This window comes from Mytilus edulis, chromosome 2, assembly GCF_963676685.1.
Source record: "Mytilus edulis chromosome 2, xbMytEdul2.2, whole genome shotgun sequence".
NCBI lineage: Eukaryota > Metazoa > Mollusca > Bivalvia > Mytilida > Mytilidae > Mytilus > Mytilus edulis.
In genome coordinates this window covers 106,936,698-107,054,606 of record NC_092345.1, presented here as the reverse complement: position 1 = coordinate 107,054,606, position 117,909 = coordinate 106,936,698, and the positions used below count along the sequence as shown (strand labels likewise).

Here is a 117,909-nt window from a genome sequence, read left to right as displayed (position 1 = left end):
TCGTAGTCTCAGGTTAATCATAAGATAAGATAAGATAAGATAAGAATTTTATTAATCTAATCAAGAACCCATAAAGGGCATCATTTTACAACACAATATGATTGGAAAAAGCAAAACAGAAAACTAATACATACTTTAACGTTATGAACAGGATCAGAGCCTATACCTAACACGACATGTGTTTTATATAACTATTATATTAAATCTTATAACAATAAAATACTAAATTACTTCATATATTTTGTTTACATCTGGATCTTATTTCTAACCCTTTAATAATGTAATTTCCTAGGCACATTAGAGTTGGTAAATGCTCATTTGTGAACAGCCAGAAATATTTCTCATCATTAGGTAGTTCTTTAAAATTAGTACAAAAAGTTATAACTTTGTCAAATAATAATTTCCTCTGTTCATTATATAATGGACAATTTACTGTAAAATGGGTCTCATCTTCAATAGAATTTGATCCATGTGATAAGCAGTGATGACATAGACGTTGAGTTCTCTCTATGTATTTTTTATTATATCTATCTTTCTCAATTTTAAGATCATGAGCACTTATTCTAATTTTACATATAGCTCTTCTTATACTAAAATCTTTAATTGATAAATAAGCCTCCTTTACAAAGTCAGTCTTGAGGTTGAAATAATTCTCTAATTTAATCATATAATGGAATCACTGATGGCCCCTCTTTGGAAGTCAATTATGGGCCACTCCTAATGAAAATTTATGGATCCGCCACTGCCAAATAAAGTGCATGATTTAATTAATATTTTAGATGATAAATGCCGTTTTGGGGGAAACCACTCGGGCACTAAATAATATCAAGATTTATAGATTTTTCCAGAGACAATTAGTGCCTCATGGTTACAATTAACATTAGAAGTTAGTAACTACTATATTTTTAGAGCTAGATTTATCCTTATTATTTTTTTATTTTTTATGTCAGTCATGAACTAGCTGTCGACACACACATATTTAGTCTTTTTTTCGTGTGAATCACTCTAATTTAATCATAGGCAAATTAATTATTGTCAGTTTATTGTCTCAATACTGTATGCCATTACCATGTTATGTAAATGTGTTTGTGCTAATAAATATTGCCACTAGTATAGTATTGTCGGACTATTTATGCCTTATTATAAGCAGTCGAGCGAACCCGGCACGTGCGAGATTCGACTGCTCCCGAGTGTTGTCAGGCTAGTGATACAGTCTTTTGTAATGTAATTGAACACTTAAAAACTTCTATTTCGTCACATAAAATGGCTTAAATCCGTTTAAATCGTAAAAAATATTTTCGAAAAGCACTCTCGTCTCTTTCGTCGCCATCTTGCCGTTACTCAACTCGAATAAACCTAGTCAGGGGCAGGGTTGATATAATCGAGTTAACTCGAGGGTTGTAAAATGATAAAACTCGGGTACTTCGACTTGCAAACTCGAGTAACTTGGGTTACCCGAGTTTGACGAATCGAAGTAGGCCTTGAATATAAAATTCCTTGGTTTTACCAATTAAGTGTTTCTCATTTCTCTCTTTTGTTGTTGTATAGATTAGACCGTTAGTTTTCCCGTTTGAATGGTTTTACACTTACCTCTAGTCCTCTAGTTATTTGAGGGTCCTTTATAGCTTGTTGTTTGATGTCAGTTAAAGCTCCGTGTTGAAGACAGTACTCAGTTTGACCTATACTGGTTTATATTAGTTACTTTTACAAATTGTGACTTGAATGGAGAGTTGTCTCATTGGCACTCATACAACATCTTCTTTTATCTATATACAGAATGTGATGGGGTTAAACTTGTACTTTGTGAGTGCACAACCTTTCCCGTGACTAATCTGTATGGAAAAGAGCTAACCAGGAAAACCATGCAGTTGGAAATGTTTTGACTCATCAAATATAAAGCATATGAAAAAAAGGAACTACTTTATTTTTAGATTTTAACAATGTCTGATAAAGAGTTTAATCTATAGCACCGATTTTAAGTACTAGTATTTGGCATAAAGTCTATTGATTGTACATAATTCACGTCTGTCTAATCATCATTTTGGACTTGAGTTTGAGTGAAGCGTTATACAAGCAGATTCCAGTTTACTGCAAAAATAAACATAAAAGGTATTAAAAAAGGAGGGATACATACAATACCTTCCAGAACACATCTTGCATAAAAAAAATCAGACTCTTCACAGATGACAGTATAATATACAGACAAATTAAATCTCAAAACGACTGCCTCAAGCTTCAAGTAGATCTAGAAGCTGCCATACAATGGGAGCAAGACTGGCTCATGTTTTTTTCACCAAGACAAATGCAGCATCATGAACATAATAATCAAAAGAAATCCCAGTGGCGGATGCAGGTAGGGGTGGGTGTTTCCGGGGGATTGGAAACATACAGACCAAAATTAAGACCAAAATTAGCCTGCGAATACTGCTGTACTGTATGGGACCCATATACAAAAGAAAACATATACGATCATTCGAAAAAGTACAGAGACGAGCGTCAAGGTATGCAAGTAACAGACATCACAACACCAGAACAACCTCACATCTTATTTAACAGAGTAGTCACGCAACAAACATTTGATTTCAAATTCACATGTAAATACGTTTTTAATGAGCACCATATTGAATGACCAAATTAGAACTTGCGTGATGGGTCTTAGACCCTTTGCATTTCAACGACATAGATGTGGATGTAGACCAGCACCGAGTGTGTCTGAGATGCTAGACACCATGAAATGGCAAACATTACACGAACGTCGACTATAAGAACAAGGCTAATCATGTTCCACAAAATTATAATCGAAAATATTTCCATTCCATCTCAAAATTTATTAAAGCAGAGTTAGTCCAATACAAGATCCAAAAATAAAGGGGGTCTCATTTGGGGGGGGGGGGGTCTGATCCCGGATCCCGCTTACACTATGTACGACGGTCAGCAATTCTCATTTTTTTGTAATTTCCCGTGTCCCGCTAGCCTTCTTTTCCCGTTTTCACGGCACAATAATTTGGCTTTCACGTGTCACGCTAACTAAAAACGGCAATCCCGCGTCACGCTTAGACCCCAATGAGACCCACAATAAAGACGCCTACTGACAAAGCCAATGCAACCAAGACAGCTACAAATTTATTTTGTCAAACTATGAAAGATCGGAACAAATTATCATCAAATTGTACTTTCATCGTAACTTGAATTAAAAAATAAAATAAAAAATATATGAAATATTATAGAAAAAAACGAAATAAAAACGAAAAATATAAAAACAAAGAAAAATTGATATAGCAAATATTTAACATAACAAAAATATGGAATACTGAAAAATTTAACAATCTGTGTTTAATAGTATTTAGATCTATTTAAGACCTCCCCCCCCCCCCCCCCCCCCCCCCCCCCCCGCCCCATTTAATAAATTATAAAACTTTGGGAAAAAATACCACAGTCGTGACTGGACAGACATGAACCGGAAAGTAAACATATGTCGATGTGAAACTGAAGAAGAAGAAGTGTCAGTGCCAATGAACTTTTTTCGTTGATCATTGAAACAGAGACATATATAATACAAGAGATTGGCAACTCGGCGAAATCCCGTAATATCACACGGCCACATTTAAACCTCGCGAGATCTCTTTGGGTAATGGAGTCTTTATCAAAGTATTAAAAGTACTCGAAGTAAGGGTGAATGTTTTTAAAAGTATAAATTAACTGTTTCAGTGTTAAATTTAACATAATTAATTAAATAATTTGAGTTCATGCATAAATATTTATTTCAATGTCATTTTAATTTTGATTTGTATTATTTGTATTATTGAAAAGGAGACATAATTTGATATTGAATTAAAAAAAAATATTACTTTTTGTGTTCATTATTAATTGGGCATGTATTGAGTTGTTTTTTTGGGATTGTCGGTAAATTGTTTTCTAAGTGTGTTTTTCGAAATTTACATTATGAGCTTGCATTGAGTTTTTTTTTTTTTTATGATTGTCGGTTAATTTATGGTTTCTCCTTTTCACGGATTGTGTATTTAGGACTTACATTTAATGATCATTTAATAGAAAATGGCAATATAAGTCTCACTTTTCACCTCGAATGTAAAGAGATTAAATCATAGTTTAAATGTAAGGAACTGCTAAATATACGATAAAAGCTCACAGCAGCAGGTATTGCTGCATTTTCATGTAACAATTTTTGTAAGAATAAACATTCTACTATGCTATACTTCTGTTAACATGGCAAGTTGACTTCAAAGCATACACCCGTTTAAATGCCATATTGATATCTAAATGTTTTGTAATGTACATGTTTCCCTTCTTTTTAATATACTTTTTGACTAGTTAAAATCTCCTTTTAGTTTTGAAACAGACATGCACATGTGTAAATAGTTTTGATGGTTGCCTAACGTCCAGTGGCAAATATTTCATATTTTTTACATATTGATGTGCGAGTGTATGACATTTCTTTTCTGTACAGTATATGCAATATAATATTTAACTCTCCACAAGAAACCAAATTACAAAGACATTAACAACTTTAGGTAACCATAAGGCTCTTAGCAATGAGAAAAATTCATACTGCACTGTCAACTTTACAAGGTCTATTTATGATAAAGGTTTAACAATTCAATCAAGAAAATTAATGGCCCGATTTATGTACAAAATAATAACAAAAAAATCCAAATATTGTATACAGCAACAAACCACAAGTGAATTAAAGGCTCTTTACTTTGGAAAGGCAAAAACATAATAAAGGCATGATGCTCTTTACTTTGGAAAGGCACAAACATAATAAAGGCATGATAATAGATTTCACAAGCCGTACAATTTTTTGTTCCTATTTGGTTTTTTTTTGTTATGTTTTTTTCCCAATAAACCAAATAACATCTGTAAAAAAAACACGACATACATCCCTGTATCCTGAAATGAAAAGGACCAGTGAGACCGGTGATCAGAACAATATATATCTAGACTATCATTGTATTATATGTCTCTGATTAAAATATTTAGTGACACTAAAGAAAACATATGAGCATAAAATCAGCAACAAAAATACAAATATTTATTAGCACAAACTCATAAACAATAAATGGTTAAGGCTCATGGTATATTAATTACATAATTGATCAGGCATAATAAGTATTGTAAAGATTAACAGTCGAGCCGGTCTGATTTTTCGGATACCTCTCCGATATGGGTTTGGTTTTTAGTATAAAGTATCTTTGTTATCTCCCTTCACATAAAAAATAATCGCAATTTTTACCAACAAGAGCATATAATGGGGAGAAGAAGACTATTGTCACAATATCAGCCAACTGCAGGCATTAATGCAGATTTTGAGAAACTTCTTCAGCAATTCACAGCAACAGAGACTGTTCGATTTGAAAAATTTTCTGAAATTTGGCGTGAACTGAAAATGAGCTTCATCTTTGCTGGCAGAGACTCAGAAAGAGAATGCCGAGAGGTTTATATATTTTGCACCTTTCTTATAACAGTTTGGGGTTAATTCTCGTCCAGCCCTCTTTTTTGGGATTGATATTCAATGATAAAGTTCAACATGACAGGTTCCACATGTGGAGCAACAACAACAACAATTTTTATTACGTCAAATTTTATCAAGACGGTATTAGGTCCGATCGCGCCAAATACACTTTCGCATCCTACACATTCGCACCCAAGGTTCGTTCGCACCCAATTTTAAATAAAATTCCAGTCGAATGATTAGAAAATCAAGATTGTTGTTTTTAACTGATTTGATGTAAATACTGCATTTAGCTTGGTATGAGTAAAAACATTGAAGATTATAAATGAAAAACACAAAAGATTTTAACAGCTTGGCCCCTTTGATCCGAAACAATGAAACAAAAAATCATAGCAATGCCCTTACCAAAACATGATTAAAACTTATTCAACACAAACAAATACGTTGTCATAGTCATAAGTCTCACTTTATTTTGAAACAATGAAATAAAAGTTAGCAATCTGACACTTAACCAAAACAAGATTAAGATTTATTCAACACAAAAAAAAACACGTCTCACTTTAATTTAGGAAAATGACAACAGATATACTTATAAGAATACACTTGCCAAAATTTGATTACAAAGTTATTAAACACAAAACCAATAAAAATTGGGCGCGAACGTGTAGGGTGTGAACATGGATTGGCGGGAACGGACCTGGATTCAATCAAGACGCCCCGAGGAGCAGTACAATTAGTTTAAATTAAAGTGTACAAATAATTGTGGTGATTTTTATACGAACGCAAAAATTGAAAATTTTTTGGTCGTATATTGGTATCACGTTGGCGTCGTCGTCTGCGTAGTCGTCATCGTCCGAATACTTTTAGTTTTCGCACTCTAACTTTAGTAAAAGTGAATAGAAATCTATGAAATTTTAACACAAGGTTTATGACCACAAAAGGTTGGTTATGATTGATTTTGGGAGTTTTGGTCCCAACATTTTTAGGAATTAGGGGCCAAAAAGGGCCCAAATAAGCATTTTCTTGGTTTTCGCACTATAACTTAAGTTTACGTGAATAGAAATCTATGAACTTTTGACATAAGGTTTATGATCACAAAAGAAAGGTTGGGATTGATTTTGGGAGTTTGGTTCCAACAGTTTAGGAATTAGGGGCCAAAAAAGGCCCCAAATAAGCATTATTCTTGGTTTTTCGCACCATAACTTTAGTATAAGTAAATAGAAATCTATGAAATTTAAACACAAGGTTTATGACCATAAAAGGAAGGTTGGGTTTGATTTTGGGAGTTTTGGTCCCAACAGTTTAGGAATAAGGGGCCCAAAGGGTCCAAAATTGAACTTTGTTTGATTTCATCAAAAATTGAATAATTGGGGTTCTTTGATATGCCGAATCTAACTGTGTATGTAGATTCTTAATTTTTGGTCCTGTTTTCAAATTGGTCTACATTAAGGTCCAAAGGGTCCAAAATTAAACTTGGTTTGATTTTAACAAAAATTGAATCCTTGGGGTTCTTTGATATGCTGAATCTAAAAATGTACTTAAATTTTTGATTATTGTCCCAGTTTTCAAGTTGGTCCAAAATTAAACTTTGTTTTATTTCATTAAAACTTGAATAATTGGGGTTCTTTGATATGCCAAATCTAACTGTGTATGTAGATTCTTAATTTTTGGTCCCGTTTTCAAATTGGTCTACATTAAAGTCCAAAGGGTCCAAAATTAAACTAAGTTTGATTTTAACAAAAATTGAATTCTTGGGCTTTTTTGATATGCTGAATCTAAACATGTACTTAGATTTTTGATTAAGGGCCCAGTTTTCAAGTTGGTTCAAATCAGGATCCAAAATTATTATATTAAGTATTGTGCAATAGCAAGAAATTTTCAATTGCACAGTATTCAGCAATAGCAAGAAATCGTCAATTGAACAGTATTGTGCAATAGCAAAATTTTTTCAATTGCACAGTATTGCACAATAGCAAGAAATCTTCAATTGTGCAATAGCAAATATTTTCAATTGCACAGTATTGCGCAATAGCAAGAAATATCTAATTGCACAATATTGTGCAATAGCAAGAAATTTTCAATTGGAGTTATCTTTCTTTGTCCAGAATATTAGTTGAATCAACTTTAATCATTGTTTTATACAATATACAATGTATATTCACTTTTACTACCAACTGATAAATTAAAACAATCTTTACCATTCAGTGATAACAAGCACTTTATTTTACATTTTAATATTTTATGATGTATTTAAATGAGTAGTTATTGTTGCAAACTCCAAGGAATATTGCTCACTTAGCCCAGAGAGCATAGAAAGTATGTATGTTCTTTTTTCAGGAAATAAAAATGCTCATTTAAACTAAGATACTGAAGTTAGATGAAAAAACACCTCAACTGGCCAAATATGACATACCTTTGGAAACATTTGTCATGTTTGTATAAAAATGAACAACGTTAAAACACACAATAGTTAAAAGGTTCATCTAACATGCTAAGGATGCAAGGGACAGTCACTCTACATTTTATAAAAAAAACTTATTTTTTTCAGTATACAGAAGAAATGATGAGGTGGGCTTTGAAGTATTTATTACCTCCATACAACTTCCAAGTACGTGTTGGAGGATTGTATCTGTTGTATGGATTGTTTAATCAACAGCCATTGGTGAGGAAAGTCCGGGTATGTATCCATGGTTACTCTCTCTGAAGTATTTATTACCTCCATACAACTTTCAAGTACGTGTTGGAGGATTGTATCTGTTGTATGGATTGTTTAATCAACAGCCATTGGTGCGGAAAGTCAGGGTATGTATCCATGGTTACTCTCTCTGAAGTATGTATTACCTCCATATAACTTTCAAGTACGAGTTGGAGGATTGTATCTGTTGTATGGATTGTTTAATCAACAGCCATTGGTGCGGAAAGTCAGGGTATGTATCCATGGTTACTCTCTCTGAAGTATTTATTACCTCCATACAACTTCCAAGTACGAGTTGGAGGATTGTATCTGTTGTATGGATTGTTTAATCAACAGCCATTGATGCGGAAAGTCAGGGTATGTATCCATGGTTACTCTCTCTGAAGTATTTATTACCTCCATACAACTTCCAAGTACGAGTTGGAGGATTGTATCTGTTGTATGGATTGTTTAATCAACAGCCATTGGTGAGGAAAGTCAGGGTATGTATCCATGGTTACTCTCTCTGATGGTATTATTTACCACATAGCAAACTACATTGTTGTAAAAAAGCCATCAAATTAACAAAAACAAAAAAATGTATGATAATTCCACCAAAATATTTGGTCTGATTTATTGTTAAAACAGTAAATGAAAACAAATATGCAGCAACAACGAAAAAAACACTGAATGAAAGGCTCCCGACTAGCATATTTGTGACTTTATTTTATTAAGCCTGCAGCAAGCTTGAGCAAGGTACATATGTGTGTGCTGATGTCTTAGAAAGTTGAGTTTGGATTTCAACTGGAGTTTTTCTGATAAGGTTGAAGGTGGGGGCATTGGTATTATACCACCCATCCAATTTTATCAACATGGGACTAATCTTAGTAGTCAAATGAACTACTGAAACTCTCATGCTTTCTGTTCATTTCTATAGATAAGAGTGACACCTGAAAAATGGAAGGAAATCATAGAATTCCAGACAGAGGCCAGAAGACAACAACATTTAGATGTTAACTATGTTTTCCAAAGACTCAGATTTGATGATGCTTTCTGTTATACAGCCACAGATACTGAGGTAATGATACAAAACTTGTACACTTGACTCACAACAAATAAATATGTTCACAATTATAAGGAAGTCACATGACACTAATGTGATGGTGATATGCTCACAGAGATTGTAGATACATGTCTTCAAAAGCTAAAAGATCACAAGAACATTATGTAATTACTAAACATGACATAAACGGTGTAGAAAAATATTACTAGCAAAATTAAGGTGTGTATTCAAAAATATAGAATTGGTTTTTGAATGAACGATACTCATATGTTTTATCTAGTGTAAAAACTTCTTTGTTCTAAGGGGCATGAAAATACTAAATTAATTTTTTATTCATTTAATCATTAATGAAAGTGAAAAAAATAGATAATAATTATTTTTTAGCAGGCAGTTTGGTTAAATTTTTGTCAAAATCGCTGATGTTGACCTTACTAGAGATAGGTTATGTATTCAGCTATTAAAAGGAGAAAAATATCAACATCGAAAGTGAAACAAGAAAGAACCATTTGATTGACTAATTGGATCCACAAAAAAATCATTCTTTTACAGCTAATACCCCTTTAAAGATAAAAAGGCAAGCAATATCAAGTCAACATAAAATGTAAATTTTCTCTTCAAACTTTCAAACGTCTCACACCTTTAATATCTTTTTTCCCAACATATTATTAAAACTTTTAAAAGTGGACATTGCAGTAGTCAACAAGCCTTTGGTGCAATTTTTTTTTGGAATTAAAAGTTGTCTCTTTATTTAGGAATGTCTTTAAAAAAATCACTAGTATTTTATGTAATTTATTGAAATTTAATTAATTTTAAGATTTTAAATATACAGGTGACATTTAGTCTGAGTACAGGTACCACTATAAGAGAGGAAGATACAGCATTAGAAGAATTTAATTAATTTTAAGATTTGAATTTACAGGTGACATTTAATCTGAGTACAGGTACCACTATAAGAGAGGAAGATACAGCACCAGAAGAATTTAAAGATGAACAAAGTGTATTGTATGATCTGTTTTCTGAACAGTTCTTAGAAGTAAGATATTATCTCTGTCTAAAAAGGAAGGAAAGAAAATATAGAGATTAAGATTAAGTCATATAAGTCCTTTTGTTGTTCTAAGATTTATTTTATAGAAGTGTCAAACTTTGGGGGGGGGGGGGGGGGGGGGGGGGTGAAGGGAGGCAATGTAAGGAAGGCTTTGTTAGTTGTAGTCTTTCCAGTAACTGTCAAGAAGTGGCATTTTTTGGTTGCTATTTTATACATTATCCTGTCATGTACATCCATTGAGTAGCCTTCCTTTAAATGTTACAGTTATGTATTATTGGTTTGTGATTGATGTAACATTTATTAGAGAAGTTAATCAATCCAAATTTGATGTATCATGTGTCAATGGTGACCAAATTTGAAACAAAACTTCTGCTGTTATAGAATACACAAAACATGTAATCTTGTAATAATTCTGAATTAGGTCTTGAATTACTGATAGGAATGGTAGACTCATAACAAAACTTGTGTAAAAGTAACAGATTAAATTTAATACAAGACTTCTGTTATGTTTTAGAATACACAATCATCTAAAACATTTAAGCTTATAATGATTTTTTGTTTTGATAGGTGTCCAGTTGTGAAATGGGACTGTGAAATAGGTGACGGTTCTTTCTCATATTCTGTAATGTGTGTTGTAAATAATGATTAAGGGGGCTCGCAGGTCTAAATCAAATATTTTATTTAATATAGGATTTCGCTATATTTTTCTATAAATGAACTTTATCTTATACTATTAAAATAGAAAAATGAAATAAAAAATGGGGTCACCGTTCATTTATGTTCACAATCTGCCTACGAAAGAAGCATACATTTTTGTTAATGTCCTTTTTTTCTGTTGAACTAATAGGGGAAATAACGGTAATATCGAAAATAAAGAAGAACTGAATTACAGAAATAGCTTAAATTTTACAATTATTTAGTTTATGTACAGCTTATTCGAAAACAACAATAAAAAGATATAGGTCACCGATGAGTTAAAAAAGATAATTCAATTTTAATGCCAAAAAATGGCATTTTTGCATCAAAGGGAGATAATTTGGAGCTTTTTCAAAGATATTTACATTTTAAAAGTCACCTGGGGCCAACAAGAATTGATTTTTTGGAATGATATTTTGTACCATATGATAAAGTAACAACTACTGAAGGTAATTAATAAAAATTTTAATGAAAAATTAATGTTTAATTTTTTTCTGAAAATCTTATACCCGCAAGCCTATAATATAATATGTATTACATTCTTGTGTTATACTGTAAAGTATTAATGAGGAAAATAAATTTTCTGCAAAATAACCATTCATTTAAGTAATTGAACTTAGAGTTATTACCCTTTGCTTAACACATTGTATAGACAGTTGTTTGACAATTAAATACTGAGTTATTGCCCTTTGCTCCAGATATATTGTTTAGACAGTTGTTTAACAATTGAAGACCATTTGTTGACCTCTACATGTCATTTTCATGTGTACTGTTGTTGTTGGGTTGATATCTCTTTGATGTACACACTGACTTATCCATTTATTCATTTGTAGTCATGTACATTTATGTTGTAGATTTCCTCATAGTGATAAGGTCATGTAATGGGGTCTGATATTTATTTTAATTGTTTCAGCAATTGACACAGCTTCATGATCACTACCACAATGTTAAGGTTGGATTAGAAGGACCTGATGCCAACGAACCTTCAAGGTCACTCAATGTTATACAGACCAATATTGTCCCGTCATTGCTAGGGTAAGTTATCTTGTTTTTACAGGCTTTTACCTCCAAGGTCAACTCAATGTCATACAGACCAATATTGTCCCGTCATTGCTAGGGTAAGTTATCTTGTTTTTACAGGCTTTAACCTTCAAGGTCACTCAATGTCATACAGACCAATATTGTACAATCACAGCTAGGGTAAGATACCTTGTTTGTACAGGCTTTTACCTCCAAGGTCAACTCAATGTCATACAGACCAATATTGTACAATCACTGCGAGGGTAAGATACCTTGTTTGTACAGGCTTTAACCTCCAAGGTCAACTCAATGTCATACAGACCAATATTGTACAATCACTGCTAGGGTAAGATACCTTGTTTGTACAGGCTTTAACCTTCAAGGTCAACTCAATGTCATACAGACCAATATTGTACAATCACTGCTAGGGTAAGATACCTTGTTTGTACAGGCTTTTACCTCCAAGGTCAACTCAATGTCATACAGACCAATATTGTACAATCACTGCTAGGGTAAGATACCTTGTTTGTACAGGCTTTTACCTCCAAGGTCAACTCAATGTCATACATACCAATATTGTACAATCACTGCTAGGGTAAGATACCTTGTTTGTACAGGCTTTTACCTCCAAGGTCAACTCAATGTCATACAGACCAACATTGTACAATCACTGCTAGGGTAAGATACCTTGTTTGTACAGGCTTTAACCTTCAAGGTCAACTCAATGTCATACAGACCAATATTGTACAATCACTGCTAGGGTAAGATACCTTGTTTGTACAGGCTTTTACCTCCAAGGTCAACTCAATGTCATACATACCAATGTTTTGCCATCACTGCTAGGGTAATTTATCTTGTTTATATAGGCTCCATAGATATAAAGAATTGGTTTTGAAGTTTGGTTGTACCTGTAGAAAACTTATTTCAAACGGGATAGCACATCCTCATTTTTATGGAAGTGTTGTTAACCGTGCCCGGAAATTTAGAAATGATCCATGTAAACTTGTCGCTCCTTTAAATAAACTTATTCTAAAAGGTTACCTATTCAACACTGTAATAAGATCATTGAGTATTGTTTTTATTGGTAAAAATATTGATTTTGTTATCAGTAAATTAAAATCTAACTAAATATTACTAGTATGTTATATACATATACATATTCATGGATCTACAATCTGTCGATACCTGTAACTTGGCATTGCACAAGGTCATGTTTTTCTCTGGCTGTTTATGACGTCTTTACACTAAATCCATTGGATGTTGGATGTGTACGGATTCATAGTTTAGTCTTAGATGCAAAATTTTTTTTATTAGTTGTTAGTGGCTTTGAACTAGCTGTCAGATAACTGCGAGTACTCTCAGATCTGTTCATTGCGTCTTTTTGTGTCGTGATGTTTAAGTACCTGGCCACGTTTACTTGTATTTTTATACGACCGCAACATTTGAAAAATTTTTCGGCGTATATTGCTATCACGTTGGCGTCGTTGTCTGAGTCGTCGTCGTTGTCGTGTCCGAATACTTTTAGTTTTCGCACTCTAACTTTAGTAAAAGTGAATGGAAATCTATGAAATTTTAACACAAGGTTAATGACCACAAAAGGAAGGTTGGTATTGATTTTGGGAGTTTTGGTCCCAACATTTTAGGAATTAGGGGCCAAAAAGGGCCCAAATAAGCATTTTCTTGGTTTTCGCACTATAACTTTAGTTTAAGTTAATAGAAATCTATGAAATTTTGACACAAGGTTTATGACCACAAAAGAACGGTTGGGATTGATTTTGGGAGTTTTGGTTTCAACAGTTTAGGAATTAGGGGCCAAAAAAGGGCCCAAATAAGCATTATTCTTGGTTTTCGCACAATAACTTTAGTTTAAGTAAATAGAAATCAATGAAATTTAAACACAAGGTTTATGACCATAAAAGGAAGGTTGGTATTGATTTTGGGAGTTTTGGTCCCAACATAATAAGGGGCCCAAAGGGTCCAAAATTAAACTTTGTTTGATTTCATCAAAATTGAATAATTGGGGTTCTTTGATATGCTGAATCTAACTGTCATGACTGTGTATGTAGATTCTTAACTTTTGGTCCCGTTTTCAAATTGGTCTACATTAATGTCCAAAGGGTCCAAAATTAAACTTAGTTTGATTTTGACAAAAAATGAATCAGTTAGGTTCTTTGATATGCTGAATCTAAAAATGTACTTAGATTCTTATTATTGGCCCAGTTTTCAAGTTGGTCCAAATCAGGGTCCAAAATTAAACTTTGATTGATTTCATCAAAAATTGAATAAATGGGGTTCTTTGATATACCAAATCTAACTGTGTATGTAGATTCTTCATTTTTGGTCCTGTTTTCAAATTGATCTACACTAAAGTCCAAAGGGTCCAAAATTAAACTTAGTCTGATTTTAACAAAAATTGAAATCTTTGGGTTCTTTGATATGCTGAATCCAAAAATGTACTTAGATTTTTAACCGGATTTTTGTGACAAAAATGTCGGTTATTGATTTGGGGATGTACGGCGGTCTGGCGGGCGGTCGGGCGGGCGGGCGGGCGGGCGGGCGGCAATCAAATGTTGTCCGTGCATTAACTCATGAACCATTCAACCAAAGCTTTTAAAATTTTAATATGTTATTCCTGACAACTATACAAAGGTCAAGTTCAATAATGGCGATTTTGACTTTTACCGTTCAGGAGTTATGGTTCTTGAAAGATTGAAAAATGGAGTTGTCCGTGCATTTACGCATGAACTGTTCTACTAAAGCTTCCCAAATTTTGATATGTTGTTACTAATGAAAGAATGGAGGTCAAGTTCAATAATGACGAATTTGACTTTTACCGTTCAGGAGTTATGGTTCTTGAAAGATTGAAAAATGGAGTTTCCAGTCGTGTCCGTGCATTTATGCATGAACTGTTCTACCAAAGCTTCCGAAATTTTAATATGCTGTTACTGATGACAAAATGGAGGTCAAGTTCAATAATGACCTTTTTGACTTTTACCGTTCAGGAGATATGGTTCTTGAAAGATTGAAAAATGGTTTTTCCCGTCGTGTCCGTGCATTTTCTCATGAACCATTCAACCAAAGCTTTTGAAATTTTAATATGTTGTTATTGATGACAAAATAGAGGTCAAGTTCAATAATGACGATTTTGACTTTTACCGTTCAGGAGTTATGGTTCTTGAAAGATCGTAAAATGGCGTTTCCATTCAGGTTGTTGCATTTACTCATGAACCATTCAATCTAAGCTTTTCAAATTTTAATATGTTGATACTGATGTCAAAATGGAGGTCAAATTTGATATTGACGATTTTCACTATCACCATTCATCAGTAATGGTTCTTGTGATATAGCCAGGACACAAATAAATGTTAATAAATCCGGTTTGCTGTCGTTGTGACAGCCTCTTGTTTATTATGGGCCCAGTTTTCAAGTTGGTCCAAATCAGGATCTAAAATTATTATATTAAGTATTGTGCAATAGCAAGTCTTTTCAATTGCACAGTATTGCGCAATGGCAAGAAATATCTAATTGCACAATATTGTGAAATAGCAAAATTTTTTTTAATTAGAGTTATCTTTCTTTGTCCAGAATAGTAAGCAAGAAATATCTAATTGCAAATTATTGTGCAATAGCAAGATTTTTTTTTAATTGAAGTTATCTTTCTTTGTCCAGAATCAACTTAAATCTTTGTTATATACAATATACAATGTATATTCACTTTTTACTACCAACTGATAAATTAAAATAATCTTTACCATTCAGTAATAACAAGCAGTTTTTTTACATCTTAATATTTTATGATGTATTTAAATGAGTAGTTATTGTTGCAAACTCCATTAGAAATTTTAATTGAGATTAGTTTTGGAATAAGGGAAAGGGGGATGTGATTAAAAAAATTGGGTTCAATTTTTCTCATTTGAAATTTCATAAATAAAAAAGAAAATTTCTTCAAACATTTTTTTGAGAGGATTAATATTCAACAGCATAGTGAATTGCTCTAAAAGAAAACAAAAATTTTAAGTTCATTAGAACACATTCATTCTGTGTCAGAAACCTATGCTGTGTCAACTATTTAATCACAATCCAAATTTAGAGCTGAATCCAGCTTGAATGTTGTGTCCATACTTGCCCCAACCGTTCAGGGTTCAACCTCTGCAGTCGTATAAAGCTACGCCCTGCGGAGCATCTGGGTACTTGTTGTTCATCTGATAAGTTAAGCCTTTTTCAACTGATTTTTATAGTTCGTTTTAATGTTGTACTGTTATACCACTGTCCCAGGTTAGGGGGAGGGTTGGGATCCCGCTAACATGTTTAACCCCGCCACATTATTTATGTATGTGCCTGTCCGAAGTCAGGAGCCTGTAATTCAGTGGTTGTCATTTGTTTATGTGTTACATATTTGTTTTTCGTTCATTTTTTTACATAAATAAGGCCGTTAGTTTTCTTGTTTGTATTGTTTTACATTGTCTTATCGGGGCCTATTATAGCTGACTATGCGGTATGGGCTTTGCTCATTGTTGAAGGCCGTACGGTGACCTATAGTTGTTAATGTCTGTCATTTTGGTCTTTTGTGGATAGTTGTCTCATTGGCAATCATACCACATCTTCTTTTTTATATTTAACCTTCAAGGTCACACAATGTCGTACAGACCAATATTGTACCTTCACTTCTAGGGTAATTTATCTTGTATATACAGGCTTTAAACTTAAAGGTCACTCAATGTCATACAGACCAATATTGTCCCGTCATTGCTAGGGTAAGTTATCTTGTTAAAAAAGGCTTTAACCTTCAAGGTCACTCAATGTCATACAGACCAATATTGTCCCGTCATTGCTAGGGTAAGTTATCTTGTTAAAAAAGGCTTTAACCTTCAAGGTCACTCAATGTCATACAGACTAATAGTGTACAATCACTGCTAGGGTAAGATACCTTGTTTATACAGGCTTTAAACTTAAAGGTCACTCAATGTCATACAGACCAATAAGACACCATCACTGCTAGGGTAAGTTATCTTGTTTAAACAGGCTTTAACTTTCAAGGTCACTCAATGTCATACAGACCAATACCATACCATCACTGCTAGGGTAAGTTATCTTGTTTAAACAGGCTTTAACTTTCAAGGTCACTCAATGTCATACAGACCAATACCATACCATCACTGCAAGTTAGGTTATTTTGTTTATACAGGCTTTAACCTTCAAGGTCAACTCAATGTCATAGTACAGACTTGTCAATTCTCAAATTATGCAACAATATCGTGTGTTAAAGTCATATGAAACCTCAAATTAAAAAAAAATATGTAAATGTTTTTTATAACTAAATGGATAGTTTTCATTATACAACTTATGTACATATACTTTTTTCTGAGGAAAAGTCTTAAATTTTTCCACATTTAGAAGAAGTTTACTTATTTTTAATTGCTTGCTTTCCATATGCATAGTGACCTTAGTTTGACCCTCCTCGTAAAAAAACGATGATCGAAATACGCATGGATCTGTAATTAAAATTAACAATTATCTGATTGTACATGTTAAACACGTGCTCAATACCCAATCTTTTTGTTGATTGGTTACTATAAGGTGACAATCGGTAAACTTCTGCTTCAAAACATGGCATTTAATGAGCAGCCATATTTGTTAAATCATAACAGACAGAGAGATAAAAATTGATGATTATACAATATATTTGCATAAAAAATGATAAAATAGTGCACAGAGGACTAAATTTATGATATTTACATGCATTGGTTCAAGAATTGGATAAACATTATTTTTCACCTGTCACTCGTTTCATATGACTTTAAGTTCTGACATCCATTACTCATTAACTTCATGGAACCGTTTAAAATACAGAATGATACTTTTAAACATCCATTGCTCATCAAATTATTGATACCTTTAAACATCCATTGCTCATCAAATTATTGTTTTCCAAATTTTAGTAAAATTATACAGTAGTAGATATCATATAAAACAGATATTTTATTTAAAAAAAAAGAAAACACATTATTAATTTCACCAGGAATGCTCATAGCTTAATATTTGAAAGCCAATGAAATGATTTAGTATGATTAAATGTTTACATAGGTCTTTTATCTTCCAGGACAGTAATGTCTTATCAACAGAGGAAACAGCATTTGGTATGTATACTTATTATACAACCACAAACATTTTTTTGTTGTTCTATAATGCTATGATATCGTTGTCCTCTGCGTTGTTGTCCGAAGACGCATTTGGTTTCAGGTCAATAACTAGTTTAAGAGAATGGATATCTATGAAAGGAGTAAGTTCGGTAAGGGCGATATTTGGCCCCCAATTATTAATTTCATAGTTACATGACAATAAATGTTTTAAGTTGCCTTAAAGACATGTGAGAAAGTTAAACAGAATTGTTTTTTTGTCAAAGTTTAATTCTAACACGTGGATTTTTACATCCAAAAAAGGTCAAGATACGGGATTTTGGTGAAATTTAACAAAATCAGCTGGATTTCATCCAAATTAAGGACCGGGAAATATAGAGCACAGGCGTTGACAAATTTAATATTCAAATAAGACATGTTAAATGTCTTCACAAACAATATTTTAAAAGATCTCTGTTGGTCGACGTATGTGCTCTATGTTTCATGTCCAATAATCTATGGAAATTTACCCATTTTCATTGAATTTTTCGTGAAAATCAAAACGAGTACAATTTGTGATAATGAAACGCAGAAACGTAAAATTTTCAACAAAATGGCTTATTTCCTATCTAGTCACTGTATTAGCTATAATTTATTGTGATATTGGTTAATAAATCCAAATTTGAAATTTAAGTTAAAAAATGGGGGCCATTTTAGGACCTTACCGAACATACTCCTTTAAACACAAGGTTTATAACCAAAAAAGGAAGGTTGGTTTAGGGGGTTATAGTCCCAACAGTTTAGGAATTAGAGGCCAAAAAGGGGCCCAAATAGGCATTTTTCTTGTTTCCAGACAATATCTTGTGGAACGTTGTATTGATCTCTCTGAAATTATACCACAAGTTTCCATACCACAAAGGGATGGTTAGAATTGGATTTTGGTTGTTATGGCTCAAAACGTTCAGTAATTAGGGGCAAAAAAGGGGGAAAAACAAGGGTTTCCTGGTTAATGGACAATTACTTTTAATGTACACTAATGTGTTTGAAATACCACCCTTACACTACTTTTAAATTATGTAGAAAGAAATGTTGTATTGTCTTGAGGTGATAATTACCTATTTAAATACATCATAAAAGTCTTAAAATAGAACATGACATACATAATCATAGCAAAATTAATATATAGATATAGGAAGATGTGGTGTGAGTGCCAATGAGACAACTCTCCATCCAAATAACAATATAAAAAAGAGTAAACCATTATAGGTCAATATACAGCCTTCAACGTGGAGCCTTGGCTCACACCGAACAACAAGCTATAAAGGGCCCCAAAATTACTAGTGTAAAACCATTCAAACGGAAAAACCAACGGTCTAATCTGTATAAAATAAAAAAACGAGAATACCTTAATCAGCATTTTTAAAACAGTAAGTTCTACATATAAATTGACAGCTTATCACCTCAAGACAATACAACATTTGTTTATACATAATTTAAAAGTAGTGTAAGTGTTAACTTATAATATCAGAAAACCATGATGACTAGTACCAAATATAAGAAACCATTTTACACAGTTCTAGGAATAGATCGATGGTACAAGAAGTTGTATTTTTTTACAGAGAAAGGCGACAGACATAGAGAATGAAGATATGAATGATGAAGATTACAAGCCAGTAAGAATTTTTACAATCAAAATCTTGAGAAAAAAATATATCTGAAGTATTAAATAGATAATTATTTAACTTATGATCAGTTTTAGAGGTTACATTGTTTGTGAAATGAACTGTAGGCATAGCAATATCATTTTTTTAAAGGTGATTTAAATTGTCAACAACTTTCTATTTATTCCTACTTATTTTGAGTGGGAATAATGAAGTTTTTAGGTATATATCAATGTGATTTCCTTATCTTAACAGATAAATGAATTTTTTAAGTTAAGGCATTGGAAAGATTTAACTCATACATTAGTTTTGATGTTTCCTAATAGTAAGCTTTTAAATACAATCAACAATTTTCTATGATTTATAGTCCTTAAACAGAAAGACTATAAAATCTGAGATCAAAGCCAAAGCTTACAGAAATGTTGCCCAAGCCAGTAGATCGAGACGCCACAGACAGGCTGTTGATTCGGCTGATGATTCTCCAGAAAAACAACCAAAACGAGGTAAAAGAAGGAAAAATAAATCTGAGTCAGAAGCAACATCACCAAAGAGAAAGAAAGGAAGAAAGAAAAATATCAAAAATGAAGGTTAGTTTTGTAACCTTTAATTGTTCTGCTACAAACACTGCCTTAAAATATCGAAAAGGAAGGTTAGTTTTGTAACCTTTAATTGTTCTGCCACAAACACTGACTTAAAATATCAAAAAGGAAGGTTAGTTTTGTAACCTTTAATTATTCTGCTACAAACACTGACTTAAAATATCAAAAAGGAAGGTTAGTTTCAGACCTGCCAACTATCCCGATTTTCGCGGTATCATCCCGATTTTTATCCCTCAACCCGAATCCCGATATTGGGATCGTAAAACTAGTCAAAATCCCGATTTTCACCAAATATACCCGAAAAAATTATTGTTTACCGATTTTGAAGTTTTAAAAAATCTGTAATTTTACCTGGGGACATATTATGACAAGTTAACGACCCTCCGCTAATCAACAGTCACAACAGGTGTCATAATTAGTGGTTGTATGTAATCAGATTACCTAATGGGTCTTAACAGTCCTCAAAATTAATTTGTTTACACAAATTTGGTCAAACAGCCTTTCAATTTTAATCAATTTATCATACAAGCACTATTTGCAACATTTGCCGTAGTTCTACAACAAAATCATAATTAATTGAAAGATGAGAACTGTAAGGAACTCTCAAGAAAACATCATTTATCTTGAAATCCGTTAAATTTTTGAAACCAGACGTGTGTCTGTTGATTTCAAATCGATGCCATTTTGTATTCACTTCTACTGTGTTACTGTATACATGGTATAAGCCTCCGCCGGTAAGAGCACCTCTAAATACAAAGAAAGATAACTCAAATTTTATCCATTTTCTCATTGATACTGATAAGACCATAAGTAAGACTAAATCAAAATCTGTCTTCATCCTTCTAACTTTAGGACATGTAGTTTTAGGTCTTTTGAGTCAAGGTTCATAGATAAGAAGGTCTTTGGAGGGGGAAAAGGGGGGGGGGGTCTACTTTGAATCCTTTATTTTTAATGCCATTTTTCTCTATTCTTCAGTTATTTTGTCAATTTTATAATTTAATAGTACAAGAATCATGCAAATAAAAGAAATCAAGGCCTACAAGCTCATCATTAGTATACCAAAAGAAAAGAGAAGAGAACTTAGGACTATTTTAGGAGTAAAAAACAATGCACACAGAAACGTCGCTAAAATTGTAACCCTTAAAAATCTGGTCGCGCGCTAAATCCCCCATGGAGATTTTTAAAAGTTGGCAGGTCTGTAGTTTTGTAACCTTTAATTGTTCTGCTACAAACACTGCCTTGTAACAAAAGTCCTTGTTAAAAGCTTTTGTAATTTATTCTATCTGAAATTAAAACCATTCCTTTTCAACCCTGCATGATGCTGTGTTTGATAACATTGAAAGGCGTGAATGATTGACCTGATTAAAATTCCTCATTAGAGAAAGAGCAGTGAACAAACATAAAAAAGAGTCAATCTGCAAGAATAAAACCCATTCATGGATTTGGATTTGAAAACTTGTGCATATTCATGTATATCCCTTGAATAAATGTACTTCTGGAGATTCTATGTATAAAACAACAAATATTTTTTGTATTGGGTAAGAAGATTTAAGGGATATTTCGACTGAAGAATATATTGGTATGTCAGTTTAGAATTATGAACTGATCATTTTAACTTTCTGTCAAACATTTGGCTTATTTTGAGTAAAAGATTAATCTTTACATTACTAATTTAACCGAGACCCAACTCTTGGTTTCTTATAACAATGATTAGAAAATATAATATAAACTTCTTCTGTGTATAAGCTTCCTTTAAGTAGGAGCACCTCCGAATGGAGTATATAACCTTAATGCCTTATTAAATTTTTAAAACACATTATGTATAAACAGTGGTTTACAGAACTAAATATAAGTTCTCATTTATTCAGCATGATATATGTATACTTCATCCTTTGCACACTATCTAGACTCTCCAGACCAGTGCTCAATAACTTAATACTGTTTTTTTACTGTTTATTGACATAATCTTGCAAACTGATTCCTGACCTTTGATTTTATCAAAGTTGACCTTATTTGAAACAAAAGGACCTGATTGGTTGTTTAATTTTTATTATGACGTCACCTTGGGGTATGGTTGTTTCAAATACTAAAAGTATGCCAAATTCGAGTACAACTTGACCAGTTCACGACGTTATAAAAACCTCATAATAAAAATAAAATGAACCTTTTAATGATAATTGGTATTTAAATTTTACTGAAATGGTATTTTTTTTCCGTTAAAAATGTTCATAGTTCATTGTTCCTCAAATTGTACACATACATTGCAGAGGTTGATGAAGAACAAATGGAAGGAGTTCAAAGTCCAACAAAATCTGAGAAAAGTATTGGTGATGATAATTTACATACTAGAGACCAAGAAATAAATAAATCAAACCAGGAGGAAGTGGGAGAAAGGGAGATAAGTCATGGTGATGTACTGTTACACATGCCTTCTTTTGATACTGAACCATCCACATCTGGTACCCAGAAGTCTTCACCCAAAAAGAAACCAGAAAGTCCTAATGTTAAAAAGAAAGTACAGAAGAAAAAAGGGGGGAAAGGTAGGAAAATATATTGGTTGCATGGACTAGACAATATGTTCAAAACAGATAAAATTACCAAGTGTTAAAAATTGCATGTGACTCACGATCACAAATCTTTATAGATTTTAAAATCTAGTGAGTGCAGATTAAAACAACATTTTAGAGTAATTCAAAATATAAATTATGTATCAAACAGCCATTTATGTGCAGTGCTGAACAGATTTTGATTAATTTGTAAGTGATTGTATATACGCTGCCTCAGCCCCCTTCACCTGGAAATATGAATTATATGGCAAATTAACTAGGCAACACACTCAACATTACAGTTTTGAGTAAACTATCAAAATTACAGTCATTCATGGAACTTGATCTATCTTTTAGGAAAAGTTTATATCAATACATTCTGTTGAGTCAAAATCAATGCCTATAAAAAATATTGGGGTTAGTAAATTGCCTTAGAAATATGAATTATATGATCATTTGCTTAGAAACTGTGACATATTTTCAGAAAATTTTAATGGAATATTACCACCAATAATACCTAAATCAAGTATGAAAGCTAGTGCCAGTTAAAATCAAAGAGCAGATTGCTCTAAGGGATACGATTGCCATTGTTTTCATTGACACATGTATACATGTAGCTGGATAATATTATTTTCAAAACTAATTCAACTACACATGTAAGACATGTAAAATGTAATTTATGTAATCTGAATAGTTACAAAATAGCCAATCCCGGACACAAGTGTATGAACAATGTCATTCGGCCTATTGTGCTTTATTTTTGTACTATCAATTCCAAGTTTATATTTTCCTTCTTATCACCTATTTTCCTACGTTAATTCTAGGAGGAACCCCATTCCTAACTCTTTAAATATTTAATTTCCTTTGGGTCAGTGAGCATGACTCCTTTTCGTTCATATTCCTCAGTTTAAATTGCGATCGTTTTTAATATAATACAATGTTTATCGCCAGAACAAGTTAATTTTTCTTAATGTGTTATATAGTATTGTGATTCAGAACTCACGGAAGTTACTTCCGGAAGGGAACCAACTCGAAACGATAATATGGAAGACTCCATTTCGGCTGAAGGGGTATTGCAGTTACACCTTTACGATGTGGACTACATTTATTTTGATTTAAATGATGCATATGATTTATGCAAATATCAAACATGGAAGATTATGAAAAGAACATTATAGGAAAGTTGTTTAAGTTCAATCCCTTTGTTTTTTTTTACCTTTTAAAGCAAGACAATCATAAGAATCTGAGATGTTACTTAATGTTTTGAATATAACGGTTGACGTGAGGGCATTGCCCTGAGCCAATAGTATAAGGCTACAGATTGCTTGAAAGCAATCGTATCCCAAAAAATGAGTGTGCCCATGTGAATTATTTTTTGTGAAAATAAATGTTTACAATTTGAAGACAATTTCAGTAAACCTTTTTGGAGTTTATTAACTAGAGTTATGTCCCATAGTTTGGAATTTGGTCTTGAGATGCAGGTTTTTTATAACGGAAACCATTTCTTTCTGCATTCTAAAAAATAAACATCTTATGAATATTATATTTCTACAATGTCAGGTTGAAATAAAGCAACAATCTTTCTGTATGTCTTATGAATTAAAATTTCTGCTGACCTTTTTCTTTTTCTTTTTATTGAATAGGAAGAATGCCAAGTGTTAAATTACAACCATTGGAGAAAAAGACACCAAAAAAGAAGAAAATAAAAAAAGAAACTACGACTGAAGAGAAGACGTAGCTAACATCATAAGAACGATTATATCATCTGTACATTTATCATGTCCTCATCAAAATAAATTGTTATTGTTAAACTTTAGAGTTTAAATATATGTAGCTTGAATTTTAGGTTGATGTTTTTCCTTCTGTGGAAACTTTCTATTAAAACTTAATTTTGATTTCCAGAGTGAAATTGACATAAGATTATTATACCACGGGAATCAATATGAAAAACTGAAAGAAACAGATATACTCCAGAGCTTCATTTAAAAACACTTGCAAATAACTAAAATATTAAGAAATTTAAAAAAACAGAAAAATATTCATAACAATGAGATTTACAATGAAGTCAAACTTGGCAGAAATCTTCAAATGAGACTTGCAGGTTGAACATTTCAATACAATTCCCATAGGACCTCCTTTTATGGCTATAACTGTGCCACTTTTACCATGACGTTTCCTTGAATGGAAAGTTGATATGTCCTACTCTTTGTCGAGCCTCTGACTTTTGTTGCAGAAAGCCCGCCATAAGGATATTGATCCAGTGACGGCAGTGTTAGCTAACTTCTTAAAAGCTTTATATTTTAGAGGCTTGAAGACTTTGATACTTCATACTTTGTATATAGAAGCTTTATGTTATGAAGTTTCAGTCTGTCACATGACCATTGTCCTTGACCTCATTTTCATGCTTCAGTGACTACTTGAAAAACAAGTTAAGATATTGTAGTGTTAATTTCTTTCTTATCATGAGTTATAGGATAACTATATTTATTATGTGCGTACCTGGCAAGGTCCTCGTGTCCGTCAGACAGTTTTCATTTGACCTCGACCTCATTTCATGGATCAGTGAACAAGGTTAAGTTTTTGTGGTCAAGTCAGTATATCAGATACTATAAGCAATGTCTACTATATTTGGTGTATGGAATGATTGTAAGGTGAACATGTTCAACTGGCAGTTGTCATCTGACCTTGACCTCATTTTCATGGTTCAGTGGTCAAAGTTAAGTTGTTGAGTTTTGGTCTTTTTTCTATTTCTATATGTAATCGGTCAACTATATTTGATGTATGGAAATATTTTATGATGAACATGCCAGTCTCACAGTTTTGTTCACCTTGACCTCATTTTCATTGATCAATGTTAAGTCTGTTTTTCTTTGACTATAAGCAATAGATCAACTATATTTAATGTATGGATTGATTATAAATTGTATATTTCTGTCGGCATGGTTCATCTGACCGTGATCTCATTTTCATGGTTCATTGGTTGGTTACTGGGACAAATGGTACACACATATATATAAAGCGTGAAATTGTAATAAGCAAAAGTGGTCAGTACATTAAAAGAGCTACAAATAAGTCGTCTTGGCTAAACATACTCAATTTTTTACTGTATAACTAATTGCAATGAATACTGTTCAAGGTGTGAACCAAGTCTATCTGCATTTTCATTGTCCTTCATTTCAAGATTAATTGGTAAAGAAATGAATCCAATATAGCTACATTTGCCATGTGGTATATTTCAAGTTCAAGTATGAATCATATCTAACTGCATTTGTTCCTGTTCTTTATTTCAAGTTCAATAGGTCAAGGTACGAGTTGGATCAAACTGCATTTGCAGTGGTTTATTCCAAGTTCAATAGGTCAAAGTATGAAGCATATCTAGCTTCATTTGCAGTCTTCTATATCAAGTTCAATAGGTCAGGAATTAATGCAGATTTAACTGAATTTGCAGCGCTTTATTTCAAGTTTAAAAGATCACTGTATGAAACAAGTCCTTCATTTTAAGTTTATAAAGTCAATGTATAAATCCGATTTAGCTGTATTTGTACCTGTCCTTTATTTCAAGTTCAATAGGTCAAGATATGATCTGATATAGCTGCAATTTTATAAAAATCATTTATACTCTTGAATACATTAATATCAATATAAACACTTCATTTAATATATTCTGTAAATGTGCAACTTTTGAACTGAGTTTTTCTATGTGCATTGCTGTGTGTTTGTTTATTCTACATGCTTGAGGTATAGATCTTACAAAACATGTTTAACCCCATCATATTTTTTTTTGCCTGTCCAAAGACAGAAGCCACTGGCCTTTGTTAGTCTTGTATCTTATTTTATAATTCTAGTTCATTTGCATGTTTTGGATTTGGATGTGCATCAATTTTCATTGAACTAGTACACATTTTGTAAAGGGGCCAACTAGAGACCACCTCTGAGTGTGGGAATTTCTTGCTGTTTTGAAACCCATTGATGGACTTTAGACTTTTCTGCTCTTTGGTCGTGATGTGTCTCTTTGACACATTCCTAGTTTCCATTCTCAATTTTAAATAAAATATTGTGGTTCTTTTGACAACATGCATTACACTTGTTAAGGAACACCAAAATCCTTGATAAAATAAACCTGATAATCCTAGTCAATTAAGAATGGAGTCGAACACACCTGCCACATGTAAAGTTTGAACTCAACCTTAGTGTTGACAGGCTTCTGGTAGTTTGATTCCTTTGACCACCATGATTTATTTGAAGGTTTAAACACGTTGTGACATCACAATATAAGACTGAAATTGAAGGGAGTTATTACAATGTGACTCAATAATATGTGAAGATTAATAAACTCAACTAATTAGTTGAAATTAAATAAACACCAATGCTGCTACAACTGCATACCAAATATAATTGAGATATCATAAGTAAGTTCTAATATACTGTCAAACTTCAACATTAAAACCAATCACATACTTTAACATTATTGACTCTGCTGTTCGCTGGAAAAAGTAGGCCTAAGTCTCTTCTTCATCACTCAACAAGGGGAGACAAAAATCTTGGAAGATGTAAGAAATGTTAGAAGAAACACAAACCATATGTAGAAAATATTTAATGATGTTTTAATATTGCCTGGCAAACAGCCCAATCTTTTTATTAAGTTATAGAATTTCTGACGCTATTAACAATGTAACATACGACCGTTACCATGTCAACATGTAACCATGACAATATGTACATAATGAGTATCATACACATACACATATTCTCTCACACACATTTGTACACATTATAAAAATATATACATTAAATGTTACCTTTGTAATAAATAATCACATTCAAATAAAAATGTTGTACAACGTTAAAATATTGTGACCAAATTCCTGCTCTAACAAAACAATAAAAAAATCAAAGTATGAGATATAAATTGATTGAAGATCAATGTAAGAGAAAGTATCTTTTTTTGTTATACATCTGTATTTCTGGATTAATTATTAGTTGTATTAAAATCCTACGATCCTCATGCATTCTTTGGTAAAAAATACAGTAAAATGTGTTAGTACTCAGATGATTCCCTATTTCCAACAAAGTTGTGTTACGATGCCTCCAAATTAAAGGTAATTTCAAGATGTTTTAAATGAATTATATTATAAAATGTAAATTTTAATACTAAAATTATGTAGGTTCCTCTATGCACATGTTAATACTTTATCAATTTAAAAAAAAAATCCCTGATCACATTTTAAGATGATTTCATTTAAACCATGACTGCAGTGTTTAATATTTGTTACTTGAGATCTGCTAAAGAGAGATTGTATTTTTAATATTAAAGCACTTTTTGCTATTAAAAAACATATTTTTCATTTGCTAATCACCAATTTTTTTTTTGTAAAAAGCAAGCTAAGCAGATTTAATTCAACAAATTAAAAGTTTTAGCGTTAAATAAAAAAAATATAGAAAATTATAAATATTCTAATCAAACAGATATTTTAAAGGTTCCTGTTTGGAAATTTCATCCTGCATTTTACTTCATTTGCATCTTGTATACTGAATATTTGCTACACATGAAAAACAATACAGAGGGATTTACATATTTTCATTTAAAATTTCACAGGATTTGATGCATCCCATTTTTTCTTCACAAAAAGGTGTGATTTAGTAGACAACAAAAGAATTGAACTATAGTACAATTTGGTCAATTTTATCTTTAAAGTGTTATTGAGATAAAAATAAATTATACATAATACATAATAGTCATCAGGAAGAAACTCCTATATATACTGGTATAAATTATAATCAGTGAAATAGTTTCAAATTGTTTGATTTCTATCCCATAGCCACTTTCTAAATATTTTTGACTGACATTTTACCATGCTCCTGCTTAAACTGAAAATAGTTTTGATTTTTCAGCAGTGGCGGATCCAGAAATTTTCGTAAGTGGGGGCCCACTGACTGCCTAAGAGGGGGCCTGCTCCAGTCATGCTTCTGTGATTCCTTATATAATCAAGAAAAATTACCCCTAAATCCGCCTCTGTTCAGTTTTCTCATTTCTTAAATCCTATTGTAGTTATTGTCAGATTGGTTTAAATCATCCCCCTTTTCGTCAAACATATAGAACTGCAAAGTTAGCACTAATTAGTTATTGACTACAGCGTACACATACATGTACCACACTCACACGGACAGCATCCCTCATTATTGTACATTAACCAAATAACTTACAGGACGTTTCCAACAGATTTCCTAAAGTCATGTGACATGTCTGTTATAGGTCTCAGTATAGTATTGTACAGGTCTGGTGAAACCAATACAGTATGGATTCAACATTATTCTTTTCATGTTTTGTGTTATTGTGTCATGACATGTACAAATAAAGTCCTGTTGGTTTAAATGATCATCTATTTGACTTCTGAGCACAGGATAGATGAAGATATAAGGGATGTAATAATCATCAATGTTTTTAGATTGGACTTACATAGAATAAGAAAGCTAAATTTTTCAGGACTACCTTCATTGTTTAGATAAATGTCAACTGATGCTGATTTTGTGATACTGCCATCGAACAATTCACATGAAAGCTATAGGCATTACGATAAAAATTGAGCAGTATGGCCATTTAGGTCAATATCTAAAAAATAATTTTAGGAACATACATATACGTGGGACTGTTTCAGGAAAGGGAAATAAATGAACTCACACGAGAGGTGGAGAAATAAAAAGGCTGACAATATCTCCATGACAACATATAAATATTATAGGTGACCTTTGTAAGGTGTCAAATACAACACTGGTAACCATGGAGATTCATAACAACAAACGTATTGCTTGACACAGATGTACTGAGTATGATCCTTGTCCATTAAACGTTTGAATAGTCCTGAGATAACACTAAAGACACATCTTGCAGAAACACCAAGAGGCACAATAACGCTTAACAATTAGTATGTTAAAACTTCCTCTTTTTCATGAATATTTCCATACTGACATTTAAAAACAAACATCCAACCAAATAGAAATGTGTCTGTTAATAATTTAAGATATGTTTCTAAATACACAAATATAAAAACAAAAATAACTGCACTTTTTTTAGCATCTTCTGACACAAAAACATTCAGAAGACCATGTTAACAGATTCAATGTTGAAATCAAACATCTACATGATTGAGATGGCATGTCCTTGACCTCACACTTCCTCCATTACAAACTTTTGTCCACATAAAAATGTTTTTTTCACATCATAAAATGTATGTTTGTCATTCCCCAGCTAATATCACTGTCTGTCCTTCCCCCAGCTAATATCACCGTTGGTAATCTTCGGGTTTAACAATTCCTTCTGAAACAATAAAACAAATCGGTGGTTAAATTTTCACTGGCTTTCTTTTTGGTGTCTAATGTTCTATAATATGTGTCATCTCTCCGAAAAAATTCTCCTTTTGAATACTGGTCTCATGGTAGGTATTTTCCTCTTATGTTCAAATATCTCTATTTCTCACATTAACAACATTATTTCGTGAAAGGCAGTTGTAAGTCCTGTAAAACTTAACATTTTGTTGTCAAGCCATTGTTCATTTGCTCAAAACATTGTTCATTTTCAAAATTGAGAGTGCCAAAGCAACCTGAAATATTGTTTTAACTAATTAATTAACCTGAAATATTGTTTTAACTCATTAATTTAGAATTTTCACAGTTTGTTGCAGAATTTTTTTACACAATAATGATTCAACAATTCAGCACTATTAAATATTATCAAAATAAAAGGAAAAAACGTGTCACATTTGTCCCTGCATATAAATACGCTCAAGTCATTTACACCACAGTCGCAGATGAGGAGGATTTGGCGCTAGCAAACATGTTTAACCATGCAACATTCTATATTTGCATGTCCCAAGTCAGGAGCCTGTCATATAGTGGTTGACATGTGTTGCTGTATATGATATCTGCTTTTGGTAAATTTGTTTTGTACATAAATCTGGCAGTTATTTTCTCATTTGACTTGATTTACATTTTTATTTTTTAGCCTTCTATAGCTTACAAGGTGATATGAGTTTTACTCATTGGGGAAGGTGTATTGTAACTTAGTTATTTTCTTGTCAATGATTTTGTCTCTGTAAGATGCCTCATTGCTAGTCTTTAATACCACATCTTTTTATTTTCATAACTCCAGAATGGTGGAAGTGACACCATCCAATACAAACTTGATCTGTGTTTGGTTCTCAAAAGATTTGATTGATGGAATTACTGTGAAATATCTACTCATTCACTTTGTACAAGTCAGAAATACTATATAATTTCCTTAGCAAAATTCTGACATATTAGTTTACAATTGTGGTTTTAGAAACTTTAACCTGTCCCAAATATGACTTGCAGCCTTTACCCACATGGCATGGTCTAGCCACAGGTCTTTGACATCATATCAACTTTGTTTGTTTTCATCTATATATGAAGGGTTCATAATTCTTTTTAAATTCCTTTACTTTTATGCCCAGCTTAAGAGTATGTTGCAAGTGATTTCTTAACAAGTGGCTATATAGTTACAGCCATTTTCATTACAAAATATTTACAATCTATCAAGAATGGTATAGAAACTTCATTAACTTACCATGGTAAACTTTTAAAATTGCTTCACAAACAAATTTATATTGACTCTGAAAACAGAAAAAATAAACATATATCAATAAATCATAATTATGTGAACATTCAGCATTTAAAAAAATCATATCCCCTAAAAGTATATGTCTTGTGACAGAAAAATGTTGTTGGGATGATGTGTCATTGACATATATCCAATATCACCTTGTTCATTGTGTAGAGTATGCATCATTGACATATATCCCATATCACCTTGTTCATTGTGTAGAGTATGCATCATTGACATATATCCAATATCACCTTGTTCATTGTGTAGAGTATGCATCATTGACATATATCCAATATCACCTTGTTCATTGTGTAGAGTATGCATCATTGACATATATCCAATATCACCTTGTTCATTGTGTAGAGTATGCATCATTGACATATATCCAATATCACCTTGTTCATTGTGTAGAGTATGCATCATTGACATATATCCAATATCACCTTGTTCATTGTGTAGAGTATGCATCATTGACATATATCCAATATCACCTTGTTCATTGTGTAGAGTATGCATCATTGACATATATCCAATATCACCTTGTTCATTGTGTAGAGTATAATTTCAGATTATACACAAATAAAAAGTGGTTGCATTACAGAAAAATCTATTGCATCAAGCCAAAAAAATCAAACATACAACATTTCTTTTTGAATAAACTAACAAATTTGACAAAATTTAATGATAATGTTTGTAAACTATGAAAGAAGTGTAAAATGGTGCTTTTCCCCAAAACTTACAGCAGTTTGTATTAACATAGCACGTTGGTCTCTCATTTGGCGTACTATAGACAATGGATAAACAGGTTGGTTAGCTTCTACTAAACACATAGCTGTTTCCATGGTAATTAAAACACCTGTTCTTCCTATACCAGCACTGAAAAAACACAAAATTTACATAACATTTATTAAACTTTTAATAGGTAATTGCAGAAATCTGTACTTTTTTCAAAATGCAAAGAGAGACTGAACCATCATGTTTAGATTAGTGAAGTGATCAATTGCCATAGGTTTAATTACTGATGAATATTTAAAGTTTGTCCTTATACAAGTGCTCTTTATGCAGGTTTCTTGTCTAGAAAAGTTGCAATGTATGACTTTGGGCATTTTTATTTTTCTGTATTTTTTTCTTACCCTTCCACATACTTATATTGTTATTTTTTTCTTTTAATTTCCTTTTTGTACATATTATTGTAATAAAGTGAAAATTAATGTGTCATTGTTCTGTGTGAAAAACAACTTAAGATGTATGTTTTGAATTGATAAAACCTTACTGTTTTGTATTATCTGGTAACACTAGCTTTAATACTAACCTACAATGGACAACTGTTGGTTCTACCATGCCCTGTCGTCTTTCCCGTACTTTTATTACAAAATCTAAGAAATCTCCTGGATCATCAGGCACACCATGATCTGGCCAAGCTATATACTGCATGTGTGATATATGTCTCTCTTCTCGGGTCTAAAAAATAATCAATATACAATATTAGGTCAATGTCAGAAAAATATCACCTTTTTTGTATGAGGCTGAGAAAACTGGGGAAGGGCGAGGTTCTACCGAGCCCTACCCCAGTTTTGCGCCGAGTACAAAAAAGGTGATATTTTTCTGACATTGACCTAATATTGTTTTTATACTGCAACTTAAATAAATAATTGATAGCTATTTAAATTGTAACACAAATTTTAAACTTATCATCCCTTAATGAACCCCTCACTGTGGAAAATTGTTCCATGATGAAATTGACATTGCACAAAATATAGCTGTGTTACTATATTTAGGAAATAAACACAACTAGTTGCAGTATAAACAATAATATCGTGACTTTATAGTTTGATTGATTGATTGTTGTTTGCTTTACACCACATTAGCACAAACAGGCTATATCGCTGCAAGAGCTAATTCAAACATTTTTACAATTTTAAGTAATTTTTTTTTAAATCAGGCTAAAGGTCCTTCAATAATTATAGTTTGAAGAAAATAATCTTAACTAAAATGACATAGATATGAAGATGGAAATATTGAATAAATATGATAAGTACAATTTCATTTATACGGTCTTGTTATCTAAACGTTTATCCCATTTCTGTTATTTTTACTAAATTTTTTTTGGCTCAAAGCTATTTGTTTTTTGGCATATCACATCTTCAAAACATTTGTTTTCATTTGTTGATAACAACGTAAATAGAAAGTTTCCCTTTTGTTCATACCTCTATATTTGTTAAATTAAATTCTCTAAAAGCAAATGACGTTGATTCATCTTCCTTGACACATGTGATTTGCAATGCCCCATAATCTAGCGTCTCATACATATCAGGCCAGTACTGATGACACTTCACCTATAAATAGAAAACAATATGTTATAGGGGTTGAACAAATAAATATGTCTATCAACATAAATATCAGCAAATAATTATTCTTTGCATGATAAAAAAATAACAAGAACAAGTGAAACTGCGAGCTACTGCTCACTGATGATACCCCCGCCGCAAGTGGATAATATTAATAGTGTAAAAATATGCAAGTGTTCGGTAAACAGGAAGTTGTCGAGTGATGAATCTGAAAACGCATCACACGGTATAGCTGACTTATATAAATCCTGAAACCAAATTTCAGAAATCCTTGTATTGTAGTTCCTGAGAAAAATGTGACGAAAATTTTCAACTTGGTTATCATGTGTAAAATCATACAAGTGTTCGGCAAACAGGAAGTTGTCGAGTGATGAATCTGAAAACGCATCACACGGTATAGCTGACTTATATAAATCCTGAAACCAAATTTCAGAAATCCTTGTATTGTAGTTCCTGAGAAAAATGTGACGAAAATTTTTCAACTTGGCTATCATGTGTAAAATCAGACAAGTGTTCGGTAAACAGGAAGTTGTCAAGTGATGAATCTGAAAACGCATCACACGGTATGGCTGACATATATAAATGTTGACACCAAATTACAGAAAGGGTGGATGTGTAGTTCCTGAGAAAAATGTGACGAAAGTTTCATGGGACGGACTGACTGACAGACGGACTGACGGACTGATGGACGGACTGACGGACAGACTGACAGACAGAGGTAAAATAGTATACCCCCCCCCTTTTTTAAAGCGGGGGTATAATAATTGCAAAATGTTCAATAGTAGGGGGATCCTTGTCTTGACTGGAATATATTTTATTTTCTCATGAAGAACCACTGATTCAAGTCAATTTAGTAGTTTTATTTTGTAATTTTAAAATATATGATGCCCCTCTCTAAACTATAAAATGAAATCTTGTGAACTATTTGCACCTGACATATATCACTTAAGATTTGATATTAACTGCATTTTAATGAACAAGTCGTCAGTCAAATGCAAAAATATTTAAATATGTTAATAAAATAGTTAACTTACCCTTCCTCTCTCATTCTTCATGGTTAGCATGACCAGTAATGATGTATGTTGTTCCCACACCATTTGCCAGAAATCTGTACATGTAGCCGGTAAAGGTCCTTGAGCAGCGATGTAACGGTTCACAATTCCTGAACCAGGGATTTCCATCTAGAAATACATTGTAAATTTATAACTTAGTGTCTTTTTTCAAAAAATATCCTATAAAACCATGATTTTTTAGGGAACACAATAGTTGCATTCAATGATGACATTGAACAGGTGTCAGCATTCTTGTTAAAATTCTGTAAATAAAATGGATGGTTTATACCATAAAGTGGGTCTCATTGGGGTCTAAGCGTGACGCGGGATTGCCGATTTTTTGTAAGCGTGACACGTGAAAGTCAAATTATTATGTCGTGAAAACGGGAAATGAGGTCTTGCGGGACCCGGGAAATGACAAAAAAATGAGAATTGCTTACATACATAGTGTAAGCGGGATACGGGAATTTGACAAAACAGTAAGCGGGATCCGGGATCGGGACCCCCCAATGAGACCCCCCATAAAGACAATTTAGAATATGAATATGACCCCACCTCCCCCAACTTTTTTCTGACCAAATCACTAAACATATTTGTATTCTACTAGCTCACAATATAGCAATCAGTATGCCTCTAAAATGCATTTTTGTAACTCCTAGCATGTCCTTTTTAACTTCAATATGCCACATGCTTTGCAAACAACAAGAAAATACCAATTATAGCCTGGCTTGACCCAGAAAAAGTCCACTCTTGACCTCCTGTAATCTAGGAAAGCATACTTTTAATCAAAAAGGCGGCTGAGACTCCATACGCAATAAACTTCTAAATGTGTTAATGACTACCATAGAGGAAAAAATTAAACTGCATATGGAATAAGATACAATAATTATGTAAACATAGAATTTCTGTACTAGATCAATGATTGCTACTTACATTTACATAATTGGCATTAATATAATCTGTCAGTCCTTTTAATATGACTCTAGTTTGGTCATCTGCAAGGAAAACATCAAAATTAACAACATTCACTTTCTTATTATCAATTCAAAATGTTGCAATGTTTAAATTGTTGATGATTAGGCAGTCTTATTGACAAGATTTGAAAACAAGGGTTAAATTCTTAATTCTCATCAAACTTTAAGACCTGCAAATAAACTTACTCATTTTTATGTGCCCTTAGATTGGTTATAACTTCAACTTTGTACTTGTATGGCTTTATAACTATTTGAACTGAGCATCACTGATCAGTCTTGTGTAGACGAAAAGCTCATATTGCATATTGAATTATAAGCCTGGTAACTTTGATTTATAACTACAGGTCTGGGATAGAGTCCGTGTTGAAAACTACTGAATGTAGTTTCATCAATAGAAAGAATATATTAATTCAAGCGAGTTTGTTTACCAGACTATTTGGTTTCCTTATTTTGTGAGTTGAGTTGATAAGAGAAGGAGTGTAGTGATACAAAACTGCCATGTAAAAATTTAGTTGATTTGATAGAAGGGGGATAGTGTAGTGATATATAATGACATGTACAAATTAGGTCACATGACAGGAATGGGAGAGAAGTGTGTAAATAAACCTACATGGAGATATATCTCTGTATCTATTCTTGGCAATATTGGCATCTAGTCTCGCAGCATTCATTGTCATTCCAGGTTTCTTTCTGTATAATTGCTACAATATTAAATGAAATATTGTGAACTGTAATCTCTAATTTTCATTTTTAGATTTCTAAATGCAGCAATTAAAATTTAAACTTATATTATTCTTTTTGTGTGTATCATGAATATTATCCCCCCTTTTTTATATCTTATTTATACAAGTCACTCTTTTTTTTTTGAAATGTTACAGATTTCTTCACAAATCTGAACTTACATCAAATTGTGCTAGTGCTGCTCCACTTTCTAAACTTTCTTGTAATAACATGAGTGAGTTTTCTAAAGCATTTGCTCCTGTTAAAGAACCGGTGATTTGATGAGAGTCAGGTATATATACTAGATCAGGGTCCTGGTCAGCTTGTTCCTCTCCAACATACACTGAAAACACAAAAAAAAGTATATAGTCACAGATATATTAAAGAGCAAGATATACCGCATCAGGGCTATCGTTGAGTTAAAATGCTTCACGGTTTTTATCAGCTAAGCATGCTTTCATTGGTGAGCCAAATTTACCACACAAAGTATATCTATGGTTCATTATTTGGCTTCTGGGTATTATTACATGGGCATGCTTTCTTTTTTAGAGATTGTTAAATGAACAAATGTGAGGAGTTTCCACCAAAACTTTTTTTCATTTCCAGTTAAGCTTAAGTTATCTAATGAGAGTGAAAACAGTATGTAAACCATATTCTTGGTCAATATGATCTAAGCCTGAGATACTGTTATATTTGGAATAATCCTACATTAAATACTCATGGCAATATTTTATCTATCAGAATGGATTAATGCTGTATCAATTTGTATTATAAGAAAGACCTGAGCCAGTGATATAATTGCAGGAGAATACTTCCTGTCTGCAGGTAAATTTACAGGTAGATAATTAGCTACATCAAATATTTAATCATACAAGTATCATGACCAGTGGGGTCATTGAGTGTAACTTATTTTGATGTAAACAAAGTAACACAGTACAGTATGATCCAGGTAGTCTCATTTCCTGTTATGTCTCCATACCAAAGACCCAATAAAACCACATGGTTAAATTCCTTAGCCTTCAACAGGTAGTTAAATCAAGGTTAATTTGAAAAAAAAGTACATGTAAACTAGTACATTCATTTCTTTTTATTTTATATTCCTGATTTATTGTTGAAAAAGAGTTAAATGATAATTTAAAGTATGCAAAAGACATTTTTATAAATTAACAGTTCAATCAAGCACATCAGATATTTTCTTTTTTTTAAATACTGAGATCATTGTATGAATGGAATTACAACTTTTCTTAAAACCAAATAAAAGTTTATTGTTTATATGGTTTAATAGTTCTGAAATATCTCAACATGTTCCCCTGATATGTTAACTAAATTTTATCAATAAACCATCACATATCATTACCAATATACCGGTACTGGCTAAGAAGAATAAGACAAGAACTGGGGGGGGAATGTAGGTACTAAAATACATTACATTCAGTAAATTATTTGATTGATTGGTGTTTATTTGTTATTTCATGGCTGTCACTTTTTATTGGTGGACAGACTGTCTGGAAAGAACTAAAAAAACTTACAATCCTAGTTAAGAAAATTTGGAGTCGAATGCAACTTCAACTCTGGGATAAGTACTCAATTCCTCAGATTACAATTAATGAACTGATCTCTTCGGCCACACAGTAAGTTAACAGGAATAAAAAGTTAGTTTTCACTGGAAAAAAAGCTTTCACTGGAAGGAACCGGAGGAATGATCACTGAAATACACATCCAGTTAACCTAGCACTGGTAATGTAATGATTGAGTATACTTACTGAAATATACAACAACCATTATAGCCACAATAATCCACATGCAGTGGCAATACCAATACTTCTTTATAGACATAATTAATTATTAGGTCTGATCAGGATAGATCTGAAGTTCTACCGATTATTTTTGATCAGTCATAAATGTTATGTTATAACATATACTTCCACAATGGTGTCAGACAGAGAGATAAATTCCTTGTGATGCTGAGCTGATGGATCCAGCTGATAAAGCCTCTTACACAGTGGTTACCTATATACCCTGATCAGGTAACTTGTTGGTAACAGGATCAAACTCATAAAATAATCACCAATCTATGACCATGTGAATTGTGATATTGTAATCATATCAAGAATGAAATTTAAAGTATCCATGTATCCACTAAATGGTGATGATCCTCTTGAATTGAGTGACAGACAGAACTATATCCACTATCAAATCGATTCCCTTAGAACAAATACAATATTGATCTGTGATCAGAAAATTGGATTTATTTCAATGTTATGTAATCCTCAAATCTAATATTTCATCTGCATTAAGTTAGCTATAACGTGGCATCCAAATATAGAAACAAGCTCACTCTAATTTCTCAATATAATAAAATAAATATTTGATTAGTGATATTTAGTTGTACAGCACCTTTCCAACTAACCAGGATCAGTTATGTATATGTGTACATTATAATTTAATCAATTCATCGGTCAAAGTCAGTTGATAAATTGATACACATCAAAATATAAACATTTCTTTCTGGGTCAGAAATGAGAAGAGTAACTTTACCTTTTCCTTTCTAGGATTTAAAAGTTAGCTAACCATAGCTTGCATTGGTTACATCAATTTAACAAATATATACATGTAATGGCTCTTGAGGGATTTCAGTTTATAGCAAAATAATTTTAAATAACCTTAAGAATCATTTCAGCGTAGCTTTATATATAGAATAATGAAATTAGTTTTATCAAATAAAGTAAACTCTAAAAAATCAATATCAGTTCATACTTGAACAAAACCTCTAACTTCTTTGAAAATTTAGTTTCAAGAGCTGGTAAGGCATCTGTGAATGATGTGGTTCTTTCTTTCATGAAACTCATGACTATAAATGGTTCTAATTCTGTATAAATATATTATTTTACCAGAAAGCTGGTACAAGTCATAGTGATTTTAGCTTACCAGATCATACTTACCCACTATCACTGTAGTAGTCCCTAGACAACCCAAAACACCTCACACAAATTTTATGACACACATAAGCCAAGACACAAGAAGGGGGGGGGAGATTATTCTCAAGTTTAACATATACATGTACTATCATAGTAAACTTACCATTTGGGCGAACTATTAGCACTAATTCTCCTGAATGGGTTTCTCGGGAGGCTCGTATAAACATGACCACCTACAAAAAATTAACCAAAAGTGTAGGAGATATTGTTTTTACAGTAAATTAATATTTACACTCAAATAACAGAAAGTCATTAATTTTTATAATATTCCATTACATATTTACAACAATATTTCTCTTCCAACTCAAATTTGCAAAAATAAGTCTTGTTGTTTTTAACGTCCAATCCTATACTCAATCCTCTTCTGCTATTTTTTAGTCAGCACATTAGCATGAAGAGGAAGAACTGAATTCCAAAAGTTCAACATCATTAGAGGAAAGAACAACATAACACAGAGGATTATATTTAACAGCATCGGTTGAAAAATACTGCCCAATGGTATCATTTTTTTGGTCTGTGTTGTAAAACATTTTGTCTAATGAAATAAGACTTATGAGTAACCTAAGTATTAAGGGTAGTACATGAAATAAGACTTACAAGTAACCTAAGTATTAAGGATAGTACATGTAATAACAAGGCATAAGTAATGGTAATCATTTTCCTGGTTAATTGTAGTACCTGTTCATGTGTATGTTGTGAAACATCTCTTCCATTTATATATAAAACTTGGTCTCCCTCGTTTAACCGAGGGATGGCTAAATCAGCAGGTGTATTTGGTGCTACCCTGGATACAATGATTGGCATCCCCTGATCTGCCCCACCCTGAAAAACAAAATTTTAATCAATATATCTGTCTATATTATTAATTCCAGCTTTATAATTAAACTTATTTCTTCACTTACTTTCATTATGTACAAAGAAATTGAATATTAACCTCTCCTGCAAATGACATTAATAAAGTATTAATTCATAAAATTGCCTTCCTTCATTTCTTTTTTAAATAAATAAGGCCATTAGTTTTCTCGTTTGAATTGTTTTACATTGTCATATCGGGGCCTTTTATAGCTGACTATGCAGTATGGGCTTTGCTCATTGTTGAAGGTCGTACCTTGACCTATAGTTGTTAATGTCTGTATCATTTTGGTCTCTTGTGGACAGTTGTCTCATTGGCAATCATACCACATCTTCTTTTTTATATTGACAATGAAGCCAAAAATTCAAAGAATTTTTAAAGTAGCTTTAACCCCTAAATTGACCTTGGCATTGAAACTGACCTTGACATTGAAACCGAACCTGCCCTGTTCATCTGGGATCATCCTGATGGTAACCAGACCATGTCCTTCAGGGTAACCGTTGCTGTTGTGCTAAAAACAAAAATACAGAGTTGTAATCTTAGGACAAATAAAATCAGTAAGGTAAATTAAAGTGAAAACATATCTTAATTCTTAAAACATATTACATATAAATACAGAACTATTTGGATAATATCAAAAAGATGTTTTAAATCGATTTTAGTCATGCCAATTTATCTGCAATGCTCTTATATATTTCAATGTTATCAATGCTCTAAAAAATACAGAGATGTATTGGTATATAAATACATGAAAAGTACCAATTTTGTATGAGTTCCATCACAGAGTGAGATATGTTTCCTATAAAAGGCAGATAAGGAAACCCTTATACCCACCTATTCATATATTAAGCCCCTAATAGGAGATTGATTTCACTTACCAATCTAGTATAGCTTTCATTTGTCCAGTTTGTCACAAGACAGATCAACATATTTACGGAGGAACTCAATTACAACTACTTATACTACTGTTTTTCATTAAATGTTTAATGAAAATGAAATCCACCCTGGGTTTTCTATATTTTGACGTCAACATTTTTACAACTCATAGGAATGTTTATATAAAGATGTAAGGTAGTAAATATTATGTGTTTTCCCTCCTATTTAATTCCTTGAAGCTAGTAACACGTGTATACAAATATCTACCTGAAGCTAGTAACACGTGTATACAAATATCTACCTGGAATTATGTTATCACGATGTTATCTCATTTCATGATGTTAATCTATCCTTTTTCTGATCATTAATGCGGAAAAAATGTATACTTATAAATACACCAAAACCTACGATTTTTTGTTATTCGAGTCAATGAATTGAAATTCTGTTTTCTAAAAGTTTTCAACTCTCAAGTATTTAAATATGCTGATGTGTTAGATTTTAAGACAAACCAATTAAAAAATAAAATAAAATAAAATAAACCAGATTTTATTATAGGGGTAAATTTTTTTTACAGAAAACAAATCTACATTAATACAAAACAGTGGACACACAGAAATGTCTTGCCTTCATTGTTGATTATGATATCAAAACTAATATGCATTTATCAACCTTTGAACAATGTCTAGACTCTATACTTAGGTCAATCTACATGTATTGGCATCACATAACGTAGCAGAGATAAATGAGGTCAAGCTTTATAGAAACACCTTTTAGACAAGACTGACAATGATGCTATAGTGAAAAACCTACTTTTTCACTAAAACATGTAAACGCTTCACATTGACCTTGATAAGTCACTAAACCATTAAAATGAGGTCAAATACAACTGACAGCCATCATGACTTCAGACCATAGATATATACCTAAGTGTGGTCTATTTCTTGTTTTTTTTTTCCTTTTAAAATTTTCAGCTTTATATAAATAGTTAAAACAGTCACAATCTATAGCAACAAAATCCTCATCTTCCAGGTCAAGTAATTCCCATACAAAAATAAATATATGTGTAATCCAAAATTTGTACTTTTTAGTAAGTTCACATGAAGCTAATACTTCTTGAAATGTGAAGTGTAAAATTGGTCATGCATGTATTTAAAAAGCCAAACCGGTTTAAAGATCAGGGAATATAACACACAGGTGCACAGGACAAGCAAGAAAACTTACAGAAAATTGTCAACTTAAAAGACAAGGTGGCTTCTGTTTGGTTTAATTGAAACATTAATTTTTCTCTTCAAAAAACAAGTTTAAAAAGGTACTACCTTAGTACAATACATTATGAGAATATTCGTTTGATGGCATACACTATTAAAATACCTGTATGAATTAATTAGTTTATTTTAACCACTCAAGTAAAGTGGGAGTTATGATATTTGGTGGCAGTTACTTGATATATATCATTAAAAGGAAGTCTGTAAGTTTGACATTAACTTAAACTTTTATTTTTAAATTCAATACTGAAACTTTACACTGAAACAGGATTTACTGAAACTTGAACAACTGAATCATTTAAATAAATATCCTGGTGATTATATTAAATTCAAATATTTTTAAAATTTTTATTTTATTTTTAAATATGTCGGTACTCTAATTACAATAGCTGTCACATTAGAATTTCTCTTTCATGAGGAAGTTAATATAATGTCTCTTTACAAATTCTCCATATAAAGTTTGATCTAAGTCGTAAGCAAATAACAAATTACCCCCACTGACTCAGTAAATTTATGCAAATGCAAACATCATGTCACATTCCTAATGTATCTATTATATGTTAACAGACATATTTTTTACGTGCCAGGTTAAAGATCACAACAAAATAAATTCATTTCTTTTCATTTAATTGTGTACACAGTTTTCAATAGGTTGATATGCTATAAAATATTCCGATCTCCTATCTAAAATTAAAATTTACATAATAAATACGGGACTACTGAAATATTGCAGGTATTTCGAGTGATACCACTCAGATTCATCAATACCAAAAAAACTAAATGTTTGGTTACTGGAACAAGTCAGAAGTTATCAACCCAATCTTTTCAACCAAATTTAGTAATAAATTCAGAAACACTACAAAATTCATCATGTGAGAAATTATTAGGTGTTAAAATTGACAGCACACTTAGCTGGAAAAACCAAATTGATCAAATTTGTGCTAGCATTTCATCAAGAATATACCTTCTTTCTAAATTAAAGAAATTTTTAGATATTAATGCCAGGAAAGCATATTATAATGGGTATATTCTGCCTCTCATCGATTACTGCTGTATTATTTGGGGAGAATGTAAAAATGAAGGGATAGTAAGAATATTAAAACTTCAAAAAAGAGCAGCAAGATTAATTCTTGATGCAGACCCATTATCCCCATCAGCCCCCTTATTTAAAAAACTTGGTTGGATGACAGTAGAAAACAGAATCAAATACCATAAATATTTATTGCTATTTAAATGTATGCGGAAAGAAGCACCACAGTACCTAATTCAAAAGTTTCAACTTATATCTGTAAATAATCCTTATGCTTTAAGGGGTGTTACTCAAGGTAATTTGATAGTTCCAAAGCCAAAAACTGAACTGTTTAAAAAATCTTTTGCTTATTCTGGATCAGTTTTATGGAACGGACTACCTTATGAAATGCGTATAGTGCAAAACACTTATTCTTTTAAACAAATTATAAAACAATACTTGAGACAGTCCCAATATTCAGTCTGAAATGATTGCAACTACATTGTATTACTCTTAGAATGTATGATTTTAATGATTTGTATATACTAGGTCTATTTACTACATGCGATATTTAACTGTTTTATATCTTTTAATCATGGTACATGTACACTGAACTATTATGTCTATACAATTGTGTTATATGTTGTATGATTGCTTTTTTCTTTTATTATTACCATTTTGTTTTTACTTGTATTGCATACATGTATATGAGGGCCTCAGGGAAGATTAGTGATTGTAACTAACTGTGTTTACCCTCTTTAAATAAAGAATTTATTATTATTATTATTATTATTATTATTATTATACAGATAATTTTAAAGCAGTAAAATAGGCTTAGTAAACAACCATATATAGGGAGATAAATTATAAACAGACAAGTACATTTTACACCTATATATAACCTAATTTTGACAAAACATATTACCACTATAGACATGTCCCTAACTTTATATAATAAATAACTTCAAGGCACATGAAGGCACATTACAAAATTATTAATATGCAGGTCCAACTGAACATCAGTAAATTGTTAAGTGAAAGGTTAAATACCTTTTTCATATATATCATTGTATTGGGGTCTTAACTTTCTGATGCATCAAGCAGCACTATTTGTCATTTATAACATTGTTAAAAACAGATAGTATGACAGCTGTTATTTCTTTTCATTTAGTTGATGTTACACTAGTAAATAGAACCATCTCCAAAGAACCAGAAAAAGCAGTGCAGGACCCTTTCTTACCATGTCAGCTTTAATTTGGACTAATCCAAACATAGTAGAAGAACCAGAAATATACAGCAACAAGGACCCAATTTTACTATGCTTTAATTTGGACTAATCCAAACATAGCAGAAGAACCAGAAATATACAGCAACAAGGACCCAATTTTACTATGCTTTAATTTGGACTAATCCAAACACAGAAAACTATGAAATAAGGCATAAAAGACCAAATTGTATATTGTCAGTTTTAATGAGTACTTATCCAAACACAGTATAAAAAGAAACATTCCAGGGGCCAATCGTAATGCCTTTAAGATTGTCATTATAAAAAGCCAGAAAAAAAGGTAACATAGACCCAAGCTTACCGTATCAGCCTTAATTTGTACTAATCCAAACACAGTAGAAGAACCAATCTGACACTGCCGTAAGACTAGTTTGTCACAAAATTCTACGGACTGCTCTTCATGGGACTTTTTATCTATCCCTTTCCTTGAAACAGTTTTCACAGTTTCATTGTTTCTTCTCTCTTTAGCAATATTTTCCCTATCATTTAGACTCAACTTTCCCTTCACGATAGTTTTTACAGCGAGATCAGAAGTTTGAATTCCTTTGGTATTTTTTATTGGCTGATGATTTGTCAAAGAAAAGTTTGACTTCACAATTTGAGATGACTTTGTAGAAAAATTGTGAGTATTTTGACTCTTTCTGTCAATTGATATGGCACTTTCTAGTTTTACATCGTTTGAAGCTTTACAATATTTGATATTGTGTGGCTGCTTGTCTGTATATTTGGCACTTTTTGGTATAACATCTTTAGAAGATGTATGATATTTAATATTTTGAAGCCTTTTGTCTGTATATTTGGCACTTTCTGGTATAATATCCTTAGAGGCATTATCTTTGGAAGTTAGTCTTTGTTTGTATGTGGATTTTGGTATTATAACTTTAGAGGTTATCAGATCTTTGGTATCGTGTCTCTGTTTTTCTGTAGAATGTCCTGTTAAATCCTTAGTTACACCAGCAGAAGTTTGAGATCGTTTAGAATTTCCTGTTAAATCATTAGTTACACCAGAAGTTTGAGATCGTTTAGAATTTTCTTTGTCTTCAGCCACACTTCTAGACCTACTCCTACTACGACTTCTTTCCAGCTTCTCATTTGGTGTGGTTTTCAACTCACTTACTTTACTGGGTGAGATTATAAAAGATTTGGTCCTGCGACATAATTTATGATATATTTTTTCAGAATCTGTGATATTAGACCCACGTGAAATCCTACCCTGAATAACGTCATCTAAGTTGGCCGTGGACTGAAGAAGTGCATCATCATCTTTGGATCGTTTAGCAGACGTGTCTAAAACAATGGCCTTTATTCTGTCCTCAAGTGACTCAGGTGAATCATCCTCCAAGAATATTGGCATAGACTTACACACATCCTTTCTCCGGGATATTCTCTTGTTACGTTTAATTCGTGCAATGTCCCGTTCACTCAAAGGTTTATTTTCTTTGGGTCTAACAATCTTTCCCATTTCATTTTGAGATGGACTAGAAGTAGCACACATGTCATCTGACAGAGAAGGATCATGGGAATTAGCCCTAAGACGGAATCTGACACTTTTCATTTCATCTTGGTCTAGATAGGATACAGTCTCCCGCCTTATCTGAGAAGATATATCATGACACATGAGAGACGAGTCTTTTGTCGCACTACACACCATATTACATCTCCGAATAAATTAATATGAATAAATTCCAACTTAATTGTCAACTGTCGAACAAAACATAACACAGAAGGATGGGTAATATAAAATTCCGTTCACGACATACACACACTGAATTTACATAGTGTTTAAATACCAAAAAACTTCACTCACACTTTATACAACATTTCTACCTGTTAAACGTTTATCATCCTGCACTAGTGAATCACTATTAAATTCTCAGCCAATATTTATTTTCCGATCCTTGATAGCAAAACTTAAGATTGATACTAAAAACCACTGGTATTTTATTCTGGCTCGTATTACTAGATATCTTTTCAATGATGTAACAGTCCTGCTGATAATGCAGACTAGTGTACAGATCTAATCGCTATTTCTTTTCATTCAATTCCTTTTTTGTTCAAATTTAAATGTCTATAGGCTGAGAGCAAACTCACTTTATTAAGTGATATTTGAAAATTCTATTCACCAGCTTTTTTATTCAATACATAATGTAAATACTTGAAAAAAAAGTTTTATATCCTTCAACATTGTTGAATATAAATCTTTAAATACCTGTAATATCATAAAATTTGAATATGCCTACAGACAAAATCTTAATTAAATGTTGGATTTTTACTTTTTTTAAATCTACTTGAACAGTGTCTGCATTACATTGCAAGATGTTTATTCGGGGAAAAAAAATCCTTTGAAAAGACTTCCAACAGGGGAAATCGATTATAGTTTAAGAAGATTATAAAATCTGGGTTGTTATCTAAATTTATCTGGTCATCTGAGGTCAACAATGTTAACGGTTCATATGAGGTAAATTAATCTCCCTTCTCCCCAGGTTTTTATAATCCTCTTAATCTGTTATCTCCAGTCTCCACAGGTTAGTAATGATCCTCAATCTTAATCTGTTATCTCAAACATCCATACTGTTACACCACATCATAACATGTAGTAAATACAAGTCTGAGTGAACTATATGGAATTCATATAATGTACTAATAAACACATCCAATAATAAATTATACTGCACACATATGGTCATTCCTGGCATCAGTTATCCCTGTCAGTCACCTACTTTCTAATACATGTAGTGGATCAGTCAGTACTACTATACATTCCAAACATTTAACCTGTATATCACCAAACCCACACTCCAGGTTGCCCAAGTCAACCCAGTACATATAATATTCTGTAGGACACAGGGTAGAAATTCTTTCTCCAGTCAGTAGTTGCTGGAACAACTTTATCATGAAGTTTGTCTCCTGACGATAGCTATCACGAACTTTGTCTCCTGACGATAGCTAGTTTGAGGAGACATAGTTCGTTTGGATTCCAGATGTTCATCTGATATAACTTGTTATCATTTGTCAATGATATATTTGTACATGTTGCAGGTTATGATTCTGTCACAATAGCCAAATAAAACATAAAATGTGTATCCCTGAAGGTGGGAATGATTAGTTGTGATGCTGATTACTTTTCCACTTCAGGGAAACAACACAATAATTAATACTTATTCCCCTTAAAGGCAGGAAATCTGTTACAAGGATCACAAAAACTGCATCATCCAAAATTGTGAAAAATGCAGGCCTGGCAGCCTTGATTGTACTCCGTGATGTCAGTACTTAAGAATTAAAGCCCAATGCAGCCTTGATAGTACTCCGTTATGTCAGCACATTAGAATTGAATCCTAGCAGCCTTGATCATACTCCGTGATGTCAATACTTAGAATTAAGTGTACATTGAGTGCTATAAGTACTATCCTATATCTTGCACATCAAACCAATGTTATAACTCCCAATTAACCCTGAAAGTGATTACCATTCAACCCCTGATTACACTTCACCAGGTGGATTTCCTTTCATCTATTGTTTACCTGTTCATCATTTCCTTCTCAGATATTTACAAAGATAATCACTTCTTTCAATGATGAAATTCATTTCATGTATTTCAGGTTAATAAACAGCATTTTAATATTTTTCTCACATTTGTATAAAATCATGTAAATCAATAATCATATAAAATCAATACAAATTGACAATCTTATACAACATCTGCCCTTTATGTCAATATAGATCACTCAGAAGAGTTTCTCTCAGAGAGATGCTCACCATTTTGTCAACCCATCTGTTACTTTTAATCAAGGACTGAAGATTGTGCCACTGACTTCTTTGTTAGAATCAGCATTTTTTTTTTAACCAGCATCTCTTATTTTTTTTAATTTCTCTTAGTTTTAAAATAAAACTATCATAATAACATCTGTTCGGTAGTTAAGCAATTTTATAATATTTGTACAGTTAAATATACATATAAAAATCAACATTTATAAATTCCAATGAATTCCCCCGCCAAAAGTGCCAGCTGTTACAAAGTAAAATATGCATCAAAAAATAAAATGTCATTTCACTCCTCCCCAACTTCTATAGATTCTACATAGAAAAGAGACCAATATGTTACCAAGTTTTATGACCATACTATTCGCTTGCATCAGAATTCCATATAAAACTAACAGTAAAACTGTTATCAATATTTTTTAATGGATCAATTTTCCAACTAAATGATCATTGGGATACGTTTATAGAATAGTCAATATAGATGATGGTCATTTTACCTTAGTCACTGTCAATTAAGTCTGATGACTCTATCACCAATGTCCTCAATTTAATGGCCAATATTGATTAAATAAAAAACTTAACCTAAAATCAATGTTACAAACCCAGTAATTACCATGAAATCATTCCGAAAATGGTCAAATTTCCTCATCTTATCGCCTTACTAAATTGATCTTTATAACCTTTTAATCAGAACCATTCACAGAATTGATCATGTGTAGCCCCCCCCCCTTAAGTGATTATGGGTCATAATTATAACTATCAAACAAACTGTAGATAATGATTGAGATGGCTTTTGTCAACTCAATTTTAACAACATCAATCATTGATTTTATAAGTTCATAAAAACCTTAGCTACTAAAGTACATCTTTTTTTAACAAGAGTTCATTGTGAAATCTTTACAAAGTTTGTTGCTGTAACTTTTCTGTGATATAATACTTGACTCATCTAAGTCTTCCTTGTGATAGCTTGATTCATTGGGACTTTTCTGTGATAATGTTTCTCTTTACAGCTTTATTTGGATAGCTTCACTTTTTTTGATAAAATTGTCATAACTTATTTCCATTTGTTTTTTTCTGTGATAGCTTTCCTTTTAGCTTTATCTGAGATAGCTAGTTTCCCTTTGCCTTTACTGTGATAGCTTTCCATTTAGCTTTGTCTGAGATAGCTTTGTTTAACTTTTGGTTTTTATGTGATAGCTTTCCTTTAGTTTTATCTGTGAAAGCTTATTTCCATTTGTTTTTTTTCCTGTGATAGCTTTTCTTTTAGCTTTATCTGATATAGCTTATTTCCATTTGACTTTTCTGTGATAGCTTTCCTTTTAGCTTCATCTGTGATAGCTTGTTTCCTGTTGGTTTTTCTGTGACTGCTTGATTCCCTGTGACTTTATTGTTTGATTGACTTTCTTTGGGAAATTTGAGACAACTTGTATTTCAGTGGCATTTCTGTGATAACTTGACTACATGAGACTGCATTGTGATTGCCTATGATTTCTTGCAGCTTTATTTGGATAGCTTCGCTTTTTTTGGTAAAATTGTGATAGCTTATTTCCGTTTGTTTTTTTCTGTGATAGCTTTCCATTTAGCTTTATCTGAGATAGCTTTGTTTCCCTTTTGGTTATTATGTGATAGCTTTCCTTTTAGTTTTATCTGTGAAAGCTTATTTCCATTTGTTTTTTCCTGCGATAGCTTTTCTTTTAGCTTTATCCGTGATAGCTTGTTTCCCTTTGCCTTTTCTGTGAAAGCTTTCCTTTAAGCTTTATCTGAGATAGCTTTGTTTCCCTTTTGGTTTTTATGTGATTCAGTCTTTTAGGAATTCATGCATGACAAGTAGGCGTGACTTAGGTTTCGTGGGTATAGCTGAACTTCATGTGATTGTTCCACTTTCTTCAGCATAACTACTTATTCCATTGGTTGATAAAAGCATAGTGTTTGATTTCGTAAGGTTAAACGTCAGGTATATAATGTAGCAGTTGTTATTCAAATAGTACGTTTCTATCTAAACGGTATTTATGTTGGAGTTTGTTTTTGTTGCACTAAATCAGTGTTTCTGTTGTTCTGTTGTTTTCCTCTTATAGTTGATTTGTTTCCTTCAGTTTTAGTTTGCTACCCATATTTATTTTCTCTCTATTGATTTATGACTTTTGAACAGTGGTATACTACTGTTGCCTTAGTTTATGGACTTCCTCCTTTTTAAATTTACCTTGAAATTTGGTAATTTGTTAGATACTTATTTTCTTCAGTGCGATGGATGTACTATTCTTAGCAGCTTGACTTTTAAAGCACGACTCCGAAGGACTTTTGCTTCATATTTTTAAAGCCTAGTTTATCTCCCCCTGGTGACTATACTATGGCAGCCTGACACTATGATATACTTAAGACGCCCATAACTTAATTTATGTGGAACATGCATTCAAATATGGAAATATTCATGTATAAGTCATGTTAACCTTATAAAGGTGTAAAAAGTACAGTAGAGAATGTTAATATCCTTGGATTTTCTGTGGTTTAACATCTATTTTACTCATCATTAAGTTTGGGAGAGAATGTTAATATCCCTGGATTATTTGGGGTTTAACATCCATTTTATTTATCATTAAGTTTATATGATTATACAGATCAACATGTTTATATCCCTGGATTTCTCTGTTTGGTTGTAGTATAAAACCATATAAGGTGTTGTGAATAAAGATATTAAATCATGCTACTAGTCAACGAGAAACAATGTCCTATATGTGGTTTATATAGATTAATTATGACAAAAATACAAGTTAGGAGAAATTTGTAGTATAAGATAATTCATGGTTGGTACGGTATTGAAAGAATGTTGTTTGTTTCACCAGTCAGGAATAAAAATGGCCAAGAGCTTTTACTTTTTTATTCTGCTGCAGAGTTAGTTTGCTTGTAAATTTTGTTGACACAGAGATATGTCTTGCCTGTATGTTGTTTTTGATAGTATGATCAAAATTAAATTAAAATTTCTACAATATTGCATGTAAACTAAGCAAAACTTTAAAAACAGTTGAATGACTGAGGCTGAAGGGCAAACCATCTCTATGGAAAGGAGAAATGCCTATGCAGCCTATGCTTAAACAATTGCAAACAAAACTAACTGAATCGTTAACTTTAACATCAAATACGCGAAAGTTTAACACACTATAAACCATGATTTCTGACAGGCCAAAATAATGTCCATGGAAACAATTTGTGCTAATACAACTGCATACCAAATATTATTGACTGACCATAACTGGTACCCTTTAAAGTAACCAATTTACAAACTTTTGATAATAAAACTCATTACATTTTTGAAATGGCATGTTCAGTAAAAAGATTTTGAAAGTTATGGTCTTGTGTGATACTAAATAGTTATTATGTGTAGGCTGTATAAATACAGTATTCAGTTTTCAAGCCTCCAAGTCAATAAATTATTCAAAACATAACTATATATGTAAATGGAAGTGCATTGATACTTTTTTGGCATTTTAAATTAAAATATTTCCTGTTTGATGAATAGCTAACATGCATGGTGAATTACCGTTTTTATTCTCAATATGATCTATAGCATAAATTAGAAATTTTTGAAAAAATATAACCCCAAAAAATCACATTTAAATTCCTGCATAATTAACCTATTTTGATGCCTTTAATTTGAAGCAATTAGTCATTCTGAACTGCAGTTAACAACATAATATTTCTTAAATCATGAACCATTTAACTACTTTCTATGAAACTTTAAACAGGTTGAATTTCAAAGTACATTACCTGTAATGTGCAATATTATCAGAGAAATTTGATTAACAGGGGAACAGTTGTTGTTGTTAACTCAAACAAACATACAATACACCCAGCATTAAAAGTAACCAAGACAATGAACTTGAACTTTGACAGGCAAGTTCACACTGAAGAGTCTGAATGCCCCCAGACCAGTAAAATTTTATTGGGACTAGTAAGTTTTGGTAAAAACTTTGTTTAGACTTATAATACAAATGTTAAAAGTATTGGAAATAATTGTTGGAAAAGATTTTGGTGCAGTCTGCTTTTCTGGTAAATGATCAAATACAGAACCAGCAGGGGATTGAACCCATGACTTCCAGAATTAAAAGACTACAAGCTAACCCGATTAATGCAGTCGTTATGTTAAGCTCCCTATCGATCACTACATTAACTCGAAAGGTGGAGAGAATCGGAGACGGTAAGGGCTTGAATTATTCGAGTTAACTACAAGCAGGGAATTGAACTCATGACTTCCAGCAAGCTTAAGGTAAAAATACAGAAGCTCTTAAAGCAAAGAGGTAAATAACTTGAACACAGAAAAAAACAAGACATCTATGTCTATCTATGTTTCATTGTTGTTTTTCACTGGGACACAACTTTTTCCTAACTAGAAATTCAAAATCATTATTCTGGAATTAAGTTCTCGAAAGGGAGATTGGAGTGGCTCAAAAGAGAAGATAGGAATATTGCAACCATGGAAAAAAAAACTTAAGATTTCAGTAACTCTGTCAAGATTTATTCTTTCTGACTTTATACACACACATATATATAAATAACACAAACAAAAGGTCTACCAACATATACTGTTGGGGAGATAGAAATTAGCAGAGATTACTTGGCTTTTAGCAGAGTCTACCAGACTTGTATAATTCTATATAAATGATGTACATTATTTTTGTTTACTGGCCCCATTAATTATTACATTTATGAATGGAGGATATAATCTTGTTGACAGATCAGATAATAAAAATACACATTTGTAATTGGTTTGTCTAGACCAGGTGGAGGTCAAATTCTTACACATTTATAACATGAATGGAGGCCACAAACAATTAACTGTCACTGCTTTTCATCAATTTCTTTTTCTTCTTTAAAGTGATTAAAGCTTTGATAACTGCCTACCATTCAAGAACTAATTTAAGTTCATTTCTGGTTGTTCTAAATAGTCAGCTTGCTGACTGAATGAGAAATCAGAGGACGGAGTATTACGGAAATTAGTTTGAAAAGGGAAAATCCTAAATAAAATCAATGGAAACAAATTAATTTTCACTGTGTCTCTATTTTATAGTAATTATACTATTTTGAATGGTGGTTATTCACTTGTTTTTTTATATCATATTTTTTTTTCAGTGTTCCTATTTCCTCAACTATCAACATGTTCAAAGTACTATGAAAATATGTAAAGGTGTAATACCACCAAATCATGGTACGTCACATCCGGTTGCATACGAAAGTAGGTCTAAAAAAATATTCCCTTGAATTTGACAGTTGTAGAAAATTAACCCTGCATTTCAATGCACTTAAATTTTTCTGAGTCATAAACATGTATGTTGGGTGTCTGAAAGCATCATTCTTTTTCTGTTTGATGGTCTTATAAAATATTTTGGAAAGTTAAGGTTATATAGTTATCAAAGCAGGTAACCAGTAAATAACAGTGTAAAAATTGGGTTGTTTACTTCCGGTGTTAGTTACTTTCTTATATGCAATGAAATGTAGTGTGAAATTTTCACTGTAGCACTGGAAAGGATTAAACTTTATTCATGCAAAGTATTTCTTTGGTTGAAATAAAGGTAAATACTGTACATTTTTTTCAAAAGTGCCAATTTAACAAAGACTAATAGGGGAAAATCAATGGTGGTATTACACCTAAACATTATAACCCTTTTACAAATACAATAATTTAAGACATAAAATTTACTCAGGAATAGTTCCAACTAGCTGTCTGCAAATGATACAGATTGACATGTGTTATTTCTTTTGTTTATTTTTAAATGTATCCACCAACATTCTTGTTAGTTGTGGATCAATATTTCAATAACTGTTAGTCAATTCTTTAATTAATTCTAATTAAACTAGAGTTATCTCCCTTTTTACAGTCTTTTGAGGTTGTAACAATGTCTTATTAAAGACTAAGGTAATGGGAATTTATATTGGCATTCATTAACTAGAACATTTCTATTAGACAGGTATCATTTCTTTTCTTCCTGTATATTTTAATTGGGAAATCTTGGACAGGACCCTGTGTTGTTTCTCTTATTTCAATATTGTACTGTGGAGACCAATGTAAATAAGGTGAATACAACATGTTGATTAACTTCAATAAAAACAACCCATTCATTGAATAATAATGTGTTTTCAGTGTAGTTTAATATTTCATATCAAAGTATCCGATACCAGTTTGTCTGTCACTTTCATGTTAAGATCACTTTAATTTAGACATGTCTGGTAAACTTTGTTAAATAACCTGTCTCTGACTGGGAAACCTATATTTAACCATCTCATATCTATCTAGGTAATGGCTATAATTTTTCTACCTACCCACAGGTGTACTCAACAATAATCACAAGGGTACTCAGTGTTATAATAAATGTACTCACCACGTAATCATTGTACGTAGGAAGATCGTTTTCTGTATGGTTCTGCACATCTTTCGTCGCCGAACCGTTGGCTGGGAAGATGACTTTCTTTGTGGGTATGGGTTGTGGATATGTATCTTTGGTTGCATTATGTGAGAGGAATCCACCATCACTGCAATACAAAAATAAAATTACATGAAAGGTGCAGCATAATAGATTGAAAGGGTCTGTTTAGGACATCCATAGAGAGAAACATGATTTACAAAACAGAATGTATAACAATGCTTCAAATAAACAGCATATTCTAATTTTCAATTACACTCATGCTTTCTTCACCCCAAGTATCCCCATCCTAAATACCCAAAGGAGTCCAAATCCTAAAGAAATTACTGGTACACAAGACTGCAAACAAAGGGCAAGTAAGAACTCAATTTGTTTCACATAGAGGGATTAGGATCCATATTTTACTTCCTCAACATTTATATTGTCATGTAATTGTAACTCAGGATTCAGATTCCCCCCACCCCCCACCCCCATTTCAGTTAGGGATCCCCAGTGTGTTCCAGATATCAACAGAGTAGCAGAATCTTTATCAAAAAATGAGAGAGATTGTCTCACCTGTCGTCATGCTTCCTGTCGCATTTAAAATATCCAAGTAACTTAATAAACGGACAACATGGCAAGGAAAATATCTCAGCTAAAAAACTTGCCATGTTGACCTTCCTGGACTCCTTAGTACACGGTAATTAGTAACTAAAGTCACAGTAAAAGATCAGAAGCTTTTAGAATAAACAAATATTTCATTTTGAATTTTAAAATATAACTCCTTCACATAATATCAAAACAAGTGATATTTGAACAATCAATTCTTATGATCTTTGTAATTATTCCCAAGGCTGCAATGAATATTTCATCCTTTTTACTTGAGTACCGGTAATTTCATTTTTAAGGTTGCTATAAGATTGATTTAAAATTCAAAATCTTCCAAATTAATTGAGAAATTGTAGCAATTACAAGTAACATCCATTAAGTAAGAAGAAGATAAACCAATATATATCCCACTGCACACGATTGTTTAATTACGATATACTTTTCAACAGAAAAATCACCAGAAAATTTCTATGAAAATTGATCATATGCCAATAATTTTCTGCCTTTTCCTGTTGGATGCTGACTTCAAAAGATCTTTTCATATAGTGTTTATAATAATACTACAGTATGTTTTCTGTTAGATCTCAACAGGCAGTAAAAAGAACTATACTTTACTTAATTAACATCACTATAACTCTCCATTAATCCATTCACTTTTTACTTATTAAAATTACGTCCTACAAGCAATAACTTGTAACGATTGAGGTTGCTACATTCAGAAGAGAATTGAATTTTACAAATAATGCCAATCCTTACAGCGTCTAATAGCTTTTCATAAAACAATAAGATTATCCATCTCCAACCCACTGTTAAGTCTCACAAGTCACTAAGAAATTGATACATGTAGAAAATGATCGGAAGTAATAATATGCCCACATTAGATACACAGTGATTACCACTAGCCTCCAGACAAGTTATACATAATCATTGACTAGAACTCAAATCTTTTCATCCATTTTTAAGACAAATATCTTTATAATCTACAATTTTCCTTTCTATTTTTGTTGTTGAACTTTATCCACAGTACTGCTTTCAATTACGACATATTGCATTTCCCTGAGCTCTGTGTTCAGTTCAACAAAGATAAACAGATAATTGGTGGAATTTTCTTTTAAAGTAAATCATCAATTTATTTCTGGAGAAACAAAAACCTATCGATTCTTTAACACTTTAATTTAATAATCAACATCCCTGCCGATGCAATGCAGCAGATGTTCATCAGTAACTCAAGCAAAAATTCTAATCCTAATATTATCACTGATAATCACATACCAACTCAAAATACAACTTGTTGCTAGATTTGAATGTCAGTAAGTAACAGGTTAAGACAGCTGAAACTTGATTCCACTGTAAACACATATGCTTTAAGACAGCTGAAACTTGATTTCACTGTAAAAACATATGCTTGTCAAACAGTGATTTGACACTTTGATTATTACTACCATCAGGAATTATAGCATTCAATTGAATTATTGTCTTCAAACCAAATCAATAAAGAGCTATTTAACTAAAGCTGGTCTCATGTGGTCAACAGGAAAACAATTGCAGAACTGTCTCTCCTCGCTAAGGTTCACAAGAGGTCAATGCATGTTGAACAAATGAGGTTAAACAATTCACAAGAAACTGTAATGACAATACTATTCCCATCAACAAACTTAGAATCTATAATTTAATTAGAGACAGTTTATAATTTTTGTAATATAAAGTTATTTGTGATGATAAAAGTCAATATTCCATGTTAAACATTTTTGTATGACTGATTTTTCCATTAACATCTAAATCAAGATCAGTGTTTAATTAGTTCTGAAAACCATATAAAGGTAAGCCTGCTTAGACTGTACAGTATCCTATTAAGTCTCTAAAGGTAAGCCTGCTTAGACTGTACAGTATCCTATTTAGTCTCTAAAGGTAAGCCTGCTTAGACTGTACAGTATCCTATTAAGTCTCTAAAGGTAAGCCTGCTTAGACTGTACAGTATCCTATTAAGTCTCTAAAGGTAAGCCTGCTTAGACTGTACAGTATTCTAATTAGTCTCTACTCAAGCCAGTAAACAACCATATAAAGGTAAGCCTGCTTAGACTGTACAGTATCCTATTTAGTCTCTAAAGGTAAGCCTCCTTAGACTGTACAGTATCCTATTAAGTCTCTAAAGGTAAGCCTGCTTAGACTGTACAGTATCCTATTAAGTCTCTAAAGGTAAGCCTGCTTAGACTGTACAGTATCCTATTAAGTCTCTAAAGGTAAGCCTGCTTAGACTGTACAGTATCCTATTAAGTCTCTAAAGGTAAGCCTCCTTAGACTACAGTATCCTATTTAGTCTCTACTCAAGCCTGCTTAGACTGTACAGTATCCTATTTAGTCTCTAAAGGTAAGCCTGCTTAGACTGTACAGTATCCTATTTAGTCTCTAAAGGTAAGCCTCCTTAGACTGTACAGTATCCTATTAAGTCTCTAAAGGTAAGCCTGCTTAGACTGTACAGTATCCTATTAAGTCTCTAAAGGTAAGCCTGCTTAGACTGTACAGTATCCTATTAAGTCTCTAAAGGTAAGCCTGCTTAGACTGTACAGTATCCTATTAAGTCTCTAAAGGTAAGCCTCCTTAGACTACAGTATCCTATTTAGTCTCTACTCAAGCCTGCTTAGACTGTACAGTATCCTATTTAGTCTCTAAAGGTAAGCCTGCTTAGACTGTACAGTATCCTATTTAGTCTCTAAAGGTAAGCCTGCTTAGACTGTACAGTATCCTATTTAGTCTCTACTCAAGCCTGCTTAGACTGTACAGTATCCTATTTAGTCTCTAAAGGTAAGCCTGCTTAGACTGTACAGTATCCTATTTAGTCTCTAAAGGTAAGCCTGCTTAGACTGTACAGTATCCTATTTAGTCTCTACTCAAGCCAGTACACCACCAAGATATGCAAATAATATCTTCCTAGACATGTGACTAACAAAGAATGGTCATCAATGATAAAGTCCAGTATTAATAATGATTTGCAGCCTCGGTACACAATTCCTCAGAGAATACTTATTAAATAGAAGGAATCCATCATAATGAGTCATGTAGCTAATTCCAACAGAAATTCAATATTATTTCAATTCCAATTTCTCATTACAGTTTTGTGAAACTTGAAAATGTTGTGATTGAATCCAGAACCAAGTTATTCTTTAAATAACATCCAATGATTGGTCTTATTAAGTGCCTCTAAATGACAATGAAGATTGTTTTCTGTCCAGGGTTTATAAACCATGTCTGAACAAACTTGTCACAAATTATTAAACAGACAACAACACTGCTATAGATTATTGGTTCTTAGGCAACAATTCTTTCACACAGGATAATATACCAAAGGAAATATCCTGTTATTATCTATACAAAATATACCATAAAACCCAGGATAATATACCAAAGGAAATATCCTGTTATTATCTATACAAAATATATCCTAAAACCCTCTAATTATCATCCTCATATAAAAATGGCTGTTTACATAAAAGCAAACATTAACCACTGAAAGAAAACATTGTTGAAAGCCCACTGTTATCATTGAAGTTCATTTCTCAAACTTTCCTTCAATAAAAGAGGGGGAGGACAGGGGGTACCCTTCTCCCTTCTCCCACCCCTCTTCTTCTTTCTCCTACCCCCCTTCTCCTTTCTCCCATTAGAATAAAACATCTCCTTTTGAGATATTTTTTTCTTGAAATATTAGATCATTTTTTAAAAGGAGATATATTTTATTTTTTCTCCTTTCTCCAACTTTTTCTCCTTACTCCCAGCCTTCTTCTCCTTTCTTCTACCCCCTTTCTCCTTTCTCCTACCCCCTTTCTCCCTGTCTCCCTTACCCCTGTCCTCCCCCTCATAAAAGACAAATGTCTATTTTTTAATTTAAATTTTCTTACAGGTTTTAACCATTGTTTAAATAAAAGATATACTAATGCACATATTAATATTGATTGTACTAATCATGTTTGTTTTAATTAGATAAACCACAAAAATAGGGAAGCCATCAGAATTTTGTTGATAAATGTTCTACATAATATGTGTCAGGTTAACTTCCTTGTCTTAGAACATAGCTAATGGCTATTATATCCTCTAAAGTTTTAGAACATAGCTAATGGTGTATTATATCATACAAATCATATACATCATGTAAACTTATCACAACATATATCATTCCAAATATGTATTTCAGTACTTATAAATGTTCAATTCAGAGGAGGGTGTCAACAAGCCTATCTCCCTTCATTATTTATTAGTCTGTGTATCAAAGGGGTAGGTTTCAAACCATAGAAAGTGACTAATCTTTGAATGTAAATTTCTAACCGTCATGCAAAAATGGTTCATGGGTAAATAACAGTATTAAAGGTAGTATTCACAACTGAATTGAAAGAAAAATGTTCAACATTGAACAAAGGGAAGCAACTCTATCAGTATTAGTGAAGAAACAGTCACATATTTTGTACAATTTAAAATCCTTTACAATTGAATATGCACACTCTGAATTATATGGGATAAACAATTCCCTTACAGTTGTATAATACAGGCTCTGAGTTCGATCTGATAAACAAACATGGTGCTGATTTCAGTTACATTAGTCCATTCTTGTAACTGACTGCTAAAGCATTGTTGATTGCCAAAATTTTCATAATAAAGCAATTAAAGTCGCATGGATTTTTTTGTTCATCTATTTCCAAAAGATTTGAAAATCATTAAGTTTTTGTTTATCTAAGTGCTTTAATGGTACTTTTTATTAGTTTTGAATTTTATTTACATAATAATGATATTCAATACATTGTTCATTGTTCATAAGCTAAATTTTAGAACCAATCTCCAGTTCTGAATATATTCAATTAACTTACTGCATCACATTTTTCATATAACTTGCACACACACACACACAGAAAAAAATTTAATAAACTTAAATTTGACTTGCAAGAAAAACAAGCCTTCCTATAAATATTTCCATTTAATTCATTGCATGCTGATTTAATAAGTATGCATTATTAAAGCTCTGACATTAAATCAACGTAAATTTATTCCATCAATGTTACACAAGATTATTAAGTAATTTGGGTAAATGTTTGAATACAGTATACCTATGATCGACTTAACATTTACCAGGATTATTAAGTGCAGAAATATATGTTCTGCTACAGAAAGTGGAGGTTCAATGGATTACTAAGGAACAGATGTACATGTTTGTTTTAGATACAGAATATCCTGCTAAGTCAGTTCTAGAAAGGCAGCACATGCTAATTGCTAATACAACAATCTTAATATTGAATAGAGTTCCAATGTCCCCTACTTTGCACATATTTGATCTTTCCAAGGGCAATAACTACTATAGCAAAATATTTTAACTTTTAATATATGTTTTAAAAGAAATGTAGGCATATAGATTAGACGGTTGGTTTGAATGGTTTTACACTAGTCATTTTTGGGGCCCTTTATAGCTTGCTGTTCCATGTTAGCCAATGCTCCATGTTAAAGACAAACTCTCCTTAAAGCATTGCTGATATAAAGTAAAACCTTTTACATAAATTTCATAAATATCTGGCAAGAATTGTACTCAAAAGCACTACAAGGCGGGATGGAAAGACATCCAATATTTCTATTTCTACCACAATTTGTCCCACAGGGGACACATATAGAAAGATGTAATTTCATTGGTTATGCAATGATACAAACAGTATATAAGTTTTAAAAGCACTGACATGACAAAGTACAAAACAATTCAAACTACAGAACCAATGTACTTAATTAATGTACAAAGCAATCAATGAAAAACAACTTGTTACTTGCTTATTTTACAATGAAGAGAGAAGAATATACCAGTACATGTTGGGTATAAAAGCAGTTATCTATTTATAAAATATATTGCACACTTTTCAATAACTTTATATTTTTTAAACCATTAGTTAATTATGAAGTCAACTAATTATCTACACAAGATAATATTAATGATTGTATCTGGAAATCAGCCATAAGATAATATTGATAAATAAATCATTTTGACATAACAATGTAAATCAATGGTATTTTTAAATATGCATCTACTTTTGTTTTTTTCATTTTTTTTTGTTAAATAAAAGTAAAATTGTTGAGCGTAACAACTCTTGATCTTCTGGTCAACCTGAAGAATAACACCCCTAGTTCCCTGTTCAAATTTCTGCCTGGATTCCATTATAAACATCCCTCCTAATCTCACATCAATGTAAATTACCTCCCAGTTTCACCAGAGTTATCATGCAGTAAATAATCATTATGATAAGTGACCAAATATAAAGTGATGAATTGTGTTCTGGACATTCAAGTGTGACTAATTCACCTCCGGGTGTCAACTGGGGACTAAACAAATATTGGCTAAAGTGATAATCTGTCCTGATCAAACACAATGTCCAGTTCAGGTACAACAACATTTAACTATTGTCGTATTTTATTTGATTTGTAAATGATTTTTAAATGAAATTTCCTTCTTTGATTTTAATAAATGGAAAGCAAGTTAATATAAATACCTGATGCTTGTTTAAATACTATGATCACTAGATATAAAACCATTGTAATTGTTGTCCTTGCTTTTGCTGGTATCACTGTCAGTTCTATAAATTTTATGGTACTTCAATTTGTGATATGTAATAAAATGGTTCTTGGTTGTTTTATATGTTTTGTGTTATGTTCTATATGGTGCTTGGCTGTATTATTTGTTTTGTGTAATATTCTATGGTGCTTGGCTGTTTAATTTGTTTTTTGGTATATTCTATATGGTTCTTGTTTGTTTATTTGTTTTGTGGTATGTTCTATATGGTTCTTGGTTGGTTTTATTTGGTTTGAAGTATGTTTTATATGTTTCTTGGTTGTTTTATTTGTTTTGTGGTATGTTCTATATGGTTCTTGGTTGTTTTATTTATTTTGTGGTATGTTCTATATCATTCTTGGTTGTTTTATATGTTTTGTGGTATGTTCTATATGGTTCTTGGTTGTTTTATATGTTTTGTGGTATGTTCTATATGGTTCTTGATTGTTTCATTTGTTAAGTGGTATGTTCTATATGGTTCTTGGCTGTTTTATTTATTTTGTTCTGGTATGTTCTATGAGGTTCTTCGATGTTGTAATATATTTTGTGATATGTTTTGTGGTATGTGCTATCTTGTTCTTGACTGCTGTATATGTGTTGTGGTATGTGCTATCTGGTTCTTGACTGCTGTATATGTTTTGTGGTATGTGCTATCTGGTTCTTGACTGCTGTATGTTTTGTGGTATGTGCTATCTGGTTTTTGACTGCTGTATATGTTTTGTGGTATGTGCTATCTTGTTCTTGACTGCTGTATATGTTTTGTGGTATGTGCTATCTGGTTCTTGACTGCTGTATATGTTTTGTGGTATGTGCTATCTGGTTCTTGACTACTGTATATGTTTTGTGGTATGTGCTATCTGGTTCTTAACTGCTGTATATGTTTTGTGGTATGTGCTATCTGGTTCTTGATTGCTGTATATGGTTTGGCATATGTGCTATATGGTTCTTGGCTGTTTTATGTTATGTTTTGTTGTATGTGCTATATGTATCTTGGTTGTTTTATAATATGTTTCTAGTGCTTAATTTTGTGGTAAAAATGGATGTGTTTGTGGTCCTTCATCTTTTTATGTGGGATGTAGTTTTAGCTGTTTCAAGGAAAAGACATATTGTCCTTCATTTTGTTTTATATCCTTTGTTGTGTTTTTTTTTTTACTGTTCTATGAAACAGCCTGTAAATAAGTACTACATTTATGATGTTCTTGGCTATGATGTTCTTGGCTATGATGTTCTTGGCTATATTGTAATCTGTATTTAACTGTTTTCATGTATTGGCACACCATACACGGGGTCCCACACCATTTGGGTCAGGGTTTGGCGAAAGCTGCTTACAACATGAATGATGACTGATAGATAAAGTAGAGTTACAAAGGTCTATGTTTAGACCAAGATTACTGAAAATTTTCTTAGAGTTTAAGATCTTTAAATGAAAGACATTATATTATTTTTTAAATCTTGTTATGAACATATCACCAGTACTTTTAGGTATCTGGGTACTCGCGATAAACATGCATCATAAAATTTATATCATAACAATTTGTGAGTAAGATGAAGATTTTTATGATATCTACCAACATTATTAAGCATTATTTAAACTATTTACTTATCTAAATGTCATCATTTCTATATGATAAATAGGTAACCAATGTTTGAACTCTGCGGTACTTCTAACTTTACAATGAAAAATATCGTGACTTTGCAGTCACTTACAAGATTAAAGTGAATACATGTACATGTAACATATATTCTCAATCAAGAACCCGTAATAAATTCGCTTGTTTTTTTCTGCCCTAAGAAATCAAAATCCTTTTAACCATTTATAAATCAGTTTTTATTGCTCATAAACTTTTCAAAATTACACCAGTAAATTTGACTTAGCTAAAAATTGCACTGTAAAATAATATTTAAAATGTTTTTACCAAAGACCTTGATTTCTAAAGATTTGTAACAGTTATGAAGTTCACGCTATCAATAATTAATTGATCTCCAATGTTCTTATTCTTGCTAACATTTGACAACAGAAACCTTAGGATAACAGATTAAGTCCTTCAGAAATAAAAACAACTCAAGCATTTCAATAGATTTTCTCTACAGATTCTCAATACAAAATCTTTCTCCAATATGTTCTTAAGTACTAAGTTCACTATTGTAAGGGTTTTACTTGAAATATAAGGCATTTTTTAGCTGTGAATCTGTTCTACTTGGCATATTTGGTATGTTTGATTATTCAGGTTGCAATTGTTCAAAATATAAGGGATCAATACCTATGAAAAATATAGTGACTGTGCTGTCAAGAGTCCACGTATCAGAATCAATACCGCCCTCTATAACCCATTATCATTTCCTTGTCTGAGAAATTATTCAGTAAGCACTATGATATACTACTGTTTGTTTCCCTTAATGGAAACTTGTACACACAATGAACAATGTTTAATATAATGTATCAATATTTTCAATAACTTAAATAGACTATTTGTATCCATTTTGAATTCCATAATTTCAATGTGACTTTTTCCAAAAACAAACATTAATGAGAATTTAAATAGCCAAGTTAAATTGTATGCCATGGTTCATAAAAATACATTTCAGAATTCATGAATCAAACTTATGGACAGCACAATAATACAATGCTATTTTCATATTATTGAAAAGCTTCAATATTTTCAAAGGAAACAGCTTTTCAGCTTTTCCATTTAACAATATACCTTAGATAGTTATAATTTGTGTTTAAATAATAATATAAATAATTATTTCATATATTTTGATTAGGTCAGCATATTCAAAATCAACTTTTAATTTAAGTGGGACTTGTAAAGTCATTTTTTAACAGCCTGTGTACTTTTTTCACTAGTAACTATCTTTATAAACTGAAGCCAAGAATATGTGTTTAACTGAGCCATTCTTTATTACAAAATCAAGGAGTGAACATTTTATGAATAATTCAACAATCTCTTTAAAATGTCCACAAGACTGAATATTTTGAAAGTTACAACTAACTTGTTTTTCATTATATTTACTTATACATGTTACAATTTATAAAAGCTTTCACAAAATGAAACTCCAAGAAATAGCTTACTTGTAAGTGCAAAGGACACATTTTGAATTTGTCCTCATTATAGAACCAAATGTAGTGTTTTATTGAAGAAGGTAGATGCAGTGTTCAATTGACTCAGCAAACTGGAGTAAATTTAAGGAACCCTTTTAATGGGCAAAATCAACCAAATATCCTATCTTTGATTCAAATGGATCACATCAGGTTACAGATGATTTTTATTGGTTTAACAGACTAGCTAACAATAACTGTTTATGGTCAGAGTAAGCCTATTTTAGGGCCTTTTATAGCTAACTATTCAGTATGGGTTGTGCTCATGATGTGTTCACATCTTTGATGAGCTTTGGTCTTTATTGATACTGTCTCATTATCAATCAACTACATTTTCTTATTTTCATAAATTCAAAAGTCAAATTAAAGATCTGTAAACCTTAATTCTTAATTCTAGGGGATAGTTAAAAAGATAAAGATTAACTGCATACCTTGGTTTAGGTGGGAATTGTTCTATTAAACATTGTAGCTATGCATTTATAGGCAATATTTTTATTGACGATTTCAAATATTTGTATGACAGCTGAGTTCTCTATCAAAGGAAATGGTCTGATCACCATTTATTGATATACTACAAATCCACATGAACTAGATACTTATAGTTCAAATAGATAGATTCTTCAAAAGATTAACTCACTATTGCATGCTTCAACTGCTCAATGAAAAAGAATTTAATTTTCATAATTCAACTATTGAAATATTGGATCAATAATTTAAGACCTCTGGTAAAAGACGAATAAGAAATCTTTTGATGGCCTTTTATTCTGAATTTCTTCCCACTGATAATATAAATAAAGTCGTACTGAGTGAAGTAACATATATAACATTCTCTGCTTTCATAGAACAAATCATTGTATTAATAGGTATAAATAAAGTCATACTGAGTACAGTGCCATATATAACATTCTCTGCTTTCATAGAACATACCATTAATGGGTATAGTCAATTCTTCTCTCAGAATCCAATGATCAAACCTCATTCAAATGGAAGGACATAAAGCCTGAGTATCACTTAGGAAAAACAAATGGTGCTGTTTTATTTGTTTTGAAGGTAACCAATTCATGGTTTGTGAAACTGTAACTGTAACATATCTCCTTTCATCTCTCCCCTTTAATAACATATGTTGAGGGTAACATATATTTAGTAGAAGCTGTTTATTTTTGGCAATATGTGTCCATTTTACTACATGTTTTCATCTAAGGATACATCTTTTTTTTATTTTTAGCTATCTATATCTTTTTTTTCTAACCCTATCAAATGATTAAACTTGTCAAAAAGGGTAAATGTTTAACCCAGTGTATTGATGTATTGGGAAAGAATTCTAGCATGAAAAACAATTCAGTTCATTTCCATGTGTCAAAAAATTATTATTAAGCAGCACGTAAGGTTAAATAAAATTTTCAATCATTACAGAAAATTATATGTGAATAAATGACTATTAACTTGTGATTGCTACGACCATGAGTTTAATCCCGTTACAAAAATACAATAGCATAGTTTCTGAGGGTTTGAAATTAAAACTTAAATCTGATAATACACGGAAAATAATTCTACCGATACAAATCTAATCTACACGAAAGAACAATTAAAGTCCTCTAAAAATATAGCCAATGTTTGACATTATACAGAGAGGGTTTATCTTTAAATCTATAATGCAAGATCGTAATCACGATACATGTAGTTAGAAAATCTTCTATATTATTACTATATAGGGTAGTCATATTAAAATTTGTAGTCTTATAGATTGACCCCCTTCCAAGTTCAATTGCTGTAATCTTTAATATAAACCCCCTCCTCTCATAAAAAGTTGTAGTTTTGTAGATCCCCCCCTCTCTCTGATATATTACATTATGTGGTTAGTTATTCATAATGATAGATATGATTTCAATACATCTTGTTTGAATTATTATTAAACAGGATCCAATTATTGTTTAACCAACCAATCATGTCTCGTTGCAGTGTTTGGGATGCTCACCCAGTTTTGTCAATATAACAGAACTATAAACAACCTTCTTACAAGTTGGAGTTTTTGCTAAAACCAGGTTTAACCCATCATTTTTTGTCACAAATGTCTGTACAAAATCAGGCATGTGGTTTCCATTCACTCTGTTAGTAGACTGTCCGTCTGTCCGATATAATCTAGCATTTGATTCTGTCATGTTTTACAGACTTTCCCCTCTTTAAATATACCTTGGAGTGTAATATTTTTGTTTAAACTTTCTAATATTTTTAGAGACAATAACATACTTCAGGGGCAGACAAAAAACTGAACTATTTTTCAAAGCTGAATGCTGCCGTAATAGCAATATATCATTTTCATATTGAAATATCAAGGCAACATTCTCATGGGTATTCCCCTAATTAAAATTTGTACATTAATTATATAAGTTGATTTAGTATTAAAATTAATATTTTATCTATAAAATGAAATTATGAATAATCAAAAATTTCTTAATCACTTTGCCTTCTCATTTTAGTAGATATCATCAAAGCAGTAGGACTATGCAGTGTTACATCATTATACAGAACTTGCTCAACTGAGACAAGCCTCCTCTAGGAAGTATCACAGCAGGATTAAACAGAAAGTATTTGACAGAAATAGATTTAGTAACAGAAGTTAATCAATAAGCATAAACCTTGTATGTAAATTATTATATATGTTCCTACGTTTAATGAAGATACTTGTTTTTGAAAATAATGACAGATAATAACTAGGCAGAAATAAACCAGCAGCTGAATTATAGATTTCAGAAGATGACGGTTACTACTGATCCTTGTTGTAGTAAAGAAAGTTCAAGTAGCAGGCAATGTTTTCCCTTATTGTTATCAGCAAGGTTAATAATTCCATTAGGATGTACTTTAACAGGTCAAATATAACAATTAACTAGAAAATATCATCAGCTTTTTCCAATATTTTTTTATGAAGTATATACAATTATCAAGAGAATATCTCAACACACATTGAGACATAAGTATAGTATTGTATGGCAAATTATAATCCCTATTTCTACAATATGTAACTATGGGCTCAAGAGAGTCTATATTTCTAAACTGTCAGCAATGTTCAGTGTTTATAAAACAAAGGCTGAGGAAACCCAGGGGCACACTAACTGACAAAACCATGGCAAGATCAGAAAGATGATAAAAACATAAACAATTCCACAAATCAAACAACACAACTCTACACTGAGCAACAAAACTGAGGTTGCTCACAGGTGCTCCAATAGGTCCTGCTTAACACGTGGCATAGTGCTCAGGGCGATAAAAATGGAAGAAAGGACAGGACTGTGGTTACAAAAACTATAATATATCAGTGAACAAGAAAAGCTTTTCCTGGTCACATTTATTTTATTTAATCAGTATATAGGTTTTATAAAGAACCTTTTTTTCATTGACCTACAACGTGTCCTTTCCATTTATACATGTTTTATTTACTATTCTAAGTTATGTTTAAACATAAAACTTCAAAATGATACTTTTAAAATTAATAAATGAAATGGTAAACTGAACAGTGGTTAATTTTCCATTGCTTTAAACTTTATTTTATGCTGTTTCTAAATAATCTTTTTTTACTTTATGCATGCCTGACCTTTATATTTTAATTAACAATATTTTATTGTACCCTCTTGTACCAATCCATTCAATCAAGTTTTTTGTTTGAACTTGTTTAAAAAAAAAGAAGGTGTGTTTTACAATCGCCTCCACAGTATTTTAGCTTTCATCCATCGTTCGTGAAATGGTAATTTATTATAAATAAATCCAGGATGGGGGGAAGAGGGTGGTTGGTAATGCTTTATATCAAATGCAGATAAAAATAGTTTACTGCAATAAAACAGCAGCTCAACAACACACACAACCAAACGACACCTAACGACAGATGATATTTTGTTTTAGATCTCAACCCTCTTCTTCCACCCCCAACCCCCCATTTTTTTTTTTTTTTTTTATATAATATGAAGATCATGCATGCGCCATTACATAAGCATATAGAACATGGCTTATTGTAGCACAATGTAAAACATGAGGTCTTTAGAATCTTGTTCAGTTTTCTCTCTATCGGTCAGAAACGTACGAATATATTTATAAAGTTTAAGGAAATATTTAAAGTCATATCTAAGTAATTAACATAGGAAATATATATCCATGTAAAAGCATAATAGGATTATAAAGTTTTTAATTAATTTTGGCTTATATAGATATGTGTATTACAAACCAATCCTCATGGTATGTTTTACTCCTTGATATTTAATTTGGAGTTCATACATACTCGTAGTTTGAGTGGTTAACATATATGTGTGATCATTAGAGGACTTGAGAGTAAGGTCAGTTTAGGGTGTTAATGAAAGTTACTGTCGTTTATAAAACATAGGGTCAAATTCTGTTAAATTCAATAAAATGTGCAAGAAAATGAGTGCGATGAATATAGTCTCTACATGACTATTATGACAACATGTAGTTACAATGTTTGGATTATTCCAGGTCTCCACTGTTATAATTGTTTCACCTTTAAAGACTTTCACAGTGCAACAGAAATATAGGTAAAACATGTCATAAAGATTTAGGCAAATAAACAAAATAGACAGATAACAAAAAGTAGGATTGTATTGAGTTTTAGTCTTGGTCTTTTTTCTTCTTTTTTTTAAATAAAAAGAGATGAGGAATTATACATTAATATGACAGCATAAAAAAATGTAAATGTACAGAGATTGTCTAGTCTGTGCAAATCTTTCTCATTAATCAAGTTTTCTTTAAAAAAAAAAGAAAAGAAGAGAGATGTTGAAGATACTTAGTAGACAATAAAATGAAAAAGATAAAGAAAAATTGACAATGCCATGGTGAAAAAAAAATGACAATAGACAAAAACCAAAGAAACCATAAAGAATAGTGAATAAACCATACAGCCTTCAACAATAGAGACTTCAACAGACAATAAGCATAAGGCCATCAACAAGCGGCAACCATACAACTTTTAACAATCCAACCAACATTTAACTATGGGCCACCATAGAACCTACAACAATGACAAGTATGTACAACTTTTAATAAACAGAAACCATACAATATTTAACCACAAACAACCATAGGACCTTTAACGATAGGCAACCATACAACTTTCAACAAACCGCTAGCAACATTTACAATAGGCAATAACAACATATGGCCTTCAACAATAGCCACCATTCAATAGGAAAACTTTGCATTTACCTATAATGTACTTATTCCAAAAGCAATTGCCATTTGTTTGCCATCTCTAAGACATTTGAGTAAAATATTCTGTCTTATCTAATCAGGTTAAAAATACAAAATACAAAATAAGCCTTTTATGACAGTGAATGGAAATGGAACATAAGAGTTGTGAAAAATAAAATGAAAAACATAAATCATCTACCCTAATCACCATTAAACACAAACTGTCACAATCAAATTAGTATATAAAATCTATATTTCGTACACCATACTGGGATCGATAGTTTAGTGGCCATATTTTAGCTCTGGGAGGGATGGTACACATATATTGGAGGGCTAGTTCACAAGTTTTAGTAACTGGGATACAAAAGGGAACAAATATTACTCCTCCTCCAATATCTCACCTCTCTATAAATGGACTCCTGCAGGGACAGAATAATACACATTTAACATTACATTTCTTTACTTATGTCTTTATCCACTAAAGATTAACAAATATGCGTCACTGTTTGTATTGATATTGTCTAACATGAAATAATGCCTGGAAGCACTGTTTTCACAAATACCAACTTGTTCTTTTGGGGTTCTGTTTTTTTCACTTTTAAAAATATTGATTTAAAAAATATATACATTTAACAAAAATAAATGGCCAAGGATATATAAAAACATCATGTGACATATGGAAAGTAAAATATGTACCCCTTGTAGACTGCCAGAATTGTGAGATAAACATAACATCCACTTTCTACTTTAAACTGAAATCATTCAAACCTACCAACAAAAGCCTGATCTATCTAAACAAAATATATCTTTAATGAAAGAAATCACTTTTCATTCAAATTTAAATTTAATAAAAACATCACATTATAAAATCTTGTTTTTATTCTAAATTGAATAAAGATGTTTTCATCCTCATATCATTATAAAAACTTTTAAACATTATACATCTCACAGGTTATAAAAACTATTCTAAAGAAAATATCTTTATTTAATATGAATAAAATTATTTTTCAATATTATAAGGAAAAAAAATTTTCTTTTTTGTTTCATAACAAATGTAGACCTATTTTTGAACATAAAAGTGGTTAAAATACATTAATTAGCATAAAATAATAAAAATTAAAATAAATTACCTTCCACAAATTAAACTTGCACTCTTCCCCATGAATTGGAACGTCCACTATTTAATACTAATCTACTCATTAAGATAATTAACAAATCCAAAAAGAAACTTTATCAATAATTCCACATTAAAATATCACAGATAAAACACTTATTATTAAACTTTGTTTAACTCCTAAAAAACAGTTTGTAAGTATACACATTATTGCCCAGGAATTTGTTTTATTTTGGTGACAAAGTATCTCCAATTAACTTTGTTACAAAGATTGTTATAACAATTACGCCAATCATGTGTTCATTTCAATTGAAACTATTTAACAGTACAATTCATTCAAAATGAAAGTCACATCCATATTTCACTACTACTTGAACTCACTATTGTCACTCAATGAAATCTACCCGTTTGTTGATTGCGGGTGGTGGAACGTTCCATTTTAATCAGGTAAAAGGGTAGATAAGTAAGGCGATATTATATTGCTATAAACAATACAGATATACTTCCCCCATACAAAAGACTCAGCCAAGCAGGGAATAATTCACCATATGAAAGAAAACAATACACAGCAGACTTTCACTCAATAATCTTTGTAATACCTATTGATTTCATAACCAAATTCAATATTTCAAAAATAACTGTCAAAATCTGGACAAAAGTAGTTAACTAAAGTTATTTAATACTTGGTAAAATTATCAAAACATTATCTATTAAACGATTTGTGGAGGTGATACTAAGCTATTTAATTGAGTTAATCTATATTATATTGAATTCGTGAAATTGATTGAATGTTGATTTCCAATGAACAAAGAGATTATTATTTACACAACCAATACACATTTCATGCATATTCATGAGACAAGAGATTGTAAATCCATTTTTTTTTAATTGAGACAATATCCTAAATCAACAGTGAGGCAAGAAAAACATACAGATAGACAGAGTAAAATTAGCTTTGTTCAATGATAGGGATGGTAATTATATCTCAAATCTGAAAGTTCTATCTACAAATGTCACAAAAACATACAGGACTGTATAAAACCATTTCAAAATGATGACTGTTTTAACATTAAAAGTTGACAAAGTTGAATAAGGTGACATTTTCTAGGTCATCTTAGTCTTTCTCACAGACAAATTAAGCAAATAGAACATCTTCCATCAAACATATTTGACACACTTTAATGATGTCCGGCTCAGCCTGCTGTAAAGTAAACCTATGGTCCCCTGTCCTATATATTGACATGTTCTGATCCCCCTCACCTTTCTTCAGGTAACCTCACATGGACAAGACCAGTTATCCATTGATTATTATTCTATCATAAATGTTTAACACATATTCTTATTGCAGGTATCATTCAATTGAGGTATTTCTAGATTGGTTTTCATAGAGCATTTACTCTGTATAATTAATTTTACTTGTCGGAACTAATCAGCTATTTTCCATCTCAGATGGACAATGTTGCAACTTATAGACAGTATTTGTTCAACATAAAAGAGTAGTTATATGATGTAGACATTGTTGTAATCTACTACATGACTATTTTTAGTATACTAAGGGGAGGGTAACAATAAGCGCTCAGATAAACATGTTTTACCCCATCAAGTTCTGTAGTTCAGTGGTTGTTGTTGGTTAGAATTTGTCATAAAAAAAAATTCGTAAAATGTGTTGTTACTAGGCCTTTAGTTTTTTAAAAATTATTACATATCTTTCGTGTCATTCCTTAATGGAAGACCATAAAGTATGGATTTTGCTTGTTGTTGAAGGCTGTACAGTTGCATGATAATTACTTACAAAATTCCACTCCATTTGAACTTTGATGGATTATTAGTTGTCTCGACATCTCCTTATTTTTATAGTGTTGTTGAGTTACTGTTTCCACACACTTAAATTATTATGTCCCTATCTAGGACAAACCTTTAATATATATGCATTAAGATATCAAAAATTTATTTAATTTCCAACTTGATATCTAATATCCAACCTCGTACCAAATCTCTGCATTGATTATTACATGAATATTATATCTGTTTTCAAATTAATAAATAATATTAGGTCACAGATAATGTTATTGTGCAGCACCATTTGTTTATGTGGTAATAAAATTAAATAATTACTGGTACCCTAGAGGATATATGATAACATATGGTACCAGTGACACAACTAAGTTCATTGACAACTATTACATCATCAACATGTTGGTGCCAAACACAACCAAGAACCTTAATTACGAACAATACTAAAGTTACAATATAGCTCAATGCCTTGCAATAAAAAGTTAGAGTGGACTCAATGAAATGTCTTGCCAGTATAATAATGATATTGGTGGTCTATCAGCTAAAGGTTCTGTTTTTAAAAGTATGAAGAAACAATTTTCATTTCATGTGGATCTGCAATAAACCATGGAATGCTTGCTGTTCATTATTATGTGTTTATCTGTAATAAAATGTTTATAAGTATCTATAACACACTGCTCAAAGCCTTAAACACTTCTACAGAAATGTACATTAAACATATTATGTCACAAATAACAGTTACAAACAAGAGCAGAAATGTCATTTATTGACATATTCAAAATCAATTTAAAGCAGAAAATATTTTATTTACATAAACTTAACCATTAAGATACACTTAATGCTCTTAATCTACTGTTTAAATTTTCCAATTTACCCAAGAAGGTTGAACGAAAAGAGATCCAATGATTGTTTAATGATTCTGCATTTCATGAGAAAACAGAATTTTTTGTTAGAAACAGGGCATGGACAATTGATATGAAATTGATTTAATTTTAAGTCTAATTAAACCTCAAAGAAATATCTATTTATCCCAGGTGACTGTTTATGATTTACTCTGTAGGTGTCTTGTTCAACACCTAACTTTGTACTGCTATAGAAGTATTTGATTGTTGACATTTCACTGTAGCAGTCCGTGTTACTATAGACAATTGACAGTTTTGATGCAAGCCTGTATCTTTATTTCTCAACAATCCAAATTAAATTGGTATAGAGATACATTGATGAGTTGGTATATAGATACATTGATGAGTTGGTATAGAGATACATTGATGAGTTGGTATAGAGATACAGTGATGAGTTGGTATAGAGATACATTGATGAGTTGGTATAGAGATACATTGATGAGTTGGTATAGAGATACATTGATGAGTTGGTATAGAGATACAGTGATGAGTTGGTATAGAGATACAGTGATGAGTTGGTATAGAGATACAGTGATGAGTTGGTATAGGGATACAGTGATGAGTTGGTATAGAGATACAGTGATGAGTTGGTATAGAGATACATTGATGAGTTGGTATAGAGATACATTGATGAGTTGGTATAGAGATACATTGATGAGTTGGTATAGAGATACATTGATGAGTTGGTATAGAGATACATTGATGAGTTGGTATAGAGATACAGTGATGAGTTGGTATAGAGATACATTGATGAGTTGGTATAGAGATACATTGATGAGTTGGTATAGAGATACATTGATGAGATGACAATTTTTTATAACATTGTTTGTTCAATGTTTTGTTCTTTGAAGAGAGAATTATATTGATACACAGGAATAATTTAACAATCAGAATTGTCGTTACAGTGTTAATTTTTTTGATTTGTTTGATTTTCAGTGTTTAAAGGGGCACTAGCTGTCAAATTCGTGGTCACCGATTTGACTCAAATTCTCATATTTGATTTATAATAGTGTAAAACATTTATCCAAACTACCAAAAGTCTAAAATAAACAGTTTACAGAGCATCGGGTAGATAATATGTAGGTTCGTTTCATGTGTATTTTAGTCCAGACGCCATCTAATTAACTATCTATTTGACCTCAGATGACCATATAAGCTCTGTAAACATGAATGAAGATATGAATAGATTAAACCAACACGTGCAATTGGATTTTTATTGGTCTGTTTGAGTTTATTTTATAGATTAAAAATATATGTTTCTCATTGTTTTAACCCTATAAGAATGATTTTATATTGATCGAATCAGTAATCAAATGATTGACTGTAGTTTCACTTTCATTGTTGACATTCTTTTTCTTTAAATAACCAGAACACGTACAATGCATGCGTTTGTCAATCTCTAGCAAGGGGTTAAATTGAAGTTCACATGAATACGGATTTAATGAGGTCGACTAATTCACTTGCAAGTGAATGAGTAATTATCAATGTTTCTTCGCTTAATTTGACAAAATTGAACAATTTTGGCTGCTAAAAGCGAATTATTATTTCACTATTTCACTTTCATTATTGATTGCACAAAAAAAATCTTACTTTAGTTTTTTTTATATATCTCGTAGCTAGTGCCCCTTTAAACACCACTGCTTTTGGGCTAATTAGTGGCGGCCACTTTTTATTGGTGAAGGAAGCCAGAGTGCCCAGAGAAAACCATCAACTGTCGATAGAAAAACTAACAATCCTAGTCAATTAAGATTGGAGTCGAATGCACCCGGACAAGCGTGGTTTGAACCCACAACTTAAGTGTTGACGGGCTAGTGATTACAGTAGTAACTACTGGAGTCGAATGCACCCGGACAAGCGTGGTTTGAACCCACAACCTAATTGTTGACGGGCTAGTGATTACAGTAGTAACTACTGGAGTCAAATGCACCCGGACAAGCGTGGTTTGAACCCACAACCTAATTGTTGACGGGCTAGTGATTACAGTAGTAACTACTGGAGTCGAATGCACCCGGACAAGCGTGGTTTCAACCCACAACCTAATTGTTGACGGGCTAGTGATTACAGTAGTAACTACTGGAGTCAAATGCACCCGGACAAGCGTGGTTTGAACCCACAACCTAATTGTTGACGGGCTAGTGATTACAGTAGTAACTACTGGAGTCGAATGCACCCGGACAAGCGTGGTTTGAACCCACAACCTAAGTGTTGACGGGCTAGTGATTACAGTAGTAACTACTGGAGTCGAATGCACCCGGACAAGCATGGTTTCAACCCACAACCTAAGTGTTGACGGGCTAGTGATTACAGTAGTAACTACTGGAGTCGAGTGCACCCGGACAAGCGTGGTTTGAACCCATAACTTAAGTGTTGACAGGCTAGTGATTACAGTAGTAACTACTGGAATTGAGTGCACCTGCACAAGCGTGGTTTGAACCCACAACCTAAGTGTTGACAGGCTAGTGATTACAGTAACAACTTAGACCACTCAGACTCTGAGGCCCCAGAGTCTAATTATTAATGATGTGTAAAAAGTCTAAAAGTCTTTTTAATGGTAAAGCCCCTACTGCAAGTCATGCCAGATTTTAGTTTTGTCACAGTGTTAAGGTTGTAACTGTCTCATTTTGCTTTCCTAAAAATTGTTTATAAGACTTGGTGTCCAAACCATAAACAAATTTACTTAAGAAATGAGGGACCTATTTCATTGATATCGGTAGGTGTCAAACCCTGTACAACATAAATCACAAGTCAAACAAACGGTTTGTAACAGATTAGGGATAATTACACCTTACAAATATAACAATCTTACTTTTTTAAACTGAAGTGAAATTGTTTCTTTAGTATAACAATAGATCACCAAAGTAACATCTAAACAAAACTAGGTAATTAAAGGTTATTATCTTTTTAAGTTGATGGTATCTGTCTGTACAATTCCTTTTCTCTAAAGGATTTTAATAAATATATGTGGGCAGAAAAATTACTGTCAAAGGTCAACTTGAAATTATTTCATAAAAATTAAATGTAAAAAATGGTCTAAAATTCCCGTTTGAATGGTTTTACACTAGTAATGTTGGGGCCCTTTATAGCTTTTTGTTTCGGTGTGAGCCAAGGATCCGTGTTGAAGGCCGTACATTGACCTATAATGGTTTACTTTTATAAATTGTTATTTGGATGGAGAGTTGTCTCATTGGCACTCACACCACATCTTCCTATATCTATAAACCTTTAGAATCAAATATCTATATAGTGCAAAACTGTTATAAATAAATTTAGAGGTTTAAAAACTGGCCAAAAATACTTTAAGATTTCAGCATTAAATTAACATTTGATTCTCTTTCCAGATTATTGTCAGCAAAATATGTCCTGAATATGCATGAACTATTTGCCACTGGACTTTAAGCAACCAACAATCATCAATCAATATTGTCAGCAGTTTATCCTAATTACTAATTAAAAGCTAATGAATATCAAACTGTTAAAATAAATTATTAGTTCAACTGTAATTAACGTTCATCATCTATGAAATCCATTTCCTCATTTCAAAGATTTCATTTTATAGTACTTGGAGAAATTTAACACCATATCAGCTCTCTGTCCAACTAATTTTCTCTAACAATACTTGTATCTTATATCTCATTCATATCTTAAATAAGTACTTAAACAGTACAATACTATATAATCCCTAATAGTAATATAATTATCTCCCTTGACAATAGTCTAACTCAGCAGGAGAGTTCCATGTCAACTTATCTAGCTAGAGTTTCCTATATCCCACATAATACGCCAAGATGACTTTAAAAGACTTAGTGGGTAAAGTTTTCTCTCCTTGACAGTGGCAACAGTGAATGAGAATATTAAATCACTTGTATATTATGTTCCCTACTCAGGAGCTAGTGAGCTGTATATCCAGGTAGGTATACCACTATGGTGATTAATAACGGTCACAGACCACATGGAAGATGCCAGTATATTAATATCTAATATAAGTGTTTTATATCTAACAACTGGATTACAATTGATCTCAATCATCTACAAAGCATATTTTAGAATAAGTCCTATGTAAGTCATATACTATTAAACTAGACCCAAAATCTAGACCAATAATTGTTTATCAGGGCAAACAAAAATAAAAACGTGAATGATTTGATGAGATGTTTTTAATCATGATGTAAAATAAACTGTCCCTAGCATTGCCAATGTATTTATTTTCCTAATTAGAAAGTCTTCTTTAGTCAAAGACAGCATATAGGAACAATACACTACCAATATGTATGAAACATATCCTAATAATATCAATGTTACAAACCAACATAATGAGTTGCTAGTTTGATTCTCGGCCTTTTTTATACCTCCATAACTTTCAATGGATTCTAAAACATTTTTCTCTCTCTAAAGGTGATGTCCTATTGTGTGTCTAGAACACTGTATACATTAAAACTTGATAATATTATACAATAGATAATATTTATAATTGATCATACCACTTCTATCAATTGTTTGTAGCCATTGATTTTATAGATCAGCGAAAAACTGGAAGACAAATGTTTTATCTGATAGGTTAGCATTACCAATTGACTGAGTTTAGGTCAGCTATTTGTCTGAAAGGCCTGTTTCATTGGAGTGCTGAGTATTATCATGGACAATGTCCTTATTTTGTTAGGTCAGCTATTTGTCTGAAAGGCCTGTTTCATTGGAGTGCTGAGTATTATCATGGACAATGTCCTTATTTTGTTAGGTCAGCTATTTGTCTGAAAGGCCTATTACATTGGAGTGCTGAGTATTATCATGGACAATGTCCTTATTTTGTTAGGTCAGCTATTTGTCTGAAAGGCCTGTTACATTGGAGTGCTGAGTATTATCATGGACAATGTCCTTATTTTGTTAGGTCAGCTATTTGTCTGAAAGGCCTGTTTCATTGGAGTGCTGAGTATTATCATGGACAATGTCCTTATTTTGTTAGGTCAGCTATTTGTCTGAAAGGCCTGTTACATTGGAGTGCTGGGTATTATCATGGACAATGTCCTTATTTTGTTAGGTCAGCTATTTGTCTGAAAGGCCTGTTATATTGGAGTGCTGGGTATTATCATGGACAATGTCCTTATTTTGTTAGGTCAGCTATTTGTCTGAAAAGCCTGTTACATTGGAGTGCTGAGTATTATCATGGACAATGTCCATATTTTGTTAGGTCAGCTATTTGTCTGAATGGCCTGTTACATTGGAGTGCTGAGTATTATCATGGACAATGTCCTTATTTTGTTAGGTCAGCTATTTGTCTGAAAGGCCTGTTTCATTGGAGTGCTGAGTATTATCATGGACAATGTCCTTATTTTGTTAGGTCAGCTATTTGTCTGAAAGGCCTGTTACATTGGAGTGCTGGGTATTATCATGGACAATGTCCTTATTTTGTTAGGTCAGCTATTTGTCTGAAAGGCCTGTTACATTGGAGTGCTGAGTATTATCATGGACAATGTCCTTATTTTGTTAGGTCAGCTATTTGTCTGAAAGGCCTGTTACATTGGAGTGCTGAGTATTATCATGGACAATGTCCTTATTTTGTTAGGTCAGCTATTTGTCTGAAAGGCCTGTTACATTGGAGTGCTGAGTATTATCATGGACAATGTCCTTATTTTGTTAGGTCAGCTATTTGTCTGAAAGGCCTGTTACATTGGAGTGCTGAGTATTATCATGGACAATGTCCTTATTTTGTTAGGTCAGCTATTTGTCTGAAAGGCCTGTTACATTGGAGTGCTGAGTATTATCATGGACAATGTCCTTATTTTGTTAGGTCAGCTATTTGTCTGAAAGGCCTGTTTCATTGGAGTGCTGAGTATTATCATGGACAATGTCCTTATTTTGTTAGGTCAGCTATTTGTCTGAAAGGCCTGTTACATTGGAGTGCTGGGTATTATCATGGACAATGTCCTTATTTTGTTAGGTCAGCTATTTGTCTGAAAGGCCTGTTACATTGGAGTGCTGAGTATTATCATGGACAATGTCCTTATTTTGTTAGGTCAGCTATTTGTCTGAAAGGCCTGTTACATTGGAGTGCTGGGTATTATAATGGACAATGTCCTTATTTTGTTAGGTCAGCTATTTGTCTGAAAGGCCTGTTACATTGGAGTGCTGAGTATTATCATGGACAATGTCCTTATTTTGTTAGGTCAGCTATTTGTCTGAAAGGCCTGTTACATTGGAGTGCTGAGTATTATCATGGACAATGTCCTTATTTTGTTAGGTCAGCTATTTGTCTGAAAGGCCTGTTACATTGGAGTGCTGAGTATTATCATGGACAATGTCCTTATTTTGTTAGGTCAGCTATTTGTCTGAAAGGCCTGTTACATTGGAGTGCTGGGTATTATCATGGACAATGTCCTTATTTTGTTAGGTCAGCTATTTGTCTGAAAGGCCTGTTACATTGGAGTGCTGAGTATTATCATGGACAATGTCCTTATTTTGTTAGGTCAGCTGTTTGTCTGAAAGGCCTGTTACATTGGAGTGCTGAGTATTATCATGGACAATGTCCTTATTTTGTTAGGTCAGCTATTTGTCTGAAAGGCCTGTTACATTGGAGTGCTGGGTATTATCATGGACAATGTCCTTATTTTGTTAGGTCAGCTGTTTGTCTGAAAGGCCTGTTACATTGGAGTGCTGAGTATTATCATGGACATGGACAATGTCCTTATTTTGTTAGGTCAGCTATTTGTCTGAAAGGCCTGTTACATTGGAGTGCTGAGTATTATCATGGACAATGTCCTTATTTTGTTAGGTCAGCTATTTGTCTGAAAGGCCTGTTACATTGGAGTGCTGGGTATTATCATGGACAATGTCCTTATTTTGTTAGGTCAGCTATTTGTCTGAAAGGCCTGTTACATTGGAGTGCTGAGTATTATCATGGACAATGTCCTTATTTTGTTAGGTCAGCTGTTTGTCTGAAAGGCCTGTTACATTGGAGTGCTGAGTATTATCATGGACAATGTCCTTATTTTGTTAGGTCAGCTATTTGTCTGAAAGGCCTGTTACATTGGAGTGCTGGGTATTATCATGGACAATGTCCTTATTTTGTTAGGTCAGCTGTTTGTCTGAAAGGCCTGTTACATTGGAGTGCTGAGTATTATCATGGACAATGTCCTTATTTTGTTAGGTCAGCTATTTGTCTGAAAGGCCTGTTACATTGGAGTGCTGGGTATTATCATGGACAATGTCCTTATTTTGTTAGGTCAGCTATTTGTCTGAAAGGCCTGTTACATTGGAGTGCTGAGTATTATCATGGACAATGTCCTTATTTTGTTAAGTCAGCTGTTTGTCTGAAAGGCCTGTTACATTGGAGTGCTGAGTATTATCATGGACAATGTCCTTATTTTGTTAGGTCAGCTGTTTGTCTGAAAGGCCTGTTACATTGGAGTGCTGAGTATTATCATGGACAATGTCCTTATTTTGTTAGGTCAGCTATTTGTCTGAAAGGCCTGTTACATTGGAGTGCTGGGTATTATCATGGACAATGTCCTTATTTTGTATTACTGAATAGTTGTGGTAAAATCAAAACCAGTTATAGTCTCTTCAATAAAATAGAAAATGGAAATAGTGAATATGTCAAAGAGGCAACATCCTGACCACAGAGCAGAAAACAGGCCATAAATGGGTCTCCAACACAGCCAGAAAATCCCTCATCCAGAGACTGGCTTTACCTTGCCTCTAAATACAAATGTAATCAGTAAAAATGGACATTACACTTAACTCAGAAACATATAAAAGAACTAAAATTTAAAGATAACATACAATACTAACATAGACCAGAGGCTCCTTGCTTGGGACAGGCGCAAACATTTTAAATATTTGGTCAAGATGACTCTTACTTTAAAGAACAACTATTAGAGTGATTGATTTGCTGTTACAGGTTAAGCTGTCATCAATTATTAAAAATAATCATTTAGCAATACTTAGATACTGGTTAAACTTCTAGGAATGAGAAGAAGACAATTTGGAGATGAATATTTTCAACTGAACCTCATTGTGCTTTAAATTTAAATATAAATTCTGGATCAGAGACTGTTTATATTGAAATGAAGTAGTATCTTGGAGGTATGAATATCCTTATAATATCCTTGTAATATTATGTTCAATATCAGATATCATTTTACATAATGTTGATAGCAATAATTACTAAACTGGAAATAGATCTTGTGATCAGTAAACTTGTCCAATCCATCAAAGTATGAATACCAAGGTGCTTGAACTATACCTGAATGAGTTTGCACCAGGTACAACATTGGAGAGTGCAAGTATTAGATGACCTGATATTAACAATTATTGTACAATAACTTAAATAACAACCCTCCTGGTCATCATTGTAGGATTTTTAATTAACAATGCTTCTCTAATCTCACAAATCTGATGTTTCTTTTTTATACATACTGGGGTATATAAAAGTGACCTCGGGGATATGCTATATCATGCCAATATAAGCATATTAATTTGGTGTTAAATTAATTATTCTGACAAATTTCACAGGAAGATTGATTAAATGAAGCAATTTTCTGTGAGAATATTGAAATATCCCAAAGTAATAATGAATTCCAAACACTATCAATTTGACCGGGGACAGATATTCAGTTGTTGCATAACTTCAGTAATTTATAACTCAATGAAGTAGTAAACTTATTTAACTGTAATAATACTCAAGCAGCTTATAAGGCTTTTTCAAACATTTAATATGGATTTTTAAAGTTTACAAAAGATTTATAGATGAGCTGTTATTGAATTTTTTTCTGCATATAAATTATAGATCACACAAAAGCAATGCAGGTATATTGGTTATGCATGGTTATATATATAAAGATGGATCTAGGCTGGAGATTATCATCTTAAATAACTTTAGCGACATGGGGAGGCAAGTATATGTTCCCCTATGTATGTAATATGTACGAGTACATCAGTACCAGAAAATATCATTGATAGTGTGTATGTATAGGGAACAGATCTAATGCTTTAAGTATGTGAGCATGATGGAATCAGAATGGAACAATGCAGACTACAAACCTTTTAAGCCAAAGAATTAAATATTCTAGTTCTGAGCAGGGATATAACAATACATACAGATATATAATCTATATTTTCTCTGCAGGGTTAACATATAACATTAACACGTTCTGTACTAGGCTAACATATAGCCGACTTTTCACATCTTTTTTCTAGTTTCTATGACATTTTCTCCCAAACTAATGAAACTGGCACTTCAAACTACAATTCCTTATTTTATAAAATTGTTTGATAAAATGTTTTATGTTTTAATTCAAACAAATTTAACATCCAGAATTTAATGTTTTGGTTTGAAAGCTAGAATTTCCACTCCTCTTAAATCTAATATACAATAAAATTTCATTTCAACTGTTTATTATAAAATAAAACCTTAATTATATGTTTAGAATTTCTGTAGGTACATAAAATGTTCATCTTTTAATACCCTCACAATACATTTCAATTTGCAATATATTTGAAATTAAATATGGCTGGCATTCCACACAATTAAAGTTTAAAGAAAACCTTGTGGAAATTAAATAACTGTTAAAGTCACCTTTATTCAATAATGATTAATTATTCTCAAAATACCAAAAAGCAGGTGGTAAAATAATATACATAGTTTACCAACACATAGATTTTGTAAATTTCATTGAAAAAACGTCCATATAGATTTTATATTTTTCATTGAAATCAGACAGACTATTTAAATTGAATCTCATTAACTGTTTAGTTAAGTGTTTTATTATGAAGCAACATGTTTCTAAGATAAGAGAGTCAAGACCTTGCTTTACTTCAAAATGAAGTTCACACAAACGTTCAAATGTCAGTACATTTAAATCTAGCGTTTGATTGGTTTAAACAAAGGTAAAGCTAGTTTACACTTTACAGTCATAAAAGCCATTCTCCTTGTCCTATTTCATTAGTTTAAACAAAAGATTGTAATATCTTTTTAAGGATTTCTGAATTTACTGATATCCCTTCAACTCATTTCCAACAAGGCTAATAATTCCACTGACCAATGGTCAACACTAATGCTATCCAATTGATCCCACTGACCAATGGTCAACACTAATGCTATCCAATTGATCCTACTGAATAATGGTCAACACTAATGCTATCCAATTGATCCCACTGACCAATGGTCAACACTAATGCTATCCAATTGATCCCACTGACCAATGGTCAACACTAATGCTATCCAATTGATCTATGGAATGATTGATTGATCACTGCTTTACATCACTTTCAGTACTATTAAGTATTTCTTGACAGACTTTTAAACAAAGGTTTTAAAATGGTAAAGTTGAAGTTGTCAAGCAGAATCTGCCCTCCATTACATTTTAACAAAATAGTCAAATCTTTATCAAAAGCATAACCTGGTAATGCCTTCTCCCAATCTGTTTTTACCTATCCCATTCCTCTCTGACAAGAACTATACCAGATACTAACCTAGGGTCATGCCATCAGTTATTAAGTATTTACAGGCATTTACTGTTGTATAGGAACTCTTGCAAATATAAAAAAAAGTCGGAGGTTTAGCTAGCTAAAAGACCAGGTTTAACTCACCTTATTCTTTGAAAAGGCATGAACCAATTCAGGAATATGAGTTGATATTCCATTCCTTTTAATGGTTGATAGGGTTTATGTTTTTAATTTTGTCAGTTTTTATAAAAACCCACTTTTGAATTTATCGTGGAGTATTTTTGTTATACTTAACTGCACAGAAAAAAGGAAAATTTAATCAAATATTTTAAACAACCATGCACTTGATTTTTTCCCAATTTAGACCTGGAAGATAGTTAATGATTAGTTCTACTTTGACATTTTTTTACTAGATTTCTGACATACATTTCAGATTACAGTACCCTGATAAGAGTAGTACAATCAGTTATAACTAAGTAAACATGTAATATGATTTAAAATCAATTTTATTCAATGATTTTTAATTTTTCAGTCATGAGTAAAAATACCATTCTATTATCAATAAAACTAATGAGAACTTCATACAAACTGATGGATGTGTTATAGTAAATATGACGTAAAGTCGTTCCAGGTACATTTACATTTTTTATATTAAAAAAAAATAGTCAATAAATCTTTTGTATATACTCAGATATATAAAAATTTCAAACTGAAAATATTTTTACAAAAAAAGTTAGATCTATCGCTGTAGGAGAATTACAAAATCATTTCATGTCTGCCAAAGATTAAGAGAAAAGAAATGGCTAAGTAGAAGACTGCACTGAAATCTCCATCAACGTACATGTATCTACAGCAGGTTTTACCCTTGCCAGATGATTATATAATATTGATGTTTTTGAAGCAATATTTCATAATCGGAAATTTAGTCTAAATTGGAATAGAACAGATCAATTGTAATATATTATTTATCAAATATTTAATGAACATAAAAAACTTATCTATTTCATTTCCACAATGATAAGCAACAACAACGAAAAACAAATTGATAGTATACTGGGTTTTAATGACATTTATAAGTGTCATTGTTATAGCAATGAAGGGCAATAACTCCTTAACCACAAACATGAAAATCATCACTATCCAACATGAGGTGAAATAATACATGTAAGTAAGCCATAACTATCTAATTATTGTAGTAGTCAAATAAATGCATATTTATTTATTTTTATTTATTTTTTTAGGGGGGGGGGAGGTATACAGTGTATTGGAATGGAGATTAAGACAATATTAAATATCTGGTTATAAAGATAGAGACTACATGGTTTTAACAGTCATTTTTTTAAAGTTTTTTCTTCTGAAACTGCTGGGTATGTTCTGTTATAAACATTTAAAAGTTTAATGTGAAGTTTATCTTTCAATGATGATATTTAATTAAAATGTTTCTAATCAAAATATTTATAAATTGTAAGAGTTTGTTTCCAATGACCTGACCTTGTTGGCAGGCAATATTACAAATAATCACTTCAAATTCATTACCGACAAACGAAACATTTATATTCAACAATGTGTTGTCAAAATCGCTGAAACAACAAAACTTTTAATCACATTAGCTAAGATTAAAATGTCCATTAAATTCTCTAGATAAAAATAAATACTCCAAATTAAATAGGTAAAAGGATAATATAGCTGATCTGAAGTAGGATCTTTGTAAATATCTAAATGTCATTCTCCATACCCATTTTCTTGTCATAACATTTTTACATTTTTGTTAATAAAAAATTAAAACAGTAAAATGATTGCAATAAAACTTCTATTTACATCTCCCATGTGTGCCTCATTTCATGAAGCACCAAATATATAAATCATATCAAGAAAGATAACTCTGTAATAAATATACCAACTATCAGACACCAAAAAACTCCACAATCCAAATGGAGTAGCTTGAATACAATTAAAAGATACAGTTTTCTAATACAGTAATAAAAAGGACATGACTTAATGTGTATAAAAACAATAAATTACCAGTATAACACTTGTTGATAAGATGAAGACAGCTGATTACCTCAGATTTCATTATTTCTTCTGTATTCAGTGTAGAATTACTTACCATCAATCACTTTCAGACTAAAATCACATTAATTGTACTGCAAAAGTCCCATTATAAAGATATCTGGGCCCTTGGTCATAAAACTTAACCCTGTACTGGGAGTACAAATGTTTTGCTGGAACCACATAATCCAGCAGATTGATTGTACTGCCAAAGCATTTTCAATAGCCATCCCTAGTCAATGTTAAATCTCATCAAGACATCCACAACCTATGTGGTGTTATTGTTCTTTAAGTGGAGGGGTTGAGAATACAATTTAATGTTCTCTTATTAGTCAATGAAATCTGAGTGGGACATTATGGGGGGTCTGTCAGAAGGGTAAACTGACTCAGCTATCAAAATATTCTTGTTTGACGAGACTAGTAGATAAAATGACTTACTCGTCTGATTTCTCTGAGTGGATAGATGCCCGTGATGATGATCCCACTTTATAATCGTGTGGTAACGTTGCTCTGGTTTGATTATTAACACCGTCGTAACGTTTGATCGAATGATTGACAGTCATCGCACTATTGTTTGTTCCAGAAAATGTTTGAGATTTGGGTATATTTCTATATCCATCAATAAAGTTTCTTTCTTCCATTATGGTGTTACGTGTATGTCCCCCAACCGTCCGCCGAGCAAAACCTTTACTTGACGATGACCTGTAAATACATAACCATACAACTGATATTTCTATATTTAAATTGTTACAAAAGAAATGTGGTTAAAGTCTCTCGTACCATTAGTAAGATATCAAACAAAGCAAGGAAAGATTTGTCTAATTTGCTTTCTGATTGTGGTCTATTGTTGGATTGCTGTATCATTGGTGATCTCTCAAGCTGTATTGTTTATGACTGTCTGAGTTTGAAGATATTACTAGAGGTTATTTGATCTCTGATATTAGTATTTTACCCAAATGATGAAAAATTTTGTGAAGATTTCAACATTTGAGTGATATTGTCCTGACATTGTTGAAATCATTTTCAGACAACAAATATTTGCCACATCTATCTTCCTAATCTGAGGTAAATTTAAAGCTGATTTTTTAGGAAAAATCATTCTAAAGTTGAAATACATGTACTATAATTTGACATTATGAATACACAATACAAACCATATATTTTATTATAAATTGTTATACACATAACTTAATAGCTAATGTAATATACATTTGTTGTCAAATTCAGATGACTTTCCTGTCAGCCAGCTTTCTTATTTTTCACCTTAAAATTTTTCATAAATATAAAAAAGAAGATGTGGTATGATTGCCAATGAGACAACTGTCCACAAGAGACCAAAATGACACAGACATTTACAACTATAGGTCACCCTACAGCCTTCAACAATGAGCAAAGCCCATACCGCATAGTCAGCTATAAAAGGCCCCGATATGACAATGTAAGACAATTCAAACGAGAAAACTAATGGCCTTATTTATATAAAAAAATGAACAAAAAACAAATATGTAACACATAAACAAACAACAACGCTCGTGATTAAGTTAAGTAGAATTCCACACTTGCAAGAAAATAAATTAATACTCATATAGCTTTTATGTAATTATGAAGATAACTAGTCATTCTGAAGATTTTCACTGTAATTGGTAAATAATTTACTTGTGTGTTGAAAAAATGATGCAAACAAGTAAAAGCAAAGTTGATATTAAAGTAATATACGAGTAATAAGCAAGGAAGGGTGAAATGTATATAAGGATTATCTTTATAGAAAACATTCAATATTTATGTTTCAGCCTCTATAGGATTGTAAACAGGTTCAATATTCTGCAAAAAAAGCATAAGCATATAATTGGGCGGTTTTCCCCCGTTTAAAATGTCAACAATCAATTACATTGTTTTGATAATCATAATAAAACTCAAAATAAGTTATCTCCCTTTGATCATGATCAGATGATTGAAGAAAGTTACTAGTTAGTAAATATGACTAATGTTTCTAGTTAGTAAAAGAACTACTGTATGATTAAGTATTTGTTAGTTAAAGAAAACAAAAGTAGCATATTCAAAATAACCAGGCATCTATCTTTATAATCAGATATCAAATATTCTATGTACATAATTTCTATACAGTTATTCAAAATCGACGTTCCGTTTGTGATGGTTTTATGATGGAAAGGCAAAAAGAAGGAAAAGCTATATAACAGTACATTGCAAATAAAAAAAAATAATCCTGAAATGCTGAGTCATGCAATGAAAACAATGTTCTAAGCCTCAACATTTAAAGCATTTAAGACCAAAATCAAAATGCTGTTAAAGATTTTTATTTTCTTGTTTCTATAATCTACTTATTACATTTTTCTACTTGACTCATAAATTATATCTTCTAGAATTGCAACTACTTTCAACAGTAATATTGTAATTTTTTTAACTTTAAAAACATTAATTAAATCTTCATCTGTTCTAGAAGAAATATTTACTAAACCAATTTATGACTGAACCCCATTCTATTTTTCATAAACTTGACCAAAGAAAAGACATAAATATCTATACTAGTGACCAGCATGCAACATAGCTACACTACACGGAAAGGCACGAGGGAGAAATGTTCTCACCTGCTGAAAGTTCTATCAAGTTTTGCTCGACGTTTATTCTCTTCCAAGGTCTGGTATTCGGTTCTACCACTGTAAATTAGATTATCTCCCTTATTATCCTGACAGATGCCTGGTCCAAGCATACACATTGGTTTAAGTAATGAGGGTACCAGTTTAAATAGAATGGACAGTGAAGCAAACCTCTGTCTCCCTCTTTTCTTGTTTTTTTTTGTCCTTTTACCCTGTCCCCAAAAAAAGGCTATGAGTCTTAAAACAAATTAATTCTTATATTATTTTACTTTTTTCTATTTATACAGTTATTTTTGTGTTGTATGATGGGTTTAAGAACTCAACTTTTATTTATGAATGATGAAGGAAACCATATTTACCACAAATCCTTGGTAATTGACAAATGAGTCAAAAGACAAAAGTTTTTCATCTCTAAGTGGAGGTAAAGATTGTTCCACTGGGAGTACAGAGGCTACACTTTATTTATATTCATTGTCCATTCTTTTTCACTATCAGAAAAACCTTATTCATTCATTGCAGAGCATTGCAATCAAAAGCACTTAAAAAATAAAATTTATCAGAGGCACATAAAACTTTTTATTTACAGCTTTAGAAATCTGAATAAAAAGTACTAGTATACATGTTATATATATAGTGAAATTTTAAAACATACAGCACAAAACTATATTACTCCTTAATTTTAAAGAATTTTTATTTCAGGGCTTATAAAATCAAATCAAAATAGAAAAGAATAAGGTTTTTATGACTTGAACAAACTTGCAGATTAAGCTAAATTCCTAGCAAGAAAAGATGAATGTTGTCTAAAAACTACAAACTACAGATAGAGTAAAATAGATATTAGCAGAATATAGATGTCAAATGGAATTTATCTAAACATTTTAAAGATGAATATTCTTACAATATCTTCAAAGACAACACAATTCAGATCAAAACATAGCACATGTGGCAATCAGAGGCAATCCATTTACTATGCAATTATAAAATGTACCATGCAATACTTTTATTTAATGTTCCCCCACTATAAATGTGGACCAGTATAGTTTAACATATGTTTTGCATTTTCTTGCTAGAAATTTACCAAATATTTGCATAATAACTACTAGTATTAGTCACGCCTTGAACCAGTATATACTATTGTCAAACATGCATAAAATGTCTACTATAATATAGAAATGTGTCACCATTTACAGGATTTCTGATTATGTTACTGACCCCTGATTTAATAACCAACATTTCTTATCTTTTTACTGCTTGATTTCTTTTTATTTATTTTCAAATTATTATTGGTGGGTTTCGTGTTACATTTTTTTTTTCTTTATTTTGTGTGTTTTCTGTTAATGTAACTACTATTCCGCATAAGGCCAAATAAAAATATATAAGTGTGGTTCCAGTAACATACTTTTAAAAAATAGGGTCAGTAGTTCAGAATTTTTTTTTTTTTTTTATTTTTTTATTGTAAAAATCCAGAAAAAAAATCGTGTTTACCTAAATTGTTTCTGGTATTATTAAGCCCCAATCGGAAGTCAGCTATTTTTACATGTTTTTGGTTATTAAATAAACAGTCATGATACGTTTTTTAGTTAATTTTGTTGCATTCTGTTATGAATTTTTGCATTTTAGCCATAACAGATACTTCTGATGGAAATTCAGATGACAGAAATCTATGAATTTAATTATTTTAATTCACTATCCTCAAAATTTGATTGTTTGAATTTTTTTTTTTCAGAAATGAAGTTCCAGGGTTGGGTTTTTAACTAGGGTCGGTCAGGTAACTGGAACCACACATATATTTTTATTTGGCCTAAGTAACAAATATAAGTGGAAAATTCTTACCAAGTGAAGTTAAATGGGAAAGTTTGATCACTGTGTTAAGAACTCTTATACCAGGTTTAACTTCTGCTGTTAATATTAGTAAATAAACAAAAATCCAGAGCATATCAAAGGGAGGCAAATCTACTTACCTATATCGAAATTTTGATCCTAACGAAAATACTTTCTTGGAGGGAGGGTTGGGAACATACAAACGAAAAAATGTATGATGTTCTACACATGACTTCCATAAATTTTTACATGATCTATAACTGTTCATATTGAAGCCTATTAAATTTTCCACAGAATCATTCTGAAATTAAAAAGAAAATATTTTTAAAAATATTTTATTCTGAAAATAAGAATTACAAAATTACGCATAATTCAAAAGTTTGATGTTGGTAAGCACCATAGATTAAAGAATGTGGATTGTATTGTAGTTCAAAATACATAGACATCAGAAACGCCAGAAAAACTAATTAAATGATCTGACACAAGATTGCTATGTCCTTGCTGTATAATATCACTTGATGGAAGTGTGTGTCATATGGCTGAGGAATATAGTAGCTATGGTACACATGATTACACATGATTACAAACATTTGTACCAAGTATGAAGCGTTTTGTCAAACAAAGATCAGTTTTATTTACAAGTAGTACAAATGATGAAACTCTAATGTCCACTCACTATTTACATGGAAATTTAGCATAAATAAAATCACCAACAGTTGAGTTTTTAAATTATTTTTTTTTAATTTAATGACTCAGAACCTTCTAATTGGATTTAATCAACTATTGAATTCATACTAAACGAAAATTATTCAATTGCACCACCTTTCATTACTTTCACTTACAACTTCTCTTCGTAGCTGAATGAAAAACTGTTTTCTTTTAAATGAAATTTTAACTATCTTCGCCCTGAAAGTAAAATAAATTCAATGAAGTATGCAATTAGGAAAAAACATGATCAAACAATGATATGAACTACATTATTCTTATACTCATTTTTTAGTTTTTGTTTTGGTGAAAAAGTACTACCTACTAAACTAAGGAGAACATGTCTTACTATTCTTATATTACTACTCTTTTTCAAATGGTTATATCAACCAACAGAGTTGTCTTTCCTTTTTTACAACAATTTGCGTCTTTCGTGGGTTAAATTTTCATTTTTGATGGTCTTAACTGCAGATTTAGTTTTTCCCTCTTTTAACATGAAGTTAGCCTTGTGTTATGTTGAATAGTAAACTTCAAATCATACATGCATAAAATTCTAAATATATGCAGGAATCTATGTTCAGTAGATGTTGTTTGTTGATGTGGTTCATAAGTGTTTTTTATATATATTAGATCGTTGGTTTTCCTGTTTGAATGGTTTTACATTATTTTTTTGTGGCCACTTATAGCTTGCTGTTCAGTGTGAGCCAAGGCTCCTTTTTAAAGACCATACTTTGACCTATAATTGTTTACTTTTATAAATTGTGACTTGGATGGAGAGTTGTCTCATTGGCACTCATACCACATCTTCTCTTGTTATACCACTGTCCCAAATTAGGGGTAGGTTTGTGCTTCTGCAATCATCTTTAATCCCACTACATCCTGTGTGTGTCTGTTCCAAGGCAGGGGTGTGTATAGAGTGGTTAAATCCCTCTACATCCTGTGTGTGTCTGTTCCAAGGCAGGGGTGTGTATAGAGTGGTTTAATCCGTCTACATCCTGTATGTGTCTGTTCCAAGGCAGGGGTGTGTATAGAGTGGTTTAATCCGTCTACATCCTGTATGTGTCTGTTCCAAGGCAGGGGTGTGTATAGAGTGGTTTAATCCGTCTACATCCTGTATGTGTCTGTTCCAAGGCAGGGGTGTGTATAGAGTGGTTTAATCCGTCTACATCCTGTATGTGTCTGTTCCAAGGCAGGGGTGTGTATAGAGTGGTTTAATCCGTCTACATCCTGTATGTGTCTGTTCCAAGGCAGGGGTGTGCCGTTACATCCTGTATGTGTCTGTTCCAAGGCAGGGGTGTGCCGTTACATCCTGTATGTGTCTGTTCCAAGGCAGGGGTGTGCCGTTACATCCTGTATGTGTCTGTTCCAAGGCAGGGGTGTGTATAGAGTGGTTTTCATTTGTTGCTGCACATCATATTTCTCTTTTGTTTTGTTATTTTATACATAAATCAGGCTAGTTTTACAATTGTCTTTTTTGGGCCTTTTAAAGCTTACTCTGCAGTATGGATTTTGCTCATTGTTGAACCACCAGCCCAACAGAGGTGAAACCTAGCTCTACTTACCAGGGAAATGTGTTGATTTTAACATTGTTCTGAAAAGCCACCAGCCCAACAGAGGTGAAACCTAGCTCTACTTACCAGGGAAAGGTGTTGATTTTAACATTGTTCTGAAAAACCACCAGCCCAACAGAGGTGACACCTAGCTCTACTTACCAGGGAAATGTGTTGATTTTAACATTGTTCTGAAAAACCACCAGCCCAACAGAGGTGACACCTAGCTGTATATCAACACTGCTCTGATCCTAAAATATACATAAAGACAATTATCTTTTCAAATGTCTTCCATATACAGATTTGCATTATAATTTCCATGAGGATTTTTTTCCCTCCTGGGTAGCCCTACACACAAACATTTTCATTCTCTTAGTATTTAACACAGTAAAGAATTCAAAGATAAACAGCAACAATGAGCAAAATAAAAATAAATAAATTTGGGTTTAAAAAACTTTAAAGGTTCATCAGAAAAAACTGTTTCCAATAGATAACCATATTCCTTTACTCTGTTTATATATGTATTGTATCCTCTTTAGTTGACCAATTCACAAACTGATTTTCTATCAACCATATGAATTAAATAAACTTGCTTTGAAAACAGTAGTAATCTGACTACTTTTGGTATGTTAGATAATCAAACCTTTTTTAATATATCATATACACATTATATATTATGATGTCCATGCTAATATGATCCTTAATTATTCCTATTTCCTTGCTCTTACCCTTATCAGAATTATAAGCAAGGACATTTCTTCCTTCATGCTTTCTGCTAAGTTTATATATCTATATTCATACATAAAATTATAAAGATCTTCAAAAAAATGCTTTTTCTAATAAATAACACCATCACCATCAAAGAATAAAGAGAATTAATATAATCTGGTACAAACCAAGACTGATGTAAAACGCACTTGTTCACTATAAGTGTTTTGATGAAACAGATATAACCCTGATTTAGTTTTTATAGATATTAGAAACAGAATACAATAAATTTGTTTTTATACAGCTATATGGTACAACAGAATAGAAGGGAAGAAAACAGAAGAGAAAACTTACACAACTAAACGACTTAACATCATTCTGTCTTTTATCTTTTACATAGGTTTATTACTTATTTTGCTACTGAAGTATTTGTTTATTTTTTTCTCTAAATTTGCTTTAAACTAATCCCATATTCAGTGTTCAAACATTACCACAGGCAAAGCAGCCTAGGCTAAAACCATCTCAATAGGCCAACAGAAACTTACAAAAAAAATTCAAATGTTGAACTCCTGAAAAGTGTTATCTAATAAAGCAACATCTCCATATTGCAATTAATGTTGTGGCGTTTCATGCAAAAACAATTGACCATTCATTCTGACATATTTTCAAGTCAGACTATGGGAAAACACAGTTATCACTATTGGGCTAAAACTAATTGAAAGTTCTTCCATTTGTGCAATAAAAATTAAAATACCATCCACCAGACTATTAAGCCAGAATTATGTTTTTTAAAGGTATGTGCTGCCAAGTTTATAATGGTGAGTTTTACAACAATATACAAAAATAAACATTTTCAACTCATGGTGACCAGTAATTGTTTGTGTCAAGAATAAATCAAATAAAAAGGGAAATACAACAATTGAAAAACAGTGAAAATTACATAACTACTTTATAAAATAAGTAAAAAATGTTTTTGAGATAAAGTAAAACCGTAAACCCTGATTAAGAAATACCTAAAAACCATAAACCCTAATTGTGAAATACCTTAACTTTAAACCTTGGGAGTCTTTTCAGTGATCTTTCTGGTAATATTGTTATACTCATCTTAAAGAGTTAGTAAAGTGTTAGTAAATAAACACAGAAAAAAGAAGAAAATTATACTAACAACATTGAATTGTCCCGTTTCTACATCACCAATCATCATTGACTGAAAAAACAAGAAGAATTATCTCCCTTGAAGGAAAAAATCATTTCAAAATTTTTTAATATGCTAACTGCCATAACTTTCTAAAGAGTTAAAATTTTGTAAACTTACATTCTAAAATATTTTTTTACTATAAACAACAATTTTTTTATAGCTAAAATAATAAAACATATTTTAAGTTATCTCCCCTTATAAAAAAAAAATGAAAATCTGATTTAAATATAGCTTATTCCAATATAAAAATGAAATTTATCAGACTACTTGTAAAAGAATAAAATGTCAAACACACAGATGCATTTTGTTTGAAGCAAGATAAAAGTTAAAAGGGAGATAAAACTTCACAATCAAACTTATGAGGAAAAGATTAAAAGATTTCTAATTAATCTAATTGAAACCGGCAGTTGCAGACAAGCATTAAACCACTTTAAGCTTAAGATACCTCCAGTACAAGTATATTCATCATTTAAATAATTCATTTCAAGTTTAATGAGGACACATTTTTGGGATAAATTTAGCACTATAATTAGTGAAAGTTCAATTTAATAAGATGTAAAAATTGACAAAATAATCCAACTTTCTACTTGATACAATGCATAAACATATAAAAATCTTCTTGATAAAATAAAAAATCCTCTAATTCAAAAAGGGACAATAAACTTTTTTCCACGTTACAGTTATCTAATTAATTACAACGCCTTTATATCAAATTCGGACATACCCCTTTTACCATTTGCAGAAATGAAATTTCATCCAAATGATGTTCATCTTATATAAATAATTTTAAAATCATGAGTTATCTCCTCCTTACCCGAGCATTATGTAAATCTACACCATACATCTCTAATCGTTTGGCTTTATCTAAGTAATTATATTCAGCATCGGCAGGATTCTGACCTCTAAAAAATAACAAAAACAACAATGACACAAACAGTAAATAATAGAGACTTGAAATCTACATGTTGGATACTAAATTATATAAATTCTGTCAGTTATATTACATTTCTTTACAATGGTAACAATGATAGATTGAGTGTAAGATAAAACTAACAGATTTTCAGTCCAATACTTCAGGCTCAAATCCATAATTCTGGTTTCTTTTTAAAAGTTTTCTTCTGTCAACCATAAATCAATATTATATATTCCAATGTTTTGACATGATGTATGTTTTCATATGATGTATGTCGTTTACTATAAATATTGGTCTATTTTCCTATTTCTTTATAGCTATATTCTCTTGTCGCTGTATGAGAACTAGTGATACATTCAACTGCATTCTGCATAGAAGACTCATAAATTATTGTATGATTGCCAATGAGGTTTAAATCCACCAGAGTTCACATGAAGTGGATAAAAGCAATTATAGTTCACCATGCGGCCTTCAACAATGAGTAACATGTTCATTTTATTTTGATGTCAAATTTAGTTTGTACAATAATAAATGACTGCTGGTAAAGTTACTGTTGTAGAGGAGCCCATAATGTATCTAAAATTACCTGTGTTGTTTATGTAGATCAGAAACTTGTTTTTCAAATTCTGGTGTTTGATTAGGTATAAATCTGTAATCAGCTAAGTAATTGTCCCGATGTTCATCAGGGTTAAAATCACCAAGCTCAGCTAAAATTACAAACACACATTAAAAGTCATATATTTGACACCAGCTAAAAAATATCAACTTCCAAAACAAGAGAAGCTCAACCAACTTTTTAAATTTACATATTTTTTGGCAATAATATAGGGTTATTGAGATGACAATAAAATGGAATATCTTCTATGTTTGTACATTTTATTTACAATTGTTTTCTCTTATATGTGTGAATAGACTTGTTGTTTTAAAAATAATAAATTTGATCTTATTGGTGTTTTGTCTCATTTATAATTGTTTGTTTTTTTGACAACATTTGTTCTTGCGGATACAAAGAGCGTGAAATGATGGCACTTTAAACTGGTATCAATTAATAAATCAATCATCTGATATAGATACTCTTCAATTCCATAAAAGATTCTACCAATGTAACAGTAAATTGTTGCTCGTAAAATATAACATTTTATTCTATTAAGTTTCTCATTGAAATATAATTTACATGTGACATTGTAACATGGACTATCTTGAATCTATTGTCTTATGTTGTATGCTGAAAATTACCCTACATGTACATTTTTTCTCATTACGCAAATTTCTTTATTTTATGTGAGGTTCATTCATATCTGTTCAGTCACATTCAGATAGTATTTATTGTTCACACACTATACAAATAGATTTCAACATATTCCACTACTCACACTGCACTGCATAACTGGCCAATAAAATGGCTGTATTCTGTGGACACATCAACCTTCCCTCTAAAATATCTCGTTTTACTTGCAAGAAAAAGTGATACCTAAAAAATATTTAAATGATGCAATCAATAATTTTATTTTAATTATATTAAAGTTTTTACATTAGTTTGGTAGAGAACTTTTCTTTCCAAATGACATTAAATTCATTTGTAAACACAATATTTATTCCATGATTGTCAGTATATTGCTTCAGGTGTACAAAATATACTGAGCATCAAAGAAATCACAACACTGCTCAAACAAATATCACAAAAACATTTATGACAAATACATTTTAATCAAAGACTATCTTTCTCAACCTTTGTCAGAAACAATTGAAAACATAACTTGATGATGGTGAAACTGATGCCACCCCAATATCAATTGGATCTGTGTTTTGAGTTAATAAGTTTCAGTTTTAAGAACAGATGTGCAGCAGTTGTCATTTGTTGATGTGGTTCATAAGTGTTTTTCGTTTTTGTTTTTTTTATAGATTAGACCATTGGTTTTTCTTTTTGAATTGTTTTTCACTAGTCATTTTGGGGACCTATATGTTGTTCAAAGAAACCAAGGCTCCATGTTGATGGCCGTACTTTAACCTATAATGGTTACCTTTATACAAGTTGCGACTTGGATGTAGAGTTCTTATTGGCACACATACCACATCTTCTTATATCTATACACACAGAATGGAGACACGGCAGACTCTGCCAGAAACAGTACATTGTCAAGGCTAGACAAGAAGCCTTTTTTTATGACAATTTCAATTAAGGTCACTTGTTTGACGTAAGTAACTGTATTCTCGACTTACCTAGTGTATTCTTCAGCTAGTTTGCTGGGGTCTGACACATAAAATTTCACACGAAAGAAAAATTCAAATGGAGGTCCTGAAAAAACAAACAATTTATCGTTATTATAGAGATTCTACTGACATTGTATACTGAAATATTAGTTGAAATTGTATACTGATATATTAGTTGAAATAATAGTGTGACTTTGGCTGTATTATTGGTACATATTTTGAAAAGAAGATTTTTTTGTAAATAAATCAAGAAAATTCATTGAAAATTCTACAACACATACACTGAAAACTATCTTGTCTTCGTAAATAAATACAGTTGTCAACTGATTATTTCCTCTAAGAATTACCAGGCATCGTCTGTTATTGTAAAATAAGTTTCTCTGATACTTATCATACAAATGCTATATAGAATCAATTAAATTTTCATTTAATTTTTTTATGAATTACGAGGTGCAAGTATAGTATTCAAAATAGCAATATCCAATCAATCTAGTTGCTCAAGTCATGTTGTGAGATGGAGGCTTTTAAGTTTATATCCAACAAGAATGTGTCCTCAGTACACGAATGCCCCACTCGCACTATTATTTTCTATGTTCAGTGGACCGTGAAATTGGGGTAAAATCTCTAATTTGGCATTAAAATTAGAAAGATCATATCATAGGGAACATGTGTCCAAAGTTTGAAGTCGATTGGACTTCAACTTCATCAAAAACTACCTCGACCAAAAACTTTAACCTGAAGCGGGACAGACGGACGAACGAACGGACGAACGGACGGACGAACGGACGCACAGATCAGAAATCATAATGCCCCTCTACTATCGTAGGTGGGGCATAAAAACTTCATAGCTGCACTTAAGATTAAGAACAGCAATAATAAGCACTGTTACTATAATGCATTGGTTTTATCCATCTAATAAGTTTCCATCCTAACTTTATTATATTTGAATATGACCTGACACTTCACCACTATTAAAGAGTAATATGTAAGGTTTCTTACCTCTGCACTGTTTCTTTATAGTCTTCAGAGGATCAAGCCATCTCTACAAATAAATAATAAATAAATGTTAAAACTCACTTTGATAATTATAGTAATGCCAATAATGATTAATCTCTGAGAAAATTATCTGGTAATCTTAATATCTGCAGCAACAAAAGTTTGATAACTTGACTTACACTTTTAATTTTAAAGTTTAATTAAAGTTGACACAGAGATATGTCTCGCCTTATGTAATTACCATAGTAAAATGCAAATGGAAAATAAACTCATGTTTTCACGAACCAACATCATTAAATTTGTACCTATAGATTAGTCTGTCAAATAGACATTATGCATCGTATTACACCAGACTTAATTGACTGGTATACATGTAATTGACACTTTTTTTCATTAGTATATAATTTAGTATGTAACACCAAAAGAGATGCTATTTCTATTATAATGTATTTCTACATCAGCTGAATAGCATCAGAAGTGTGAAGTGCACCATTTCTGTTGGGATTGAATTGAAGAGAATTGAACTACTAAGAGAATAGATGATCATGTTATATAATATTGTTTACAGAGTTGACATTTTTTTCATCTGTTTTGTGTTCTACATGCACTATGATCTATTGTTTAATGTTATATTTCTATTCCTTCCTTGTTTAAAAAATATATAAGCAGAATCTGGAACACAACAAAACAAATAAACAGATACATTATATCAATAACTCTTAACCCATGACATATATATACTTCAATGATAGGAAGTCATTCAAATTATAACAATTAGATCCAGGAAACAGACAATTTCATAAAAGGTCAAATGATTACGTAATTGTATCCTAGTTTATTGCACTACATAATATGATCAAAATACACAAATTAAAACTTGTATATTGTTTTTTTCTTGGGAATTAACTGTTGTCTGCTTATATAATACACATCTATGTGTGATAAAATAAAGTATACTTATACAATACACATCTATGTGTGATAAAATCGAGGATAAAATAAAGCATACTTCATTCAGCAACCGGGGAAATAAAACAGAATATTCTGGTGTGAACATTAAAATGAACTAATTTTCTTTTTCTTTCTGTCTTAATGAATATTTGACTTGTTAATATTTGATGGAGAAGAAGAAACCATTTACAAACCAAGCATCAGATCACAAACGATAGGGAGAACCCATAAGACAGATCAGGGAAGAAAAATACACAAAAATCAATACTAAGTTACAAATCAATTAATTCCTGGAAAATCTCAAAACATTTGACACAATCATTAACATTGCTAATACTGTTGTAGGGAAAACAGTGGCAGATCCAGGGGGGGGGGGGGGTTCCAGGGGTTGGAACCCCCCCTTTTTTTTGGCCGATCAATGCATTTGATTGGGAGCATATAGTTGGAACCCCCCCTTTACTCTGGGTTGGGAACCCCCCCTTTTTTTAATGGTTGGATCCGCCACTGGAAAATATCTGAACATTTCTTTGTTTTTAAAATTCCATTAGGGAACATTTCTCATTGAAACTCAATTAGTAAGAGGTGAAATTTCCATCCTAAACACATTACAATATAAGTGTAGTTTTGTTCACAATTGAGCCCACTTACTAAATAAATTTTATTTTAAGCAAAGACAAACAAAAAGAAAACTAAAGGTTTTGCATTCAAACATATAGAAATGGCAAAGTCTATTCTTTGCTTAGGGAAATCAAAACTAGAGGTTCCATGGAGCATGTATCACTGATCTGGGATCTTTACAAAGCAAAAACATTTAATGAGAATATTTCATATAGTTTCTAACAAGAAGGCAAAAAAAGAAATCTTTAAAGCCATTTAACTCATATAAGGAGTTCACTGATGACTTCTGCTATGCAGATCTATTGTTGAATTTGTATAATAATTATATTCATGTTTTTATAAGATGAGATATTTGTAAAAGTTGTGGATGATGGATTACAGACACAAAGTGTTGAGAAAATTAAAGCTTATGTGGCTGTTTTGTTTTTATATGCAAACAAAATATACACTCATTTGAAGAGGTACTTACCATTGCGTAGGAAGTGACTTGCACATGACCATGTGGTGCTCCTTCAGTAGGAGGAGCTATATCTATGAACTGTAATCCAAAATAATCCTTTTCAACAAGTTCTAAATGTCCAAACACTTTATCTAGTAAATGTTGGGCTTTAGCTCTTTTCTGTTAAATAAAGAAAAAGCTGTAACTATCAGATAATGGATAAACTAAAGGCATCAGCAATTGGATGAATAGTTAACGTGTTAAAAACAACTGACCATTCGGGAAATGAAAATGCAAACTTGTTCTGATATGATAGTCATCACCATATACACATGTACAACATATATAGGGTCTAGATGAGGCGGGTGCAGGAGTTTCTTGCTGCAATTTGTTTTGTATAGGTTGGTGTCTCTTTGACATATTCCCTATTTCCATTCTTAGTTTTATGTATTGTTTTAATCCTTCACATTGAAGTTTTAGGGAGATGAGGGATATACACCAATACAATGTATCTATATATATATTTATCATGATACTATTTACATTTTTAGAATATGTTTAAAATGAGGATTCTGAAATGAAAATGGTTTACATATAAAATACAACGAATCTATCATAACAACTTACATCAACTTCAAAAACTTCTTGGCTGTCATCCAAGAAATGAACAACACATGTGACTGTCTTTGGCCGGATGTCCTGGAAGTTTGCGGCCATTTCTGATGCCCGAACATCGTATGTGCCGCCGGACATTAGCCGCAATGACATAGCTTGTAACTCTGCAAGTAGAAAACTAATCAATCAATTTTTGTAAATCTTCTTAAGTAGGAAACGACATATTTTGACTTAAATCAATGTGTATAAAAGGATCCTTTTCATTACACAAATGTGTACAAAGGGATCCTTGTAAGGGGAGCTCTGACTGAAATAAAAAAAAATACTACTTAAAAAGGGTCCAAATGCAACTAGCATAAAAATATGTAGTGAGGTTTTTGTTTTTTAAGATCTCCATGTTATTTTCTCAATTCTTCACCCATTAACCAATAAGTTTATTAAATGTTTCATTTCATACATGTAACTGATGTTCTTAATGCCAAGTAGTCTCTTGTTGAAGTTAATCATAATATTATAAGAACACTGTCTTTTAGGTATAACATAATCCTAATTTTCGATCAAAGCTTAAGTCTTTCCATTAACTAATTAGAAAACTGAATGTCATAAGCATGCTCGTATAATTACGATTTCCTCTAGATTTATCTATAAGACAAGAGAAAGATCTGAGGTTAAAAGGTTTGGTTTACTTCGTTACCAGATGTCTTACACATGTTATTTATAAATACTGATCACTGATGTTAATTAAAAGTTTTTTTTCCAGTAGAAATTACAGAACAGTTGTAATCACTCAAATTCATAGTATCTTCTTCAGTGCTTTTCAACAAGATCAACCTCTTATAAAATTGAGAATTAAAAAAGGAAATGTGTCAAAGAGACAACAATCCACCTGACCAAAGATCAGAAAGCAGGCCAAGGCCACCAATGGGTCTTCAACAGAGAGAAAATCCAGTGCTTAAGTTTCAGCTGGCTCCTATCAATGTGTCCACAACCCTTTTGGATTAAAAGGAGATAGATGTCGGCAAAATTAACCAAAAGACAGTCTTTTATTCACCATGTTTAATATAGACATGTAATAATCATTATATATTCTGAGAATAATGATTTATATAATTTAGTAATATTATAAATGCAGATTATAATAACAATATAATGACTAACCTATCCTGATTAATGACATCCTCATAGAAACATGTTTACATCCTATACCAATGAATTTCTACCCATTTCCCAAATTACCATACATGTACAATAACAGTGAATTTACAATTCATCGTCAGAATTTTTCTTCCCTTAACTTTGGGAAATAATGTTAGCAGTTGTATTATCATGTCTTTTGTCCGTATACATTTATAAGTACATATTCAGTTATCTTCAAGTCATGATGTTTAGCATCTCTTTCAGCTTGCATACATGAATTTAACAAACAAAAAATTTCCAGATAATTTTCTATGGAATATTCTATTGGAATATGTTTAACCCTTTTTAACATATCAAAATGGTTATATTATCATTTTACATTTCTCCACCTTTTATGATGAAAACACATTTATCTTCCATTTATCATGTGCACCCTTTCATCCCTAATTTGTAAGATTTTCTCTAATCATGACATATGATCACCTTAATTCTCTTCCCATCCTTATACAGCATACAATATCTACATTTAGTAGGCACCTTTCATGGAGACCAATAACATACTTCCCTTAAAGTCTATTTGCTCAATAAATACTTGGAGTGAGGACCCTTGAATGTTTCATTTGGACACATATACATCTTCATTTGCATCCCCAATAACTTAAACATTCAATCATTGTCAATATATACAGTGAGAGTTACACCCTTCCTTACATTAAAACTTTTCAGATCTACTTCATTCTTAGCCACAAACTACAGACTCAATATCATTGTATGTATAGAGTAAGCCCCCCCCCCCCCCCTCATGTAGAGAAATCTTTTATTGTATCCTTAATAAATTCAAGCTCTATATTTATTTTATGAAAGCCCCTTGCCATTATTAAAGACATTATCTATGCTCTTCCCAAACAAACCCCATGCTCAATATCTATATTTATAAGGCCCCCTTTCATCAAGATATCTAAATGCTCTCACCTAAAATATTTAGACCCAATATCTACATGGAAAAGCCCCCCTGTCATTAAGTTAATATGACTTTCTATATGCTATATATTGCTCGATTGGACAAGGCTCAATATTGACATTGAGTAGACCCTGGTCAGTACGACATTCTATATGCTCTTCCCTACAAACCCAAAGCTCAAGTTTTTAAATAGAGTCTGCCCCTTTCTTTACGACATTCTATATGCTCTTCCCCTGTAACTCCCGGCTCAATATCTACATTGAGAAGGCCCCTGCCATTGAGACATTCTATATGCTCTTTTCCACAAACCCCAGGCTCAGTATCTACATTGAGTATACCCTGCCCCCCTCAATAAGACATACCTGGTCCATCATTCTCTTCCCCATTGACTCCAGGCTCAATATCTATGTTAGCCTCTGTTAACATTTTTGTCAGATCTACCTAATACACTTATCTATGTCATCTTTAAAACCTGGGAACATCATTTCCACACAATAAATCAAAATATCACGGCTCATTAATCCTCATTCCTTATCTAATTACTGTTACATGTTTACTGTCATCTGCATGCTTCCATGGATGACCAACAGAAATCGGTAAAATCTATTTATAAAATGTCTCCATCAGATGTTCCAAGCATTGCACAGTTTATCTGCTTCATTGCACAATTATTTATAATCTTTCATTAAATTTCCATTCTAATTAAATACAATACAATGTTTAAATCTATATAATTGCATTAATGCAATCTTTGCTACATCTATGTCAAGTTCCAAAAGCTATAGCACACAACCTATTATTTGCTCAGCAGCAGCAGCATCAAAATGTTACCACACATCCCTCAAAGAAAATAATGTACTTGTCCATAACACTGATTGGATGAGTCTAATTCTTATAAGTGGGGGAGGACTTATAAGGCCAAGATGTCAATATTTTCAGTCAAGTAATTATCGAGACATTTAGAAGGATCTTCATACACAGGCAAAAGTGAATCACTTAATCAGCTTAGAAAATTAAGGAAAATTACAATTTTTGCTCTAAATGCAGTGTATGCACATGGGATATAAATAACACAAGAAAAATCTATATCTGAAATTGGTTAGAAGGCAGAGAATATTGGATTGTCTGGGCAAGCAGTGTGTAACAATATCACACATTTAAAGGATTTCTTTACAAATCTCCGTGTCAATACGGTTGAACTACAGATACGTTCAAGGCAGCATTGGTGTATTATTACTGTTTCTGTCTGAATATTATTTACAAATGATCATATGCAGTAAAGAAATGGACATAAACAATTGTCTTTAATATTTTGTTAGCAACACACAAACTGTTCATTTAACTAAATTATACATCATTTTACATGTTTTGCATGTTGATATGAAACAACATTGTATGTTATTTGAAATGTATACTTGTTAGGATTTTTTTAAAAGTGCAACATACTGATAAAAGCTTTGCATTTCTAGAAACTAAATGATATAATACACATGATTTGTACATGAAGTATGTTATAGACATTAATTCAATCACTGTTGGCTATCTCTTATTTATAAATGGAAATGAGTCCTATATTCTGAGCTTGAAAAAAACTATCAAGTACTTTTGAAATAATGTGCAAAATGATTGATAACAATTAGCCATGATGCCTGGAAAAATCTGCCTATCAGGCAGGTGAAATTTCAATCTCAGTTAGGTAAATTATTTTTTTTAGACCAAAACAAAACACTAATTCTATTTACATTATTCTTAGTTTATTTCAAACATAATGCACATATACAAACCTGACATTTCATTATGACCCAGCTGTGAAACAGTTTTCCTCCAACGATCTATTCTGGTCCCTAATTCTGAGGAAAATTGTTCCCACATCTTTTTAATATTTCTTCTACTTTCCATTTTGTCAATGTTTATATTTTTTCTCTTTCTTTAAATACTTCAGGGTGTTTAATAGTATTCCATGACATTGAAAAAAGTCAGTATTACTCCCAAAATATGTAATTTTCTGTATGTTTTTGCATATTGTGATTGGACAATATTATATCCCTGATGACAACAGCTGTCTAAGAATAGACAGGAAATAGCTGGACACTTCAAACTACAGGTGCTTCCTTTGATAAATCACAGACTTGTGACAGATAATTCAACACAAGATAATCAAAGATCTATGATAATTCTTAATGATAATTATTTCTTCCATTCATTTTTACACAGTTTTCCACCACTGACATCAATTAAATAATAAAAAATTCTTCCCTTAATTCACACAACCTCTTTCCTGTCATTCATTGGTTCGTCCTCAACACTTGTTCAATTCCGTTAAAATTGGTCCAGAAGTGGGTTTTTTCTATACTATCAACACTAATTTCAATTTGCACATTTCCTTTATATTCTAATTTGAATTTAACGATGACCCTTATCTTTTTCCCTCATTATTTATTTATAAATGTTTCATCGCAATTAACAATTTTTAGATATTTAGTTATTATATATAGTACTTGTACAACAAATCAAGTCTTGGAACAAAAGTAGTTTATATGTCAAACTTTTGAGTGTTAACAAATTATACATCTGAATATACAATTAATGATAAAACTCATTTCTTTTTTAAACTTGATGACTTTGCAGTATAAATCTTGTTTCCCCAGAATCTTGAACACATATATCCAATAATGAAATAAAATCCAAGTCAAATCTGTAAATACAAAGTTTTCATAAATTCGTATTAACATTCAATTATATCAAACTTTGAGAGAGTCCTTATTTTGATGTTGAGGAAATTCAGAATCAATATCCGAAATAAGTTTGATAATAAGACACTTAATTAATTCTAAACATTGGACAGATGGTGTGGTCCAGTCCCCGGGGTAATAACCAGGTCCAGCGTGTTATTATAAACTATTTATAAATATCACATCTCCATTAGGCAGTCTTTAAAAAAACACTCCAATAATAAAAATTATCAAAAAAAGTTCTTCCTTTCACTTTATATCCTAAACTCAAATATCCTTCATAAAAGATATCAGGAAATTAGTTAGTAAATTTGCATTTTCTTCCAACTTTGGATTTTTGTTTTTTAAATGTAACACAAAACAATTCCTTCATTCAGAAATTCACTTTCCAGTGAAACTTTTCTCTCTCTGTTTAACCTTGACCTTTTAAGTAGAGATGGTACAATGTACTTTTGTAAGTTAATCACTGGGTGTCATTATAAGCACTGTAGATTTACAATCACTGTATATAACAAGTTATCATATTTATCAGGTTTGGAATTATCCAGATAATGTAAGAAATATGAATAAGATATCATTCATGATTTGTTGTTATTTCTCACTAGGATCACTCGTTAATCCATTAAAACTGGTACTGAAATAAATTAGAAAAAATAAAGTCAAAAGATCCATTGAATCACATATATATATCAAGACAGAGGTACTACATCTATTTTAAAGAAGAATTTCAAGTGAATCCTGGCAAGTTCTCAGCACACTTTCTCAATGTTATATGCTGGGGAGTAAACCTGCTACAGGTATGAACCTCCTTTGTTACGTATTCCTTATATATCATACTGTCTGCACAAAACAAAAGTGCCTTCAACTTGATTAAATTCCCAAATTATCAATGGATTAACTCCCAGAAATTACTTTCCATTCACATGTTAGAGATCTAGTTATCAACCCTTGTAATAGTTATACCACATGTTGAGATACAACACTTCACGTCAAATGTACCTAACTGTTCATCATTCGTCAAATATATTATTTCTTGTAAAAAAAATATAGAAAACTTGCCAAAATTATTTCCACATCAGTAGAATTTGGCTGCTTATCTTTGAACATGTAAGTAAAAGCTATAACTATTTATAATGTTAATTAGACTGGGGTTCTATCATATGTTGCTTATATTTCCATCATTTAGCTGTGTTCCTACTTAATTATTCAAACTATTACTCTCTATTCAAGATAATTTAGAATTGGAAGAAATCCCAAAAGAAATACTTGTGCATCCAACAAAAAGACAAGAGGACACACGCCGAAAGGTCTCGCCTGTTTTACTTATCATAATTGAATTTAAGAAAGTCTGTAATATGAAGGCATTATACTACAAGAGTCACATACACTTAACATAATAAATAGTCCATAAAAAGAGGTTTTGGACAGATAAACAATGCCAGACAGACATACACCATACAATCCTTTTATACACCAGTGGGCCTTTAGCTTATAATATATAACAAAGGGGTATAGTAATACCCCAAAAACTTAACATTAATCAAAGAACCATGAAAATGAGGTCAAGGTTATATGAACAATGCCAGACACACATATACACCTTACATGCACTCCATACACAAAATACATGTGGTCTATTTATTATAGTATAGTTTGATAAACTGACAAAACCACAAAAATGTGCTTCATTGACAATTGAACCATGAAAATGAGGTCAAGGTAATATGAACCCTGCCAGACAGACATGTATACCTTACAATCATTCCGTATACTAAATATACATGTAATTGACCTTTTCTTTTATATCTAATTCCATACACCAAATATAGATACATATCACTTAAAGTATCTGAGATACAGACTAGACCACAAAAAACTTAACCTTATAATCACTGATCGAGGTCGAGGTCTGAGGTCAGGTGAACTCTGTCTGACAGACATGTAGACTTTGCATACATGTATCTCAAATATTGTTATCATATTACTCATAAGTAATATAATAAATAATAATTAAGTATTTTGATGACAATAAAAGAAACATTTTTTTTCAAGCAGCCACTGACTCACTGATCCAGGAAAATGTGATCAAACAATTTATATACGAGTCATATGATATGACAAAAAAAAAACTTGCTGACACAGTATCTGCACTTACTAAAAGTATGTATTATCCCTCCTTCAAAGGGGAGATATTTTGTAAGTTGTAAATATATATGTAAATCTTTACTTTAGTTCTTTAATTAGCAAGCAGTGTAAATATTCCTTCCAAAAGCTTCATTTAAACATAGCTTTTTGGCTGAGCTCTTAATTTGGACGTCAAGTTGCTATTTCAAAATTTATTCAATCTCAGGATGTAATTTGAAATTAGCACACTTGTGTATATTCATCAGAAAACACAACTGTTTGGCTTACTGAACACATGAAGCAAACAGATTGATTACAATATCTACCGCCCACAACATGCAATGTTTCATTGGATTATATAATGCAGCTGAAAAATCAATTGGAAATTTCTCATTACATAAAACATTGCATCATTTTTGCTTCTGATATTTCAGGCTTGACCCAAATAGTTTGAAATTCATCTTTGTAAAAGCTGACATAAATCTAGATGAAGAACTAAGTTGTCAAGCTTTATAGGGACTCTTACAAGAAACAATTCAAACATCAGCCTTCAATACTGCTTAAAATATACCCTCCATAGTTCTAAAGGACACTAAAATGTATAAACAATAGTTGACATCTCTTATCTATAGATATAAGAAGATGTGGTATAAGTGCCAATTAAGCATCTCTGCATCCAAGTCACAATTGTCAAAGTAAACTGTTATAGTCTTAAGCTTGAAGACAAAATCCAGAATGTCCAGCAATTCAGACCTGCTTAGCACCATCAGATTAAAGTAAATGTGATAGAGGGATCTTCTGGTCTTGATCTATGAAAATAGGCAAACATATGATGAAGTGACAAATTTCATCATAAATGGCCAAACCTTTGGTGAAGTGTCAATTTTTCAATGGGGCAAAAATATCTGGTGTAGTTTCCAGCAAGAAATGCATTAACATCTAGTGAAATTTCAGTAGGAATATGGGCAAATACCTGATGAAGTGTAATATTTCAGTAGAGAAATACATTTGGTGAAGTGTTAGATTTCAGTAGAGTAATGGAAAAAATCTGGTGAAGTAACAAACTTACTGGGTAGAACTTGGCAAACACATGGTGGAGCATATGTTAAACAGCTCAGGAGAAAGATGAAGATATTTTGTTAAGTACAAAAAGAAAGAAAAGGGCAAGAGTAAATTACACAGTATCTAGTGAAGGCAGAATGCACACAGCTTGTGAGAGAATTGGGCAAACATCTGGTGCAGGGACCCAGTCACTGTCAAGTATCTAATTGTGTCTTTAATATGAGATACATCAAGTTTGAAACATGTTTTACAATAAAACAGACACAAGGATAAGAGACAATTATCTTTTACAATGTGTATTCCCACCCATTATAAACAATGTGTTACATCATTCTACAGATAATATGCATCAGAATGGTGCATCAGTATGGTGCATTCATCTGCAATTATCAACACCAGAAATCAATGGTAATCTGTGCTCAGTCAATTCTCATAATTAAAACGTTCAAAAGATGGCAGTATCTTGCATTGCAGCCTGCCTTAAGTGGTTAAATCTATTGATTTTTGTCTAGACATGAGCACAGAGAAACAAGAAGTCCAGTATTGGCTAAAATATCTCTCAAATATAATAGAAAGATATGGCCCATGAAGTCAGCTTAAAAATCAGTTAAACCATTTTTTGTGTTTGAGTTTCTTAGAATTAGTTAATCATTCTTATTCACATAAATTAAGATACCCAAAATAATTTCCATAAAATATGAAGAGTGTAGAATGAATTATTAAATTAATTCACTAGTACTGTATCAACAGAGTTAGGGGACAAAAGTGGTTTGAATTTGCATTTTTCAACAATAAAAGAAATTCCCAGATCTGATGCCAAATATATAGGCTTGCAATAATTCACATAATTATTCAATCTAATTGCATGTAAAAAAAAAAGTGCTTGCAGAAATAAAATACATTCATAATGGCACTCTGAGAAAAATTATAGGCAAACTGACCTCAAAAACTTATCAATGTTTCTAATTTACATTATTACTTTTCATGGGATTAAATATAGTTTTAGGAATCTTTTAATTCTTGATTACATTACCTGAATTTAACTAAAACATTAGTTTTTAGTCTGATTTAATTAATATTTTCCAGCTACATTCCATTGTAGTAACATCAGTTTACTAATAGCTGCAAAAAGCTTAATGTAAAGTACAATGTAACACTTTGGTCTAAATTCAATTACTAAATATGGAATGTTTATATATACTGTATATAAATTACTGACAATCTGTAAATGTCAAAAGAATACACAAAACATAAATTTCTAATATTTTGTGTGCAAAAAATTTGGACTTAGAATATTCAATTCACATAATCCCTCCCATGTGACCTGCAAAGGAACCACAAATAACATGATGTAAAACTAATGGCTGATGACATTCCTACAATACAACATAATCCCTCCCATGTGACCTGCAAAGCTACCACAAATAACATGATGTAAAACTAATGGCTGATGACATTCCTACAATACAACATAATCCCTCCCATGTGACCTGCAAAGGAACCACAAATAACATGATGTAAAACTAATGGCTGATGAGAATCCTACAATACAACAACCAATCAATTCACATAATCCCTCCCATGTGACCTGCAAAGCTACCACAAATAACATGATATAAAACTAATGGCTGAAAGAATTTTCCAATACAACAACCAATCAATTCACATAATCCCTCCCATGTGACCTGCAAAGGAACCACAAATAACATGATGTAAAACTAATGGCTGATGAGAATCCTACAATACAACAACCAATCAATTCACATAATCCCTCCCATGTGACCTGCAAAGCTACCACAAATAACATGATATAAAACTAATGGCTGATGAGAATCCTACAATACAACAACCAATCAATTCACATAATCCCTCCCATGTGACCTGCAAAGGAACCACAAATAACATGATGTAAAACTAATGGCTGATGAGAATCCTACAATACAACAACCAATCATTGTACTCATTAGGACTCCAGACTAAACTGACATGGTTTCTGTAAATGTTATCTTTATAATAGAGATTTGTGCCAGAATGATGTCACTAACACAGATCATCAATCTGTACAATTGTTTTATATGTAGGTAACTGTAATTACCTTCAAAAGTTGGCCAGAATAGTAATTGTATTTTGATTGGGCGAGCCTGTAGCTGCTTGTTGTTGGTTTGACCAGATATGTCAGACCATTGGCAGTCAAGGGGAGATTACTCTATTTGTAATACTGCTCTAAGAGAATAAATCATTCGAATTCCTGCAGTAAGCTCTGTGGTATGAATCTGTAATATCAGATATAAATGTTGGCAGTCTAGGGAAGGTAATTTATTTCTGATATTGCTATAAAGGAGTAAACTTCCCACATTGAGCTCTGTTATATAATGACAACATTTTTTATATAAGCTGGTGGTCTCCTAAGTTCTTGGTATTGTACAAATGAGTGTCAATTTTCATGGAACATTCTAAATATATATAAATAAAATAATATGAATACATGTAAATGTAATGTCATATTTGTAAAGATGTTGGCAGTATAGGGGAGGTAACTGCATTTGAAATCTGAACTTATTTGATACTAACTTAGTTACACTGATAACCCATATGTAGTACTAGTTGTAAGTGCATGTGTGATGATGTATGTTGAATCCATTGTAAGTGTACATAAACCTTTATCATGATCATGTCACACTTTATTAACAACTTTCAGTTACTAGAGATGAAAATCCCATGGTAGTTTAGTAAGTGTACATAAACCTGAGTATGTCAGATGGTGCTACACTGAATAACAGATATTTCAATTAAAATGTACAGTTTTGTATATATGTTTTGAAAGCTTCCACACTTTGGGAATCATGATGAATGATTTACATATATTTCAGAACAGGCTTGGAAGGGTCAGCACAGCAAATTACACAATACTAATAGATGGTCACCTTTTTAAAAGACCCTCCAGTGGCAAATCCAGAAATTTTTACAAGAGGGGGTCCAGCTCCAGACATGCTTCAATGATTCCCTATATAATCAACCAAATTTCCCACCCTAAGGGGGTGGCCCCTTGATCCCTCTGAATCCAAATAGAGCTGCCCTCAATAAGATTGGCATTTTAAATAGCAATATTAGTATAAAGTTGGAGAACAAAGGTCAGGTCAGATATTAACTATATTCCCATAATGGGACAGAGGAAGGACAGACAGTTAGACAGGGGCAAACAAATATGCCTACTAACTTTCAGTTGCAGGTCATAAATGAGACATTTATCCTTTCAGATTGAACCATGTGTTTCCTGAATATCTAGCAAATGAGGGCTCTAATGTCCCTTTTATAATATTATATACATGTATATGAAAGAATAAATCAGATCAGATTTTGATTGAAGCTCTTGTTTAAATCCATTTTGATGAAAAATTTTAAAGGAGTATAAGTGTGTATTCAGAAGCAAATGTGAACAACTCTTTTAATTTTATCTGCTTACAAAAGAAAAAGAAAACAAATTGTGTGAACTTTTGCAGTTTATCTACACTGTTTTGTACCACTAACAGTGTAATTTGTCATTTCAGGGCTTTCTATAGCTCACTATGCTGTATGGGCTTTGCACATTGTTGAAGGCTGTACGGTGACCTATGATTGTTAAATTCTGTGTCATTTTGGTTACTTGTGGAGAGTTGTCTCATTGGCAATCATACCACATCTTCTTTTTTATATATATACTAAGAATGGTAACAGACCTTTTTCGGCATTGCAATCTTAGATCATTGGTGCCTTCAATAATCATATAAACACAAACACTTATGACTTCTTAGTCATCTATGTGCCTTATTGTGTGTCATGCTATATTGAATCACAACGCGATAAGTCAGTTGCTGAACCCAATAAGTGTGGAATCCCCCCCAAAAAAAACAATAAGTCCTTACTATTCTACACAATGACTAAATATCGGTGATAACTGAGGCTTGTTTCCTTGGCATTTTAGGTACATGTACATTTCTGCTTCTGCCTGATAATGGCCACAATCAACAAGCTGATTATTATGCCATGACTTAGGTGCTCATACAGACCCCCTCCCCCACCCCCAATTTGATAGTTTAGTTCAGCTTTGTCAGCGAGGCTTTAAAGGCCTTGACTGACGGTGCTGATTCTACCCCAGGAGGGAGAGTGTTCCAATCCTTGATCATTCTCTGGAAAAATGAGTATTTCCTGTAATCACTTCTGGATGCTGGAATTTGGAAACTTTTGTCGTGCATGTAGCAATGATTGCATGTGTCATAGTGGCCCCAAACCTATTCCATTGTCATGCCATTATGTTTAAACACTTGTTTATCAAGTGGATTTATAAAAAACAAACTGGAAAATACCCTCTGCAGACGATTATCTGTACTAGTTGTAGGTGAACACCACAAACATTCCATGCTTTTCACAGGTGTGCCTCAGTGGAATTTTCATATTTCGGAGGCTTTTTTGACTGGTTCAACACCAATTAATTGATGGGGTATGACTAAATTCACATTGGAAACGTATTAAGGACATTCATAAATAACTATTTTATTAATTTCAAGTTAAATAATTGTTGTTTTTCATAAAGGTGTATCTGCAAGTTAGAACGGAAGTCGGTCTTCCAGGTAAAGATGACATCATTTCAGGGGAATTTCTGATGCCTGCACTGCACTTACCATGCGAAGTTTGACTTGCTGCTTCAGATCAACAAGTCAAATTAATGTTACCCAGTCCATTGGTTGAGATATTGTCGCATTAAAATTTGTCAACAAATCATTTCGTTTTTCTCAGGATTAAAATCAAAATGGCGGATGAATAACAAAGTCACGTGACCAATTTGGAATTGTCGTACCGCCAGATGGCACGCGCACCTGCCGTTAATTTAAATAATTTGCATTTTACGCGTGAGACCCTGTTATAGCTTTTTTAAGCAAATAATTTTAAATAATCTATAGCACAATGCCTTAGGAGAATTGAACATTTCTGACTACCAAAATTGTATAAATTGTTCAATACACTTTGAAATCCATAATGACGAAAAAACAGTTGGGTTTTGCCAAACATTTGACATACCACAATCATCTAAAATATTCTTTATAAACTTTAACCACTTAGATTCATAACCATAATCTGTTTAGTAAACATGTAACAATTTATATAATAAGGATGAAAATTTTGTTTCATTTCCTCTAACAAGCCTACACCAGAAATTTATCATACGTATCTTTATTTGTATCGATATAGGAAATATTCCTAGCTCGCCATATACAATCAGTAAAGATGGGTGTAGATTGCTTCAAGTGAAATATAATTTTACAAAATCGCAACTGTATACTTTCAAGAACATCTAAATTTTCAAAACCCCAAATTTCTGATCCATATAATATTACAGGTTCTACTAATTTTTTAAACAAATAAATTTGACATTCAATAGATAAGTTATTTCTTCTACATTTCTTCAATAATCCAAACATAGCTTTAGTTGCCTGTTCCTTTAGATACTTTCTTGTAGACAAGAATGATCAACTTTTACAAAAGAATATACCAAGATATTTATAATCTTTAACTATTTCAAGCTCATTATTATTCAAATAAAATTTTGTGTGTTTTGACATCCTGCCTTTTGAAAAAACTAAAACTTTAGTTTTCTCTACATTTACTTTAAGTTTCCACATGAGACATTGACAATATTGTGAAAAATTATCAAGCATGAGTTGTACATCTTCAACCGATTCTGCCAAAAAAATGGTGTCATCTGCATATAAAAGCAAAAATATTTTTTTTAAAAGTTCATTTTCAGCATCTTTGCTGATAGATTCTAAACCTTTAATATCTTTTGTTTCTAAATATGATTGCAAATCATTTAAATATAGTGAAAATAATACAGGCGATAAATGTTCTCCCTGTCTATAATTGATAAAGCATTTGAATCATAAAAAAAAACAACAAAAAAAAAAAAAAAAAAAAAAAAAAAAAAGATATATGCCTGTTTCATTGATTTCAGGAAGGCATTTGATACTATTAACAGAGATGCCCTCTTTTACAAATTGTCTTATTACAACATAGATGGTCCCTTTTTTAGTATAATGAAAGATATGTATAAAGAGGTTTTGTACTCGGTAAAGATCTCGGAAGGTATCACTGATTTTTTTAATTCCTCAGTTGGGGTAAAACAAGGGTGTATTTTAAGCCCTACATTATTTTCTTTATATATTAATGATTTACCATCTATTTTTGACTCAACATGTGAACCACCCAAGTTAAATGATAATGATATATCATGTCTGTTATACGCTGATGATTTAGTCCTTATTTCTGAATCGGCTAATGGCTTACAAAAATGCCTTGACAAGCTTAGTTTATATTGCACTAGTTGGGATTTAACAGTAAATCTTGACAAAACCAAAGTTATGATTTTTAACAAATCAGGTAAAAAACTTACAAAAGACAAGTTTGTTTTTAGTGATAATATTTTGGAACACTGTACAGAATATAAATATTTGGGTATACTGTTTAAACCATCTGGTAGTTTTACAGAAGCAGTGAGAATTCTTTGTAAAAAAAGCCTCAAAAGCTATATTTTGTATTAGAAAACTGTTATTTTCTGAAGATATCAATGTATTACCTCACTTAAAGCTTTTTGATGCTTGTGTTAAACCTATACTTCTTTACTGTAGTGAAGTTTGGTCTCTGTATATGATAAAAGATATTACAAATCTAGAGTCAAAATATTGGTCATTGGCTACCATTAAAGTCCAAATTAAATTTGCAAAAACTTTATTGGAGTAAATAAATCAGCTGTCAATTTAGCAGTACTAGCTGAACTTGGTATGTATCCAGTTTTTATAGAAGCTTTAAAACTGTCAATTGGCTTCTGGTTGCATGTGATCAAATCTGATAACAATTGTTTACTAAAAGATGTATATTGTTCCAACCTGCAATTAACCAATGGATTTGCAAAAAAGATTGAACAGTTACTTGCTACATTAAATTTTTCACATGTTTGGAAAAATCATGATACTATTTCAAAAAGACGTTTATTATATGCAATTCATACCAAACTTAATGATAGATATCTTAATTATTGGAAAGAAAATATATTTTGTGATAATAAATCAGTACATGGTAATAAGCTGAGAACATATAGACAGCTTAAAGAAAATTATAAATTGGAAAACTATTTATTGTTAAATATAGACAGAAAAGTAATAGGGCATTTTGCTAAAATTCGTATTAGTAACAGTGTTCTTAGAATTGAACAAGGGCGTCACACTAAAACCCCTGTAGAAGAAAGAATTTGTCCTTTGTGCTTCTTAGAAGTTGAAGATGAATTTCATTTCACTTTAAAATGTACAAAACTAAATATAATTAGAGACCAACTGTTTTCCAAAATTAGTGAAATAGTTCCCTCTTTTTTTAAATATGACTAATGAAGCAAGATTTAAATTTTTATATACGTGTGTTGAGACTGATATAATTAGAATTATTGTTAAATTTATAAGCGACATGTACATTTCTAGAAATGCTTTATTAAGCACTAAATAACTTTGTGGTACCACCTCCTCATATAATGTTTATGAAATTGCTATGATATATATATGTTTGTATTTTTGTGTATAACAAATTTGTATTGTCTTGGTATCAATCCTGTAATTTTGGATTTTAAACCAATAAAAATTACTTACTTACTTACTTACCCTGTCTTACTCCAATTTCAGAGAAAAAGATCTCCGAAGTTTCATTGTTATGTTCAATACATGACTTTACATTTTCATACATATTTTGTA

The 117,909-nt window shown here is 31.8% G+C and overlaps 2 protein-coding genes across 34 annotated transcripts; one reads left to right on the top strand and one right to left on the bottom strand.

Annotated features, from left to right (window-relative positions):
• Positions 1-5,200: 5,200 nt before the first annotated feature.
• LOC139513862 (snRNA-activating protein complex subunit 1-like) lies at positions 5,201-24,701 on the top strand. Of its 2 annotated transcripts, XM_071302752.1 has the most exons (10): positions 5,201-5,452; positions 8,019-8,147; positions 9,082-9,222; positions 10,127-10,240; positions 11,862-11,983; positions 18,069-18,105; positions 19,704-19,757; positions 20,113-20,332; positions 22,612-22,884; positions 24,534-24,701. In XM_071302752.1, the coding sequence occupies exons 1-10, from the start codon at positions 5,267-5,269 to the stop codon at positions 24,626-24,628; spliced, it is 1,371 nt and encodes a 456-aa protein (XP_071158853.1). In that variant the 5' UTR covers positions 5,201-5,266; the 3' UTR covers positions 24,629-24,701. The 2 variants fall into 2 exon arrangements, with proteins under 2 accessions (XP_071158853.1, XP_071158854.1); XM_071302753.1 differs by lacking the exons at positions 5,201-5,452; positions 8,019-8,147 and adding an exon at positions 8,177-8,397.
• A 2,768-nt stretch (positions 24,702-27,469) lies between these two features.
• LOC139513861 (tyrosine-protein phosphatase non-receptor type 4-like) lies at positions 27,470-114,967 on the bottom strand. 32 transcript variants are annotated; one of them, XM_071302731.1, is made up of 28 exons: positions 114,799-114,961; positions 102,137-102,288; positions 101,540-101,689; positions 99,505-99,547; positions 98,515-98,590; positions 97,668-97,765; positions 96,881-97,001; positions 96,196-96,283; positions 95,349-95,390; positions 93,699-93,726; positions 93,563-93,623; positions 92,063-92,126; positions 91,361-91,521; positions 89,391-89,459; positions 87,223-87,486; positions 55,001-55,151; positions 40,857-40,946; positions 40,261-40,404; positions 39,686-39,755; positions 36,787-36,947; positions 36,495-36,585; positions 35,844-35,905; positions 34,893-35,039; positions 33,718-33,846; positions 32,823-32,971; positions 32,251-32,386; positions 31,472-31,517; positions 27,470-30,488 (listed from the first exon to the last, which is right to left on the bottom strand). In XM_071302731.1, the coding sequence occupies exons 2-28, from the start codon at positions 102,275-102,277 to the stop codon at positions 30,412-30,414; spliced, it is 2,859 nt and encodes a 952-aa protein (XP_071158832.1). In that variant the 5' UTR covers positions 102,278-102,288; positions 114,799-114,961; the 3' UTR covers positions 27,470-30,411. The 32 variants fall into 32 exon arrangements, with proteins under 32 accessions (XP_071158832.1, XP_071158839.1, XP_071158820.1 ...); XM_071302738.1 differs by having other exon boundaries at positions 27,470-30,205; XM_071302719.1 differs by lacking the exon at positions 114,799-114,961 and adding an exon at positions 106,007-107,441 and having other exon boundaries at positions 27,470-30,205.
• Positions 114,968-117,909: the final 2,942 nt, after the last annotated feature.

Bases quoted from the DNA above. Each gene is read 5' to 3' on its own strand.
- LOC139513861 (XM_071302717.1), bottom strand. From the start codon at position 106,121: ATGGAAAGTAGAAGAAATATTAAAAAGATGTGGGAACAATTTTCCTCA. The intron at 96,284-96,880 runs GTAATTTTAGAT...GTTATTTTTTAG, and splicing joins GATCTACATAAACAACACAG to AGGTCAGAATCCTGCCGATG. The intron at 91,522-92,062 runs GTAAGTGAAAGT...TTTTAATTTCAG, and splicing joins TTCAGCTACGAAGAGAAGTT to AATGATTCTGTGGAAAATTT.
- LOC139513862 (XM_071302752.1), top strand. From the start codon at position 5,267: ATGGGGAGAAGAAGACTATTGTCACAATATCAGCCAACTGCAGGCATT. The intron at 9,223-10,126 runs GTAATGATACAA...TTGAATTTACAG, and splicing joins ATACAGCCACAGATACTGAG to GTGACATTTAATCTGAGTAC. The intron at 18,106-19,703 runs GTATGTATACTT...ATTTTTTTACAG, and splicing joins AACAGAGGAAACAGCATTTG to AGAAAGGCGACAGACATAGA.